The sequence below is a fragment of the Crocodylus siamensis genome, chromosome 3 (assembly GCF_052110815.1).
Source record: "Crocodylus siamensis isolate JL-2025a chromosome 3, ASM5211081v1, whole genome shotgun sequence".
Classification (NCBI taxonomy): domain Eukaryota; kingdom Metazoa; phylum Chordata; order Crocodylia; family Crocodylidae; genus Crocodylus; species Crocodylus siamensis.
This window is the reverse complement of record NC_143397.1, coordinates 29864572-30008750: the sequence shown is the minus strand read 5'-3', so window position 1 is coordinate 30008750 and position 144179 is coordinate 29864572.

Genomic DNA, 144179 nt, shown 5'->3' with positions numbered 1-144179 from the left:
CCCTCCCTTCCATTGGGTATACACCTCCCTTTTTGCTAGGAGACATTCCCAGATACTTTTGGTAAGTCATGGGGGCTTTTGTGCCATCCTGCTCACTTTGATCCTTGTTGGGATTACCTCCCTTTGGCCTTGGAGGATCATCTCCTTAAGGAGCAACCACTCTTCTTGGACACCTGGCTCCCCTCCCCTCCGGGACCTCAGTGCTTCCCCGACTATTCTCCTTAGTTCATTGAAGTCCACCCTCCTGAAATCTAGGGGTGCTGCTTTGCTTCAGGCCCTTGCCACCTTGTGCTGGGTGGTGAATTCCAGCAGGCGATGATCACTGTTGCCCAGGTGGTTGAGCACCTGCAGCCCCCTCACCAGGTTGTCACCCGTGGCCAGCACGAGGTCCAACAAGGTGCCTCCCCTGGTGGGGCTGTGCACCTCCTGGGTTAGACGGAAGTCCTGCATTTGGGCTAGGAACCTATAATGAGCAGTCACACCTGCCTGACTGATCTCCCCAGCAGCTGTCTGGAAAGTTCAGGTCACCCATTATGACCATGTCCTTTGACCTAACTACCTCTGTGAGCTGACTTAAGAATTCCTGGTCTAGCTCTTCCCCTTGGTTGGGTGGTCTGTAGTAGATCCCCACTGTTAAGTCTCTTTCCCCTTGACTGCCCTGTATTCTAACCCAGAGCACTTCCATATGCTCCTCCTCTGACTCTGTGCTACTTGATGAGAATGTGTATTTCTCCTTAATGTAAAGCGCCACACCCCCACCTTTCCTCCCTGTCCTGTCCCTCCTGTACAGCCCATAGCCCTTGAGTACAGCCTGTAATCCTTGTTGCATTCTGCCAGAAGAGAAGTTAGTGGGTTTCTCAGGATAAATTTTGTTTGGGAGATTAAAGAGGTTTGAATTAATCTGATAAGCATTCAAATCTATCTCTGAGTCCATCAATCGAGCCTTGCACATATGCCAGTAGGGAATGTTTGAGAATTCATGAAAGCATGTGGGGATTATCACAGTCTACTAGGCAGATTAAGTATCTGTAAGTCAAGAAATTGGTCTTCTACTCCTATCTCTGGCAAAGAGGGAACTTCTGCACTGTGTCAGCAGTTTCTCTCATCTAGGAAAACCTCAAACTCACCCTGTACTTATTCCCACTTGTACGCTCTAAGCCTGGAAGTATATAATAAGACCACTTTGGGACCATCTCCAGTTGCTGCTCAATCATGCTGGAAACTAGTCTTGAGAACAGACACACTGGAATGACCTGCAGTCTCTTCACCAGTGAATTTGTGGGTTTGGAGTATAATAGTAGAGGCAGTCATGCAAAGGGTGCTTTCTTTGGCTGCAGTGTAGATAGGTTTCAGCATGTGGGTAGTCACATACAATGAACTATTCAGTATTCATAGGTTGTGTGGGTCCCCTTTGAGAACATTGGTTTCAGTGGCAATTAGGCACCTACATTCAAAGTCTGGCTTCTTGTTCTTGGTTTTCAGAGATTCTGAGACCTGTATCATCCTGCAGCACATAAAAGATGGAAAGAGTACAATCTTTTCCATTTTCAGCAACTAAGAATTAGTAATTTTTTGACAAAGCTTTAAACATTTGCAGCCAAAACTGGAGAAATAGAGAGGAAAATACCCAAATTTTCCTTTTTTCAGATTTCTGACAAAATGATAATTATAATAAAGGAAAGTAGATATTTTCCATGAACATTTCCAGGTAATTGAAAACTGAACTATATGTCCAAAATGTCTTGATCAAATATTTTTGACTAGGCAAGTCCTGTTCTTAAAGACCATATGAGATAGATGGCAGAAAGTGATACAGTTGTCACAATGCTGTGGTTGTATGCTGTGGTTGCATTATATATGCAGGGCAAAGCTGGGTTGTTGGGTTTTTTTGTATTATCCCTAAAAAAATGAACATCTGCATCTTTATTAACAAAATAATATTGTGTTAGTTTCTTTTTGTTGGTAGAATGATGGAAGCATTTGGTTGACAGAAGTTTGCAGGAACACATTATCCACTGAAAGAAATAAGAAGCTTAAAAATTTTTTTTGGCAGAAAAAAATAAGATGTTGAGGAAATTAATTCTGTCACCAGAATAAAATATATTTGACTTGTGATAAATATATTCTATTCACCACAGAATAAGGTATTTTGAGAATAATTGTTTTGTCTTTAGAACTCATCATGTCACTCCTTGCCATTGGAGTTAGCTGATTAGTTTTCTGTGTTTGTTCAAATCTCACCATACATACTACTCTATGCCATCTAATATAGTAAAGGGCTTAGTCTGTCTGTCTGTGTGTCTGTTTGTGTGTCTCTGTCCATAACGCTTTTGGCTAACTGCTTGGGCACCACTTAGAGGGTGGGTGGTGATTGGCTGCATGGGCCTGGGCTGCACAGTCCCAAGTTTGAGTTGCTGCTGGAAAAGCTTATGGTGCCAGCGAACATGCCCCAGCCACTCAAGCAGCAGGACTTCCCCACACCTCCCTGCCTGAGGGTGAAGGGAGGAGTCATGGTGGTGGTGCCCCCCCGCCACTGCCTATCACCAACACCCCCCAGAAGAGCCAGCAGGGACGGGGAGGCAGTGGGCAGGGAGAGAGGGGAGCAGGATGGGAGGTGGTGAAGGGGGGTCACATTGGTGGCTGTTGTCGGGGCCAGGTGGTGGGGAGGGAGGGAGAGAGGGAAGGAGCAGGAAGGGGGCCCTGACAACAGCTGGCAGGGAGGGGGAAGGCAGTGGGGAGGGAGGGAGGGAAGCTGTGTGGTCCCAGAAGGCACCAGTTTTGGGGAGGTGAAGGGAGGGGTCATGGTGGTGGCTGTTGTAGGTGCCGGGTGGCAAGGAAGAAGGAAGGAAGGAAAGTGGGGAGTGGGAGGGGGGGTGCTGCCCCCCTGCCACCTGGCCCCAACAACAGCCAGCAGGGCGGGGGAGGCAGTGAGGAGGGTGGCATGGGAGGAGGGAAGGGAGGGAAGGGGAGGGGAGGCAGAGCGAAGCCCCACTGTGAGGCGGAGGTGGGCTGATGGGGGAGCCCCCATGCCGGAAGCTGGAGGAGGAGGCAGCGGTGGTGAAGAGAGTCTTTACATGGCCTGAAGGGTGAGGGGGAGCCATGTAAACGCTTCCTGAAATCCGTCATTCTTCACTGGGCAATCAGCTACTTAGAAAATAAAGCTTTAGAGTATCATTTAGATTAGGGTGAATACTGCATAAGACTTCCCACAGAAATTAATTTCAGTTAAGTAGGGAATTTGCTTTGGTCACACATGCTTGTTGTATTGATGTTCAGAAAATATTTAAGTGATCAAAGTTTATTCATCCAAGTCCAAAAGTAAAGAAGCATGCTCAAGCAGTTATAGCAGAGGTGATATATTTTATGTCAGATAGAATACCGTTTGATCCAATATGGGGACAAGGGGACCAGATACTACACAACCTCTAAGGTGATGACTCCTAAACAGCTGTATGGCCAAAAATAGGCATCTTGCCTAAGGAGCATGATCAGAATAAACCAAGGCAGACAACTAGGTGTCCTATTCTGTCAATGGGCAGTTTGTGCACTGCCGGAGGTTGTAATCAACCTTTGAGCGATATCCAGTCAGAGAGCAGATTTATGCAGCATCAAAGAGGAAAAAGGCTGAAGGGATGTCAAGAGTACTTCTTGGTAATGAAACTCTCAGGAGGGATATACACATACCAGTGACCAAAGGAAGCAATTCAGAAACGTTCCTTTGAAAAGCAAGGGAACTGCCTCCGGAGAAAGTAAGAGGATGTTCACTTTTACCTGAAATTGCAAATAAGGACACAGAGGCACATCCATCACCCCCACGGAAACCTTATATCTGTCCCCTACCAGTGGAAAGAAGGCATTTGATTAAAACATATCCCCAGACTCCAGGCACACGGGAAGCTTTCACTGCAGATAAATTGAAAACATCTCTGAGACACAGAGCAGAGACATGCAGCCAGTGGGGAGGTTGGAGTAACAGCTCATGCAGAAGAGGGAACTGCAACAGAACAGATACTAGTCATTCATGGTTCTGTTCTGTTTCCACAGGTTCAATAGACATACAGGCCCCAGATACATCTGCCAGATACATTTTCACTCACTTCCTAAAGAACATCAAAAACATTGTGCACCTCATGGCTGAGGGACACTTTGGACTTATGCCCTAGATAAGTGGTTCCTGTGGACCAACAGCAGAGCTGGGTGGGAGTGAGGGGCTCTGGGGCCAGGCCAAGCCGAGCTGGGCAGAGGGATGCAGTCAGGGATGGTGTGCACCTGAGGAGTTGAGCCAAGCAAGCGATGAGGGGTAGTGACAGGGAGGAGCTGAGCTTGTGCCATGGCCCGGTACTGGGCTGCAACCCGGTGGTTGGGAATCTCTGCCCTAGAGCAGTGGTACCCAACTTTTCTGGTCTGTGGGTCAGGATGGTTCCAGCCCCAGATGAATGTCCCCCACTACCAGTCCCACCAATCAGCTGATTGGCAGGATAGATGGGACAGGCATTCTTCTGCTGCTGGAACCATCCTAGAGCCCCAGGAGGGTTCCCACATGGAGGAAGACCCCTTTCCCGCCACTCTGAGCACATCTCCAGTTTAACCCAGAAGACTGCAGCAAGGGGAGATAGGTGCACCTGAGACCAAAAGTTTCCCAGAATCCTAAGCAGAGTCCATCTCTATGAGAATGGCCCCTGCCTCAGTTCTTGGACCCATGAGCTTTAAATGCTGCCCCAGCCATCCAGTTGAGTAGCACAAGTCCCCACCCAAGTGGCCTGTCCCTCAGGCTTTAAATACTGCATGTGCTTCCCGGCTGGGTGGAACACACAGCAATTGTGTCAGTAACCACACGCCCTGGGGAGACACCAGCAGCAAGGAACAGAGCGGCACTCATGCCAGGGCCATGATGGGTGGGGTGGGGGGATGACCATGCAGGCAACTGCCTGTGACTCGGTGTGGGGCTCCCTGCAGGCAGCTATGGCTTCAGGGGGGATGTGTGTTGGGACTGAGAGGATTATTGGTTTGCTGGTGGTCCCTGCTGTAATTGAGTACCAAAGAGATCAGTGGGATGGATTGTTATGCAGTTCCCCCTGCTGTAATGTACTGTGAATTGTGCACTGAGCTTAATTTGATTTAAAAGCTGTCACTTATTAACAATGGCATAACAAATTAAAACAAACAGTGACAATTTTAATAAACCTGTTTAATTTAGTGAGGATTACACCCTGTTACATATACAAGAGCCCTTCATAAGATCTGGGGCCCCAGGACCCAGGGTCATTTTGACTGCACATGAGAAAGTTTAAAAGCCAAAGGACTGCCTATTGACAGCCTACCCCTTTTCCAGAGGAGGAAGAGGATAGGCTGTCAAGTAAAGAGCTCCCCTAGGGATGGAAGTGGCCCATAGAGCGGTTCCCTGGCTGGAGAGGTCATCTACGTATCTGTCCAGCCTGGGAGCTAGAATGCATGTATGCTTTAGCTCCCTTGGCTATTTTTCTGCTGGTAAGAATTTCTGAGAAATTCATACTACAGTAGTAGAAATGAATGCCCATCTGAAGAAACTTAGAATAAGAGGTTATACTGACAGCCTCTATAACTTGTACTTCAAACTGCTTTTGAAAATCTGCCCTTCATTTCATCAAAACTTCATACTCCCTTTCTGCTCACTTGTGCAATTTAATGGTAATATTCTTTTCAGTGCTGAGAGGATACATTGGAGATAGAAGTCACAGGAGTATATTCTTCCCCCACCTCTGTATCAGTGGTAGTTGTAAGGTGAACCATAGGATGTTATCCCTAGACCCATAATCAGAGACCTTGCCCTCTACTTGCAGATAATGCACTGACTTACATAGCCATTACTACTATTCTTCTCCCAGTCTCCCTGCTCACTTTGGCAGAGGTAGGGCATGACTATGCTCTACTAATGGAAAATCTAATGTTGAATATAGTAAACAGACACAGAATAGGAGCACTGATACAAACCCTATGATTTTCTGCAGCGGAAATTCCATGACTATCCTAAAATGGACTTGGAATGTTCTACATTCTTGAACAGAAGTTTCACTTCAGTACTAACTCAGGAAAAAACAATCTTTTTGATTTAATATTTAATTATTATTAATAAAACAGATGGTTTATTAGTACTTATTCTAGTAGAACTTCTAAAGCTATACTGCATATGCTGTCACTAGAGAGAGAAATTGGAAGCCCCTTTTTGTTGATCTATGTTAGATATACTATGTTAATTTTCTTAGGCAAGCAAATGCTGAAGATATTAGTAAGAGTGGAGGAATATTATGGAGGGGGTTACACATAATATTTTCCTATAGGATAAGCATGTAATTTTAGTCAATTTCTTGTAAGATTATTAGATAATCTGATAAAGTTGCATAAGAGCATTACCAAAGTGCCAAAAGTTTGGTATTATAAATTAAGACAGGCTGCAACATACAAGATTATTTAAAATAGCACTCCAGTGTGAATCACATCTGTGAAGAAACAGGTATAACCAGAATTATATACTGAAATATTAATATTGTACAATGTATTATGCAAGATGAAAAATGCACTTGAATAAAGAGAAAGATACCTTTTTTCCCCATAAATATATAATCAAACAACCCTTTGTAGTATGGAATTACTATACTCAAAATGTAGAGACAGGAAACCACTATTCCTTATTGTGCATTTCTACACTTTCATTAATGTGCAGGGGTTACTGCACATTTATTTAGTATTGTATAATCAAGTACTAAATAAATGCACAGTAACCAGAGTTACTGTGCAATTGCATCAGCAAATGCCTTTTTAGTGACACTACTGCACAGTAACGTATTAGCACAGTCCATGCAGTGGTGTGCTACTGTGTAGTATTATTAGACTATTACACAGTTAGTGTCTTGTGTAGATGCACCCATCATGAGTCCAATGCTTCAACCTCTTCTCATAAGGCCTGTTCTCTTGACCTTTAATCATGTGCGTGGCTCTCCTCTGTACTCTCTCAAGCTTCTCCACATCCTTTCTAAACTGTGGAGCCCAGAACTGGATGCAGTACTCCAGCTGTGGCCTCACCAAGGCTGAGTGACTGGCAGCTGGGATGACTTCTTGGGTCTTGCTTGAGATGCATCTGCAGATGCAAGCCAGAGTTTTATTTGCTTTGCTGGCTGTGGCATTGCATTGGTGGCTCATGTTCATCTTGTTGTCAGTCTTGACCCCAAGTCTCTTTCGGTCATGGTGTTAGTGAGTGTAGCACTGCCAAGCCTATAAGTCTGATGTGGGTTTTTTCCAGTCCACATTGCCAGCCTATCATCTAGCATGACTGCACTTCCCTATAATTTGATGTCATCTGCAAACGTAGCCAGTCTGCTTCTGATACCCAAATCCAGTTCATTTATGAATGTATTAAAGAGTACTGGTCTGAATACTGAGCCGTTGGGGGTCCCACTGGTCACTATGCACCACGTTGACTTGGTTCCATCGACTGTCACTCTCTGGATCAACCACAAAGCCAGTTCCCCAGCCATAGGACAGTAAAGTTGTTGAGGTTGCAGTTCCTCAATTTTACCACAAGGACATCATGGGACATCAAGTCAAAGGCTTTTTTGAAATCTAAATATATGACATCAACCACCTCTCTGTTGTCTGGGTGATGCATCACCTTGTCATAGAAGAAAATGAGGTTAGTCAGGCAAGACTTACCTGCAATGAAGCCATGTTGGCTCTCTCTCAGAATGTTGCCTTCTGTTAGCCTGTTGTTGATGGGTTTTTTGATGATTTTTTCAAATATCTTTCCAGGAATTGGGGTCAAGCTGATTGGCCTGTAGTTCCTGGATCTTCCTTCCTTCCTTCCTTTCTTGAAGATTAGCACCACATTGACCCTCTTCCAATCTTCAGGAATCTCTCTGAGCACCACGAGTTCTCAAATACCCTCATCATTGGTCATGCAACGATATCATCCAACTCTTTAAGCACTCTTGGGTGCATTCCATCCAAGGCTCATAGTATTGGGAATAAGCAGGAGGAACTCACCCTCCAAATAGCCTGTTCAAGCCCAGACATAGTAGGGCTCACAGAAACCTGGTGGGATTCATCCCACAACTGAGCATTTAACATTAGGGGCTATAGGCTTTACAGGCAAGATAGAACAGGAAGGAAAGGTGGAGGTGTGGCACTGTATGTCAAAGAGCAATACACAACCTCTGCCAGTAGGATGGGGTCAGAGGAGGGGCAGGCTGAAGTGCTCTGGGTCAGGATACAGGGGGGTCATGGGGAAAAGGACTTAATGATGGGGGTCTACTACAGACCTCCCAACCAAGGGGATGAGCTGGACCACAAATTCTCAGGTCAGCTTGCAGAGGCACTTAAGGCAAGGGATGTAGTTGTCATGGGTGATCTAAATTACCCAGACATCTGCTGGGAGGAGCAGTCAGCCAGGTCAGACCATTCATGAAAATTTCTGGATGAGATACAGGACCTCCACTTAACCCAGGAGGTATACAGTCCTACCAGGGGGAATGCCCTGCTGGACCTGGTCCTGGCCACAGGTGATGACATGGTAAGGGGTCTCCAGGTCCTCGACCACCTGGGCGATAGCAATCATCGCTTGCTGGAATTCACCATCCAGTGCAGGGTGTCAAGAGCCTGCAGCAAGGCAGTAGCCCTAGACTTTAAGAGGGCCAGCTTCAATGAGTTGAGGAGATTAGTGGGAGAGGTTCTGGGGTCCTCAAGAGTAGGGGAACTCAGTGCCCAAGATGAGTGGTCGTTCCTTAAGAAGACGATACTCAGAGCCTAAGAGGTGACAATCCCAACAAGAAGCAAGGGGGGCAAGGGTTCTTAAAAGCCCCCCTGGATCACCAAGGGCATTCATGAATGCCTGATTGCCAAAAAGGAGGCATACACCCAGTGGAAAGGAGGGGCTATCACCAAAGAGGAGTATGCCTCCACTGCTCAGGTCTGTAGGGGGGCTGTTAGAAAAGCTAAGGCAGATATAGAGCTAGGGCTAGCATCAAGGATCAATGATAATAAAAAGTCCTTTTTTAAATATATAGGGAGAATGCAGAAGGCACCTTCAGAATATGCTGGGCAATCTGGTGGTTGCACCAGAGGAGAAAGCAGACCTTTTTAACAAATTCTTCTCCTCCATTTTCTTGTGCAGGGAACAGGACTCCCTGGCCATGATTCCAAATGGACTCAGGAGAAACACTGCCAGGCCTAAGGTCAGGGAGGACCAGGTTAGAGAGCTTCTGGAGGGGCTGGACGTGTTCAAATCAGCAGGTCCAGATGCTCTCCACTCCAGGGTGGGGAGGGAATTGGCAGGGGTTATTGCAGGGCCCCTGGCACAGCTTTACGAGCACTCGTGGTGCTCTGGCCAGGTGCTAGGTGACTGAAAGAAAGCCAACGTGGTCCCCATCTTTAAAAAAGGGAAGAGAGAGGACCCTGGCAACTATAGGCCCATTAGTCTTACTTCAATTCTGGGGGAGCTCTTTGAGAAGATTATCAAGGAGCACATCTGTGATGGGCCAGCAGCAGGGATGATGCTCAAGGGCAACCAGCACAGTTTCATTAGGGGCAGATCCTGTCAGACCAACCTGATTGCCTTCTATGATCAGATCACAAAAGCATTGGTTGCAGGTGTCACGGTGAATGTAGTCTTTCTGGACTTCAGCAAGGCCTTTTACATGGTCTCCCACCCCATTCTCATTAAAAAAAATAGGTGACTGTGACATTGATGCCTACACAGTCAAATGGATTGCAAATTGCTGAAGGGTCGTACTCAGAGGGTAGTGGTGGATGGGTCTTTTTGACCTGGAGGGAATTGGGCAGTGAAGTCCCCAAGGGCTCAGTCCTTGGGCCCACACTGTTCAATTTTTGATTTTTGGATGACAATTTTTGGATTAGTGCTTGGGTGAAAAGCAGCCTGTTTAAATCTGCTGATGATACCAAGATTTGGGGTGAAGTGGGCACTCTAGTAGGGAAGGACAGATTACAGCAGGACCTGGAAAGGTTAAGGAGTGGGCTAATGAAAACAGGATGGGTTTCAATACTGACTAGTGCATAGTGCTGCACTTGGGCAGTAGGAACCAGCAGCAGACTTATAAGCTGGAAAACTCCCTTCTCAAGAGCATGGTAGCAGAAAGAGATCTTGGAGTCATTACTGACTCCAAGATGAATATCGGTCGACAATGCGAGGTCACGGTCACCTTGTCATGCATCTACAGATGCATCTCAAGCAGGGCCAAGGAGGTCATCCTCCCCCTCTGTGTGATACTGGTCAGGCCACAGCTGGAGTACTGCATTCAGTTCTGGGCACTGCCCTTCATGAGGGAAGTGGACAGCATTGAGAGGGTCCAGAGGAGGGCCACCCACATTGTCCAGGGACAGCAGGGTAGGCCCTATGTAGAGAGGCTACAGGACCTGAACCTGTTCAGCCTTCACAAGAGAAGGCTGAGGGGGGACCCGGTGGCCATCTATAAACTCACTAAGGGGGACCAGCAAGGTTTGAGAGAGACTTTGTTCCCCCTAGCGCCCCCCAGTGAAACAAGGAATAACAGCCAGAAGTTGTTAGAGAATAGGTTTAGACTAGACATTCAAAGGCACTACTTCACAGTCAGGGTGGCTAGGATCTGGAACCAACTTCCAAGGGAAGTGATGTTGGCTCCTACCCTAGGGGTCTTTAAGAGGAAGCTTGACGTCTACCTGGCTGGGATTATTTGAACCCGGTTTTTCTCTCATGCCCAAGGCAGGGCGTCGGACTTGATGATCTACAAGGTCCCTTCTGACTCTACTTCTATGAATCTATGAAGATAGCTGACTTGTGGATGTCCAGCCTCTCAGATTGTTCCTTCACAAGATCTTTGCCAAGCATAGGTGTATGATTGCCCTTACCCTGGTAGTCCTGTGTCCTGTCAGGCAGAGTGATCCCCTTGGGCTGGTGGAAAACTGATACAAAATAATTGTTGAGATTAGCTTTTTCCTGAATTTCAGTTGTCAGCTGCCCCTTTTGGTTCAGCAAAGGTCTGATGTTGTCCTTGTTTTTGTTTTTTTTCTGACTTCCCATGTATTTGAAGAAGGACTTTTTATTGTCTTTGATTCCTGTAAGCAGCTTGAGTTCAGTTTCAGCCTCGGCTTTTCTGGTCCACTCCCTACAGGTATTGGCCAGTGCTGTATAATCCTCCTTAGTGGTAGTTCCTGACTTCCATCCCTTATAAGTTTCTTTGTTCATATGCAGGAGGTCCATGGGTTCCTTATTAAGCCAAGGGGGTCTCCCATCTCTTTTGCTACCTTTCCTATGCTGGACTTCCCTTGTACTTTTAGGATTATATCCTTAAGGATCAACCACTCATCATGGACTCTCCTCCCTGCCAGATCATGGTCTCTCAAGGCCTCAAAAACCAACCTTCTGAGCTTGTGAAAGTTACCTTTCCTAAACTTGAAGATTTCTGCATTGCTGACTGATTTGCCAGCTTTGTAACAGATAGAGAAAGCAATCACTGTCATCGAGCTTCCCTTTGATCCTCAGATTGCTGACTAGATCATCCCCTTTGGCCAGTACCAGATCCAGCAGTGCCTTGCCACTTGTCAGCCCATAGATTTCTTGAGTCAAATAAAGCTTGTCAATACAAGTGGAAGCTTCATGACCAATGTAATGAGGAAGCTTTGTGACCCATCAGATTTGGCTAAATGTTCTTCCCATGAGATGTCAGAGCTGTTGAATTTGTCCATGACAACCATGTACCAAGAGTATGCAGCCTCTGCCAGTTCCCTACAGAATTCATGGTCAAGCTCTTCCTCCTGGTTTGGAGGTCTGTAATAGACTCCTGCAGTTATATCCTGCACACCACATTCTCCCGTATTCTAACCCAGAGGATCTCGAGTTGCCATCCTTGGGCAACAATCTCTGCTTGTAAGGAAGTGTACCACTCCTTCACATAGAGAGCGACACTCCTGCCCTTCCTTGCAATATGATCCCTCCTGCACAAGGTATAGCCACAATACCTATGGTCCAAGTCTCACCAGGTCTACATTATCTCTATGAAATTGTATTCATTTTTACTTAGCAAGATGGCCAGTTCCTCCTGTTTGTTCCCATGCTTCTGCATTTGTATACAGGCAGCTAAGCCTGCCATTGGAAGCTCTGGGCTGCCACGTCTTCTTAGAAGAGCCCCATCCTTGGGCTGGGGTAGGAGTGAGTTCCCTTGTGTTACCTGACCCGCTGATTCTGTGGTTGTCACCTTGCACTAGTGATTACTTGCCCATCCCCTGGCGATCTTTGTTTAAAGCCCTGTCAAGCAGGTCAGCCATTCTGTCTGAGAAGAGCTTCTTTCTCATCAGAGTGAGGTGGAGCCCATCCCTTCCCAACAAAGTGCTGACTTTCTCGTTGAAGTATGGACTGTGATCAAAGAAACCAAAGCCTTCATGATAGCACCAATGCGACAGTCTTCTGATGACTTTTTCAATACATCTCTCCCTCCTGTACCCATGACCTGTAACTGGAAGGATCGAGGAGAAAACTACCTGCACCCCCAACCCTCTGAGCTCAGCCCCCAGACCACTGTAGTTACTCATGACCTGTCCAGGATTGCTCCAAGCTTTGTCATTCATGCCTACATGGATGAGGAAAATGAGGTAGTGGTCAGAAGGCCAGACAAGTTTAGTAATCATCTCTGCCACATCCCAGATATGGGCCCCTGGGAGGCAGTAGACCTCATGGGCCAGAGGGTCAGGGCAGAAGATCTCTCCCTCAGTTTACATGGACATTATCCAGTCAGCTTGATATCAAATTTAGATTGAGCTGTTTGCTTATCTTCTGGGAACAATCTAAAACATGACCACAACAACTGAGCAGTGAAAAAGAAATGTGTATTAAGAATACTGTTATTTAGCCACCTCAGTTTTTCTAGTTACATTTCCTGCATAAGATTTAGATTGCAACCTTTCTAAGAAATGCAGTTTTCAGTTCTATTAAAGATCAGGCCACATGGAAAATAAAATAACTCTACAATTGATATTTTTATAGTTGAATTCTTGATATACAGTAAATGTAATTGCAGACCAAAAAAAAAAGTAGAAGTACCTGTGGACACAGCTACTTGAGACTTTTACTTCAGAGTTTCCTAATTAGCTCCACAGTAAATGTCTCAGCATCTATAGGTGCAGGGCTATTAGCCTGGAGTAAATTAATAAACTCTGCCACAGGTTAGTACTTTTAAACACAAATAATACTACAACGGAATTTTTTACTCTGCAGCAACTCATGTGTAGGCACTGACCCAGCTGGCTGAGCCATGAGGGTACATCAGTGTGGACACTGCCTGCCAGCTAGACCCACACTGAACCACCCTTGTGCCCCAGCCAGCCTCTCCAAAGCACACTGTGCTGGTTCAGAGCAGCCCTGGGGTTGGCAGATTGACCCCCTGGGTCCTGGGCCAGCTGGGCTGCTCCAACCCAGTTCAACATTCTGCAGTCCTGGGTACACATTCAGATATGGTGCCTGGGAGCAATAAACTCCGGTATGATATACAGTGGAGTTGATTGCATTGAATTAATTGCACATATGCAGTTGAATTAATTGCACCCTGTATGTTACACTTTTGAATATAGAGCAAAATTCATTCATAAACCTAATATATTTTTCTGGTTTTTATATGTTTTCAGGGATTTCCTACCATTCCCACTTTCTAACTAAGGTATTATTTCACCATCCCATAGATAACCAAAAACATATTTGACACAGATTTGATTTTAACCTGCTCCAGAAATCATGTGCTTCCCACAGCTGCTAAACATGTATTTCACCAGCATGATAGAAGAGACAGAAGTTCCATTCTTGAGTTTTCTGGATCTTTTCACGGGTGGTGCTGAGTACCAGGCCAGTGGAATTACTCAGGAAAGTGTAAGTCAGCAGCTAAGCAAAGATCATATCTCTCTCATCTCACTGTAGCCCTGAATATGTGCAAGATTGATCTATTTTCTTCTTCGGTGGAGTTTTATCCCGTGGGATTTACCCTTCTTTCCTAGTCTAAACTATGATGTTCCCAGCTACATGGTCATTGTATTTAAGAGTCATGAAGAATGAAGTTATCTGGCTACCACATAACAAGATGGTAAGAGTTATATAGATAGAACTAGAATCAAACTATATTATTTCTTCAAATATACAAAATAAAGGACTGCATAGATACAGTTAAAACAGTTTTTTCAGCTATACGCTCATTTGTGACTTTCCTTTAACTGTAACCACATTTCATAATATTAGATGCCGAGCACCTCTTGGGAAGAGCTGAGTGTCATTGATGCCAGCTGAAGTCCACGGGTATCAAGTCCTATTTGTAGAACTGTGCCAATAGATTGTAGGCTCTTTAAGATGTAGGCTGTATTTTGCTGTATATTTTGTGCAGTATTGGGACTGTTGATAGCACTGAACAAAGAAATAAAATACAAACACTCCCGAGGCAAACAGCAAAAGGGTTTTTTTTTAAAAAAATTTACTTTGCCTTGAACTTATTTGCACCCAGCAGAAGAACTCTATTGGGGTCATGCTGACCTACCCAACACAGGAATCAAGAGGACAGATGTTCATTGCATACTGTTGCTGGAAGTGTATTAACTTAAAAGTCTGAAATCTCACTTATAGAAGGGTCATTATTGCTGTGACAAAAAAGAAAAGAGATTGGAACAGATGTTTCTATTTTTTCAGTAGAATTATATTTATTCAACACTAATCTAGAGATTCAAAGAAATAAGGTTCAGTTGTGTACTCAAGACAGAGGAAGAACAAACAGATGCTCAAAAGTGCAGTGAAAAGCAAGAGGATGAGGGCCAACCAGATGTCCCTAATGACAACATAGCTGTGACATTGAATGGTAACTGAAATCCTGAATATCTCTGTGCATAAAAAAATAGTTTAAGAAAATAATTTGGCTGGAAGACAACTGCATATATCATAGACGGGTGAATACATTCAATTTAAATGAAGACATCACCCTGATCTTCTGTGGCAGGTTCTGTAGTAGTGTAAATTGGCATTAGCCTACTTTAGTCAAATAAGCTACATCCACTTCTATCAGGTAAGGATCCAGCTCACTAAGTCCCTTTGATATGTCCTGCAAACTTTTAAGCATTTGGTCTGTCTCATTTCTGTACATCTTTACTTCTTCCCCTCAAGTGACAGGACAGATGAGACAGATGAGACGAACCCTGCCCATGGCTGAAAATGTTCATGGGACAGTACTTTTCTACTAAATAGTAGTTTCTGCTTCACGAAGGGAGTGTGATTCACAAGGTGAGGTGAAGGAAGGATTCAAGGTAAAAATGATGTTACTAAATAAGGGCTCTTTTTAAAAGGCCAAGGTTGAATTTATCCGAAAATAACACTTTTAAAGGGATGAGTACTGGAAGAACAGCAGTAAACAGGCACTATCCTTGAACAGACACTAGTAAGAAAATGCAATCATAGAGCTAGTTCAAGTTAGTGACATTTTATATAATTCAGACTACTTTTGTCAAGACTTTCATTAAAGGGTAGGCAAGAATGCACCACAGGATGGCTGTGTATGGTATGGGAAAAGGCAGAGTTACAAGTATTTCAATTCCAATGTAGTGTTATAACTTTTAAATAATGCTACAACATTGAGTATATGAAGTTATTGTTACAGTTTTGGGAATTGCCATGAAAACTAAGAATTACAACTATTTTTTCATAAATGCCACAGTTTCCCCTAAATTTAATCACTTCAGCTTCATCATGCACAATAGACACCTATCTATTATAAACTTGTAATATCAACAACAATTGACTTCAGTTACCCACTACCAAAATGTTCCTGTTGTAAAAGAAAGAAAGGTTTAAAGTATCTGGATTTATGCCTTATGTTGCTTCTTTATAGTGCCTATTTGTTTATAAGTTCACATTTATTTTGATCACAGAAAAATTTACTTCTTCTCGCATTCAAGGACAGCACTGATGACATTTATCTTTGAACCATATTAGATGGAGACTTGTTCAATATTGCAAGGTTTAGAGTGAAAGCCAAAGTAAAAGAACTGGTTCTGAGAGGTTTCCTATTTTTGAATGATGTAGCCTTGGTTCCCCACAATCAGTCTTCCCTGCAAAACCTCTTGGTCAGATTTTCTGAATCATGCAAGAGTTTGGGATGGCAATTAGTCTCAAAAAGGCAGATCTTGTACCAAGGGATGAAAGAACCAATACCTGACATCACTCCAGAGGATAAATCTCTTTGTGCCATTGACAAGTGTTCCTACTTGGGTTCTGTGATCAGCAAGAACCTTGACCTTCACCCTGAACTGATTAACAGAATCAGAAACACTGGTAAGGATCTGGGGCTATTACAGAAATGTGCATGGAATAACAGCAAACTATCAGCTAAGGTAAAGATGAGAAACTACAAGACTTGTGCTGTCATCTTTGCTTTACGGTTCAGAAATGTGGACCACATATGCTAGGCACATCAAGAAACTGAACAGCTTCCACATGAGATGCCTATGTAAGATCCTGACAATAAAGTGGAAAGACAGAATACCAAACACAGAGGTAGTGGAGCATGCAGGACTGAAGAGGAGATTGTGATGGATCAGCCATGTCAGAAGAATGGGTAAAGACTGTGTCCCCAAGAATATTTTGTATAGTGAGATTTGAGACAGTAGGATCACCCTCTATTGCAGTATCATGATGTGTGTAAAAATTATCTGAAGTCATGCAATATCAATGTAGGAAGCTGGGAGGAGCATGCAGAATCCCATCTGACCTAGAGGGAACATCTGGCACTGGGTGCAGCTCAAAATGAAGTGGCTTTGATCCAGAGTATGGAAGCAAAGTGAGAAAAAAGAAAGCAAATGTGCTGTAAACTTGGACTCCAACTCAGACAACATATGGATCTGTAAAACTAGTAACAAGCTGTGTTGCTCTCAAATTGGTTTTGTCAGCTACAAATGGGTTAATCAGGCACCTGACTAGACCTACATGTACACTATGATTCAGAGGATTGATGGTTGCCCACAAATAAAAATCCAGAAGGTTTTAGTCTTCCCTCATTTTACTAAAAGAACTGTTGGGAGTAGGAGTTTTCTCAGGCTATAAATCGACGTCACCAAAAGAAACAGATCAACTATGCCAGGATGTGTTCCAGTACTGCTGATCTACTTCACTGAACAAAAAGACATTGCCTATTGTCCCAAAGGGTCAGGCCCCTGCTCTTTCTATGGCATCAAGGGCCAGATCCTATGCAACAACACTTGGATGTGCTTCTGCAAGTGGGTTTCTCCACTTGCAGGGGCATGCCCTACGTTGGGATTGCCAAGCACACCTCTGCAAGTGGGGAAACCTGGGATTCCTCAGTGTCATAGATGTGCCCAGGGATGGCAATTCAGGGCACAACTGCAAACAGGGCAACATGGGCAGACACTTCTAAGGCTTCAGGGAATTCCCAAGATGCACAGAATCAGGAGCTGCCCTGGAGCTGTCCGTGCTCTCCCACCTTAAAACAAACAAATGTCCACTGCAAAATAGTGGTACAAATTGATACTACCTTTTGTTAAGGTTACAAATGTGGGGATCTGTGGTGGGACAAAGAGCATGGATGTCTGTTTGCTTTCTCTTTGTGCTGCCATAAAAACATTTATGGTGGCACAAAGGCGACATCTGGTTGCAGCCTTAGTTCTTAATAGAAGGGGGCAGCATTCCTGAATGTTGCATAAGGACATGCTTTCTTTCCAGGTGATTTGCTTGAGGCTAGGTTAAAGAGGGCTTGCCAAATAAATCAACAGCCAACAGCTCACCTCCACCTCCAAATAAAACAACAATGAAATACAGTAGAAAGCATTACAATTCTGAGACAACATTCCTATAACTTGTAACATCTGTAAACCTACTTCCACAAAGGGCCCATATCAGTGGTAATCCCAGAACTAACAGGAAAGACATTTCAGAACACTTTCACTGCATTGGTAAAGACTCCAGCAGTATACCTCTTCAGAAAATTCTGGGATTCACTAGCTCAGAGATGCCCTTGGACATATGGAAAAGGTAGCTTTTCAGTCCTATACGGTATGTTTAGACTTACTTCTGCAACAGTGCACCATATGAAAATGCATATAAATAGCCTTCCTCCCTTGTACTGTTATATAAGAAGAGCACCCTTGTGACCTTTGATCCCATGACAGCATTAAAAGAAGAGGCAGAGCCATGTCTGAAAACCTTCCCCAAACTGGCTAGTAATTATGGCTTCCACAAAGAGGGACATGATGCTTAATTCTGAGAGGGAATCCCTTGTGCCTGAAGGAAGCATGATTCCTCCTGGAATTCCTGCTAAGGTATGGCATCTCTACAGCATCCCCAATGTATAACCCTTAAATCTCTAAAAAAAAAAAAAAAAATTGTGAAGTTTTATGCATCTTTATCTGATGATACGAACACATTAAGAACAAGCAGGAGGAAGATCGTATTCCCGAAAGTCATTTTATTTTTATTTTCTTATAACATGGATAAAGATATTGATAACATTGTACAGCATAGACATTTTTTACCAGTAGCTTATGAATATTATTAGTGGAAATGAGAGGTTTTCCAACCCATTTGTATTGAATGGACTGCCTGTTTGAGTTCCAGCCTCCAAAGCATAGAGCCATGGGAAAGTGAGGCTGGAAAGGACCTTACAAGGTTACCTATTCCAACCCCCTGCCAAGTCTCTGTCTAACTGTTATTGAAACTTTCAAAGGATGGAGAGTCCACAACTGTTCTAGGTAGCCTGTTCTAATGCTGAATCATTCTCATTGAGAAAGTTCTTCTCAATATGCAACCTAAATTGTGTCTGCTGCAACTTGTGACCACTGCTTCTAGGCCTGTCCCTTACAGCCACATAAAATAGTTTAGCTCCATGTTCTTTATAACCAGCCTTCAGGTATTTCAAGGCTGTTATCAAATTCTGCCTCTGTCTGCTCTTCTCCAAACTGGATGACCCTAGCTCTTTAGACTTTTCCTGTATAAGACACATTTTTTTTCTCTTCTAACCTTTTTTAATATGTTCCCCTTTTTCTTGAAGTGAGGGACCCCAGAATGGGTTCATGGAAGTGCAGATGCTTCAAACCCTGTGTTGCTAGTAAGTTTTGGAGACAGCTAGTAAAAATGGATGGAAGCCAAGGTAACCAAAAGGTGACCTACTAATTCAAGACATCTGGTCCAAGAGAAGTTTCCAGTATCAGAGATTTTGTGTTCAAAATTTCTCTGTATTTTGGCAGACCACCTTCCATGGTTACAAGGGCAATGGCAGTACCACCATCTGCTCCTCCTCACCATTAATACCTTCTCTAATCATTTTGGTAAAAACCATGGTAAATAAACCTTAGAACTGAGAAGCAATTATGGTCTCTGTTTGGCAGATAAGGAAATTGCACAAAATAACTTTAGTAATTTACCTAAATCTATATATGGGAAGCAGAATGATCTAAAGACTGTAATTCTCAATTCCCCACTTTATGTTCAGATCACTACTCCCTGCCTCTCCTCCATATACACCTCTATCCACAGTTTCATTTGTTACAGATAGGGAATAGAGACACCTTTACCATTTTTAGACTTTAATTGGTGGCTTTAATACTTTTATTATCCCCAGAGAATATAAAGGATCAGTCTTCTGTCACTGAGTTGGACATGGTGTCAGTGGTGATGACCCATCCTACTTCTGCAGTAGAGTAGATACCTGCCGTCCCCTCCCATTGACTCTGTTTGGTTTATTTTGTTTTGTTCTGCTTTGTTTTTGTATGGATGAAATTACAGTTGGATTTTTATTTAGTAGAATTCGCCGCATCTCCCTGCATGGATCAGAAGCTGTCATTTACAGAGACATTGTTTGAGGCTTACATAAGCCTATCTTCTAGCTGACAACTCATTTCCAGCTCAAAGGTTTTCTTGATGCTATCTGAACAGTCCCTGTTGTCTTGGATGGTATTTGGGCAAGGCTGGGTCATAAAATTGCTACATAAAACTTTACACAACCTCTTAACAGGGAAGGCCCCCTTTGGAATGAAGGCCCTCATACTGGATAGGACCATTAATAAGTAAGCTCAGCCAAAAGAGAGAGAAAATAGCATCACTGTTGACATCAGCTGCCAGAATGACTTCAACTCCAGCTTCAGCTGTCAAGACCAATCTTCCATGTCTCTTCTGGTCTGAAGTGGAAAGTAAAAATGTATGCTTAGCCAGCTGGATGGCTCTAGTCAGTATTGATATTCATAGGCCTGACAACCTTAGGTAAGGCAAGATAAAAATTATTACAGCAGACCTCAATCAATTCGGTGACTAACTTTAAATAAACGTCAAGGAATTCTAAACTCCATGTCTCCATTAGGGGATTCACACTGAGCTGCAGATGCCCAGGGAAGGGTAGTCAAGACACATAAGGACAAATCCAAAAACAGGACCAAAGAGTACCTGTATATGTGCAGTGAGGTTGCTCTGACATTCTGTAATTACAGCATGTTGGAGCAGTCTCAATTAATCAGGTCTGCTAGAGCGCGGTGATTAGCACAATCCAGCAGACTCTAGGATCTCATGTATTGGCATCCCCATGGCGAAAAATGGTGGTGGGGCACTTTGACTAAAGCTCATTCAACAAGCTTTAGTTAAAATGCCCCTGCCGGCATTTTTCAATACAGGGACACTGATACACGAGATGCTCCAGGTGCATTAATTAGAGTGGCTTTTGGAGCTGCTTTAATTAAAGCACACCCCCGCCCACTCCCAGAGCATATGTATAAATGCCCAAAATGCCTAAAATAGGATTTAGATTGAGTATAGGAATGTAAATCCAAGAAATCCTGTTCAGCAGTCACTCAACCCTAGAGGCACCTGAACTCACCAGACACATTCACCTTTGACTTTCAAATTCACTTGCATGCCAAACAGGGGAAGTCACTGAATCCTGACTGAAACTTATGGGGGATGGATAGAATCCAAAACACCATAAGGAAAGAGGCCTGAGGCAGAACGCTACATGAATTTCAAAACTGGAGTCTATAAAAAACCAACACATGAAGCTGCACATTTTACAGCAAACAAATAAAGACAATGTCCGGCATTTGCAAAATAATAAAAAAAACTGCAGTGGATTACATCTCTGCAAAAGTATGTAATGGCCATCAACGTACATGCAGAGTGAATAAAGAGGATGACCACAGGACTCCTAGGAAGCTATGGTGAGAGTAACGTGAAGGAAAAGCCAGCTAAATGGGGAAGGGTAGGGAGTAACTCTGGGATAAGGGGGAAAATGGCTATATCAGCTTCCCACATAGTCCCTGGCTGGAACCCAGAAGAAAGAATGGGCCTGGTTTTTCATGTCTCCTCCTCCTTGAATAAAGGAAAGAGAAGCCTCAGGGGACAACAAAACGAAATATCAATGAGCCCCAGAGTGGGGAGCAGCATAGGGGAGCATTTAACCCTCTGAACTCTGGTGTGTGCCTTAAAATTTTCTGCTACACGAAGAGGGCTGAACTCCTGTGTTATATAGACAGAAAAATTGATAGATAACAGCAGGGACATCATGCTAGACCAGATAATGAGGGTTGTTGCATCTGCTAGTGAGGCCCATTGACATTGCTCCGGCAGAGAAAGAAAGGAAATAAAGGGTGTCTTTACATGTGCTCTGGGGGTGAGTGTGCTTTAGTCAGAGCAGCCCTTTGGAGCCTTTCTAATTAAAGCACCTTCAGAGCGTCGTGTATTTAGTGCCCCATGCTTCAAAATCTCTGTGGGGGTGTTTTAACTAAAGATCATTTGATGAGCTTTAGTTAAAGCACCCCCACTGCCATTTTGAAGCATGGGGATGCTGAATACATGAGACATCAATGCTGCTCAAGCATGCTAATTAGCATGCTCCAGCAGACTCAATTAATCTGCTCCAACATGCTGTAATTACAGTGCATCGGAGCAGGTGTCTAGCACATCTGCAGGCACCCAAAGGTTCCTTAGAATGTTGAATTATGTGAGAAAACGTGTAAATCCTACTGTGCATGTTTCTGGTTTTGAATACAAAATGCCTATTGTTAAAGGGATATGATAAAGAAGCTTGAGAGAGTCCAGAGAAGAGCCACTCATATGATTAGATGCCTGAAGAGCAAGCCCTACAAGGAAAAGCTGACAGATATGGGACTGTTCAGGCTAGAAAAAGACTTGGGGAGATTTGGTGTCGGTTTACAAATAAATTAGGGGTGAGCATCAGGGGCTAGGTGAACAACTATTTACCAAAGCATCCCAGAGGAAAACCAGGAGCAACATCCATAAACTCCTAGAAGAAGGTTTCAGACTGTATTGAAGGAAAAACTTCTTCATGATTTGTGTGACCAGACTCTGGAATAGACTCCCAGCGGGGGTGGTACAGGCACCTACTCTGGACGTCTTCAAAAGGAGACTGGATGTACACCTTGCCGGGGACATTTAACCCCAGCAGCCATTTCTACCCAGAGCAGGGGGGCTGGTCCCGATGATCTCATGAGGTCCTTTCCAGCCCTAAACTTCTGCAAATCCCCCAAGAACGCAGATATTGTAGTCAGTTTGCAAATCACAGCATTATAACTTAAAAAAACCCAAACTGTTAGGGTGACAGTAATTTGGATTTTGCGGAACACTGGATTTGCAGCTGAATACAAGGCTTTAATCTGTGTCTCAGCAGAGCTGCTGGGCACAAGGCAAAATGATGTATTAAAAATAACCTTCCAAATGCTTAGGCAAGCAGTTTTCTAAACAAAGTAGTGTTAGAGCCCATTGTGTAAGAAGACGCAGCCCACCAGCTATCGTTAAGAGATAAAGCAGAAGCAAGACCTAGGAGCTGAAGGAGTCAGTGAAAAACCAGAAAAAACCAGTGACTGACCAAGAGTACCCAAGTTCATGGCCTTATGCATGCGCTTTTAGCAGAGAGACATGTAAATAAAGGAAATGCATAGGCAATTCCATGCTAATGAAGTAAACAGTAAACTGAGGAGGAGGTTGTGGGTGGAGAGAAATGGGTGAAACCCAAGAAGAGACATAGGTGGAGTAAATGTTAATGAACCTCAACTAAAGTTTATAAATGTGGGAAAGAATTATTGTTCAGGGCGGCTCCCTGCTTTGTTGGTTTTTTGGGAGCTAGTCCAAAGCTGTCTCCATTTCGAATAAAGCTGCTGTGAGCAGTGTGTGCTGGTGTTTGCTCCCTGCTTGCTCTGGCTATTGAGTAACAGGATCCATGAGCAATTGGATCATCATCTCCCTACTTGTTAGGTGACGCATAGAGTCAGGATCTAACCATAACAAGGGAGAGATTTGGCAGTCAAAAGTGCACAGTCTAGAGCAATGCTAGACATTAGTTTATATCAGATGAAATGTAGATTGTGACTGTGAGAGGTACTGTTGAGGATGAGACCTTATGGGATAATTAATACTATTATTGGATGGCCTAGAATATAAATTCCAAACCCCTATTAATAAAGAGGGAGTTCTCAATATCAGATGAAATTTTATCTAAGTCTATTAGGATGGGTGATCCTTTAAGCAGTATAAAAAATTTAAAGAATACATTAAAGTAAATTCAGAAGGAGTTTTGGGGTTTTTTTTTTAAGTTATCAGGATAGCCATAGATGTTTTGCGCCACCATCAAATTAACATTGAGTTTGAAGAAGCTGTTTAGCCTTGCTGCATATGCCAAAAATATAGGCCAAGAGAAGTAAAAGTATCCATGTTGAAAATGTGACTAAAGAAGACAAAGACCTTGAATAGGCATTCATTTTTAGCAGTGGAAATTTCTGAGACATTTCTACCTCTAGAAATCTTTCCAGGACACAGAACAGTACAGGCATTCAGCCCAAAGCTCTTGTGTCTGTCCCTACTCCTCTCTCCCCTGGCCCCTTGCTCGCTGTTCCTTCCCCAGACCAGGTTGATCCCAGGGACCACTGGTGCGGGGGGTGAACAGAAAGCACCCTCATGCCCCCAGCTTCACATTGCCACCCAGCTGGGTAGTGGGCGAGGGAGTCAGGGGGAGCAATGTAAAAGTTCACAAGGGCAGGAAGCAGAGTTGGGGAGGACCAGTGCTCTAGTCCCCCTGTGCTTGGTAGTTTGAAGAGGCCATGGCCACGTACTTCACTCTAGTGCTTTATATTCCATGTTGAGAAAGTTGTCAGTCTGCTAGATACCAACAGTTACTGCTCTAAGTTATATATGTTGCCTTCACTGTACCACTTTGTATACCATTTCTGGCAACAGCAAAAGGATTGTATTAAGTCACTAACCATAAGCATGTGAAATCACATTACAATGACACCAGCTGCTCTGATTAGCAGATATTTTCTACTAATTTTAATCAGTAGGCATAGAAAAGGGGTTGGGTCTACCACTACTAGAAGTGCCATGTGTTATATTGTCAGCAGCATGCACTCTCAGTAATGAATAACACACATCATGAAAGCAATAGATAATCAGATATGATCAAAGTTGTGAGACATTACATTTTAATTGTTGGGTGATATACTGAAAACAGTGTAGGAGCTAAAACCATACAGAACTGAACCATACTTTACACACCGACCCGCTTCCCATCAAATGCAGAAGGCAAAACCTATGCACCAGCCCCCTTTTCCCAATGTGAATCAAGTTAACGGCTCCTAAACCATTTCCATAGTCCCATCCCCCATAGTTGAAGAGCCAGAGAATGCTAGGAACATCAGTCACACTAGAGACATTTCCCATCAGTAATCACTCAGAAAACCAAAGCATCTAAAAGAGAGCTACCGCATGCAGTGCCTGAGTCTAAAATTCTCAACCATCTTTGCCATGAGCTTCTGTTACTGGTTCTTGCAAGTTTCCTACCTCTTACCTGCTTCTCTAAATCTGACAACAATTAATGGTGAACACATATAAGCAATTGACTATCTATGTTCAGTTAGTCCCTGAAATGCCCTGGCACTATGAGAAGTCTCTGCTCAAACATCATGACTGTAGTTGTCAGGCACTGGAAATTCAAATTTCATATGCATCATGTCCTAGAGCTCTATTCTTCCTTATGTGAGACCTTCTCAGCCTAAATGATCAGGTGAATGCTCTTTATCTCTGTCTCTTCTGGGACTTGGAGAAGTTGCTGCCTTTTCCTCTAGAATATGTCTCTGAGATAACAGTCTCATACAGCCCAAGTATAACTTTGTGTGACACAAGAGCTGTGTGTGACCATTATTTCCCCTAAGAAATATATGCAGCATCCTTTTCATGGAGCAAGCTCCCAAGACCTTGTATCAATCGAGTTTTTTGTTTTGCTCTGTCTGCCTCTTTATACATCTGCAAGTCCCCAGTGAGTCTGACAATACAGGCATTCTTGTTTATAGTTATGCTTTGAAGGCAATGTCAGCAGGTGACAACCCCATGCTTCATTTAACAGTACTAAATTTGGATGAAAATCTGACTCTGCAGCCTTTTGGTACTGTGCATTTTGTTATCTTGACATTGTTTCCACAAACATGTTGGGTTGGAGATAATTGCAATCAGTGATGATGTGTCCAAAACTATGATTCACTGAAAACTGCTTTAAACTCAACCACTAAACTGCAACTGACTTGTCAGACTTAACTACATCTCTAGCAAAATTGATTTAATGCCCAAAGTCCCATATTTAGTAACAATATTTAGTAATAAGTCTGTTTCAAGAAGATTAATAGAGTAGGATAAGTGCATCATTTTTCTAGCCAATGTAAACAAATCGATGGCCATGTACAGGCCTTACATTTCTACTGATAGAATTGCTGTTCTCCCAGTAGAAACTACAAATGAATAAGTGTTCATTCAATTTTTCCCAGGGAAAGCATGCCTCCTCAGGAAGAGAGATCTTCATGGTGTCTGTCTGGAACATCTCCCTTGAAAGAGAAGAATGAAAGCTTGCACACTCCCTTTCTGGTCTGGTCCTGTTGCTCCTCAGCCTCTTTCCCAAAATGGGGAATGCTAGCTGGATGGCAGGGGCTGTCATGGTGGGGCCAGGAACTGGTCTTGGAAAGACTCTCCCCAAGCCCAGCCATCAGCTTTGAAAGCATCACCACAGCTGGGTGGTGGGGACAGCAATGTGAAGCTGGAGGGATAGGGAAGTGGGTCAGGATTCTTTCCCCACTGCTCAAGCTTGCTTCCCCTTACCCCTGGCTTCCCTGTTTCTTTGTACCCCTGCATCATGCTGCCACACAGGAGAGTTATAGGATGGCAATTTAAAAGCCAGCAGGTGCCCACTTTGAATGTGCCACATTGCGGGGAGGGGCAGGGGAGCTGAACACTCACAATCCTACATTCCTAAATCATAGAAGTGTGGCATAACTAGGCATCTGTGTCTCTCACAGTAAAGAGAAATGCGGTTTTGGATAAAGAAATAGCAGCTGTTCTTCTCTGAGAAAGGACAGCATAGGTGCCTAACTCCAAGAAAGGACACAAGATTGTGAATTGTCCCAGAGATGATCAGGCTTAAGAGGCACCCCTGTCTCCAACATTTCCTATTGATTGGCTTAGGCAATCCGCTATCCAGCATGTTATCTTCTATGGATCCCATTGTTTGGCACTTAACTCTCCTATGTATAGTCACTTAAATTCAGGACTTCAGATTCCACAAGGCGGTAAGACAAGACATCTAAAATTTAGGTACTGAAGCACAAATCCAAAGTCTCCTTTGAGGATCTAGCCCTCAGATAAGAGCCCTGTAATACCATATGGATGGATGAATGGATGGATGGGTACATTGCGGGACCAAACAACAACATACCCATATTTTGTACAAAAACAAGAAAGGAACCAATTGTTTTGCCTGAGATGTGCATGATTCAGTACAGTAACTTTCTATAGTTGTACAGGAATTCATTACAATCTATTAATTAATGGAGGTTTTTAGCTGAAGTGAGCTGTCTGGCAAGCTTCCAGCAATTTAGACCTCACTTCATGCCAATAGTAATGCTGAGGATCTGCTCCATACTTGCTCAATTCCTGAATTTTCTGCAATCCCTCAGTGAAATATCTTATACCTTAGGATGACAAATGATAATCAGTCTCAATAATGCTTATGGCCTTGCTGTAGTGTTGCTGAAGCTATGATGGCCCATGGAACATGTAAGAAGTAAAAAATTATTAAGTTATAGCTGTTACTGGGACAACTGTATCATTGGGAAAGATGTTAGACAAGCTTCCCGACCCCAAATGTCTTTCCTCAGGTCCAGGAAAGAACATACTGCCTAAGCTAAATACCAGATAAAAGAAATATTTTTGTTTTCGTCCTTTGGTAATGCTTGTCAGAAATGTCAGCTTGTTCAGTACTAATGATACTTTATTTCTCTAACAGCTTTGGAATGTCAAATAATTAGATAAAATGTTTTGCCACACTACATCTTGTTTGTGTCTTTAAAGGTAATAGACTTATCTCTTAGAAGATATTTAGCCTAATAAATCTTAAACACATTCTGGAAATATATCAGGATAGAAAAAAAAGAAAAACTTCTGTTAAACAATAGAAATATTAATAAATGCTTTAAATCAATATGATATAAAACAATTCTGCTGAAGTGACATAAGACCTGTTCCAAATTCCATATGAAGCTGTGGCTCCTATTGCCTTTGATAGGAATTAGACTGGACACTTCAAGCCAAATCCTCAGAGGTCTTTGAGCACCTCATTCCACTAATTTTCACTGATAAATCTTTCTGGGCCTTAGCCATTTTTGGACCAGTTCAAAATTACTCTTACAAGGCTTTTAAAGCAAAGACTCATTCCAGCATGCACCACTTTTTCATTCACCTACTCATTTAGTACCATCCTTATTTGTTGAAACAGACTTCCAGCTGGAGTTCTCTGGGGCTTAAATCAATTTTTTTTTTTGCTAGTGGTGACACCATTGCCCTAACTTTGCCCCTTGTCGCATATAGAGAGCCAGAAATAAACTATGAAGTTGAAAACCTGGCCAAAAAGTAATGCTAGAGTTGAGTGCTGGAAATTTGATTATTTTAGTAAATTAGTTGTTAAATGTACATATTTAATATGGCATTAATAACTAACTATGAAATGGTCCAGATCCTCACATGGTATAAATCAGTATGGCTCCCGTGAAGTTAATGGCACTAGTAGTGTAACTCAGGGGGAGCAACCAGGGCAGTAGCCCCAGATGCCACCTTTCTATGGTGCTCTAAAAATAGCTGCAGCTGCCATGCCACCACCAGCACTGTGGCAGCTGCCACTGCCCTGGGTGCCATAGCTGTCCTGCTATACCTCTGAATAGAACCATAATACCATGAGAATTTGGGTTAAGAAACTTAGTAGGAGATAGCTGAATAGTAACAGATGTTTACTCTTTGCTAGAATAGAAAACTGAATTCATAAGAACACTAAAAGCCAAAGCAAAAAGACCTTCAGAGAGTTAAGTCCACTTTAGTAGGGGTTGTGGTAAGGTGGGGAGGGGTAAAGAGGAGGGGTAAAGGGAAGGTTGGAGCCCCATGAAGAAACCCAGATACAAGATCTCACAGACCACCTGCCAGAAACCATCTCCCAAGAGGAACATCAGAGTCGTGGCAAGGTGGTGTAAATAAGAGGTCTCACCTTGACACTCCTTGGGGGCAAGGCGCTAGTCAAGCAGGGACCTAGGCCCTACAACACCTACCAGCAACAGGGCACTATGGAAAAGGATTAGGGAATCTTGGTAGATCAATATGAGTCTGCATACCACAAGAGAATGTGGTTTTGGGATGCATCAATAGAAGCTTTAGATGAAAGACAAGGGAGGTGATCATGCCTCTCTATTCAAGACTGTCTAGGCCTCATCTACAGTATTGTGTGCAGTTCTGGGCTCCACATTTTAAAAAGGACGTGGAAGTTAGAGAGGGTCCAGAAGCAAGCAAAAAGATTATTAAGGGCTTGGAAGACAAGTCATATAAGGAGAAGCTGCAGGAGCTAGGCATGTATAGTTTATGGAAAAGGTGCTTAAGAGGCGATATGATATCAGTTTTCAAATACTTGAAGGGCTGCCATAAATAAGAGGGAAAACGCGTATTCTCTCTTGCTGCAGAGAGGAGGATGTGGACCAATGCCTTAAAGTTGCAGCAAAGTAAATTTAGATTGGATATCCAGAAAAACTTCTTCGCTGTTAGAATAGTAAGGCAATGAAATAGATTGCCTAGGGAAGCTGTAGACTCTCCATCACTGGGGATTTTCAAGAAGTTGGTCAATGGTCAGGAACGATCTAGGCATAGCTATGCTTATATTTTAGTATGGGTATTTCCCATGCTTCTGGGCTTGGAGTGTTGCCCCTGCCCCTGCTTTCTGCCATATATGTCGGGGAGTTTTTAAGCCTCCATCAGAGGCATTAGATCAGTGGTCTCCAAGTTTTTTATTACTTTTGTAATTAAAGGGAACTCCAGGATCTACCAACCCCCCCGGCCCACTCCCCCGCCCCAGTCCTTGCTCCCCCGCCTCCACAGCCCCTGCCCCACCCCATGCTCTGCCCCCCCGCCTCCCAGACAAGCCACCTGGGCTCTGATCCCACTCACCCAGCCCAGCCCAGGCAGCAGGGACCATGGCTCAGCCCAGCAATGTGCATCTTGCCGCTTCCAATCATGGAGCTTCTGACAGACTGAGATCGACTGTCAGAGGCTCCATAATTGACCAGTCAATTGAGATCAACTGGTTGGTGACCACTGCATTACATGTTGGCTATAGCCAAAACTGATGACTTTGACTGGGGTGTGCCAATGCTCCTTCTGGGACCAAAGCCAGAGGCTCCTGACTATAGGGTCTTTCCCGTCTGCTCAGAATTGCCATATTTGGGGTCAAGAAGGAATTTTACCACATGGTCAGATTGGCACGGACTGGGCGGTTGGGGTGAGGGGGTGCTTCCTCTGTTTAATATATAGGGTACCTATACAAGTACTGGATACCTGCACATATCAGAGCAGTCTGGATTAATTGAGTCTGCTGGAACATGCTAATTAGTGCACTCCAGCAGCCTCTGTGTCACATATATTCAGAGCCCCATGCTTCAAAATGGTGGCAGGGGCACTTTAACTAAAGTTCATTGAACAAGCTATAGATAAAGCACCTCTACCACCATTTTGAAGTGCAGGACATTGAATACATGTGATGCTGTGGGTGCTTTAATTAGAGCAGCTCTCCTCCCTGCTTCCACCCCAGAGCCTAAGTGAAGACACCCATATTGATAACCAGGGATCCTGGTTTTCTTTGATTTTTCCATAATTAAAATGAAACACCACTATATATCTATTAGTGGTGTTTCATTAAAATTATGGAAAAAATGTGGATTTGTGGTTACTTTTTTAATCTGAAAATTGGGGATTTTTTGAAATCAGAGAAAACCATGATCTCTGCTGATAACACTTCATACAATCAAGGCATTGGCTGCTGTAGTTGTGGCAGGTTAGATTGTTAGGTCAGTGTTGTGTCAGGATTGAAGGCAGCCTTAGGTAGAGTTTAGATTATGGATTGTATAGGATAGTTTGAATAAGGATGATCCTGCCTCAGGCAGGGTGCTGAACTAGATGACCTCTGGATGTCCCTTCCAGCCCTACTTCTCTATAATTCTAAGATGCAAAAATCCATCATCTGTAGATTTGTATCCACAGCAGTCTGTCTGCCTGCCTAACTTGAACATATGCCAGAATTATAAAGCTGCAGAATGAATTTAAATGCTTGCACAGAAATGAATGGAGAGGAAAAAAATCCTCAATAACTACATGTTCAAAGACTGGGAAGAAAGGCAAAGAAAAATAATAAGATTATATGTACTCTGTTTCACTTGAGAATTGATAATAACTGAACTAGATGAGCCCTTCGGTGTACTGGAAGTGCTGAATGACTCTGAAAATTAGGAACATATGCATAAAAGCATCTAATTTAAATCAATATTAAAAATGACAGCAAATTGGTAAACTGTACTGAGGTCACACAGGATTAGCTTGAAGGACAATTAGTGTCATATTTATAGACACTGTTGGTTATGAAAAGTCAGTGCCTGTAGATGACCAAAAGTTTGGACTGTCCATTAAGACTATTTAATTAGGAAACCTCTTTCTAGCTTCTTGTCTCCTTACAGAAACACAAAGCCCATTAAAATTCTTTTTCACTGCATAAGAAGTTTCCTCAGCATAATCTGAGGCAGCCTTTGGGGAAGATGAAGTCACCCACTGTTCAGTACCTACCACAGCAGCCTGAATCTAAATATTTTAAAGAGTAACAATCCAAATCAGTGGGTCTTTTAAAAATAAGTTTGTCAAAATAAAATATAAAAACCATGTGATATTAACCACTATATGCAACTCCCTTAGCTACAAGTATCCATATTCTAAGACCATTATTCTTGATATTTTTACAGTGTTAATCACTGTTATATTTGATGGCCGTCCAAATTATACACAAGGAGATGACTATACTCTCCAAAACCAATATTATTACATTTTTATTTAGGTGAATTATTATAACCTGTCTCTTAAATGTGAAATAGTTTGTGCCTTAGTCTAATTAATCCTCTTTTTTTTCTTTTTTCTTTTTTGCTTCAGAAGACTGGTAAGACTTGTAGGAATTAATATAGAGCAGCTCTGATAGCGAAGAGTAATGTTAATAAGAGCAACCTGATTAGAACTTCTCAGCAGTATGCTCATATCAATACTGCAGGCCTCTCTTTCTGTATATAGTATGTATCTTTCTGTATAAAGTATAAATCCTAAAAAATATGCTGCCAAAATATACATTCATACAAACACTCAGGAATATTAAAACTATATGCTGTAATTTTGCAAAAATAGTTTATGTTTTTTAAATCATACAGGATATTTGGAGAACTTAAAATTTAGTGATGCTTTGGAAAAGCATTCATAGGAATTCTTAGTAGGTCTTGAGTTTTTCTATATCTGAGATCTGAAGGTCAATTTGTTCTTAAAGATTACTTTTCCTCTGTATTGTAAATAGGGCAGTGTATCATTATTGTGTTTACCTCTGATCTTTTTGATCATTTTTTTCTGATCTATACAAATACAATTTGTCTCTGGATGGTAACTGTAAGAACTAAAGCAAAGTACAATATAAATCTAAATCTGCATTGGAAGTATGAAAGAAAAATCCTCATTAGAGTTTCTTTATCAAAACTACATATTCCCAAGTAACATTTATAGTACTGGCTAGGTAACAGTTTTCCCAAACAGGCAAAGTATATGCAATTTTTGAAAACTTCCCTATTCTAAGATAAAAAACCTTAATCTCAAACTGTATGAACAAGGACCACATCCTGTAAAATGTGCACATGTAGGGGCTCATGTTTTCCAAGGAAGAAATAGCAACGGACATACCCCTGCATGCATGCTCTGGCAAGAAGAAAAGGGACCCAGGTGAGGTAGGGAAGGCTGGGCCACCACCTGTACTGGCCCCAGCAGGCTTATCTGGAGTCCTGGGGGTGTCAAGTGGTGTCAAGCCAGCCGCTTGGAGCCTGCCTGGCAGCCAAAGCATGGCTCTGGCAGACGAGGCTCTGGTTTCTGGCAATGCATGCTATTGCCACGTGTCCCATGCTGCTTTTTTTAGTGCTGCTTTTTTTTACACTGGGTTCTGGTGTCAAAAAACCCCGCCATATTGCAAATTAGCAGTGTAGTGCACATGTACTCTGTCCAGTTTGTGGCACCTCGAATGGTTTTCCACCCAAATAGTCCAAAGAACAAGAAGATACGTTGGTTTGGGTTAGTCAAAACATTGTGTTTCAACTTTGACTTTTTAAAAATAAAATGCTATAATTTGTCATGTATTTTTATTATAATTATATTAAACTAAAATCTCCTGAACATTTTTTTATTTAAAAAATATTGTAGGTAATTCAGTAATTTTAAAAACTTTTTAACAAATGTATTTTTTAAGTATGAGGAGAATTTCTTGTGGAACCTATTCCTCTCCTGTGAACAGTTTGTTTTGATATCTCGTTACTTCTAATAGAAAAACATTGTTTTGAAGAATCAAAACCAGCTTTACATATATTTTTCTCCTGCCTGACTCAGACTTCATCCCCTCATATTACCTTCTAGAAGGGGGAAACACCTTTTCTCTGTAAATCAAAGCCTTTTTACTTAAAATCAAACAAGAAAAAGTGGGGTAAACTGTGATAGTTTGACTGGCTTGAATAAAGTTATGCTGATTCAGCCAGCCAAAAATCTGGCCCTCATAGTTTGTTGATTGCAATGACAAATAGCTCTGTAATTAAAGTACTCAAAACTCCTATATTTCTTTCCTCCTTATTATGAGTAAAAAATGGTCTATTATTTCCCTTCCTTGGCATGCAGTTAAACTTCTAGTTCAGATAATATGGCACATCACCAGGAGTTTGTGCTATATTAAAGAGTTGTAGTACTGCATGTTAATCCCACTGGTAAAACTCCTAAGTAAAACAATAACATCTAAAAATAATCTTTCATTTGATAGGAAGCTCAGCTGTAAAGCCTAACCTAATTAGGCTTTTTCTCTCTGCTTTCATTCAGAAATAATAATCTAAAAATGTATAGTACACCATAAAAAGTAGATTTCCACATCAAAGTGTTATCAGTTAGAATATTTTAGCTAATGTATATTTTACAGCATGGCATATGCAATAACCTTTTTTCCCAGCACATTATACCATGGGCCAGATTCTTCTGCCTTTACTACCCCTGAATAGTGTCTTAGTCCATGATTTCCTTGCTGAAATTGGTGTAACTAGTAACAGGGTAGGAAAGTTCATGTGTTCCATATTTCCGTAGTTTAAATGGTCTATTTGTCCAGTGCTGGGGCCCAAAACTAAGCTAATTTGTTATCCAATAAAAAGAAATAATGGTATTGGCTTGTAAACTAGCTAATGTATTGTGGAAGAAAAAGTATTCAAATTAAAAGATAACATTAGCCCAGAGGGGTAGAGATGAGTATATACTGGTTGTGAAACATTTAGACTGCAATTAATCAAATGTGCCTAACCATCAGGAGAATGAGGTTCTGAAGAAGCTTTTCACCATGAGCTGTAGGAGCAAGTAACTTAACTGTAGATGGAGTTGCTAAGTTTAAGAAAAAGATTTTAGGACATGGATGCCTGCAATAGCTTAGTGATCTAGGAAGTCCGTTCTGATGCTATGCTCCTACTGAACTGCAGAAAAAGTAGCTAACTTAAGGTAAGGGCATACACACACGCTACCATGAGGTAAACTAGAAGAATCATGTAGATACTGCCAGTTGCTCTGCAGAAACTGCTTATGTGCATGCTTTGATTGAGGCAAATGCAAAGCATCTTACCCGTAAAAGTAAGTGGGGAGTGCTATCTTGCATCTACAGCAGGTCTGGAAGGGTCTTTGTGAGATCATCCAGTTCAGCCCCTTGCTCATCAGGATCATTCCTGATGAAATCCTGGAACATGCATACAGACAAGAGCACAAGGATAGGAACTTGCATACAGTTACTATGGAGTAGCTTCCCTGCTCTCAGTTTACATTCTACCCTACTTCACAGCAACCTGTTCAAGTGCCTATGCCCTTCATATAACTGCATCCCTGAAGCAGTGGTATATTCACCAACACTGGGGCCATCACTTGTCAAAGTAGACAGGGTCTTGTTTGCTCCCTGGATGACTTTTCTGGTACAATACATTCATTCAGTTATTAGTACATTTCAAACAATGAGTCAGAAGAGCCTCCTGATGCAGCAGCAGTTTCAGCAAAAACTGTGACCGTGCTGCTGCTGGGAAAGATGTATTAGTGACGCTGATGATATTGAGATTCTGACATTGTGAAGATTCATTTACAGTAAGAAATGACTCTGGGGAGAGTAGGTCAGATAGAAGGTGAACATATCCAGGCCATTAAATTATCCTCAGTTTCAAACTATGTTGCCTGCCCTAAGGCAATGGGTGAAAATAGACACTGCGGATTGCTAGCATTTTTCTTTTGATAACTTGTGAAGACAGTCTGATTTTATTTTTTCAGTGTGATAGTGATTTGTTACTGTGGCAAAGTTATTGCAAATAATAACTAAAAAACATTTTAAGGCTACCAGGGCTTCTTCTGATCAACGACCAAAATGGCAGCCACTAATTGTATTGTTTGTTTAGTAGCCTTATAAATAAATAATATTTTTAAAAGGGAGTAGAAGATACCTGAGAATCTGAAGAACTCAGAGCTTCGCAGCTCTGAGGTGCTCTGGGTTAGAGTAAAAGGCAGTCCAGGGGAGAGAGACTTAACGGTGGGAGTCTACTATAGACCTCCCAACCAGGGAGAAGAGCTCGACCAGGAATTCTTAGGTCAGCTCACAGAGGCAGTGAGGGCTAAGGATGTGGTCATCATGGGGGACCTGAACTTCCCAGACATCTGCTGGGAGGAGCAGTCAGCCAAGTCTGATCGCTCATGTTGGTTCTTAGCCAGAGTGCAGGACCTCCATCTAACCCAGGAGGTGCACAGCCCCACCAGGGGAGACGCCTTGTTGGACCTGGTGCTGGCCACGGGTGATGACCTGGTGAGCGGGCTGCGGGTGATGGGCCACCTGGGAGACAGTGATCATCGCTTGCTGGAAGTCACCATCCAGCGTAAGGTGGCAAAGGGCTGCAGCAAGGCAACAGCCCTAGACTTTAGGAGGGCTGACTTCAACAAGCTAAGGAGGATCGTTGGGGAAGCGCTGAGGACCCAGAGGGGAAGGGAATCAGATGTCGAAGGTGAGTGGTTGCTCCTTAAGGAGACGATCCTCCATGCCCAAAGGGAGGTAATCCCAACAAGGGTCAAAGGGAGCAGGAGGGCACATAAACCCCCATGGCTCACTAAGAGCATCCGGGAATGTCTCCTTGCTAAAAGGGAGGCATACACCCAATGGAGAGATGGGGTCATCACCAAGAAGGACTATGTTACAGTCGCCCGAGGATGTAGGGGGGCAGTCAGGAGGGCCAAGGCAGAGATGGAGATAGGACTAGCTTCCCGGATTAAGGACAATAAGAAGTCCTTCTTCAAATACATAGGGGATAAAAAGAGGGTCCCGGGTAATGTGGGGCCCCTGCAGGACACGATGGGCAACTTAGTCATCACGCCAGATGACAAAGCTAACATATTTAACGATTTCTTTGCCTCTGTCTTCCTAAGTAGGGACCAGTTCAGCCACCTCCCTGCTGGGCCCCCCTCGGGCCCCGGGAGAGACACGCCTGGGCCAGCGGTTAGCGAGGAGTTAGTTAGGGTACTTCTGGAGAGGCTGGACGTGTTCAAGTCCGCTGGTCCGGACGATCTTCACCCTAGGGTTCTACAGGAACTGGCCGAGGTCATTGCGGGACCCCTGGCGCGGCTCTATGAGCACTCGTGGTGCTCTGGCGAGGTGCCGGAGGACTGGAAGAGGGCCAATGTGGTCCCTATCTTCAAAAAGGGAAAAAAAGAGGACCCGGGAAATTACAGGCCAGTTAGTCTTACCTCAATCCCGGGTAAGCTCTTTGAAAAAATTATCCTGGCACACATCCAGGAGGGCCTTGCGGGGGAATGCATGCTCAGGGGCAACCAACATGGGTTCATCAGTGGCAGGTCTTGTCAGACCAACCTGGTGCCCTTTTACGATCAGGTCACCAAATCATTAGACACAGGGGTTGCTGTGGATGTAGTCTTTCTGGACTTCCGGAAGGCTTTCGACACTGTCTCTCACCCTGTCCTCATCAAAAAGCTGGGAGACTGTGGTGTCGATGCCCACACGGTCAAATGGGTCGCCAACTGGTTGGAGGGCCGCACCCAGAGGGTGGTAGTGGATGGGTTCTTCTCGACCTGGAAGGACGTGGGCAGTGGGGTTCCGCAGGGCTCGGTCCTCGGGCCCGCACTGTTCAACATCTTCATCAGTGACTTGGATGACGGGGTAGAAAGCACCCTGTTCAAGTTTGCTGATGACACTAAGATGTGGGGGGATGTGGGTGCACTAGAAGGGTGCAATAGGCTACAAGCTGACCTTGACAGGTTGCAACGGTGGGCGGATGAGAATAGGATGGGGTTTAACACTGATAAGTGCAAGGTGTTGCACATGAGGAGGAAGAACCGGCACCACACTTACAGGCTGGGGAACTCCCCTCTTGCCAGCACGGAGACGGAAAAGGATCTTGGAGTCGTCATTGACTCCACGATGAACATGGGCCGGCAGTGTGGGGAGGCAGTCAAGAAGGCCAACCGTACCCTGTCATGCATCCACAGATGCATCTCGAGCAGGTCCAGGGAGGTGATCCTCCCCCTCTATGCGGCACTGGTCAGGCTGCAGCTGGAGTACTGCGTCCAGTTCTGGGCGCCACACTTCAAGAGGGACGTGGACGATATGGAAAGAGTTCAGAGGAGGGCCACTCGTATGATCAAGGGTCAGCAGGGCAGGCCTTATGAGGAGAGGCTATGGGACCTGAACCTGTTTAGCCTCCACAAGAGAAGGTTAAGGGGGGACCTTGTGGCCTGCTACAAACTGGTCAGGGGGGATCAGCAGGTATTGGGGAAGTCCTTGTTCCCCCGTGTGCTGCCAGGAGTGACCAGGAATAACGGTCACAAGCTGGCGGAGGGTAAGTTTAGATTAGATATTAGGAGGCGCTACTTCACAGTCAGGGCGGCTAGGGCCTGGAACCAGCTTCCAGGGGAAGTGGTGCAGGCTCCTAGCCTGGGGATTTTTAAAAGGAAGTTAGATGAGCACCTTGCCGGGGTCATCTGACCCCGGTGCTCTTTCCTGCCAAGGCAGGGGGTCGGACTAGATGATCTACCTAGGTCCCTTCCGACTCTAGCTACTATGAAACTATGAAACTATAATGAAGAAGGGAAGAACATGCATCTTCCGCCTAGTGCAAAGTAAATTCTTCATTGTGGGCCTAGATTGTCATTACATTCTGCTCTGAATGGTGGCATGTAGCCACACTGTCCTAGGAATAAACCAGACATAATATTGTGACTTGGACAATTATCACTCCTCCCAGTTCATAATAACATAAGAGCTGGGAAGAGTGCTCTGGTACAAAGAAAAGTTCCTATGGAAAAGCTTATAGTACCCAGTGAGTCCAGCTAACCACTCCAGCCAGAGAGTAAAGATGAAGGAGCTCTCCTCTCTTCCATCTTCATGTGTATTTGCTCTCATTAGATAAGTAGTAGGTGTGTGCAAAATGGGCCATATCCAATTCAGATTTGGATTCAGCCTGAATCAGAGGACAGTGATTCAATTTATTGATTCAGATCACTGTCCTGATTTGATTCAGCCAAGAATCAGCAATTCTGCCATAGACACAGCTTTAAATGTTTTTTCTACATACCAGGCATGGTTTATGAATGCTGAGAGGGTGGGGCAGATGGAGCATCCGACAGGATCATGGGGGCCCCCTGCGTGATCAGCAGCGAACCCAGAAGTGGACCGGAAGTACGTCCAGTCCACTTCTGGGTCCACCATCAAGTGCGCGGGGGCCCCTCCCCCGTGCTCCCGTCTGCCCCCACCATCTCAGTATTCTGGAGCCACCTGGTACCTCAAGGTATGTAGAAAAAACATTTAAATCTGTGTCTATGTCTGAATCATCAAATCTCCCCAAATCTATCTGAATCAATTCAGAAGGTTCTGATTTGATTCAGAGGGATTAAAGGGTCTCCTGATTCGATTCAGATTCGGAGATTCGGCTGCCAAATCAGGCCATATCTCTACCAAATCGAATCAGCAACCAAAGCTTTGCACAGCCCTAATAAGTAGCTCCTGCTGTCTCCAACAGAGTCTAATACCAGCTGAACCAACTCAAGCATAGGAAGACAAGCTTCCTTTTTGGGCCAAGTTAGTACCATCACAGTCCAGCTCTTTGCTCTACAAGCTGATTTATTAGTGGGATCTATATGAAATTTAAGAGAGACTCCATATAAATTGGAAACTACTATAGGCACCTCTGTAATGACACATTTTTTCCAGGTTTTTTGGACTATCCTTTAGAATTCTATAGCATGGGTATAATGTTAAGTTCTCTAGGATCATCCAAAACACCCTATGGAATATTATGCTCTATTAAATGCCATCATATTTTTCCATACAGAGATCCTCAGGTTGCAGAGTGGGTCTGAAACTGCTTCATAGGGATTATTCCAGGCTAAAGTATCAAAAAGACCCTATGGGCATTTATGCAAACCCATTATGCTTCACAGAAGACACAGTAGCAGAATATCCATCTTCTCACTTCCACAGATGCCTGCATCCAGCCTCCCATTTACTTTTTGTGACATACAATCACCCCGGTGCCATTGTCAAAGGGTTCCTTTGTGGCCACAGAGTAGGTGGCCAGGTTCAGTAAAACAAAATCTCTTTTGCAGCAATTCTTTTACCTTTCATTTCCTTTTCTCTCTATTCTTTCCTTTCAGCAGAAACACATTAATGCATGATAAAAAGCTATTTCATGCCTATGTATACTCCTGCATCCAATTCAAACCTGAAAGCTTTGCATTCAGGTGGACAAGTCTCACATCTCTGATCATAATTAGCATATCAAAAAGTATTGGATCTTTGACTACATTGCTTTGGTTGCACAAAGATGGAGGGGCAAATTTTAAAATTGGTTTGAGTGCTGTTAACTCCAGTGTAACTCCCTCAGGTTCTGTGAAATTGTCCTAGAACTGCACCAGTGCTGTTTATAGCAGAATTTGGAACTATATCATAAAAACAGACATGACAGATGAAGGCATAGTTAGTTATACCCTAACATAATAAGTAAAATGACTAAAGAGATGCATAGGAGATGCATAAAATCAATTCAGCTACACAACTGAAAGAAAAGCCAGCTTCTTTGGCTCGGAGTGAATTTATATTAATTGTGAAAAACAGATTTAAGAACAAAAGAAGACAATGTCGACAATTCTGATGGGAAATCAAAAGTTGCTCAATTATTATCTCTTTATTACTCTGTTTTGGGGGGTTTCATGCATGGGATTTTGGATTTTAAAAAGGAGGGGCATATATGGTTTGGCCCATTACATATAGCACAGCATATTTTTCTGCAGTTAAAGTGATATTCAAAGCTTTACTAATAAGGTAGGGGGCTAACTCTATATTATTCAGTATAAGATCAAAGCCAAAAACAAACATAACTGTTCAAATGTGCACTAATTGGCTGGGCCTTATATAAAGTTTGAAAAAAACACAACAAACTAGGCAAAAAATTTTCAAGGAAATTGTATTATTACTTCTGTAGTCATTATAATTAAATGTACACTTGTTATTCATATTCATAAAACAAAATCCAGCCTTCCTGAGTGTCTTGACAATGCCTCTAATACTTCACTATGGGCATGTCAACATGAGATGCTTAACTGTGTAGTAGCATAGTTTACTGTGCAGTAAGCACATGCATCTTTAGTCGCACACGCTTACTGCACAGTAAAAACCCCTAATCATGACTATATTTGATACCTGCAAATGCAGGTAGCAAATTTATTCACGATTATTTACTATGCAGTAATGCATGTATAGACATGATCCAGGAACAAATTTGCTCCCAGGTCAGCCCTGCCTCTAGGGGACCAGGCTGAGGTTACCCCCAGGGCTCTGGGCTGGGAGCCTCTCCTGGTCCAAGCTGGCCTGCCTCTATGTCAGCCCCGGCCTGCCTCTATGTCAGCCCCTGCCTCAGGCCCTTAAAAGTCTACAAGCATGTTGAGCCCTGGGGCACACCAGAAGGCAGCCTGAGGCCACTCCAGGCCTATGTCCCCTGGGCAGGCTGCAGCCTAGCTGGGCCAGCCTGCCTACACCTTTGCACCACTGCCTGGTACCACAGTGCTGCACACCTACCAGGCCTGCACTGTCCAGGCTGGCAGGGTGTTGCAGGCTTCTGCAGGCCTGCCAGCACCTAGATCCAGCTGCAGGCAGCTTCTGGCTTCTGGGGCTAGCTCCAGATGTTCACAGCCCACCCTCAGCAACCTGCCCTGAGCCTGCAGGTGCTTTGGGGCATTGCCTCAGCTGTGTAGATGTCAGTCCCATGCTGGGCCCCTGCACTGGGCACTGCAAGCAGTGTCCAGGCCAGGAAGCACAGGGACAGCCACATGGAGACCCAGAGAGCTGGTGTGGGACACCCAATGGTGAAATCCTCATCCCGCACCCACCCCCTTGGCTGCCACCCTCATCTCCATCTGGTTACAAGAGAAGACTGGCAATTTCATGGCATTGTGGGGTGAGGCAGAGGTGCAACGCCAGTTTGAGTGGGGCAAGTGCTTGAACTCTTGAGTCTATGAGGGGCTAGCAGGCTAGATGCGGGATCACAGGCAAAACTGATTGGCATGGCAGTGATGCATAAATATCAAGGCCTTGCGGGCACAGTGGATTTTCATCACTGACCACAATCTTTAATCAGGGAGTGCCTGTAAGTCCATCCCCTTTATGCAGTAACTGATGGACATCCTCACACCCAGAAACTAGGGTGGCCATCATAGAGGACATCCTGGTTTTCTGCTACTCTGTACTCTGTTCCCTACTGATACGAAACCCAACATAGTTTCTCGTCAAGAGAAAAATATGGGACATAAAGGTGTCCAGTTTCATAGCAATAGAGGACAGAAGACAACCAGACTGTCCTTTATGATGGCCACCCTACCGGGGACCCAGCCACAGCCATGCTGTGTACAGAAGCATGGGCAGTCTTCCTGAGCCCCTGCCCTGGCCTGGTACCGACAGTGACAAATCACTGTGGGAGGGCCCCTTGGGCCTCCAGCTGCCCATCCCACTGAGGTCCCCAGTTGCACCCTCCACCAACAGCTTGGGGAGCCCAGGCCAGCACCTGCCACAACAGCTGTGCAGCCCCAGCCTCTGCCATGAGGCACTGCCCACCATGACACCACTGACTGCCAGTAGCAACAACTCCTTCCTGGGGGGTGGCTCTGGTCAGGTACCTTCCCACTGTGCCCTGCCCCACTATCCAAGGACACCACCCAGAGCTGCATGCCATTACTGACAGCTATGACCACATTGAGCCACTAGCCATACCAGCCTCGACCACATGGTAAGCCCCACACTGGGGGAAATGCCCTCCCCATCTAGGCCCTTGCCTCCAGGCCCTGGCCTTGCTTCTGCTCCTTGGCCAGCTCATCCACACTCCCCTTGCCCTGGGTTCCCCCCACAGCATGCAGACAGGTGGGAGACAGTGCAAAACTTTATTGAGCATCTTATGCCCCCACAGCTAGGTAGGTATGCACACCGAGGAATGCATCAATGCTAGTGATGATGTCCTTCTCACTAGTGGGGGGCAGCCCCTCACCCCAGTTGTCCAGTTGCCCAGGAGCCCTATGCATCCCAAGCCCAGCCACCATGGGCTGGGCAGCAGCACAGCAAAGTGGTTGGCCTGCAGGGGTTGGTGGGGAGGGGGAGGGAGCTGGGTCTGGAGCTGCAGCAGCAGGCACTGCCAGCAGCCTGGCCTGTCCTACCCTGGGAAGGGGGCAGGGGGGCAGGCTGACTAGCATCCAGTGGTATGCCAGCACCAGGAGAGCAAGCAGGGATGGGTGGATCAGCAGGAAGCTGCCTGGGCCCAGGCCTGCCTAGCTGACTTACCATGGTCCCTGAGCACCTGTGCTCAGCTGACTCCTCATCTGAGACTGTGCATGGCTCCTGGTGCAGAACATCTTATCTTTGAAATCTTGTGAACTCCTACAAAAGGCATTGTTCTCTTGCATCTGCAGGGCTGACATCTGGATATGGGAGAGAGCCCACCAGCCCCAGTGGGGATGCAGGATCTGGGTCACCACCACCCTGTACTGGATCCATCTGGATGCCCCATCTGTGCTAGCAGTGCACAATGGGCCAGATTCTCCTGCTCCAGTGGCTGGTGGTGGCAGCAGAGAAGTGGGAGGCACAAGCACATGCACAGGCACAGGAGGTGTGGGCACAGGCCTGGCAGGAAGAAGATATTGCCCAAGAAACTGCCCAGGAGAAGGCATGGGACTGGACACAGTGGGACCACTGGGCATGAATGGGGGCTTTGAGCAGGAGCATGTGAAGCTGCTCCAGCAGCAGGTGGTCATCTAAGCCCAGGCATTGGAGGCCGAGGATGCCAACCACCAGGCCCTGGACACCCTCCTGGCCCTGGAGGTTTCATGCATGCCCCTAGAGCTGTTCCCTTGCCCATGGCTCCACAGGGCCTCTGGATCCTGTCTGTTGTTCCACAGCAGGCCCGCACCTTGACCTGAGGGCATGGCACCTCCCGCCTGCCTGGCCTGCCTGCCAGACCCTCTGGCCTGGCCCTTACCCCAGACCTGCTGCCACCAGCCTGGGCCCAACCCTGCCATTCTCCCCAGCACCACACGCCCAAGGACCCAGCCATACCACACAGGAATGTTGTGGCTGCACTGGGGCAGCCTGAAGAGGAGATGCCCACCCTCATGGAGTACCATCCCCGGTGGCCACAGAAGGAGGCCACAGAAGGAGACCTGCTGGGGTCACTGTGGCCTCCAGATCCATGAAGGAATGGCTAAGGCTGAGGTGCTGGGCACCTGCCCTCGAGCCTGCCCCCCCACAACCCCTCACTTTGAGCCCCAAAATGAGAGACATTGTAAATAGTTTTCACTTTGTAAATAGCTTTCACACTGTAATCAGGTTTTTATCAGGTGGGTGGGAAGGGTGGTGGAGAGGCTCTGTTGGTTGAGGGGGCTCTGTGCATTGGGGGGTAGTGAGGAGGGGGCTCTGTTTCTTGAGGGTGAGGGTGGAGGGATGGAGGTGGGTGTTGTTCTGGAAATAACATTTTTTCTTTCAACCACGTGTGTGTCCTGAGAGTGGTGCTGAGGACAGTGGGGCAGGCAGGTTGGAGTGGGGAGTGCAGGAGAAGGGGGTTGGCCAGGGCCTCCTGCACCCAGTGCCCTGGCCTCCACTGATAGGTGCATGGTTCTGCCGGGGCCTGGGCAAGGAAGTCCTTCTAGGGCTAGCAGGGCCAGGACCATGGCCAGCAGGAGCATAGGGTGCTGGCTGTCAGTGCCAGGGGCATGCAAGAGCAGTGGGGCACTGGGCATTACTGGAAGGGGCAAAAGCTGAAGCAGCCATAGCACATGGAGGCCAAGGTGGGCAAGGAAGGAGCTTCTGCATGCTGCTTCTGTGCTGGATACATGGCTCCTGAGCAGGGAATGGGATGTCTAGGGGTCAGGAGGCAAGGGAGTGTTTCCAATATGACTGCCAAGTGCTGGTAGCTGACTGTGGCTTCAACATGGCTGCCAAGTGCTGGCAGTTATGTGACCAGAGTTTGGAGCTGTCACCTGTGGCCACAAGGGCACATGACAGAGTTGGAGGGGCTTGGCAGTAGATTTGGTGCCAAATCCCTGTACTTGTAGACAACTGCCAAAAATCGCTTACTGCACATCAGCTTAATGAGCAGTAAATTTAGTTGCACTTAAATGCATGTGTAGACACATGAAGAGAAAGGGTACCTGGGCAGCAGCAATGCATGTAGAAGTGGCTGTAACTGGGCTGCTGGCAATAGCCAGGACAGCAGCAGTAGTGCCTTCTATTTTTGCACACAGACACCCAACTTGGCACCCCAGACAAGTATCTCAGTCACATCCACATTATAATTATAATCAGGAATAGTTATGTCTAACACTAATCAGCTAGGCTGTACTTAAATTTTCTAGAGACCTGTGACCAGCCTGATTGCATATGTTGCCCTTCCTTATGATTAGCAGTCCCCCTTGGGGCTGGAAACAGCCACAAGAAGGTGAGTTCTTCTGTCAGAGTAGGAAGAAGATGGAAGAGGTAAGAGAAAACTCAGTGTTATGGGGATGAAGCAAAGTAGGCTTTAATTGGATATCAGAGGGCATGTCTACATGGGATGTTTACAGCAAAGTTGCCTAATTAGCTCTGCTGTAAATGTCTTGGTGTCTACATGTGTGGCCCTATTAGGCCACAGGAAACTAATAAACTCTGCAGCAGGTTAGTACATGTAAATATAAGTACTATCATTCTGAAGAGTTTTTTCACGCACAGCAACACACATGTACATGCTAATGGGGATGGCTGGGGCACAAGGGTGCTTTGGTGCGGGGGTTGTCTGATGGTTAGCTCTGCACTGAAGCACCCTCCTGCCCCAGCCAGCCCTTCCATAGCAGGTAGAGCTGAGTCAGAGCAGCTGTGGGCTGGCAGGCAGATCCCCTGGACCCCTGCCACTTGGGGCTGTTCCAAAGTATCTCAACATGCTGCAGTCCAGGGTGCACATGTAAGCGTGGCACCCAGAGCAATAAACTCCAGCACGATCTGCACCAGAGTTTATTGCTTCACATTAATATGCACATGGCGGTGAGCCTGGGAAAATCTTTTTCACTGTTAGAACAGTGAGGCAGCGGAATAGACTGCCTAGGGAACCTATGGGCTTCCTATTGTTGGAGGTGTTCAAGAAGAAACTGAATAAGAATTAGTGAGGGATGATCTAGGAGAAGGCTACATCTGAAGTGTTCTGTAAAGAGCAACAGAGGAGAAGCATCCCCCCACTGACATACAAATTACTGGGAGATAATGAAAAGAGCTCTGCACCCTGAAGCTGGTGCATATTGGAGAGGACTGTACTCAGCAGCAGGAGAATGAAGCTGAGCTTTATAAGCTGAAAGAAGATCAAAGGACCTGGAATAAGATTTATGAAGTGTATATAGAAAGGGGAGTTCTGTCTGCCCAGTAAGAAGGCATAAGAGGTAGAATCATGAATTCTGTGGACCGGTAGCAGAAGTGTTCAGTATTTCCCATGTTTCTGAGCTTTTCTGTTTGCCACATAGAACCAGGAAGGAATTTTCTTTCCCTCCTGTTGCTATCTCTGGTGTGAGAGGAGCTGGGAGGGAAGGGACTTGCCTTCCTCAGAAGCAATGGTTATTGGATACAGCCAAGGCTGGGGATTTTGACTGGAGCATGCCAATGGTTCTATTGGGACTAAACCCAGAGGCTCCTGGCTGCAGGGTCTCAGCCCTTTGCTCAGGGTCCACTTGCTCAGGAAGGCATTTTACTTTATGGTCAGATTGCTACAGATTTGGGCAGGGGTTGCCTTCCTCTGTAAGCAGGGAGCATGGATCCTTGGTTGTTTCAACCACATTTTAAACAACTCTTGCAGCAGCAGGACACTGACCATCACTGCCCCCTGCTTTACCACTTTAAGGTGCTATGTCTTGTAGCTATATGATGGTTAATTTTGTAATTTAGTAATCAGGTAGACAAGGATTTGTATGGAATGCTTTGGATAAGGATGATCCTGCCTCAGGCAGGGGGGTTAAACTCTCAGAAGTCTCTTCTAGCCCTACTTTTCTATGATTCAATGACTCAGAACCTTTTTGAAAGGCTCTAAGCTTGGGAGAACCTGAATTATTTTACCATTTTGAATTGAAAATATGAAAGACTTGAAACCAAATTCTAGAGAGAAACTCAGGAAATATAAACTTATGTGAATGAAAATAAAAGAAATAGCATAAACCTCTATAAATGGAACAGAACTGCTTTGTTTGTCACAGCTCTAGTACAAACCTGCCTGTGTATTATCACTTCTGATAAACAAATTGAAAAAGGTTTAGAGGTTTAATCCAAGCACCAGTACAAATAAATGTGTTAGGCAGCTGCAGAAATCAGGGGGAGAAACAGTAATCCAGTGATGGAGAGCCAGATTCATCTTTCGCATTACCAGTGCCCTCCTTTTGCAGCTCCTTCCTTGAATAGCACTCAACAGTTTTCAGCACCATCTCATTATATAGAACACTATAAAGCTGCATTTCTTGCCGTGTTTCCAGCAGGCTTGTCCCAGATATATCAAGTGACTGCCTTTCTTTCAATATTTGGAAATACTGCTGCAGAGGTAAGTGCTCTGATTTCTGCTGACTTGTATCCTGTATTCAAGTTAGGTACTGAATAAAAATCCAGGGGCCAGATTTTCATAGAAATGATTTGCAAACACAAGTCACAATAACTTTGCTTTTGAAAATGTAACCTTTGTCTATTGTTCCCTCCAACACTGCCTCATACTAGTCCTCTTACTTTATACTTACCACCACACTACTTACCTTTCCCAATTTACTGTGGGTGCACCCAACACTTTAAAGAAAGGTACAATTCCTTATCGCCCTATGGCACTGTCATTTAGTATTCCCTGACAGCCTTCTCTTTTTCCTTGGCCAGTGTCATGAGAGCTCCCTCACCTGTTTCAATCCACTCTAATCACTCATTCTGTGAATGAGAAAGATGTAACAAGATGAAGGAATTCAATGACATGTAGAAAGGAGGGCAAAATGCATGGGCCTTGTCAGAAGTAAAGTTTCAATTTTGTGCCTCTGACTTGTATTTTTCCTAAAGATAAATAGAAAGATTTTCATGTACACTTTTTTCCTTCTATTAGGGTTAAGAAACTGTCAATGAAATGAATCTACAGTCCTTCTACTGCCTAAAGCATCTCAGAAACCTGGACCTAAATCTGGTACATCCCAAAGGCCATGTCTACACAAGTTGTTACTGCACAGTCATTTAGTACTTGTATGAACAAGACTTGTACTTGTATAAACAAGACAAGTACTAAATGAATGCACCATAACTGGAGTTACTGTGCAGTAGCATCACTGAATGGCTTTTTCATGATGCTGACTGTGCAGTAGCCTGAGACTAGTGCACAGTAGCACCATGCTACACTTTCTGCCACACAATGCTATTGTGCAGTAGTCACGGGCTACTGTGCAGTCAGCATCTTGTGTAGATGTGACCAAAGAGTTGTAAATTTCTTTATAAGCTACTTAATGTTAGATATGATAAAATATAGAATGACATATATATTATAGTTACCACGTCAAGTTTCAAACTGTCTCATCCCCCAGGATTTTAAGGGTAGGTATCTAAATATGCAGTCCAGAGGTATTTGGATGACCTGGAAAAAAATACTGTTCAATTTCTCAGAAACCAATCTGATGGGTAATCCATCAAAGTACAAATCTCTGACATGTTTTGATTTCTGTCTCCTTGAGAGGGTGAATGGCTTCTCTACTTCAATAAAAACAATGTGGCTCAGGCATGCAGTGTTTGCTCAGAACTTCTGAAGAACTGCAGTTGTTGCTATGGTCTGTACTACTTAGCTGAAGGCCTTTCATCTGTGTTCAGTATACAGGGCTCAGTCATGCCTGTACAAAGATATAAGATGCCTGCTATGAGCACCACCTATATTGCCAAGATCCTGAATGAAGGGAAGAATAATCCCCAGTAGACTGCCTCAGTATCCTCTGGAAGTAGAGAGGGAACAGGAAGAACTTTGTCTTTGTTCAAGGGTAACCAGCATAGCAGACCTGCAACAGAAGGGGTAGTGAACAGCACCAGGAAAACACTTCAGAGAAAGGAGAAACCAAAAACCAATTTGCGACTCTGACCATAGTAGTTCCATCCCTGACTTACTCCTGAAGCAATGTGACTGAACGCTGCCTCCTATGTGCAGTGGATTGCAGGGTGTTGGTCCAGCCCACAGAAGTGGAAATGAGCTTGAAACATGAGATTCTTATCTATGTTTTTCAGGGTTCTAGTGCTAGGACATTTCTAATTAAAGACAGCTGTAAAAAACAATACCTTGAGATATTTTCTCAGTCAAGCTCTGACAGCCATTAGTGGAAAACACTCCCTGCTTTCTAAGCTAGCGGTTCTTCACTGCAAGAGTATGTGTGTGTGTAGACTAATTCAGCATTTCCCTCTGAGCACTTTTGCTGCCACTCTTCTGAAAAGTTTCCATGTCCACTTGTTCTGTCTGCTATTATCTAAGTTGTCCCAATTTACTTCATTACTAATTACTTCTTCTGTAACTGGATTTAGGATTTCTAAATCTTATTCATGTGTCATTGCAGATTTGATCATGCATAGTGTACTTTTTCCAGTAAATGTAAAATGATATGAGCCATACCTGGATCTCCCAAATGTTGATGTTTATTGACAATTTTTTGGCTGTACTACAGCTATATATGCATATTTTAAAATTATTGCTCAAGGACCATTCAAATAAGTTCTATTCATTCTCCAGTGATTGTTCAGAGAACAAAAGTGGTGAAATTTTGAGGCAGAGTTTTGTGAACTGTTTTAAGCCATTGGGTTCGCAGAAAGAACCCAGTGCAATAAGTACCTCAAAGGCAGCTGCAACAAAGTTGTACTAGCATATATAAATTAGCACATAGAAAAGGCCATTATCTTCCTGAAACCACCCCATGTACTGCAGCATTGATGGCCGTCTCTAGCAATAACCTATCCAATAAGGAATAGCCCTGGGAACTTAATTACTTCTCTACCCTAGAATGAAAAACAGGGCTTTTATTCAGTATGGGGGGACCTGGACTTAGCTAAACAGCAAAAGGAAAATAAAATATTGGTGGACTGCCCAGCACCTGGCTCCTGAAAACAGAGTGTTAGTATCCAGTGGCTATATTATGATGATACAACATCATGGTGCCTCTACAGTTAAGGTTGTACTGAGATTTGCTCTTCCAGTAGGAAATTAAATTGTATTACAGCCATTTTACAATTTAGGTTGTATTGACATTTTTACTCAAAGCCAAGAATTCAACCTTTTCAAGTTCTATCACTCAATTTGTTTATTTGTAGCCCTTGCTCTCAAAGTACAGACTTTTTTTTTTAAAAAAGGTGCGATAAATCTGTTCCTTCCTTGTATGCATTTTAAATGGGCTCCTTTTGGCAATATTATTGGGTTTTTTAGCTCTTCCTAAGGAATAAATGCTTAATTTCTGAGGTTTGAAGACTGACTCATTGAAAGACTGCAGCAAAATCTAATGCACAGACTATATTTTGGCTTATTGAATGTGGGTTTTGTATTTAAAGTTACTAGGCATAACCATTTTACCATCATCGATAGTTTCAGTGCTTAATATTATTTGTCTTATATGTATATATGTTGCTTAAATATATACTCATTAATATAAGATTTCATGTTAAATACTTCAGAGGCAAAAGGTTCCAGATACTGTAACATCTTCAAATCCAAGCCTACAAAATTAAAAAACAGTCTTGAAAAAGAATGAGGCGCTGAGCCTCAGCTGCTGCAGGCTGGGCTGCCTTTGATGGAATGAGTATGATTTATAACAGCTGAGCATCTGGCCTTAAGTTACTGAGACAAGACTGCTAACAATACCTATGATCCCTGTTACTGTAATCAATGTATTCATCTTCACAGCCTCTCTCTGAGGTAAGAAATGTACCCTTATTTCTTTTCTTGCAAAGAAAATGCAAGAAAATGAAACAGAGAAATGAAGTTCAAGCTCACAGAGGAAGCTTGTGGTCACTGAATCTGGTTTTCCCAAAACCCAGGCTAGTCTCCTGAGCTTTGTACACCCTTCCCCCATTTTGCAAACAGCAACCCCTGGAACAGTGTCTCCTAAAGCATTTTCTTTTTCTCGGAATGAGTTGTTGCCTAAGTTTGATTGTATGCTGATGCTTACGATTAACTGGCAGTAAACAAAGATATGAATGCCTATATAATAACATAGTTTCCCTGTCTGTTCTTTGCCTGGTGAAAAGAAGCCTCAAAAATGAGAAGGGAACAAATAATATCATTCCTTAATCTGGAAGATAAGATTCAGCTTAAACTGGGAGAAAAAGTGTTGGTTATTTCCCCTTTGAGCTATAAGTCACTCTGAAAAATACAGAAAAGATTCATTAATGTGTTCTGACCTTGTGCTTACTAACAGTTAAGTGTTTGCGGGCTCTTACTTGATTTTTTCTATCTGGTTATAAGTGCAGTCTCTTTAACAAACCTAATACAGGTACCTCACTGGTTATTCACTTCTCCTCTCCATCTCTAAGGCATCACATATTTATTTTTATCATACACAGTGCCATACCCATAATAGTACTGGTGAAAACAGTCCTTTTTAAATAAAACTTGTTTAGCTGCCTGGGCTATTTCATCCTGTTTCATTTAGAAGAGCATCAAACCATGGAAGATGTTTAAAAGTGCTAAATGAATTACAGTGTCAAATGAATTAAATACCAGTCTTCATCTAATAGATACTAAGAATATGAGACGACACTGAAAATTATAAACTATAACCTCAACTACTGTAGTTCAGTAATAAAAAAAAAAAGTTTTGGCTTTTTATTTTCATAAAAGTCTATCAAAGACCTAAAGGGACAGTAGCAGATAACAAATTAAATGGAACTATTTGGTAATATTTATAGCTTATTTAGACTAAACTGTAATGGATCATCATAAAGAAATCCCTAATTGGCTTGCCTTCTGTTTGAAAAATGTTCCCATAAATGTAATCATATTTGAGACGTTTTAATTCATTTCAAAAGAAAACCATCTCTTATGTTGGAAATAACATGACTTCCAGTATCATTTCAGGATTTTGATAATACTTTTATATGAATAAAGATGTTCCATTTCTGCTTGAATTAGTAGTATCTAGATTCAATTCACATGCCTAAAGATTTAGCTAAAATTTCTCTCTAGAATTTTTTTCAGAATACACCTCATAGTTTGCCTCTGTATTTTTTTTTAATACTGAAAAAGGTGATGTGAATTTATGGTTGAAGAACATTCCTGGATTGTTGAAAAAATATTTTTGACATAGCTGATATGGAACCTTTGATCACATTAAGGAATATGTTCATTTGCAATAGTTCCCTAGCATGTATGTTGCCCAGCCTAAATCTCATAAACCCACCAAGTAGAATGCACAGGCTTTGTAAGCTACCCTTTATATAAGAATTATAATGTTCAATTTTAATATTTCCACACTAATTATAATGCATACAAGTTTTAGATCACTTTTAGATTGCTTTTGATCTGTGGGAGGAAAATAGTCTCCATGCCAATCATATAGTAAAGAAAAGACACTGGAATGCATGAGATATCATAGGTGCTCTTATTTCTACTGAGGTCTCTGTGAGGATTCAGAAACATCTGCTTAAAGGACTAAGTCTGATGTAAAGCCCATTGGCATCTGTGGAAAAACTGCTAATCTTCAAGTGAGAGGACACTCAAACTGTGCAGTCTTGCAGACTCTAACTACTTTTGGATATATTCTAATTTGGGGTCTAGACTCAAAAAGGTACTTTGGTAAATATGAAATGATTACTTGAAAGACTATGTTAAGAATACAAAAGACTGCTGCTTGCTATTCCTTTTTTGGAATCTAGTACTCAAGGGCATGTCTACATGAGATGCTTTACTCAAGATTAGAGCAGATTACTGTGCAGTAAGTGTCACTGTCTACACGTACAGATGCTTATTGCACAGTAATTTGCATTAATCTTGAGTAAATTTGCTACCTGTAAATACAAGTAACAAATTTACTTGGGAGTAATTACTGCACAGTGCAGTGCATGTAGACAGCTGACTGGGAGCAAATGTACTACAGGTCACCCAGGCAGCAGGGGACAGGAGCTGCCTGATGCTGCCCTTAGGAGCTGCCTGATGCTGAGGTGGGCTCTGCCACGGGAGCCCAGTGGGGACAACAGCACACTGACTTAGCAGCAGGAAGCTCCTAGCCCTGGCTCCACAATCACAGAGCTGGGGGCTGGAAGCTGCCATCTGCCAGAACAGGGAGATATTGTCCCTGCCCAGACTCTGGTGGCAAAGCCTGTCCTGGCAGCAGGAAACTGGATGCTAGCTCTGTGCTCTCTATCAGCCCCTGGGCTAGCACCCAGGGGGAGCACTGCCCCACTACCTGCTGCAGGGGGGCAGTGCAGGGCTGCTGGGGGTATAAACAGACTGCTGCCATGAGCAGCAAATCTACTCCTGCTTCTCTGCACATGTAGATGTATGCCCGTGGTGGGTTTATTCTACTAAATTACTCTAGAGTGAATTACACTAACTCTAAAGTAAACCACGCCCGAGCATTTGAACATGTAGATGCACACAAGGTGCCCATTACACTGTGTTAGCAAATGCAATAAACAGGTCAAATGCTAAGGTCAGGGGGAAAGTGTTGATTTCTCTGGTATACATGAAGATCTTTGCATGGCTTATTATGTAGAACATGCATTTATCTAGAGAAACCTTAAATTGCCATTTCTAAATGTATCAGGGTCAATTACAGGGTGCGGACCAGAATCTATTAGCACCATGACAGACATTTTGACAAGAACACGAAGCACAGTATAAATGCTAAATCTTTCTGTAAAAATCAATAGCAGTCACATGTAAGAGAATAAAAAAGAGTTCAAAGACTGTTCGCCTACCCTAAAATATCCTGGTAGCCTACTGTCATTTGTTTAAGAATATAATTATGAAACATAGCCTTCAGTTTTAAAGAAAATCAGTAATCTGATTAAACAGGGTGCATCTACACATTCATTAATGTGCTTTTGCTACTGCATATTAAATTTAATACATCTAATGCGAGGTACTAAAATGCACATTAGGCTGCCCTAATGCAGCAGTGTAAAATATTGCCCTAATGCATTAGTGTAAAATATTACTGCACATTAAAGCACATGTGTATATGCACCCACAGGAAAGTAAAGCAGTACCTCAAAGATATAGACAGATTTCACGCTAAAAAATTTTTAAAATTCCCCCACAGTCCCTGGAAGCTATTGGGATTCAGTTAATGTAATTAACTATGAATCTTGCAAGCTATTGCATATGCTGAAGCTGGGGAAAACTCTTTTTACTTTTTTACAGCTTTTCCATCACTAAGTACAAGAGCTCACAAATGGCCTGTATTGCCACTCTTGCAAAATATGAGCTGGCTTTGTGTTGATTTGCAAATTGCAGGCTCAGAACTTAGAGTATACTGCAGACACCAAAAAAAAAGCCAGAGTTTTGAACAAGGTGATTGTAGCTGACCTTCACTGGTAGCAAAAAAGACATCCTACAATCATTCCAAATGTATTAGATCTCTCGAAGCCTGTCAAAGTTTATTATGACCTTACACTTCTGTCTAATGTCAAATGGCTTAACAGTATACAATGCTTAAATGAAATAGTTGAGTTCCCTTTACAGACAGGTAAGGGTGTGGACACAAACAAATTACTGGGTATGTCTACACAAGGTGCTTAATGTGCAGTAGACTAATTCTACTATGCATTAGTATCAGTGAAAAGGCAAGTGCTGGTGCTACTGCGCAGTAGTGCTGGTTACTGTGCATTTAGTTAGTACTTGTTATTACAGGTACTAAATGTAATGTGCTGTAACCATGGTGCATTAATGCATGTGTAGACATACCCACTATGTATCATTTTACTGATGGGCACTTCCTATGTTCTTTGCCACATATATGTTTTTACCTGGTTATAAGAGGAATCTAGTCTGTAGCAGCTTAATGAAAGCCATCCTGTACCCTGAAGCATATGTTCCTATGTTCATATGCTACTCCTCAGGGATCTGAGTTTTCTATTTGGCATGGAAAAATGCAGATATTCTTCTCAAAGAAGACCTCCCCCTGCCCTACCCATGGTTTCTGCCCTACACACCCGCCCCCTACTCCACGTACTGGAGGTCTGGGAACTTGGGTTTGGGAAGCAGCAGTCTGGGAGTGAGAGGCAGCAGCAGAGCTTGCAGGGGGTGGGGCTGTGGGTCGGGAGTGAGGGGCACCTGCAAGGTCAAGGGGCTGCAGCTTCAAAGTGACGGCCAGTGTCACTGATCTGGGGGGCCTGGGACTTGGGAGTGAGGGGCACCACCATATCAGGGCTGCTCAGTGCCACAAAGCAGCAGGGGGCTGCAGCTGGACCCACATCCTGGTGAGCAAAGGGGACAGGAGGAGCTCTGATTTTTATGATAAAAAACCCAAAATCAAATGTCAAAATATACAGGTATTTAGAATTTATTTTCTTATAATGATTGAGGCATTGGTCGGCTTCCAAATTACTTTCAAACAGTTAATATATCAATAAAACATTGTGTTCAACTAATACCTCATATATAGTGGTGTTTCATTTTAATCACAAAAGAAGGCAGATTTGGGTTTTTTAATTGGAGTTTTTGGGATTTTTAAACAGAGAAAGCCAGCATCCCTGCTAATTGTGATAGCCTATTTTATAAACAGACAAAATGAGTTCTGAGAGCTACAGTGACACATTCAAGATCATGCAGAGATTTTCTGGGATAATTAGGGATAGAATCGTGATATCCTGCACTGACCAGTATACTCAGGCCACTCTGATTCAGATTCAGATTCAACCTGAATTGGGGACAGTGATTTGATTTGTTGATTTGGATCACTGTTCCCAATTCGATTTGGCTGAATCTGAAGATTTGATGCTGATTCAGAGAATCAGCGATTCGGCCATAGGCACAGCTTTAAATGTTTTTCTACATACCTCAAGTACCAGGCGCAGCTTGTGAATGCTGCAATGCTGGGGCAGATGGAGCATCCCACAGGAATGCAAGGGGGCCCCCTGCATGCTTGGCAGTGAACCCAGAAGTGGACTTCTGGACCACTTCTGGGTCTGCTGAGGAGCGTGTTAACCCTCAGCTCTGTGTTCTTGGGGAACCCTGGCACAGGACGCAGCCTGTCTGACTCACAATTTCCCTTCCCCCCCCACCCCACTGTACCTGGACAAGAACTGATTATGAAAGACAATGAAGATGCAGTGGGAGACGCACCTAAAGCTCTCCAGATAAGGAAGCAACTCCCCTGGTCTCATTTGCATCTGAGGTGGAACCAGATGACTACTCATTTAAATGGGAGATGGGACAGGAATACACCTTCATTAGCATTCAGGATGGAGAACAGAGATTTCAAGGCAAGGAACGCACTGAATTCTGGATCAGAAAAGCAGGGGAGCACTGCATGATGGGGAATCTGTGCTCCAAATGCTAATTAACCCACATTTACACACACCCAGCTCAGCATTTAGCAGACCAATTTTAATCTGGATTTACAAAGGACTTTTTCATTTCCCCCACCACCACACACACACCTCAGCTAACTGGAACGAAGTAGAAGTGAAGTTTAATAGGCATCTCAGGCTGTACATTCCCCAGTCCCACTATGGGAGGCCTATTTAAACTTGATCAATTAAAACTCGGTTGCCAGGTTAGGGAATGCTGAAGTAAGAAACCAAGTCAGAGTGGGTATGGGCAACATTTGAACAATGGTAAAGTGTTCATCACAGCGTCCAGCTTGTGGGAGCCCTGACCACAAATGCTGTAATAATTTTCCCAGGTTGACTGGTGGAAGTCCTCCCCACAAAAATTTATGAACACTCCAATAATTCCCTGAAGTCTGTTAAAAGACTACAGTAAGATCTGGAAAAGTTGTGCTAAGCTGAGGCCTATTCACAACAGGTAAAATAAAAAAACCTGATGCTGCAAGCTATCTATTGTTTCTGAAGAAACAATGAGGTATCCCATCCAGTATATCTACTATCTATAAAAATTTCAAGCTGGCTCCTAAGTGTCTGGCTACTCCTTAAAAAATTATGTTTTTCCTAATTGTTAATCAGTTTATTGAGATGTTCCAAACCAGACCCTTGTCAATAGAAAATAAAATTATTTACACTATTAAAAGAATGCTTTGAAAAAGCTAAACTAAAGGTATAAAAATCTGTAAAATCAGCAAGCAAGTGTGCTTCCAGAGAAGAAATCTGTCTGACACCATTCGCTGTTGTTCCCGAGAAGGTGGAAGAAACAGATCATCTCCCTTCAAGGATTGTGCTAAGAACTTTACCTGTCAGCATTGGAACCCGAGTGCCTTGAACTGGTAAGATCCCAGCTCACTCTCTCTCTCTCTTTTCTCTCAGGCATAGATTTCTGAACCTGAACTGTATTTCTGAACCTGAAATGCTCAAGTTAAGCTTGAGCTAAGTTTCCCTAAATACTTCGTAAAACCAGGGTAGTATTGTAATTGTTTGTGTTTGTTTTCCTTTGTATGTCTATTACTACTAGTACCATTATATATTTCATATATTTAGCAATAAATAATATTATAGTCAAACTGGTAGTAACTGGGTATATTTTTCCTTCTCTACTTTTCCTTTCCCACTTGCTCTGCAGCAACACTTCTTTTACCTAAGTTAAAGATCCCTGTGAAGCCCAGAAATACTGTGGGTCTGCTCATCAAGAGGCTACCGCTACTAGGACAAAAGATTGGGATGTGCTGAGTTTGAAACACATAAGGGGATCAGCTTGTACAGGCAAATTGACCCAGTTTGGCTCAGACATGCCCTAATGAACTGAACACTGGCCCATGAGGGTGTCAGCTGGACACCCAGCTGGATTCAGAGGTATTCTGTTCACCTGTGTGCTTGTGTCTGACTGCATTTTATTGTTACCTTAATGAACAGATTCCTGGCATATGAGGGTGTCAGCCTGTCCATGCTGATCAACCCAGCCGGGTCAGGCATGTCATGTTAATCTGTGTATGTTTGTGTGTATGACTGATTTGGTGACTGAAGGAACCCAGCCCCATTGAAACTGAGTCCTGCAAGATAGCTCTATTGGGGGTGAGGACTTTCGGAAGGGAGATATACAGTTCCATATAGAAACACAAATAGCACAAGCAGCACATTGATAGAATTACAAAGACCCTAAAAATGTATCCCAAATAAATGAGCACACCCCAAACTGATGGGCAGATCTGGTAACAAGCGCACTGCTCCCCCTTCTCCCAGGGGCCAGGGGGTACCAGTCACCAAGCCAGGGGGCACAGCAGGCACAGGGGGCCCCTGCATGCTCTCCGGTGGACCCAGAAGTGGACTGAAAGTGCTTCTGGTCCACTTCCAAGTCTGCCACCAAGCACACTGGGGAGCCTCCCATGCTTCTGTGCGACTTTCCATCCACCTCAGCATCACAGCATTCATCAGCTCCCTGGTACCTTGAGGTATATAGAAAAAACATTTAAAGCTGTGTCTATGTCTAAATCTCTGAATCTTTCCAAATATTTCCAAATCGTTTCAAAGGGTTCCAAGAGATTAAAGGGTCCTCTGTTTCAATTTGGATTTAGAGATTTGGCCACTGAACTGGGCTGATTCTCCGCCAAATCAAATCAGGGACTGAAGCTTCGCACAGCCCTATCAAGCAGCTAACAAATTTATGATGCCATAAAGTGGAAAATCACCCACAAAGATGTACCACATATGATGTAGAACATCTTTGTGGCTGATTCATGTGGGGCATTTTTACATATACAAGCACCACAGTGCCAGGCACTTTTTGAAGTGCCTGGAGCTGCAACACTTGCAGTTATTAAGTGGCAAAATGTGTGTCAGTGCTGAGAAAATGGCAGTGGTGCACTTTTGAACTAAAACATATCAGAGGAGCTTTAGTTCAAAAGCAAACCACTGCTGTTTTCTGCATGCTGATACACATTTCACCACTTACACAACAGTGTAGTGCAGTTAACATTCACTTATGTGTGGAACAGACTTGATTAATTGAGTTTGCTCTGAAGTGGCAGATCTCCAGCGCATTGTGGGAGAAAAAAGTATGTGTATAAGTTCCCATGGCAACTGAAATTGAACATGGGTCATGTGTTATGTTTGAGACCAGAGCTGCCCCAACCCATGCTGACAATCACCTAATTGTCAGCATTAGCTGGGGAAAGCTCTGGGTCTCAAATCCATCTGGGGTCTATTCGGGGCTAGTACTGGCAATAAGCCACTGAGGTATGGCAGGATGCACAGTGTTTGGGATGAAGCATAACATTCATCAGATCCCAGTGGCACCACAATTTGAACATCTGGCAGAGGCCTCATTAGAGTTGCTAGATTCCAAAAGTATTGAGAATGAGTGAATCATCAGTTTTTGCTAGAAAAACTCCTAAGTAATCAACTTGAAGGAAAAAGGTTCACATAGAATTATTGTCTACAGGCTACAGCTTATCAAATTTGCAAACAGTATGAAAATGCTTTTGAGAGATAAAAATCACTACAAAGGAACAGTGCTTAACTGATAGGGACCCCATCACTTAGAAAAAAGATGAAAAAAAGATTGTATGATTACAACACATCCTGATTTTGGGGGAAAATTGCAAGTAATTTATCATAATATTTTTCCGTGACCTTTTAGGAAATTCCTTTGAAAAAATTTAACTAATTATGTCTACCATGCTAATGTCTACCATGTACGAGTGTTCTCTTTTTCTGGATTTCTTAATGTTACTTCCTTGATTCAGTATGAAATAGTTAAGATGATTTTGATGATTTACTAAAGAGCATGAGAGTCAAGTATATGAGAGAAAGTTTACAGCATTAATACAGTAGATTTTGTTTGTTAAAAAAAGAATCTGAGCCATAGAAAAAAATGAATTAAACTTTAAGCAATTTGTTCACCATATCAGTAGACTGCTCTGTCCTTTCTGCCAGTTATCTCCCTTCTAGTCCAGTTCAGAAGGTGACTAATGAGTTATTCCCTGTTTCATTTCAGGAATAACATGATTATTTTTTGTAACTGACTCTAGGTTCTGGAAGCAGTGATGCCATTTGCATGGGCAGATCCAGGATTGCAGCGCCAAGGGTGCAGCCCCACCCCATTACTGGAGAGAACTTATTGTTCATATGCCACACAGAAGAATGGAGTGTTAACAGAAGATTCAAATCCCATGGTATAAATCAGAACATTAAAATGAAATTGCTGACACATGACTATACATCTCACTGGAACATTGACCAATATATTAATTAATCAAGGCTGGGGACTTTGACTGGGGTGTGCCAATGCTCCTGTAAGGACCAAAGCCAGAGGTTCCTGGCTAAAGGGTCTTGCCTCTCTGCCCAGGGGCACCATATTTATGGTCAGGAAGGAATTTTACCCCATGGTCAGACTGGTACAGACTGTGGGGGGTTTTGCCTTCTTCTAGCAGGGGGTGTGACCCTCTGCATGGGATCTCTTGAGCATATATCGACAGCATTTCATAGAAGCAGGACATTGGCTGTCATGGTTCCCCTGCTTTACCTGTAGTAGGTTAGTGAGGTAGGTCTGTGTTATGTCAGGGTGGAGGGTAGTCTGATAAAGAGTTTAGATTATGTTTTGTATGGGAAGGTTTGGATCGAGATAATTCTGCTTCATGCAGGGGGTTAAACTAGATCACCTCTGGAGGTCCCTTCTAGTGCTACTTCTTTATGATGTATACTGTTCACACAAAAGTTTTGCTAAAGCATTGGCCAAATAGGCCTGATCAATGCATGAATACCTTATGTACAAAAAACCTAGCATGTGAGGCAGATGTTCACTCTTGCTAGATAAGCGGCAGAGAAGGCTGTATGAGGTACAGGATAGTCCAGTACCTACCAAGATGATAAAGCTAGAATGGGAACACCCAGATTAAGATGTGAAATAAACCCATAGTATGGAACAGTTTAAGATATTCAAAATACAGGTAGAATGTAATATGTTTTGACCACTGTATAGAAGAAGAATTGGAAATGATAGGAGCTTTGTATTGGCCTCAGGACACCTACATGGTGTTATGCCTAATATCTTGACACAGGCATTAACACCTTGTCTGCCAGATCACAAGTGTGTTAGGGCCATGTCTTGTAGGCAATAAATCTGGCCTTTGCCACTGAACTGAGCCTGGTCATTCTGTAAGACAAGATTGATGTAAAGATCTCCTGGCTGCACCTTTTGCCAGCACCACAGTTCCTGAGAGTTCCTGAGACATCCTTCAGCCTGGGCATGGTAAAGGGTGGGCAGTGGGAGTGGAAGACAAGCTGAAGTGCCCATGTTTTTGTAGACTTGCCTGATAAAGGTAGTTCCATTATCAGAATCAATACTGTGGGGTAGACCTTCTAGAAAAGAAGTATTACAACATGTATTTTAGCAGCTGTGCCATTATCTCCTTTTAATGTAGGAAACTCCTCTACCCATTTACTGAAGTTCTCTATAATCAAAACCAAAAATCGATTGCTCTTAGATGTAGTAGGTAAAGGTTCCACAAAATTCACCTGTAGTCTCTGGAATGGTTTTGCATGCCAAGTCTTGTTATGCACATGTTAGACATCTGTGAATGTGTGTGTGTGTGTGTGTGTGTGTGTGTGTCTGTACATGAAATTTGTTTAATATTATATGTTTTATTTGTTCAGGGATTATAAAGATCTATTAATGATTTGGTTTTCTTAACAGTAAAACTTCTTTTTGTTAGATTGGAGCACTATCCCACTGTGAAGGACATTTCATAATTCATAGTTTTAAGAAAGTCATTTTTAACCTGTATCTTTTATGATTTTTGTACATCCTTCTAATTTAAATTCAGGGTTTTTTTCTTCACTTGAGCCCAAGTGGTGCTGGCTTCCAGAGTTACTTCTTATGCTAGTTCTTTAGCCAGTTCATTTCACCACTCTAGTGGACTTCGTTTTTATGCATTTTGATTATAATGTCCTTAATTTTCTGAGAACTAGAATCCTAGAATCATAGAAAATTAGGGTTGGAAAGGACCTCAGGAGGACATCTTGTCTGATCCCCTTGTCAATGGAGGACCATCCCCCAACTAGGAGAGAATATACTCCTCCTCCATATCTGTTCTCTAGGCAAACCATTACAGGTGGAGATGAAGGTGACCTTTGATTTCTTCCATAGGTCTCAAGCTTCCAGCTTCCAGCTTCATGAGAGTCCATGTCCTCTTCCTTGTGTAGCACCACTTCTGGTGGTCCTTTCAGAAGATGGAAGCAAACTAGCTGAGAGATGTTCTAGATTGTGCTATATTGACTTGTGTTTAATTGTATGTCTATCTGTTCCTGTAAAATTCATGGTCATTCATCAGAGAAGGTAGATGGTGAGGCCTTTATAAATATAATCTGACTCAATTTTAATAATTATTTTGGTTTTCTTTCTTTCATCATTTCCAATACTACTTCAGCCACTGTGTATTACTTCAGCCACTTCAGCCATTTGAGTTTTTTTTCTTATCTAGTTGGTAATGAAAGCAGTTCTGTGTGTCATCAGTGGTACACATACCAGTAAATTTAGTTACTTGTTTCTCCTCATGGTATTATGAACGGCCATTTATAAACCTGATAGCTTGTTTTGTGGATCTAACTTTAAAAATAGGGCATGCTTTTCCCTCCCACCCATGTTTTTTCACAAACATGTTTTTGACCGGTCAGAATGAGACCGTATATTGATACTATAGATTATTTTAGTGTGACTAATTACATACATCATCAGTCATGACAGCAAAACCTAAAGTATCACCTTATCCACTCACATAGTTTTTTTAGACAGGTGTTCTTGACTTAATAATTTTTTTAATGCATGGTGACTTCTAATCAATACTGGACAACAATAGCTTGTGCCTTCTGTAATGTTCAGTAAACTGCTGGGGCAATTTGTTTGCAGATTCCTATTTTACTCTCTGGGGGTGTTAATGACCAACTGTAGTAAGCTATAGGGCACTCTTCTACTACAGTATCTTGAGTAATCTTGCTTACAATACAAAACATTTGTAAGCTGGGTTATATTGAAAAGGAAAACTCATAATTAGGAACAGTGAGGGTGGGGGATAGTTTTGGACTTTCCCATGCCTTTGTTGCCTCTTCTGTCCATTTTCATTTACGTCCCTTAAGGATTTGACCTGGCCTTTTCTAGTATAAGCATACAGCAACTCATTTGTATCTATAGCTAATAATTCCCAACAAAACACTGCACTATATACTTCTCCCCCTGAGGAAGTGCTAAGAATAGAATACACACACGTGCACACACAATGAGAGGTTTATCTTATTACTTAATACTCAAATATTATAGTCATTAGCATAGTAGAAAAACCTATGTGAAGTAAAATAAAAATTGAAACTATGTTTGAGTAGCAACAGCCTCATTTGTTTTTGGCTTATGCAGCACCTAGCAGAATAGAACCTTGCCCCATGACAAGGGCCTCTCGGTGCCACAGCAATACAAATACATGAACGATATGTATTTTTTCCTGGGTTTTCAGTGTGTTTGTATGTAAAATTGAGACGGCAGATATAAAATCAATTCATATCATGTCTCAGTTAAGTTACTGGTAGCAGCATCACAAGTTAATGATGATAATCATACTCAGAACTTTTATAAGACTTTTGATCTTCAAAAGACTCAGCAAACTTTCCTAAGTAAGGGCTTGACACTTCCAGACCTCAGTTTACAAAACTTACATTGACAGCTGAGAACTGCTATTTTGTCTTCCCAATTGAATTTTAATGCTTAATTTTATTATAGGCTGAGGAAGCAACTCCAATATTTAGTTTCCTAACTCCATTACCTAATTTTCCTGGACCTGTTCCTTTGAGAGGGTCTAATATTTCGAATGTTGTCAGAAGACCTTTGAAGATCAGCAGGCTGAAACCCTTAGAATAGCGAAGTGCCTTTTTTGTTTCAAGAAATTCCATATTATTCATCAAGTGCTAAATGGTTGTAATGGTCCTTTCCCTGTCTTTTGCTTGTTTCTTTCAAGAGTATTTTGAGAACCTAAGCTTGTAAATGGGCAAGCCCTGACTACTGCCCAGCCACAACAGCATCACACACTGCAAAAAAAACACCTTGGAGCTGAGGGAGCCAATTTCAACTTATCCCTACTCTTCCTTTGATTCACCCTATGGTTCTTGCAAACTATGTCTGTGAAGAGCAATTTAGTTCCCTTAATCCCAGAACCTTCCCCAGTAGGGATTCCTTTGTCCTCTCTAGGACAACAGTTTTGTCCTGCTAATGTAGTTGGTTCCACAACTGGAGGGAGTGGAGTCTTTGTTGCACAACTGAAGATTCAAGGATCTAAAGGTCTAATGGAGAGGTTGTTGTAAATTGCATAGAATAGAAGTTTTTATCTTTTTTTATTTAACCATCTCCATCCTCCCAAAATATCACATAAAACAAAAGTTAGTTTGGCTACCTGTGTAATACTTCCTCTCTTTGTATATCCATCGTCATACTGTCTTTAATTACACGATCCCAGTGCACTAGTAGATGGACAATAAGGGGGCAGAAAGAAGGTTGCTCAAGCAACTGCCATTCTAGCTTTCAGCTATTTGATTTTACTGCTGCTCTAACATTGAGTTTTCAGCTATAATCTCTACCACTTGGTGCATAGAGGCCTTCTGAGATCTAAAATAGGAAAAGGTTATCATGTACTACTTTAATCGTCAGTTAAAGATGCATTAACGTTGTGAAGAATGAAAATGTCACACAAAGTCCTTTGTTACTTAATTTAATTAGAGGTGAAGTGCATTAAAATCAAAACAGTTTAGACTTGACCATCGTTTAATGGAGGAAAAACTAAACAAGTTCGCAAGTGCAGTCACATTGCACACTTGTAGTTCCTTATCAGGTGTTTCACTGCATCTGAGTATTCTCAGTAAAGAGGGTTAAAGTGTTTTCAAGGCTGAAGTCCAGAGGTCTTCAAGAAGCACTTGAATATTTCCTCTAGCTCGCAGACCTAGGGTACATTAATGAAACTATAGGAGGGAGAGATGTGGGATCATGTGGGTGGATCAGAACCAGAGAATTTAAAACACTGGGGGTATTTTTCTCTTAAAACAATTCATTTAACAAAGCTGGACATATAAAAATAGCCAGTAAGTAACACAAAAATTGTTGCACGCTTTCCAGACTGCTGTACGTTTAAGTTGTTTGTTATTGTCTGTGTAAAGTTCCCAGAGATCAAGAAACCTCGAAACATTGTCCTCATTGTAACTAATCGCCAAATTTTTTTGGAAGTGGAGGGGCGATCACTGGATTCAGGTTTAATTCTGTAATGGGTTTGAACCCACTCCTTGGAGGATTGCAGCTGTTTATGATTTGACAAGCTGGAGGAATGGAATGTAGCAGTGAGGGACAAACTTTTTGGCAGTCATGCCACAAATTAATCCTGCACCATCCCTGAGTCCCACTTTCCTCTGCTTTCTTCTTCTTTCTTTCCCCTTCTACAGCCTTTCTTCTCCTTGTCCTATACTCCCTGCCCAGTCTGCCACGTGCCATACATAGAGGCTACCTGTGACACTTCCAGCATGTGTGTCGCAGGTTAGCCACCCCTGCTTTATGCTTTATGTAGCTACCTCATTACTGGAGACTGATATTACAACGTGACAGTTCTCGCTCTATTAACATTTACTGAATTCCAAGAATATGTAGTTTTGTCTCATTAATTTGAATAGACGCAATATGTACAAGTAGGTACATAAACTGATCAGCATAGTTGAATAAAGCATTCCGAGTCAGAAGGAGCACGGACATGAGAGCAAGCTATGACAACAGATGCACAGGTAAGTGTTCAAATGACAAATTCTTAAAAAAACCCTGCAAATTTGTATGTGAAAAAACCTGATGGACTCTAAAAATTAAGGTCCAAATACACATGAATGAAATTCAAGTTAATGAGGATTTGGGGAAAATTTAGTAATTTCCAACTTGTATGTACATCCACACCCTAGAAAACTATTTTACTCAGTTAGTTATAAGACTCCTTGTAGCATGACATTTTATAACATCATATTGAGTGCATCCAAAATCCAGATAAAAGCACACATGTAGAAAAATGACTTTGGATAATGGAAAAACAGGTTATATTTAAAAAGACATCAGATTTCAAAAAATGAGTTGCTGCCCTATTGCTCACCTCTTGCTTTCATTGATTAAATATACAGCTAAGCCACTAACTTATCAAACTGAGGTACATTTTTCATGTCTATATTTAACAAAGATTGCATAGTAGTCATAGCCTGCTAAATCAATGTTTTACTTATCTTTCATGCCCTTTCTTCTGTTATACCATCTATAACTGGGTGGCCAATGTAGCAAGTATAGTTGGGTGAAATTGCTAGCACATCATTCATTTAAACTGAAGTTAAGTGAGCTTAACTTACGTGAGTTTAACTCATTTAAAATTAAGATGAAATTCACAAAATACACACCCATGTTATCCTGCAGCACGATGATTCTCAACCAGGGTATTGCAATATTGGCACTGTTTGGAGTACAAATACCTACACACAATTCACCAGATAAACCCAGAGGTTTCAGTAAGAATCCATAATGTCAAAAATATTCTGATCTGTTATGGTCCATCTGGCTGCGTCCAGACAAGTGTGGATGTTGAACTCCCTGGAGACAAGTAGCGGTGGTACAACTTGCACTGCCCCTACATGTCCCCGAGGAATGCCTGTGCTATAAATGCAAGTTACCACAGGGGGGGTAGGGGAGGCCACCAGCACTGGACTGGCCCAAGCAGCCTTACCCGGGTTCCTGGGCCCCCCAGGCTTTAGAAGCAGTGATTCTACCACGTGGAACCTGGCCAGCAGCCTCTGTGCAGCTCTGGACAGCCTGGCTCTGCTTTTGACCAGCGCGTGCTGCCTATGCATACAGTGCTCCATTTTATCCCATGTTTTTTTTTGACTCCTGGATATTCAGGGATCAAAAAAACCTGTAGAAAAAAAAGTGGAGCAACATGCACATGGGCAGTATGCCCTGAAAGCACACAGAACATCTAAATGTGTTGTATGTGGTGCCACAGACGTGTTTGCGGCACCACATATCCCACAGCCACACTCATTTGGACACAGTCTCTGAGTTCTTTGCAACAAGAGATTGGCTCTGTTATTTTTTCATAGTCAAAAAATGAATGAAAACAAAGATCTAACATTTTTCAAGGAGTGCCTTTAAATCTAAAAAGGTTAAGAGCCAGTGCTCTCAGGAAAAGTGTATAAGATTCTTTGCTCTCTGAAAGAGAAACAGCTTTTGTTCAGCTCAAGAATGCAGATTCTGAATGACGGACGTGATCTATTTTCAATGTGATACAAGATGACGACGCAGCAAAAGGGTGTCCAGGAATTCAGAGAGAAATGCAAAATGCATAAGCATTCAATCATGAGGTAGTGCTCTATGGAATATTTTTTAATGAAATCTATAGAAGTTTGCAGATTAAAGTACAGTGTATAATGTTTTTTCTCTATATTTCCGTAGCTGCTATTTGGTGAAAGTTAGATGGTCTATGATATCAATATGTAAAAATAAATTTCTGAAAATTGGCATTCCCAAATAAAAGGACAAAGCCTAAGGGGTCTGAAACTTCCATAACAGGTTGGCTGCTTTCCACTCTGTTTGAAAGCCCCAGCTGTAGACACAAGCCTATTTTTGGAATTCACTGCTAGTAATTTAGACAGATAATGTATTTGAAATGAGAGTCACCTCTGACACTTGTGCAGTTCAGTAAAAAGTTTCTCTCTGCATCTAACTATTGGTTACCTTGTAATTTATTTTTACTGATACTGTCCAAAGGTGAATCTTCTTTTCTCAAAGTTTAAGGGGGGAGAAAAAAACATTTTTTGTGCTGGGTAATTTCATGTCTCCAACACATAAATTTTTTGATATTAAGTAACTTGTTGCAAAAATACATTTTGATGCTTTTGTGTGAACTTGAACATTCAGCTAAGGAAAAAAAAATGAAACCCTTACATTTCCTTTTAATATTCTAGCTTAAGTGGTCTTTTTTCCCCTCAAAACCTAAAAAAATATATATTTTTAAAATTACATGGCTACCAAACTTACAAAATTGCAATTTTTTTTACCTTCATAGAAAATGTTGCAGGGAATTTTAATAGTTATACCTCTTTCTGTATTTTTCCATTTTCTGTGCTATTTTTCAGAAAGTGCAAAATGACTGCCACTTTATTCACTAACACAAATGTTTTCTTCTTGTTTCTTTGTCATGTTATTCCTATTTAACTTTATCTCCTGTGAAAATCTTTGTTTTTACTTTGTGGTTATTTAGGTTATGCAAATAGCCAGATTTGTTGGTAATATATTGGAGCAAGTTTGCAGTTGAGAGAGATGTTAAATAAGCTTTCAGACACAAAATTGCCCTTCCATCTTGGAAGGAAGTAAATACAGCTTGAGATAAATACCAGTTAGAACCAGTTGTTTTTAACCATGGAGAAAGGTTAGCAGAGGGAGAAGATAAGTCATGATGACCGATAAAACTTTGTCTGTTAAATCACTGGTTTTTTGGCTATTCAGCAAAACATATGCATCTTTGGATGTTTATACACAAGATCCAGGAGGTGGTGGGGGAGGAGGCATTTTAATTAGAGCAGCTCAGCTTCCAAACGGCAGTTAGACCAGTCTTGGGATCCATAAAGGAACTTACACCTGTGGGAGCTCGGCATAGAGATTGGGATGGTGTCTGGCACAGGAAATGGCCACCAGCTGGAGCTCTCTGAAATTTTCTGCTGGTGGGTATCAGACAGAAGTGGGACAGATCCAAAGACTTGTCTTGCTATCTTAGTAAGACAAAATGAATGGTAGTTGTGTCTCCATAAGAACTGCAGGCTGCAAGATTAGGTGCCATGCTGACTTTCTGAGTTATATTTCTGAGTTTGTTACTTCTGTGTTTTATTCAGTATGTTTTGTTTAATGTTGCCATTTTGATATTTTGCATTAGATTATACTTTTCTCTTAATTTTTGTAGTATCGTATGAATGTATTTTTGTATATTTTTTTTAGTCCTTGATACATCAAGTAATATAGATAACTCAATTTCTTATTTTATGATATAATTAGATAACCATCAGGAGAGGGATTATATCCCTCCCCACTTAAATTTATACTGGTGAACTTTTATCTCTCTGTAAATTGGCTATGTGTAATTAGTTTGTAGAAAGATTATCCTCTTATTATGGCACAATATCACATTTATGTTCTCCTGTAGATTTGTTTAGTATATAGCAGATGATATACTGGATATTTTTTGGTATAAATAGAATCATAAAGTAGAAAGTGTCATAAGTTCTTCCCCATTATTGTCTATTTTGAGGCAATAAAATTAAATATACAGTAAATTAAAATTTAATGAACTATTTCATGCAAATGGAATTCCCACAACTTAATATATACGCACTTACTGAAATCTGTTATGTTTAATTTTTCTTTTTTTCTGATTTCATTTACTACTCTCTTCTTTCCAATAAATGCTCAGTACTCTCTAGTCTTCCTTCTGTGGTTAATTTAGCTCACGCAAATTTGTATTTGAGGCTTACAGAGGGGGTGCCTGAGACGAATATAGTTGATTAACCCCCAATAATTTTGCATCCCCATGGATAAAATGCCATAAATAAGTTGATTTTAGTAAGCATGCTGTTGATTAAGACTCTATTGGTGCAGAAGTGTTCACTGGTCATTACTAAACACAATATCAAGTTGTGAGTTCTTAAACCAGGTCTATGGCCATACTTCATTCCTCCATTGTTACACCAATGTAACCAATGGCAAACAACAAGATAATTTTATCTACAGCTTCTGTGCAAACCAATACTAATTAAAATACAGTGCCTTTCAAATGTGATCTTCAAGTAGTGCAACCATCATAAGGCTTATCTTCTCTAGGAACTATTATTCTTGTTTGTTTGCCCAGTGCTGACAGTATGCTGCATGCTTTACAGAGTGTAAGGCATGGTTCCTTCCTCCAAAGAAACTGTGATCTCAGAGACAGACAGTGACTCAGATGAGTCATAAAGGACAGAAATGTATTGCTAGTATAAATCAGCAGGAAATTATTACCTTCCTCAGTGACAGCAAGGACAAAGGACAAAACACAATAAAAGTGGCGACAGAGGTAAGCCACTGAGTCACAATATGTTTTGAAGTGGTGCAGCTTAAACACCACTCTTTATGTAGGCATAAATCAAAAGATAGCCTTTAATAAATAAAATTCAGAAAAAAGAAATGAAATGCTGACCACACTGAAGTCAATAGTAAAGCTCCCATTACTTTCCATGGATTCTTCCCAAGAGGAAGGGATAGTGACTTAAGGAAATTTTACTGACAACTGATGTGTAGGGTGTTGTTGGCGTAGAAACAGTATTCAAAGGTCTGGGGAATCGGCTTAAAGGTATAGATATGTGCATTATAAGAGGTCAAGATGGGCAGCAGGGGTTAAATGGATTTCTAGAGAGCTTGGGAGATGCACATGCAGCTTCTCATGGCCCTGGAAGTAGATGGGCTGTCTAGCACAACAAGGCCAATGGATGGACACAGTCTGCGAATGAAGGGGGGCATGTCATAACATGAGATCACAGCCTTCAAGGCAGATGGGTTGTCTCACACAACAAGAACACATAGTCTAGGAAACAGCATAGGAACCAAAGAAGTATGTACCATAACACAAGATAAGTGACACCAGCAACAAGGCCTCAGAGAGCAGGGGGGCCTAAGTCCCAGTTTTGAAAAGAAGGCCCAGAAGGTTACATGGATGTGTGACCACAGAGAGACAACCAACCAGAAATAACCACAAATGAAGAGTCCTCAGGAGTCATCAAGGGGAAAGGAGAATACAAAAGCAGAGACTTGAGATTAACAAGGATCCCTCCTGTCCCTCCCATTGTCTTGTCCCTCCCCATTTTACTCCCTGAAAGGGGTTCCCATCCCCATCCCCATCCCTGTCCCCTGGGAAGGGTCCGTGAGGCTGCCATGGACAGAAGGCACACACCAACAGCCTGTATCATGCACCCCACTGGAGGGGGGCTGTGGGCCTTGGCATCCCACCTCCAGACTGCTGACACCTAGTCTAATTTCCAACCTTGACCCACTCTACACATATTTATTATTTACCAATATTTTTAAAACTGACAGTCCTAAACTAGGCAAAATCAGTGTACACTATTACCAACACTAAGCATTACTCCAAAAAGAAGCTTAATTGTTGACTATAAAGCAGATATTGATTCCACTACAATATTGCTTTATTTTGCAAAGAGCTTAAAAGGACTCTGTAATAAGTCAGTCATGAAAAAGCCCATGTCCTCCTGAGGCACTTTCAGCCCTTGACTGATCGGTGTAAAATTTTATTTGCAATGGAGAAAATACAATGATGGCATTTTCCTTTTTTACTCTATTATAAATGTAGGACTAGAAGGGGCCTCTTCTGAATCATCAAACCACAGGGAATGATGTTGTATAATCCCTTTTATAATGGATTCCTTTCAAGTTCAGTTTTAAAAATAGCAAGGGTGTTTGGGGGGGTTATGTGGTGAGAGGGAGGATATTAAATTCTCTGGAAAACAATTTATGCTTTAGACAAACAAATGCCTAAATTTATCAAAGAAAAATTAGGAAAAATTATAAAAATGGGAATATACCAGAAAAATTACATTCAGCAGCAAAACTGAGAAGGATATTTTATTCCTTAGTTGCTTCATTGTGACAAGTCTTAAATAGGACTACTTAGCATAGCACCTGTAAACAATTAGAGGAGACTCAGTCATGCCAACTGAAGCTACTTACTCTTGTGCAGATTGTGCGAACTCTGGAGAATGCCATGCATCACTTTAGTGACAACCTGGCTTGTTTCTTTAAATAATTACAATGACCCGCCTTCTGGGAAGCACACTGAAAACTTTAGTACCAGAAAGCAGACTCAGAAATGGGTACATGGAAAATCTAAGACAGGCAGTTGTTTTCCAACTGAAGAGATTTCTCCTGTTGACTCCAGCCTGCCATAGCTGACTGATCATTTAAGAATAAACTTCAAGTCACATTGTCTGGGGGTGCCTATATGAATTATAATTAAATTTCATGATGTTGTATTCTAGGAATGTCCAGTAAAGATTAACCATTCCTATCACAACAAGCAAGTAAAAACAACTCATGATCAACTAGCACATTTTAAAAAAATCATTTGTTTCTTATGACCAAACAATAAAATATAATGAAAGTTAATATCACTCTTTCATGTTAGAAGTCAACTTAAATACTAAGTGGCATGCTGAAAGCACAAGGGAGCTCTCCCCACCAACTAATTTCAGGAAAGTAGGACCAGTTTTCTCTAATATTCTTGTTGAATATTTAAGTTGTCTGCTAGTCAGTAGCACTGCAGAACACATTTTCACTGTGGTTGAGAGAACTGCTCTTGAATGATATGAAAGGCTGAATAGTGAGAATGCACAACGACTGACATTTTTATAGATAATCGTGGAGAAACTCCATGCCAGATGCTGCTATTACGACAGATGCTGATATGCGGTAGCTTCTGACACTGACAGTGATGAGTTGTGTGTAATGGCAGTTCAAGATGAGTAGGTGTAAAGTCAAAAGAAATCCTCAGATTATGAATCCTCTGGCACAGATGTAGCACTTAAGAGTATTGACTTTTCTAACTAGGACACAATCAAAGCTAGGAAGAAGGCATTCTTTTATTCTTTTATTATTCCTCCTCCTTAGTCTCAAATCCTAATCTCCCTGAGCATATGGAAGTGAGAAGCAAATTCGAAAACACTGACCTGGAAATAAATTTACCTGTAGTAATTTGCATATAGTACCCATAGGCTTAGTTCATCCAGAATTCATGCATTTTACCGTTTTGGAAACTACTGCAAGCTTTAGTATATATATCCCATAATTACATGTTTTAGCAGCACTTTCGTACCTACTTAAATATTGTACAAATTATGCATGATATTAGTCCATAGCCAAAAAGCTCATGGTGGTTACTGTATATTTATTTAGTACTTGTATTATTATTTAGTCTTTCTGCATTTTACTGCCCCTGTGCAAAATGAGAATAATCACACTTCCTGTTCACAAAAATATTATGAGGAAAAATGTTTGTGAGGTGCCCAGACATGACAATAATGGGGATCTCATAAATACTTTGTACACAAAGCCCAAACTTTCAAGTACAGAGATAACAGACTCCTTCTCCTTAGTAACAGCCTCATTCAACATTAACCTTTTATTTTAAAACCTGCCAGAATTACCTACCACCAGCTAACAGGAGAACACACTGAGTAGATTCATAATGAGAATAGACAGGTGGCAGTTGGGTTTATCTCTTTTCAATTGGGTTAATATTTTCTGAAGATTCAGAGAGCATATGTATGTAGCTAGTGAGAAATACAGTTCATCTCCCTCCCAGGAACAAAATCAGGTGGAAAGATGCTGTGAGAAATTCCATTAGCCTCCATCCAGAGGATGTTCCCCGGGGACCACGTAGCTAACTGCCTTGGATGAAGCGTTTGAAAACATTCTCAGTAAAGGGCACTGACTTAATGGACTTCCAAAACCTTCAAACTCTCTTCAAAGCCCACCTATTTGATGTAGCTTTTCCATGAAGGCTACAGTGAACTCTTAAATGTAACTCATTAAAAATATCCAGAAAAGCATGGGAGAGTGAAAGCAAAAGGACCATTATAATGTTTTCTGTTGATAACTCTCTGTGAATCTAAGTTACTGTTTTTAGATATTTTGGAAATAGGTACTCTATAAATACATAAGACAAAGTGGTAATGAGATGAAGAAACACCTATGATAGGTCGGGCTCTAAGGTCAAATTCCATCTAATTTACAAACTGATCCATTGATTCAAGCATTCAGTAAGATTAATATAATTTGTTCTTTCACCCTTACCAAAGCAATAACATAGCATTGCTTTAAATAAAAACTCTCAATTTCTGCTTTAAATTGGGTATAAAAACTAATTGTTTAGCCAATTTGCATGAATACCATATAAAGTGCAGAGGAAGATCACAGTATATAGTATAAGCTTTGTAACTCTGATTACTAAATATTCCAAGTAAAGTGCCATTTGAGTAAGTAGCAGACAAGCAAAGTACCACATATTAGAGAAAAAGAAACATCTGGTAAAAGACTGCTATAAAGCAAATGAGGTTTACATGAGTCCTGAGGAAATAATAAAATGGCAAAGGTGATAAAAATCTAATTAAAACAGATTGTGCATGTTGATAATTGGGGTTGTAGCAGCAATAAACTGGTGGTGTTTCTAGCTAGCGTTTATTACAAGGGAGATCCAAGCCATGACGTTCAAATCTCTCAAGTGTATTTCAGCAACCTTTCCTGTCCTTGCCAGTGGCAGGACTTAGACAGTGCCCTCATGCCCCTGCTTTACCTGTGGCAGGATGAAGTCTTCTTGGTGTTTTGTGGCAATATTTTGTGGACTGGGGGATCAATACTGAAGCTAAAAATGATATTTAGAGACTTGCTTTTAGGAATCAGTTTGTGGGTAAAGTAGGTATTGCATTAGAATAATGGTCCAGGGGAATGGCAAGGGTTAATTGATTTCTAAAAGCCTGTTTGTGACAAAGTTTCACATTCTCCACTTTCAAGGTCCACTGTGTCTGGAGCTAGCAGGCACTAGGTCATAGTAACCAGCTGCAAAACCCCTGGGATTTCTGGTTTTGGTGAAATGACCAAATTAGGACACCAGCAATGTCCAAATTAAAACACTGGTAAATGACCAAATTAAAATGTGTGCATGCAATGGGTTAGTGGAAACAAAGGAATATTCTGGCAGAACAGAATATGGGTAGTATGACAGCCACAGGGAAACCAGGCAACGGTACCTGGAAATGAAGAGTCATCAGAGGAGAAAGAATACAAAAGGAGAAATTTCAGAGCAGCAAAAGATCCCTGAGGTGGGATCTGGAGGCCACTGTGGACAGAGGACACACCACCAGTCTATCTCACCCCCCACATCGGGGAAGTGGGCCTTAGCCCTCAACCTCCAAGGCCACAGCCTGAGTGCAAGGGGGCCAGGGAGCCCAGAAGTGAGAGAATGCCCATGAGGAGTGAAGATGACCAGGACAGGACAGCCTGGAGACTGGTCCTGTGTAAGATCTGAAACTATACCCTCCTAGGACTGGTCAATGTGGTAGAGCTATTTGTGGTGGGGTAGTCTCTGAAAAATGTCACGTTGCCACCCCATGGAGAAGTGAATGTATGGCACCTGAAACCCCTAGCTCCCACTGCCTTCTGGGTCACCTTTTGATGGTAGAAGTCTAGGGGGAGCATATCTCAACAGAAAAACCTTTGGTGGAGACTAAGGAGGGAAGATGTGTTGTAGGGTAATAGAAGCATCTGTCACTTTAAGAAGAAAAGACTGCTGCAGAAGCAGCTTCTTCAACTACCTAGGAGGGGAATCTCTAGATGAGCTCTAGTCTAGAGTGTTGTTAACAGATAAATGGATGGACAATTGGGGCCTGTACCACATCCTCAAGCATGGAAAGTAGAAGATAAGATGATGTACTGTACCACTGAAGAAAGGATTAGGCCTAGATGTCAGGGCCCACTAAAAAAGCGAGCCACAGTATATCAGCTGAAAATCAAAAGTCATTCCATGACCTAAGGGGCTTGAGCCTCACCTTTTTTTGTCTTTGTGTCTTGCCGGATGTGGACCACTGCTGAAGCATCAGGAAATTCACTTGGTACAGAGACGAGGCACTCTTGGTTGTGATATACATAGTAATTGTGTTGCTTATTTGGCTGTGGTTGTATAATGTTATTACCATAAGTAGTTGTGATATTAAATGTGCTAGACAATGAAATATAAACCAGAACTTCATGACAGACTATGGAATATTTGTAGAGTGGCTATGGAAAATGTTGCATCATTTAGAGCATCAACTCTAGGGCCTCAAAGAGTTCAGCCATGCCAAAGACTGAGAAGACTGGATTGACCATTTTTGTTATTGTCATCCTTTTGTTTGATTTGTTTTGTTTGTTTTGCTTTGTTATGTATGATATGATATACTAGATATGTATTTTAAGCTTTTTATAGTAAGACTAGTAATGCAATGTAGCTTCATTAATTCCCAGAATTTGTGAAAAGATCTAGAACAAGAAGTAAAATGGTGGCATCCCAATAGAGACCAGGCATGCTGTTTGCATAGGAAGCCTGACCCTTGGCATTTCTCCAGCCTCTTACAGGATGAGAACCACTGGTGGTGCTACAATGCCACCAAGGAATCATAATTGGTCTGGCTGGGATGACAAGCAAAGCATAACACATTGTACAGGAGGAGTAAAATTGTCAGGAACAAGTCTGGTCCCCACAGATTCTGACCATGGGATGTTCCTCTGGTCTAGACAACCGTTTTGGCAATCAGATAAGGTGCTGATTGCTGAGTGGAATGCTACCTGGAGTGCTGAATAAAAGGTTTAATAGGCATCCTGGCCTGCATATTTCCTGGTCCCTGTATGGGAGGCCTGCTTGAACTTGATAGTCTAGAACTCAGTTGCTGGGCCAGGGAATGTTGAGTCAAAAGACCAAGTCAGGGCAGGTAAGGATGGTGTGATGAACCGTTAACCATTCCTCAAATATGTTTGGCAATATTTTTGGTGTCTTGTAGCAGTTGTGACACGGTTATTCAAGAATATGTTAGACAAACACTTGTATAGAATAGTTTAGATAAGGATAATTGTGCCTTTACTGAGGGGTTGGATTAGATGACTTCCTAAGATACCTTCCGATCCTACTTTTCTGTGATTCCATGATCTAAAGCCTGGCTTTCCCCAAAGGTTTGGCAGGAGTTTGGATATGGGATCTCCATTAGGTGCCTCTGTAACAGAAGCTTAGCAGTTGTAAGAAAGTAGCAGCTGAAGTCTATCTCAGTAACAGAAGGCCATGGTCATGGCTGGTGTAAACTAAAGTCCCTTCAAATAATTCCCTAATCATACATTAATTTGTACCAGCTGAAGATCTTGCCTAGCACTTTGAGTATAAACAAAACTCAAACAGGTTAAAGAAGCTAAAATTAAATGAACTAGTGCGAAATGTACAGTCTGCAACTTGATATAGCTTGAAGAAAGCATGCAGCCTGCAAGAAAATTTCAAGGTGAAAAAGAATTTGAGAGAAATTAAGTGTTTTCAAGAAAACTTACCTGGATTATTTTAAAGTAGTGAAATAAATACAGAGCGAGAAGAACAAGAGTCTAGTGATACACTTCTATTTTCAATGGCTCTTGTTGCTATACAAAATATAACAGGATGTTTATTTGAATAACAGAAATGGTTCAGGAGCTATTGCTTTGTTTTTGAAAAACCTGTCTGGTGGGTTTTAACTTTGCAAGTGAAAGTTGCTCATTGTAGCTTTGTTCTGGAAGTTTGATAATAAATAGGATTGCAGCAGACATATAATGATGCTATGTTTAACAAAATGCTAAATGATTGTCTCTGTTAAGAGTAACCTTAAAGTGAGTAGGTAGGACTTTCTGTTCGCTGACTCACAAGCTAAGCCTACACTATGCAACGTGCTGCTCTGAGAGCCTACTAAATTAGACCTCATGGAGCCCTGGACTAATGAGGCTATTGTGCTTCCAGTACCCAGGCTAGCTGTACATGATCTTTGTGCTGCTCTGTACAGCACAGGCATTCCCATATGGCAAGGGTGGTTAATTATTTGGAGGGATGGGTACTGACCTGGCCTTGGCCCTCATCACTTCTGTTTACACTGCCCAGCACAGTAGGGGTGGTAGGGCGGAAGGACACCAGGGAGATGCCTAGGTCCTGCTATATGGTACTGGAGCCCATCACAGGGATGTGCAGAATGTGGATCATGACTCTGCCCCAGGCCCCAGCCCCACACTGTCACTGCCCCATGATCCTGGCCTCTTCACTGGCCCCACCCCAGCCCACTCCTATACACCACTCCCTGCCCACCTACCCAGCTGCCCACAGCCCCGTCCCATCTGACCAGCTGAGCACACCCTGCCCATGGGGGTCCTGAGCTGTTCTCTGTGGAGACCCTGCCCATCCACCCGCCTGCTTTGTCCAGTGCTGCTGGCAGTGGGGTCAGAGCAGCTGAGTCAGAATGCCCAGGCAGAAGGGCTGTGTCTGGTGGCAGCGGCAGACACTGGCAGCAGCAGCCAGAGTGTGAGGGTGAGCGCTAGCTATCATTGTGGGGGTTTCTGGGAAGTTGAATCTGGCCACTGTACAGCCTTTGTCCCACCACCATGCCATACAGACTACAGCTCCCAGGGTCCTTAAGAGCTATGTGCAGAGATACAGCAGGCTGCACTATGCTCCAGGTGGCACCTCCATGTGATGAGACTAGCTGCATGTGCCACAGCCCAGGTTGCCCCCTGTGCCTGGCCAGATGGAGCTGAGGGACCCACTGTGGGCCAGATATAATCACTTTGAATTCTAGATCCAGCCTGCTGGACATATTTTTCCTGCCCATGTCATGAGAGCATATGCAATAGCCACAGAAAAAAACAATTGGATCCCCCCTAATCAGTCATTGCAGTGAAGATTCTGTGAAGACTGCTGTCTCAAGCATCCCTGTGTTTTAGACTATGTTATTTCCAGGTGCTGGGAACATCTGAATTCACTAAACAGAAACTTCTTATGGGAAACAATTGCATGTGGTGTACTGCATGATTGATTTGCTCTTTAGTTTGTTACTCATGTACAAAGTTTGTCATTGTTATTTTGGTATTTCCATATATCATTGTGACACTATATATTGCATTTTGTGATTCTTTGATAGACCCTGTACATACAACGCCTTTTTCCCAAATGTCCTTGAAAGAAACATACTCTACATCAGATATGGACCAAATCTGTCCCTGATAAGCAAATAGGAGAACCTAGTTTTTAGGACAAGAGATGAGTAAATACAATGAAATATAATGGCAGCTTTTAGTAAACTGATAGCACTGAGTCATTCTTCAGTGTGGCTGCTGTACAATTGCTATCTTACTAGCCTACTCAGGAGACTTAGGCTCAGATTTTGCAAAGCCATCTAAGGGATCTGGATGCCCATCTCAAACACACAGGGGTGTAGGTTGTAGCTGTGTTGGTCTAAGGACATAGGCAGACAAGGTTCTTTGGGTAAATCTGATATCTTTTATTAGACCAATTCAAATAGTTGGAAAAATTCTTCTTAGCAAGCTTGCAGGTTTAAATACCCTTCATCGGCTGAGGAAGCATCTGCAGTTGGTGTGTGCTCTTTCTGGATGGAATTAATTCATTCCATCCAGGAAGAGCACATACTAACTGCAGATGCCTCCTCAGCATGTCCAGGGTACCATGGCCAGCAGCAGCAGCATGGAGTAGTGGGTTGGGCATTACATTTTTCCATGATTAAAATGAAAACCACTATATATATGTTCACTATATATATTAGTGGTGATTCATTTTAATCATGGAAAAATATGAATTTAGGGTTACTATTTTTCATCCCTAAACTGGGGATTATTTTTTATTTTTTTTATCAGAGAAAACCACGATCCCTGATCTTGAGTAAAGTTGCTACTTCCATTTGCAGGTAGCAAGTTTACTCATGACTAAGCATTTTTCTATGCAGTAAGTGTGTGCACATGTAGATGAGCGCGCTTATGACTCAGTAAACTACACTACTGTGCAGATAAGCATCTCATGTAGACATACACAGTTAAAGCTTCAGAAAGCATGATTGTGGCCTAAGTAACCAATGCACAGGAAGGGAGCACATACTACACCATTTTCCATTCACCTGCAATGTGTTTGCTTGCTTTCAGGGACATACAATGCCAGCAGGTCCCATGTATCCTCCCGCAGAGAAAGCACAATTGTAGGCAAAGGCAAGACAGAAAACTTGCCCTTGCTTCACTTTCTACTGAAGAATGAAAGACATTCTGTCAGCTCCCAGGAACCCTCACAGGAACAGACTAATCAAACTCATTACATGGGATGTTTACAGAACAACCTTTCAAGACATGATGATTAAATCAACATCCCCTTCACCAATACATTCTGTTTGCCATGAAACCATTTTTGCTGTTCTCTGCCTCCTTTGCTTTCATCTCAGTATAAAATATTGCTTTTCTTTTTCTCTCCTTGAAGCCAGAGTTTCTCTCTTCCAGTTCCCTTCTCTCACCTTTATTTTCCTCCACTCTTCATAGCACTGTCTAATGAGTCCCTGAGTAGTTCTTGGCTCTGAGCAAGAACCTCCGGATTATTTTCTGACTCAGAGAAGACCCTTGCTTACAGATAGCCAGATCTCAGAATGGCTGTTCCATAGGAAATTCTGACATTTTGTTCCAAACAGGACAGTTCCAAACAAGACTGGAAAAAAAATCAAAATTTCCCACAAAACAAAATTCAAAAAAAAATTTCACATCAATGAAAACACTTCAGCTATCATTTCAAACTGTTATATTAAATGGGTAACATAATTTTAAGACCTGAAATAACAAGTAGCTTGAAAATAGAAGATCAACCCATTCTTTTCTAAAACATTTCAAATACTCCTTTCCATTGCGTTAAAATAAATTTCATAGTTTCATACTTTCTAGGGTCGGAAGGGACCTGAGTAGATCATCTAGTCCGACCCCCTGCCATGGCAGGAAAGAATACTGGGGTCAAATGACCCCAGCAAGATGTTCATCTAACCTCCTCTTAAACATCCCCAGGGTAGGAGCCTGCACCACTTCTCTTGGAAGCTGGTTCCAGACCCTAGCCGCCCTGACCGTGAAGTAGCGCCTCCTGATATCTAGCCTAAATCTCCCCTCTGCCAGCTTCTGACCGTTATTCCTGGTCACTCCTGGTGGTGCTCGGGGGAGCAGGTACACCCCAATGCCTGCTGGTCCCCCCTGACTAGTTTGTAACAGGCTACTAGATTCCCCCTTCAGCCTTCTCTTGTGGAGGCTGAACAGGTTCAGGTCCCGTAGCCTCTCCTCGTAGGGCCTGCCCTGCTGCCCTCTGATCATGCGAGTGGCCCTCCTCTGGACCCTCTCCATGTTGTCCACATCCCTCTTGAAGTGCAGCGCCCGGAACTGGATGCAGTACTCCAGCTGTGGCCTGACCAGTGCCGCATAGAGGGGGAGGATCACCTCCTTGGACCTGCTTCAGATGCATCTGTGGATGCATGACAAGGTACGGTTGGCCTTCCTGACTGCCTCCCCACACTGCCGGCCCATGTTCATTTTGGAGTCAATGATGACTCCAAGATCCTTTTCTGCCTCTGTACTGACAAGAAGGGAGTTCCCCAACCTGTAGGCATGGAGCCAGTTGTTCCTCCCCAGGTGCATCACTTTACACTTGTCAGTGTTGAATCCCATCCTATTCTCATCCACCCACCCTTGTAACTTGTCTAGGTCTGATTGTAGCCTATTGCTCCCTTCTAGAGTGCCCACATCCCCCCACATCTTAGTGTCATCAACAGATTTGAACAGGGTGCTATTTACCCCCTTGTCCAAGTCGTTGATGAAGATGTTGAACAGTGCGGGCCCGAGGACCGAGCCCTGCCGAACCCCACTGCCCAGGTCCCTCCATGCTGAAAATGACCCATCCACTACCACTCTCTGGCTGTGGCCCTCCAGCCAGTTGGCAACCCAGTTGACTGTGTGGGTGTCGACACCACAGTCCCCCATTTTCTTAATAAGAACAGGTTGAGAGACAGTGTCGAAGGCCTTCCGAAAGTCCAGGAAGACTATGTCCACTGCTACCACTGCATCTAATGATTTGGTGATCTGATCATAGAAGGCCACAAGGTTGATCTTACAGGACCTGCCACTGATGACCTGCCATGTTGGTTGCCCCTAAGCATGAAACCCCCTGCTGGCCCCTCATGGATGTGTGCCAACATAATTTTCTCGAACAGCTTGCCTAGTATCGAAGTAAGACTAACTGGCCTATAGTTTCCCAGGTCCTCCTTCTTCCCCTTTTTGAAGATGGGAACCATGTTGGCCCTCTTTCATTCCTCTGGCACTGCACCAGAGCACCACAAGTGCTCATAAAGCCATGCCAGGGGTCCTGCAATGACCTCAGCCAATTCCTTTAGTACTCTAGGGTGGAGATCGTCTGGACCAGCTGACTTGAATACGTCCAGTCCCTCCGGAAGCTCCCTAACTAGTTCCTCACTAACCCTTGGCCCAGGTGTGCCTCCCCTGGGGCCTGAAAGGGGCCCAGCGGGGGGGTGGATGTTCTGGTTCCTGCTTAGGAAGATGGAGGCAAAGAAATCGTTAAATATGTTGGCTTTGTTGTCTGGTGTGACGACCAAATTTCCTAATGTGTCCTGCAGGGGCCCCACATTACCTGGAACCTTCTTTTTACCCCCTGTGTATTTAAAGAAGGACTTCTTATTGTCCTTAATCCAGGAAGCTAGTCCAAGTTCCATCTCTGCCTTGGCCTTCCTGACTGCCCTCCTACATTCTCGACCAACTGCAGTGTAGTCATCCCTGGTGATGTCCCCTCCTTTCCATTGGGTGTACGCCTCCCTTTTAGCTAGGAGACATTCCTGGATGCTTTTGGTGAGCCATGGGGGCTTGTGTGCCCTCCTGCTCCCTTTGATTCTTGTTGGGATTACCTCTCTTTGGGCTTGGAGGATTGTCTCCTTGAGGAGTGACCACTCTCCTTGGACATCTGGCTCCCCTCCCCTATGGGACCTCAGTGCTTCCCTGATTATTCTCCTTAGCGCGTTGAAGTCTGCCCTCCTGAAATCTAGGGTTGCTGCCTTGCTGCAGGCCTTTGCCACCTTGCGCTGGATGGTGAATTCCAGCAGGTGATGATCACTGTCACCCAGGTGGTTGAGCACCTACAGCCCCCTCACCAGGTCATCTCCCATGGCCAGCACCAGGTCCAACTGTGCACCTCCTGGGTTAGATGGAGGTCCTGCATTCTGGCTAAGAACCTACGTGAGCATTCAGACCTGGCTGAATGCTCTTCCCAACAGATGTCCAGGAAGTTCAGGCCCCCCATGACTACCACATCCTTAGACTTCACTACCTCCGTGAGCTGACCTAAGAATTCTTGGTCGAGCTCTTCCCTTTGGTTGGGAGATCTGTAGTAGACCCCCACTGTTAAGTCTCTTTCCACTCCACTGCCTTGTAATCTAACCCAAAGCATTTCAGAGTGCCCTTCCTCTGATTCTTTATTAATTGATGAGGATGTGTATTCTTCCTTAATGTAGAATGCCACTCTCCCACCTTTCCTCCCTGTCCTGTCCCTCCTGTACAGCCTATAGCCCTTGACATTAACCGCCCAGTCATGTGTTGAGTCCCACCACGTTTCAGTGATGCCCACTATGTCTGGGTCAGTGTCAGCCAGCAGGAGGGTGAGTTCCTCCTGCTTGTTTCCCATACTACGGGCATTTGTGTAGAGGTATTTGAGGCCTCCTGTGGATGTGTGTACTTGCCCCCTAATCACAGCATTGCCCTGGCCCTTGTCACTTACCTGTGTATACGTTTCACTCATTGGTCTAGGCTGGGCTGTACTTGCTGGTGTTGCTTGGTCTGGCAGTCCTATGATTCCTCCACCCTTGTCTTGCCCTTCCCCTGATGACCCTAGTTTAAAGCCCACCAGAGGAGGTCTGCCAACCTAGAAGAAAACACAAGTTTACCTTTTGGAGAAAGGTGGAGCCCATCCCATCCAAGCATGTCTCTTGTCGTGATGTGCTGGTCATGGTTGAGGAAGCCAAAGCCTGTCTCGAGACACCATTCCTGAAGCTGCCAGTTGGTCTCCACAATGCACGTTTCATGCCGTCTCCCACGTCCACTCACTGGTAGGATAGAAGAGAAAACCACCTGTGCGCCCATCTCCTTTAGCACGCACCCCAGAGCATGATAGTCCGCCATCAGGCAATCAGGGCTTCTCCTGACTTCATCATTAGTACCCACATGGACTAGGACCATGGGGTAGTAATTGGTGGCCTTGATCATGGTTTAGAGCATACCTTTCACGTCCTGAATCTTCGCTCCAGGTAGGCAGTAAACCTCGCGTGCTGAGGGGCCCTGGCAACAGATGGGGCTCTCTGTACCTCTCAGGATGGAGTCACCTATGACAATCACGTGATACTTTCTCCTCTTGGCCAGCTTGTCTCCTTTGGCCTGCACAGGATGCAGAGAGTGTGGAGTTGCCTTTTCCCTGGTGTTCTCCTCTCCTTCCTTCTCCTCCATGGTTGCCAGGGCCTCGTACCTGTTCTCCAGCCGGACTGGAGAAACTGGTACTGCTGTGTTACGAGCAGCCCTGGTTTGGGAGGTGACCGTCTGCCACTCTGCAGTGGAGGGCACTTCTTGAGGTGCATCATCCTTGGTCGTACAACCCTGCAGGGAAAGAAAATATCTGTCAATTTCTTCCTCTGCCTCCCTGATTTCCCTCAGCCTTCATCAACATTGAAACATTTGGACTAAATATGTTGGTTTTGAAAAAAATATTTCCTAAAGAAAGATAAAGAACCCCAAATCAAAACTATTTCTACAGTAAATTTTCAACCAGCTCTGTCTGTGAGGTTCAGAGACAAGTACTATAGTGCTCCTTCCAGCCAGGCAGCCTTCATGGCCTCCATTATGGTGATTCTGCTGGATAAAGGCATACTAGTGATCAGATCAAGAACCAAGAAATTTGGGGTCTTCTAAAAATTGGCTGGAACATCAGAATACTCTAATAAAAAAAAACCCAGCTGGCTTTGGCTAGCATCCCAGTGTCTTAGAGGAAGAAGAAAAAATAATCTCAGAAGTAAATAGTATTCATGTGGAGAAATAAAAACAGTCTCTTGGTTCCAACTGGTAGCCAGAAAAAGCCCTGGGGTATAGGATTACATGTCTATACAGTTTGTGATGCTAAAACTACTATGTTCAGTGCTAGATTAACTATTTCTGATACCGCATACAGACATTTTGGGGGATAAGGAGTATGTTAAATCACATTAAAAATGGCCACCAGATCTAGCTTAGGTTGCCCAGATGCAGACCTTACACTAGTAAAGTGGATCTACATGCAAACTGTATAGAAGTTCAGGACAAGTCAGTCTAAACATGGGTGACCCAATCTAAGTTAAATGTACTTCCAAGGTAGTCTAACTTAGCTCAGATCCAGCAAGACTGACTTAACTGAACTTCCATGGAGCTCCCAGTGCAGCCCCAGGGCTGGGAAAGCCCAGCCACTGGCCCCAGCCCCAGGGCTGTGCTTTTCCTAGCCCCTCCCTGGTACAAGTCTATTATGAATGCCCTGGACCCTGCCTGCCATCACCAGATAGACAACCCCTTCCATGGACTAACCAGCCCTACCCCACCTCCATCACACCAAATCCCCCATCCCACAAGCTTCTCCCAATGCCACTTCTACTGGCATTCACCAGAGTCAGGAATTGAGCAAGTAAGTCTAGGTAGAGGGAAGAATGGGAAGAATGGGGGCTAAGTTTGTTGGGGCATTGGCTGGGGGTAGGAGGGATTGTGGGGCTAAAAATAGCCCCAGGTCCAGGGGGTGAGGGAGAGAGTGGCCCCATCCCCCTAAACCCCTCCACAGATGCCAAAATCCCCCCGATCCTGCCAAACCTTCCCAGATGCCAGCAACCTCCCCATGGATGCCACCTGCCCCCCTGATTCACCCAACCCCGCCCCGACAACTCTCCTATCCTGACTTATCTTAAATCATGTAGCTATTTTTAATGGGATCTGGCCCCCTCCTAACCTTCCTGAATGTTTGTCCCTACCCTGAATAACAGCCTTGGGGCACAAGAATATTCCCTTAAGTCTGTACAATGATGCTGTATGCTGAGGGTGTAACCATTAATAGGAAAAAGCATGTTTCAGTGGACTACATCTAGTGCTAGGAGCCAATTCTTCACTTCCTGTCTTTGCTGATGTGCTATATGGTCACTTGCAAATGCTGGGATACTCTTCTGTATCCCTTCATCTTTCATCTGACACCATCTCTTTTAATACTGAGAGAAGAAATGAATTAAAACCTGTTTGTCAGAAATAAAATTTACTAATTAAAATAGAGTTCTGCTGTGAAAAGTGAGCATCATTTTGCCAGGGACATCCATATTTGCCTCTCAGTGACTTATGCCAGACACGTTCATTTTATAGGAATTTTTTTTTCTGACTGTCAATCCTTCAACCTTAAACTGAACTCTGAAAGCCAAGCTGGGATTTGTCTTTGTTGTGCATCATCTGCCCTTAAAATATATTCTGAAGGACAAAATGGGTCCTATTGGACACTGGTGAAATTCTGTTGCCTTCAGTGTTTGTGGAATGGTGCCACAGACCTTAATAAAAATTCTGCTAATTGCACAGAAGGAGTAGAGGCCAAAGCTTGCTCTCTCATATCCATGTCAATTCTGCAGCTTTAACAGATGTGAATAGGATTGAAAATATTTCTGTTACTGAAGCAAGCAGATCCATCTCAAAATAAACACCGTGAATGGGTCTGTTCACCAAGAAAGCGCCATAGTTTTATAGTCTTTTCTCAGAGGAAAACTAGACTGTAGTTTTTCTGTGCCTTCCTCTCCCTATCCCTTAAAATGGAAATAATTATACTTGCTAAAAAGAATATTGTGAGGATTATTAAATTAATGCTTGCACAGGTTTTTAATAATGCAGAGAGTTAAGTTATAATTTTCTAAGAGCAGAATAATTGCACTACAAAGATTTTTGCATCTTCACAGGCAGAGGCCATGTGTTACTGATGCTGGCAGTTGCAAAGGCATTGCTTCTCATAACAGTATCATCATATCGTTGTTCATTATGGCCAGGTACAGACATTACACTTGTACCAATATAAGCGATCAGAAACCAGTCTATACCCATAACAGAACAGAACTTCAGCACACATAGACTGGTTTAAAAAATGGTGGAAAGCAGTCTAAGATTTCCAGCCCTCGCCAAAGGGTGAATGTGTGTTCTGTTCACTGCCAATCTAAACTACGCCATTTACAGAAAGCCATGTAACTTAGATTGGTTCTGCCTTGGGCTTTTTGAATGTATGTATCTGGTTTATGTGATCTTTGCTGCTAGGATCTGGTTTTGGCAAGGGACCTGGTGCAGAACAAGAATCATTCCATCCACCCCTCTGCAGTCACATCTGTGATCAGCCCTATATTTTTTTTAAACATAGATAACCTATGAAACAATGTTTCTTTCATAATGCTGATCTAAAAACATGAATTTTGAAAGCAGTGGGGTATCTATTGCAGTGGAGGAGCTGACTCTTGACAATATTGTTACTCTGACTTTTCACAACAGAGCAGCCACTGATTCCCAAAGTGCAGATGTCTGTCACAGCAGGTGGCATTGGGACCAATGACATTTTTATGAGTCATTGAAAATCTGCAATTTTCTACTGCCTGAGGGAGTGAGCAGGCAGGTGGGTTTAGCAATAACTGCTCTCTTTCTTCCTTTCTCATTCTCCAGTGAAGTGTGGTTGATATGGAGATCTCTTCCTGTGCCACTTAAATGTTTTAATTTATTCCTGGAGTTTCTGTCATATGCTGCACACCATCTAAATCTCAAACTCAAGTAAAATAAAAAAAATACTTTAAAATGAAAAGAATACTACAATCCATTCAGTATATTAGAATCAGAGAATCATATACAATTAGGGTCAGGAGGGATTTCAGGAGGTCACCTAGTCCAACCCCCAGCTCAAAGCAGGACCATCCCCAACTAGATCATCCCAACCAACACTTTTTCTACCCAGGTCTTAAAATCTCCAAGGATGGAGATTCCACAGCTTGTTTGAGTAGCCTGTTCCTGTGCTTTATTACCCTCTTCATGGGAAGGTTTTTCCTTGCATCTAACATAACATCCCTTGCTACAACTTGAAACCATTGCTCCTTGTTCTGTCATCTGCAAACACTGAGAACAGTCTCATCTCAACACTGAGTTCCATCCTCTTTGGAATCACCCTTCAGGTAGTTGAAAGCTACTATTAAATCCCCCCTCAGTCATCTCTTCTTCAGGCTAAATAAGCCCAGTTCCCTCAACCTCTCTTCTGAAGCCACAAACCCCATCCCCTAACCATTTTCACTGCCCTGCACTGGACTCTCTCTAATTCATCTACAGACTTTTGTGTGTGTGCGTGTGTTGGGCGGCAGGGGGGAGGGGGGGTTTGGAACCTGACATAGTACTCCAGATGTGACCACAAAAGTGCCAAATAGAGGGAAAGAATTACTTCCCCTGATCTGCTGGCTACACTCCTACTAATGCAGCCCTGAATGCTGTTAGCCACACACTGTTAGCTCATATTCAGCTTCTTGTCCACTGTAACCCTCAGATCCTTTTCTGTGGAGATGCTTCTTAGCCAGTCAGTCCCCAGCATGTACCTGTGCATGGAATTGTTCCATCTAAGTGCAGGACTTTGTACTTGCTCTTATTGAAACCATGAGATTTCGTTAGGTCCAATCCTCCAATCTGTCAAGGTCTCTCTGAAACCTGGTCCTACCCTCCAGTGCATCTGTATCTACGACTCACCCCAGCTTGGTGACATCTGAAAACTTGCTGATGGTGCCCTCCATCTCATCTGCCAGGTCACTGATGGAAAATCAGCCCCAGGACCAAATGCTGGGGGACTACACTTAATGCCAGCTTCAAATTAGACATATAGCCATTTATTTCTACCCTCTGAGCCTGAAGATCCAATCACTTTTCTATCCACCTTACAGTCCATTCATCCAAACCATACTACCTTAGCTTGCCTGAGAGAAAGTGAGATACGGGGTTTTGCAGACACACCAAGCAGACGTAGGCAGACTGGCATGGTGGGCAGAACAGAACCAGATGAGGTTCAACATAGAGAAATGCAAAGTGCTGCATCTGGGAACAAACAACCCCCAGCATACCTACAGGCTGGGCATCGTTAACCTGACCAGCACTACAAATGAAAGGAATCTGGGGGTAACAATAGACCCCAGCCTGAATATGAGCCAGCAATTCAACGCAGTAGCTGCTAGAACAAATAAAACTCTGGCATGCATTAATCCATGCATCTCCAGTAAAACCAAAGAAGAGATTCTCCCATTTTACTCAACATTGGTGTGACTGCTGCTGGAGTATTGTGTCCAGTTTTGGGTGCCACACTTCAACAACGACGTGCTAAAGCTCGAAAGGGTCCAGAGAAGGGCCACCCATATGATCAGGGACTTGCATAGCAAGCCATACAAGGGGAGGCTGAGGGATCTTGGACTCTTCAGCCTAAAGAAAAGAAGGCTGAGAGGGGACCTGATTGCAGGTTACCGCTATGTCAGAGACGTTCATCAGGAGCTCCGTGAACAACTGTTCACCAGGGCGCCCTCGGGGAAAACTAGAAACAATGGCCACAAACTCCTGGAAGATAGTTTCAGGCTAAACATTAGGAAAAGCTTCTTCCCAAGTAGGGTATCCAGACTATGGAATAAGCTCCACCCAGAGGTGGTGCAATCATCTACCCTAGAGGTCTTCAAAAGTAGACTAGATGGTCACCTGGCTGGGGTCACCTGAGCCCAGATGTCCTTTCTGCTCATGCAGGAATGATCCTTCAGGGTCCCTTCCTATGATTCTATGAATTTTGGTAGCCAAGGAGAAAAAAATTGAGGTGGAAGTAGAATCTGTATCACCCAGTCAGTTCTGATATATATTACAGAGATGGTGATGCGGTCTTTGCATAAAAGCTTAAATTAATGTCTTATTTCACTGTCATTTTAGATCTATGTGGTGGTGTGTGCTGGTACAGAGGCTACCATAAACAGCCATAAACTTAGTCTGATTTAAATTTTAAAATTTAAATATTATTAGAAGAAAATGTCACAGCAAACTGCAATAAAGCCACTTTATTTTGTAAAACTGAAATTCCAATGCCTAAAGAAGCACGCTAAGCACCTCAAGATAAGTGTTCATTCATCAAAGAGAAAAAACACAGCTTGAATGAATCAAGTTAAATTGAAGTTAAATGTTATGTTGAATATCATAGGCATGATAATTACTTGATTATTCCAGTTGGAAATAAAGGATTTGAGTTGGCATATCCTAAACTAAACAGTATCATAAACATCTGTTTTTCAGGAATTTAACTCAGAGCCATCAGTAAGAGCTTTTTGCATAGCAGCACCCTAGGCCAAAATGTAATCTGTGGGGATCCTGGTTTTCTCTGATAAAAAAAATCACAAATTCTTGATTAAAACCCCAAAACCTGCATTTTTCCTTTATTAAAATGAAATGCCACTATATATATAGGTATCAGTTGAACACAATGTTTTATTGATACATTCACAATTTAAAAGCAATCTGGTAGCCTATAAGTGCCTCAATCACTATAATAAAATAAATTTTAAATACCTGTATATTTTGGCATTTGATTTGGGGGTTTTTATCATGGAAAATCATAGCTTCCCCTTCCCTATTCAGTCAGTAGGACATGGGTCCAGTTGCAGCTTCCCCCGCCCCCCTCCCCTACTGCTTTGTGGCACTGAGCAGCATTGATATGCTGGTGCCCTGCCCATGCCATTGCCCCTCACTCCTAGGCCACAGCCCCTCAGCCCTGCTGGTGTCCATCAGTCCCCACCCACAGCCCCCCAGCCCTGCTGATACCCTGCATTCCTCAACAACAGGCTCCATCCATGCTAGTGCCCCTCACTCTGCACTACCACCTCCTGACTCTACTGATGCCCCTCACTCCCCAACCACAGCCCTCCCCAGCCCTGCTGGTGCCCCAAACTCTGCACCCACAGCCGCCCCACCCCCAGCCCTGGTAGAGGGGGCCTCCAGTTACTAGAGCTATGGGGCCAGGTATCTGGATCCATAGCCCGCCAACCCCTGCAGCAGCACCCAAGCCCTGGATGCCACATGTGGGAGGTGGCAGCTGCTGTGGTGGAATGGAGCCAGGCTCCCCCTCCCCCGTGGGAAGCATGACCACAGTGGAGCCTGTCATGAAGGTGGATGCAGGCTGCCCACTGCTGGCTCTGGCTCCCTGCCCTGCTGCCCTCCCAATTTCATAGATTTCATAGATTTCATAGACATTAGGGCTGGAAGGGACCTCGGGAGATCATCGAGTCCAGCCCCCTGCCCAAAGGGCAGGAAGTCAGCTGGGGTCATAGGATCCCAGCAAGATAAACATCCAATTTACTCTTGAAGGTGTTCAATGTAGGTGCTTGAACCACCTCCAATGGCAGACTGTTCCAGACCTTGGGGGCTCGGACAGTAAAGAAATTCTTCCTTATGTCCAGCCTGAAACGGTCTTGCAGGAGTTTGTGACCGTTCAACCTCGTCATCCCTTGGGCGCTCTGGTGAACACACGTTTCCCCAGATCCTGGTGGTCACCCCTGATAAACTTATAGGTGGCCATCAGATCACCCCTCAGCCTGCACTTTTCCAGGCTAAAGAGTCCCATGGCTCTCAGCCTGTCATCGTAAGATCTGTTTTCCTGACCTCTGATCATGCGCGTGGCTCTCCTCTGGACTCTCTCAAGCTTCTCCACATCCTTTTTGAATTGTGGAGCCCAAAACTGGACGCAGTACTCCAGCTGCGGCCTCACCAAGGCCGAGTACAAGGGGAGAATGACGTCCCGGGATTTGCTCGAGAAGCATCTATGGATGCACGCCAGCATTTTGGTCGCTTTACTAGCCGCAGCATCGCATTGGAGGCTCATGTTCATCTTGTGGTCAATGATGACCCCCAAGTCTTTTTCTTCTGTAGTGCTAACCAACGTAGCACTGCCGAGCCTATAAGGGTGCTGCAGGTTTTTCCTCCCAAGGTGGAGAACCTTGCATTTTTCGGTGTTAAACACCATCAGGTTCTCGTCTGCCCATTTGCTGAGCTTGTCCAGGTCAGCCTGGATCACCCGCCTATCTTCTGGCGTGGATGCTTTGCCCCAAAGTTTGGTGTCATGGGCGAACTTCGCCAGTCCACTCCTAACTCCAATGTCCACATCGTTAATGAAGATGTTGAACAGTATGGGTCCCAGGACAGAGCCTTGAGGGACCCCACTGGTTACAGGGCACCATGATGAGTGACTGCTATCAATCACAACCCTCTGGGTCCGACCACGAAGCCAATTTCCCAGCCAGCGGATCGTGGTGGAGCCAAGGCCACAACCGGCCTGTTTGGCCAAGAGGTGATCATGGGATACCAGATCAAAAGCTTTTTTGAAGTCAAGATATATGACATCAATCTCTTCTCCCTTGTCCAGGTGATAGGTCACCTGGTCATAGAAGGAAATAAGATTGGTCAAACAAGACCTACCCGCAACAAACCCGTGCTGGCTGTCCCTTAGAATGTTAGCCTGGGCCAGTCCCTCAAGGATGGCCTCCTTAATAAACTTTTCTAAGATCTTCCCCAGGATAGAAGTCAGGCTAATGGGCCTGTAGTTAGCCGGATCCACTCTCCTCCCTTTCTTGAAGATCGGCACCACATTGGCCTTCTTCCAGTCTTTGGGCACTACACCAGAGCGCCAGGAGTTTTCAAAGATCTGTGCCAGGGGCTGGGCTATGACGCTCGCCAGCTCCTTGAGTACCTTGGGGTGCAGATTGTCAGGGCCAGCTGACTTGAAGGTATCCAGCTTCTCAAGGTGTTCCTTCATGAGGTCAGCATTGATGGAGGGTAGGGGATCCCCCTCACCCAGATTTCCCGTGTGACTGATGAAAGACTGACGCAAAGTACCTATTTAATAGGTTGGCTTTTTCCTGGGCGTCAGTTGTCAGTTGCCCCATCTGGTTTAGCAGGGGTCCAATGTTACCCTTGCTTTTCCTCCGGCTCCCCACATATCTGAAAAAGGACTTTTTGTTGTCCTTGATGCCTGAAGCTAGTTGGGGTTCAGTTGCAGCTTTGGCTTTCCTGATTTGCTCCCTGCAGGACCGGACCAGCGCAAAATAATCCTCCTTGGAGGTGAATCCCATCCTCCATCCTTTGTAGGCGTTCCTTTTTAGCTGCAGGAGGTCCGCTAGGTCCCTGGAGAGCCAGGAGGGCTACTGTGCCTTCTTGCTGCCTTTCCTCCATGTTGGAATAGATTTAGCTTGTGCATTGAGGATCGCTTCCTTGAGAAGCAACCACTCTTCGTGAACTCCCATCTCCCTGGGGTCATGGTCCCTGAGGGCCTGACCGACAAGCCTCCATGGCCAGTGGATGGGACCCAGCAGTAGCTCCAGCCCCAGCCCAGCCCTGCCCATCTTACTCCCTCCCTCTTTCACTATGGGGTCCTCAATCCCCACCCCCCACCAGACTTACCTGCAGAAGCTGCTTTCCAAACTGCCCGGTGGCCATGTACATGTGAACTTGCACATAGTGCACCCTGCCTAATAGCCCTCCTCCCACTCCTCCCCCCCCCCAGCCCCTTGCAGGCTAGAACTGGTTTTCCAGGTTTTTTTCCTTTAAAGGAATAAATACAGGTTTTTCTCCTTATAATGAAAACCTCTGGGTTTTACTGTGTTTTTCCATGATGAATAGAAAACCTGGATCCCTGCTGATAAATGTTCTCAAATTTAAATTAGTAAGGGGGTATAATACATTGTTGGTCCTATGCTTATAAGGCTGAAAAAGACATGTTATTAAGCCATTTGTCTTAAAACTAAGCACAATTGTTAAAGGAATAGTTAAATACTCCTGTTTTAATGATAGTTCTAAAAATCACTCCTTGGTTGGTGAGTCGTACTGAATTACTATTCTGAAGTTCAACTTGTTCTGGAAGGAAATGTCTTTGTGACAGAAAGTCAATATTATTTAGTGAATTCACTATGCAGGGGAAAATATCCCCTCAAGGATGAAAGGAGCTGAACTTAAGCAGAAGAATAAGGTAGACAACTCTAGGTTTCCTCCCGACTTCTCTGTTTTAGCTATCATTATGATAATCACAGGTTATAATAGAAATACAGTAAAAATATCCTTTATCAATAAATATCATTATATGTTTAGTTAATGTTATGTGTGTTTTTTCTTATTATTCTGCCTTTCAAATGGCCTTATGTCTTGTGTGATAGCCTACAAATATTTCTAGGTAAAGTATGTCTACTTATACTCAACAAACTGGTAAGAAGATGCCTGGGATAGTAGAAGCTACAACAAATCTAAACAATCCAGAGAGTTTTGTGTGTTGAAGGCATATTGGCATAGAAAATCTCACAGGCTAATACACATTTTTTTCAAAGGTCCCTTTCCACTCCCAACTATTTATAGGAAGCTAAGAGCTCAATAGGTGAAATAAAAATATTATTGCAGATATGACTTAAGTCTTCTCACAGTAGACTCCATACCATTAGAAAGAGATTGCCCATGCCCTGAGACGTGATAAACTACATAAACAACACAGACAAAAGGTGGGAAGTAAAAAAGGAAGTGATGATCACTGAAGAACAGGTGCACAGATGGAGCTGTATATCATCTCTTGAGTCCTAATCCCGTGTCTTGTCAGCTAGAACATGCTGTCTTTTCCCAGACTTGAGTTATGCTACATATCTAACAAAAATATATATACATAAGGAGAGAAGGTATCATGGTAGTTCTCAGGATGTCAGCTAAGAAAAATCCATATGGTGTTTTTTTCTTTATAAGTCATTTCCTTTTCCTTTTCTTAAAAGGCATTCAGTCTTCAGTTACTGGAAGTGTTTTATTCAAGTAGCTGTCACAATTTTCAGGTTCATTGTCTGCAGTTAAGTGTACCCATGACCCAGCTAGAGCCTCTGAAGACTTCCCACTTGAGTCTGAGGCCTCTAGCAATCACCTTTCTTGAGTCAGGATCTACAATTCACTCAGATCTGCTTGAACAGGACTGACTAATTCAGTCTGGGTCAGACCAGACTTTGCTGTCTCTCAGGAGTAAAGGCAGGGGGTACCAATAACCATCGGGCCTTCAAAAAGTAAGTTACTATTCACTCAGTGCAAAAATCCATGAGATGGAAAACCTATCATATGCCTCTTCTCAGGCAGTCAAACTTCTAAACAAAGATGTTGTTGTCCAAGTATACCAGAACTTCTTCCAAGGCCTCCTTCCCTTGGTTACAGTCCCATGTCACTTAGATTGAGTTAGAATGACCCCCTTCCTAAGTCTAGGCTATCACTTCACATTCTTCCAGCCTCTGCTCTCTTTAGACTGTCTCAGCAGGTATGAACCTTAAGAAAACCAGTCACCTGTACTGACTAGTCACCTGCCCTGGTGAGTTGCATTAATTGCCACCCAATGGTAACTACTTGTTGATAATTGGGAATTTGGTTCTGGTGGAAAATATCATGCATCCAAAAATTTGCAGAAAAACATTATTTTTTGTGATTTCTTAATTGGCCTAATAAAAGGTGTCATTTCTGAACCAAGAGTTCTAGAATTTTGCATTCCTTTACCTGAGGCATTTAAAAACATATATCATTTATAAAATTCTTATAATAGGCTTTAAATATTCCAAGTGTCCATAAAGTCTGTCATAGTCATTACGAACATTTCATTCAAAAACAGTTAATAGTCATCATGCCCAGTCTTTGCTCAGCAATAGTGACAGACAGATTATAGGATCAAGCTGTTCTTCTAACTGAGAGTACAGTTTTGAACAGATCCCTAGTGACAGATGGTTACAGGACTATGGAACTATCTCACTTGCAACACCCTCATTCTGATTTGAAATTTAAATAACTTGACTCATTCAAAGGCAATACATATGTATTTATACAGTGTCTGAACAGGAAAGTCTAAACTATTGGGCACAGTTTCAAGGTCTAATTTCCTGTCTAGGACTAAAGCAATAAAAAATATCAACTTTGGCAACGGGTGGAATATGTCATATAATATTGACAGTGCCCTCTTAGCATAAGCAATCTCTATCAAAACACTGAAAATTTTACAGACATATCTGGTAGTCATCCCCTGTAAACACTGGAATAGGGATCCAGAGGAAAGTTAGTTTTGAAAATTCCAGAACATGAAATTTCTTGTTATGTCTACCCTGGTCAATAGGGCTATGCAAAGCTTCGGTAGCTGATTCAATTTGGATGAGATTCAGCCTGATAAGGCGGCCAAACCTCCGAATCTGAATTGAATTGGGAGACCCATTAGAAGCTCTGAATCAAATTGGAAAAAATTTGGTGCTGATTTGGAGATTCGGCCGTAACCTAAATAGGCAGCAGTCCTCAAGGACACTGGAGGCAGCTGCCTCCAGTTGGTAAGTCTGTTGTGGTGAGCAGAGAGGGGAGGGAAGTGGCATGGGGGGCAGGTCAGCACCCCCATAGCAACAGAAGGTGCTTGTGTGGTGGTTTGTCTAGCAGCTCTCGACACTGCTCTCACCACTGGTCCAGGAAAGCATGGGGTGTGTGGCCCAGGATCTGCGAGGCATGGGTGGGGCCAGGGCAGAAGGTGGAAGGTGTTGGGAGTGAGGGCTATGCTTCCCTGCCAGTCACTCACCCAGTGAGGAGTTGATGCAAGACTGAGTCACCGACCTGCATCTGGACAAGAAGTGCACAGTGGCGGGAGCTGGCCCGGCCTCCCCACACTCCCTGAATGAGCAACATTTTTGCCCTGGTTCAGCAAGCAGAGGTAGGGCATCCAGGGGTGAGGGGGCCTGTGCCTCCAGATTGGGGTGGGGTGGGCAGTGGAGTGGGGGCTACGGAGGGGCTGCAGCAAGTTTTCAGGTGGCACATGTCCCCTCCCCATGCTCTGCTGCCACTTGCCCAGCTGGGGCAGAGCTGCTGCTTGTCCATGAAGCAGGGGGAGACTGGGCCAGCTCCTGCTGCTGTGCTCTACTTGTTTGGAGGAAGCACAGGGCCTCAGTCCCACGCTGGCCCCATGCTGGCTGAGCTAGCAGTGGGGGTGAATAGCCCCCGCTCCCAGTGCCTTCTGCCCAGTGCCACTCTGGCCCTGCCCACTCTGGAAGATCATGGGGCACATGCTTCCACCCAATGCTCTCCTGGACCAGCAGCAGGAGCATCGGTGAGAGCCACTGGAGCCACCACCAAGTAGCTCCTGGGCCAGTGGTGTTCAGTGGCACAAGCCACCCCACCTCCTCCCTCACCAAGGCTGTGCTCCAGGAGGCAAGACCCCACTCCTGGGCTGCACTCTGTGGGGCAGGTGGCGCCAGGGCTGCAGTCCAGGTGGCTAGCCCTACTACCAGCCAGTTATTTCAGAATGCAGAAAGATGGTGGGCTACTTCCAATGGAGCATCAAGGGGAGCAAGATGCTGCAGGACAAACAGGTGGGGCTGAGCATCCTGCAGCACAAAATTATGCAGTATATGGAGACTCAGTGGAACTACACATACCCAATGCGTGAAAGGCTAGTCAAGCAACAGATGGCCTTGGTTGGAGAGACTGGGATCAGCAGCCCGCTTAACAAAGTGGCATGGGATAGCATCTCCCAGATCTTGGTGGTCCTCAAGCTATTCCTCAAGGCCACTGAGAGCCTCAGTGCTGGCAATGCCCTCCTTAGCCAGGTGATCACCATAGTGAAGGAGCTTGAGAATCAAATGGAGAAGCTGCAGGGGATCAATGTTCCTGTCTGGGGTGAGCCACTTTCACCAGAGATGCAAGCAGTGGTGAAGTGGCTAAAGAAGGGCATCAAAAAACAGCTGGATCCATTGCAGTCCAGTACAGACCATGCGCTAATGGGCATGTGTGACCTGAGGATGAAGGTTTGGGCTTTCCCAGCAGCAAAACCCTTGATCACTGGACAGAGGTGCTGGTAGGCAGAATCAGAGAGGCAGAAGGGAAGAGACAGGGAGACATGGAAGAGTGGGATCCACTTTCCCATGCCAGCACTTCAACCACCAGCTAATCTCCTCCACCACAGCCACTGCCAATGTGGGCCAAGGATATGGCTTCAATGTTGGGGTCCAGAAGCACCAGACCCCGCCATCCAGCAGGCAGTGCGGAGGCCTCAGTGGCTACCTATCTCGCCATGGACATGGAGCCACTACACTGTGACCCCTTGGCCTACAGGGCAACCCAAACCCAGGTGTGGCAGGATCTGGCCATGGTTGCTCAGGAACACCTTTCCTGTCCACCAACCAGTGTTCTAAGCAACAGGGTGTTCAGCATTGCTAGTGATGCTGTGACACGCCACCGCACCTCCTTTGATCCTGGTAAGGTGGAGCAGATGGTGTTCCTGAAAGTGAACCTCCCACTGCTGGGATTTCTCAAGCTCCACCCTCCTCATTCCACACCTATTTGCTTTTTTTAGTTGCTTTCAGAACCATTTAATGCCTGGCTTTCAGATCTGGAGGGGGCAGTCTAATTTATCACCAGCCAGCAGGGAAATAACATCTCCCTCCTGAGGTCCCATGCCAGGAAGAACTTGAAGGTATAAGCTGGAGCTATGGGGAAGGAGGGGGGTCCCATGTCCTGGGCATGACCTAAAACTGCACCCTGCCATGGTAGGGGGGCCTGGTGGGACAGCCAGTGCTGCGGAAGCCCCAGGAAATTCCAGGACCATGAACCTCCCTAGTGAAAGGCAGGTTGGGGGCGTCTGATAACCTCCAGCCACTACACACATGCACAGTCCTGGCTGGGAAAAGCCCAGACCTGTAAGATCTTTGAGAGGCCTGAGTCTTACTGGGTGCAGTGGAGTTGTGAGGGTGAGAACAGGCAGGCAGCTCAGATCTGACCTGAGGTACACTTTACTGGTCTGTGCTGGGCCCAGCACCCAAAGTGGGGTCGAAGGGCCAGGGGCACACTACAAGAATGCCCAGAGCAAGAGGCTTGGGATTCTGACCAGCCTGAAGGTGGGGCACAGGGCCTAAGGGGGAGCCAAAGATCCCAGAGAGCGGACCAGAGCTGGAGGGAGTGAAGGGTGCAATCTGTGAGGCGTGAGCCACAGTGTGGGGGAGGTAAGAGCTGCGGAATGGATGTCACCCCTAGACATCAGGGGCCTAAATGGGCAGCTTCCCACCTGGGTAACATCTGAATCAGTTTTCCATCAAGACATGGCAGAAGAAAGAGGAGTGGGAGGTTGGCCCAGAAACAGCTGGGAGGGTTGAGATCTAACCAGCACTGGGAAGGCCCCCTGTTTCAGGCTACCATCCCTGCTGCATTCATCTCGCTCTGCCTTAACACACGCAAGGCAGACAAGGTTCTTTGAGTCAATCTAATATCTTTTATTACACCAACTAAATACTTCAAGAAATATATCTTAGCAAGCTTTCAGGTTTAAAAACCTTTCATCAGACTGAGGAAGCATCTGTAGTTGGTGTGTGTGCTCTTCCTGGATGGAATGAATAGTAAAGAAGCCAGTGCCTAGTATGCATGCAAGAAAGCCAGTCAGCCTATGAACTTCACTTTATCAACCTGCTAGATACAAAAACTCATGGACTCAATATAGACATTGGATTTAGGACACACTGTAACCTGCCTGACATCTGACTCCCCAGGTACCTTTCCACTTTTACTTGCTACATCCCCCCTCCCCAACCCCAGCCTGTCTCTCACCCCCTGATTCCTCAGTTTACATTGACCCAAAGAACCTTGTCTGCCTATGTCCTTAGACCAACACAGCTACAACCCATACCCCTTAACGCACACAAGTGATACAAATTTTGCTTGCAACAGTTTGAGGTACACTTTCACAGAAACTCCTGCACCTATCTCCTTGAAACTTGTCAGGCTTTATGCCCTCAGAAGGGACTACCATCTCTGCTATATTTTCATCCAAATCTGAAAAACAATGACAAAGGTATAGGTATTTTAGTGAATCCCCATTATAGTCTGTGGCCGAATCACCAAATCAGTGCCAAATCTAGCCCATGCAGAGAGACATGGGCTAGTAGTACTGAACAACCTAGCTCAAGTACTGAAAGCTTTGTTAGCATAGCTAATTAGCCTAGGTAGAGTACTATTCTAATCCATCCATATGACTTGTATCTTAGGTAGCTTGAGACTTAGATCAGATATCTCTGCATGCCACTTATTATGAGGACATTTCTAAGAGGACCAGATACAAATTTTAAATCCATATAAACTGAAGGGTAATAAATCCCAAGATGAATTCTGTGCTTATATATATGGATTTGAGGCTTGACTGGTGATACATCAGTCTGTCAGTATAATAGTTGCACTGATAGTGCCAGTATTACAGTTAAATCCTGTAAGACTTTTCCCCAAGATTGCAAGTGCAAAGCACGCAATCAGATACTGCAGGAGATAAGCAAAAGAATGTTACTGGCAAAAATATATAGAGACTAAAGGCAAAATCTACATCACACTCTTAGGGTGCATACAGTCATTCACCACACCCAGTGTACATTCATGTGGCTGACTTTAAGTCACATGAACATAGACCGGGTGTAGTGCATGCAGCTATTTGCCAGTTCCAGGAACTGATCAGAAAAACTAGTGTAAGTAACTCAGGGTGGTGGGAGGGGTGGTATCTGGTGAGTAGGGTGTTTCTAAAAATAGCCCAGGCAGGTTCTAGGGAAGAGAAGGGGAGGGATGGGGGGGAACAATGATGCCCCAGAGCTACACTGAAAATGTGCACAAAAATTTGCAAGTTTGTGCTTACCCCTTTGTAGATCAGGTTAACCAGAACTCAATCTAAGTTAGCATACCTACTCAGGTGAACTAATTTAGATTAGGCACACCATTTTTGGGTGATTTAAGCCCTCTGCATGCCTGTACAATTGAATGTTTAATCAACTGAAGCCTGGGTTAGGTTGCTTTAAATATAATGCCTGTTAGGGCACTTTTAAACATGCTCCAGCTTGTTCAGATTAGAATGTGTTGGAGCAGACTCCATTGATCTGCTGGAGTGTGGTAATCTGAACACTTCCGCATGCTGCAGTGCCTCGTGTATTCAGCATCCCACATTTCAAAATGGCAGCTAGGATGCTTTAACTAAATCTCATTCAAGGAACTTTAGTTAAGGCACCCCCACTTCCATTTTGAAACACAGGATGCTGAATACAGGAGACGCTGTGGGCATTTTAATTAGAGTGGCTTCTGAGAGCATATTTATAGACACCCTTAGGTACTAGCAACTTAGGCATTATGACATAACCTAGGCATTAACGTCAGATGCCTGATCCCAACAGGACAACGCAAAGTGTTGGGGTTAGGTTGCTAGTTTCAGATATCATCAAAGGAAAATGGTATACGCTTTTGAAGGGCAATTCAGCCCAGACAAAGAAAAGGTAACAGCCTAGAGCAAAGCAATAGGAAACACTGTAGGCAGCATATTTCTGAATTCCCATCCTTCTTTGCAGGTTAAATGTCTGACTCAAAGTTTTCTGTCCACTCAGTATCTGGAGGGCTGAGTCATCTTATCAAGGCAGGAGCATAACTGAGCAGAGTATAGTTGACCACCTTTTAACTTGCAAGCCTTGTGGGTAGAGCACTCATACATGGAGTAGAAGAACTAGGTTCAAGTCCTTTCTCAGCCTGAAGTGATTCTAAGCAATGTCTTACACACTCACAAGACAGTGCCCTAATTACTAGATTGTAGAAGATTAGTGGAACACCCTGCAACTGCCCAACTGAAATTGGGCCACTGTACAACTAAGAATGTATGAGTCACAAGGTGAAAAGAACAGCAAACAAAGAAAAGCCTGACTATAACCCAGTAGTTCGGGACTCTGCTGGGATTTTGAAGGCTAGGTTCTGTTCCCTCTAACGTGACAATCATTTCTGAATGAAAGTGGTAGTGCTTTGTAACGAACCCAGTGCTGTACATTAGGAGCACTTATACATGTGCTCCAAGGGGGAGGAAGGGAGCAGCGCTTTAATTAGAGCTCTGCCACAAGCCACTCTAACTGAAGTGCTGCCGTGTTTCACATATCAGCGTCCCCACACTTAAAAATGGTGGGAGGCGTGCTTTAACTAAAGCTCATTCAACGAGCTTTAATTCAAGTGGCCCTGCTGACATTTTTAAACCTAGGGACGCTGATACGCGAGACACAGGAGGCTGCTGGAGCATGGCCATGCTCCAGCAGACTATTAATTGAGTCTGCTTCAACGCATTGGAATTCCAAAGCATTGGAGCAGCTTTGGCACTTGTATATAGGTGCCCTAGATGTCTTTTGAATATGCCTACTGAATCAGATTCATCTTGGGAACCTCCATCCATACAACTTGCCGTGTCCCACCACCATTCAGGAAATGTACTATACCACAGGTGAGGGTTACTGAGGAACATTTCTGTGTATACCCAGAAATTAAGTTTAGGTGTCTGCGTGAGTCTTTGAAATCCAAAATGTAGTTGCTAAATGAATGTAGGCATACAAGGTGTTTTGAGGCCCCTAGAGCAAAGATATTCTAAATCACTTTCTGTGATACATACACCTAAATTACAGAATTACTACATGCTGTTGTATTGCATAGTTTACCAATCTGAAGACAATCCAAAATGTTTCTTTCAGACTAGGACATTAAGAAAAAAATATTCTGTTTGTGGATTAAAAATATATGAATGCTTTACCACTGCAACAAATCCTTTACGAAACTTCCTTAGTATAACACGTTATCATTTCCCCTTTAGCCAGTTCTTTAGCCACCTAATAATCCTTATACTAACCACCATTATCTCCACTTGAACTAATAATTTCTCAGCTTGAATACTGAATGCTATGGTAAGTGATGTGAAACCATTCCTAGCAAAAGGACTTGATGAATAAACTTCAAACTGTAGTGTCCCCACAATTTTATGCATTTTTATTCATTTTAATTTTTGCTAGCTTTACATAGTGTTTAGGGCTTTCCTAATCCTTGTAAAAATAAACAATAGTGGAGTTTGTTTTATAAGAGCTAGTAAAACTCACAAAGTCTCAGCTAATGCACAATTGAAGCCAATAGGAGATTTACTAATGTTTCCAATGGGAGCAGAATCAGGCTCCTGTTCTGCAAAATACAAAAAAATTATTACAACAGCTCTTCTGGCAACAGTTTTTAAACACAAGAGAGCAAAAATCAAGTCTAGAGGACACTAGCAGTATATTATAAACATTCAAATACTAGGAAATGTTCACCTCAGACAATTAACCAGCTAGTGACAAGGTTAGATGAACACTAGAATTCAAACCTCTATTGACACTGTTTCACAAATCTTGCTAGTTCACTGTAAATAATAGTTTACCTTCTACAATACCCCTTGAATTGACAATAAGAGAGTAGATACCTCTGCCAGACTTGTTGGTATTTTATGACCTGTAGATCATACCCCCAGCCAGGGAGTCTGTGATTAAATTTTCTGTATGGCCATCTTTGCTCTTTCTTCTATTGATTTAACTGATGAGCTAAAGGAAAGTTGATTGAATTTTTCTTGAATTCAATCTTCTCTAGAAACTGCAGTTCCACCTATCAAATAGGTTTTATAGTAGTAATATCCCCTTTCAAAAGTGAATTCTGCTAATCTATCTGTCACCAAAGGATTTATCTGTCTCTTGCAACTTACAGAGACATGAATAACTCCTTCAGAGCACAATACATCTAAGGGTCTCACTCGAAGCAAGTGAAAACCTCTTGTTACCTTAAAATTACTCACATTTTTTTTCTGAAAAAATGAATACGTGCCTGAACAAGTTTTTTCGCAGTATTATTCCTTTGTTGAAACTTATAACAAATAATTTTATCTCATTTATCTATCTATATCTATAGATGTAGCTATATCTATATATCTATTGAAAATATATATTTCAATTATTTTATGAAATACTAGTGTTCAGTGATGTCAAAATGTTATGTTCATTTAGGCATTCTATTTAATATTATTTGACCCAGAGCTCCCTCTTTTCATATAGGGCACAGACAAAAGTGACAATTTTTGTGCCATCTGGCCACAGAAAGTGGTCTATAGCCATGACTAAACACAGGTGCTCAGCTGCAGCCAGCTTTAAAACTGGCCAGTTGGGCAAAAATCTGAGCCCTCATTGCATGAGGGGTCAGATCAAGACATTTAAAAACAGAGCGTCTTCTGTAACTTCTGTCTGCACTGCCTCCCAGCCTTGAGCTGTTTTCAGAATGGGAGTGGGGAAAGGGAGCACAGGGAGTTCAGTCTGGGATTTTTTTCAGCTGCTGCTGGGGGGTGAGGCAAGTGTATTGGAGCCCTCCTGAGGTGTGTGTGTGGGGGGGGGGAGTCCAATTCACCCACCCCACCCTCCAGCACAGGCTGAGGAACCCCTAGAAGGAGCTCCCTTTCTCCCCTCCCTTTCTGAAACAGGGACAGGAGGAGCTGTTGCTGGGGGAAACTGGCTGCAGGCTGGCAGGCAGCAGCTAGATTCCTCTCCCCTCTGTAACCAACAGTGAACTTCTGTTTGGTCCGGGGGATCATTGTAACTCAAAAAGTGTCCTGAAAAGCATTCTCAATTACAGCGGGGAGCTGTACTTCCATCTGCACCCATATGACTAAAGTTTTTCCAAACTGTTAAAAAAATCTGATCTGTAATTTATTTAATTTTTTTTAACCTGACCATTTTTGCTATGATTGATGATGTCAGTCACTTTTTATCATAAGGACCACTCCTCATTATTTGAGAAAGAGGCGCCTTAGGTTATGTACATCTGTTGTTAGGTCACTCTAAATGCCCTTCTGCGCAGACTTTCAGAGAGGCTAGATCAGGCAAAGAAAATGGCATGCCCTCAGTTAGTTCACCTGAGTAGGTGCACTAACTTAGACTGGGATCAAGATAAGGAAGTCTAGGAAAGGCTTTACCCGATTCTGTGAATGCCTGTACACATTTGCAGCACAGCCCGAGGGCTAGGAAAGCCAGACCACTCACCCAAGCCCCAGTGCTGTGCTAATCCCACCCCCCTGGCCCTGGTTGAGTTATCTTTAGCCTACTTACTTCAGTTTCTCCATGTGGTTCCCAAGAGGGATCGATGCATGTACACACAGCTCCTGGGACTGGTGAACTGCTGTAGCATCCACTCCCCATCTAGATGTTGGCAGTTTAAAGCAAGCTGTCTTTATAGGCTAATTCATTCCGAAAGGCATAAGTTTTAGTAGACAATAACCTATTTTGCCAGGTATTATGTACTAACTTCTAAAAGTAATTTAATTAAACTAATTAAAATACATACTGGATCAAACAATGTGTATTATAACACCTGGAGTTCATTCACCTGGAGTTCATTCACCTACCAATGTCATATGCTATCACTGGCTTGCAGGACCCCCTGCTGTTTACATTGGCCAAATGGTACGAGCCCTACATGAAAGAATGAATGGAGACTAATTTGATATCAATTCCAGAACAACACACAAGCCTCCATAAGTGGTTGGGGGAAAATATTACTTGGGGGGGTTGAGCCCTGCCGGATCCCCCGCCCCTTCCTCCCGCAGGACTGTTGCAGGACCGGCGCATGCTGCAGCTGTTAAGTGGCAGTGGAGAAGTGCCCGCACACTGAGCTGCGGGATGGCAGGGCTGTGGTGCTGCTGCTGTTGCTGGCTGCCGCAAAGTTTTGGGGGGCTAAGCCCTCTTAGCCCTGGCCTCCCTGGCAGAACACTTCAACTGCCCTGGACAGTCCATCGCTGGCCTCAGAGTTCATAAACAACAAAACTTTAAAAACCAACTGGAACATAACTTTGTGGGACCAAAAATCATCCATAGGCTGCATTGTGCTAAGAATGAGCTCAGCACAGACTCTGGATTCTTATCCCATTACCTGGATTTTATGACTCTTATGCCCTTCAGTGGGTTAACTGCTTTCGTTATTTTGTTTTAATCTCTCCAGTTCTCTTTCCCCTGCCACCCCGCAACTCCTTTTTCCCCTGTGCCTGTCTTTGTACTTAAATGATTTTATTCCATTCTAGTTAGTACCCTTGCTCTCTGTAAATCCATTTACAACATCTGACAAAACAGGCTGTTGCCTTCAAAAGTTTATGAGTCTCTAAACAAGTTAGGCAATAACTGTCTTCTGCCTAGATTCAGACTTAAACAACTAATGAGCTCTCTCCTATGTCAGAAGTAATAAATGTAGCATATTATCTCCTCCTTGTAAGTTTAAAAATACTAATCAATTAGTCAGGGCATAAAAAGTAAACCAAGAGCTAGATTCCAAGCAGCTTTATAGAATAAGAGTGTCAGTGAAGTGAGGAGTGTACTCGTTCCTGGGTGGAAACAACACTCAGGAGAGCGCGCAAACAACAACATACTCTCCCTGTGCCTGAAAAAGGGTGTTTGTACCCAAAAGCTTGCAAAGAACAATTTTTCCAACTATTTAGTTGGTCTAATAAAAGGTATCACATTTACCCAAAGAACCTTGTCTGCTCATGGGTTGAAAAATATTTATATATACAGTGCTTATCAGGATCAATCCCTTCCCCCCCACCACCAATATGTTGAAGATTTGGTGTGTGTGTTTACAAATGAAGCCTAAAACTTGTGGGAACAGAACCTATTGCTGAAAATGAAAACTTATAATAAATTCATTTTTTTCATTCCTGAAACACCCAGAATGCAAACACTGCTAAACAATAGAAAATAAGAAACTGAGCTGGCTCGTGAATCATAAAAAAAGGACTTACTAAGCATCAATCCGTTCAAACTATGCAAAAGGGCCGGCTGAACATTAAAAAATGTTGAAATCTTTCAATAAAAGCATTTGCAAAAGTATTTTTCAAACAACATTTCCATTCCATTTTGAATGTTCTACAAATATAATTGATTATCATGAGTGACACTGAAGATATTGTATCAAGGCAGCGGGACTGTAAAAGTTCAGTTGAGGACAGATTTTGGCCTGAAGAATCTTTGTTACTGGGAATGCAATGTGTGATGGAAAGATCCCAGTCTAACTCTGACAGGCTGGTTCAAGTTGTCAAGTGTGGTAATTAAGGAAATAAAACATTTCTTTTATTGTGAACTGAGTATATTTGATAAGGATTCACTGAGACATTGTAAAAAGAGAAACCCCTCTCCCCACTCAGTGCAATGTGTAGAATAAAACTACATTTTAAAGAATGGTATTTGTGCTCTTAACCTCCTGTTTTCCACTCACCCAAAATAATTTTTAAGTTACATGCACTGAGTTTAATTGGTGCAGCCTGTGGAGTTAATAGAAAGCATTATCACCAGTGAAGGCAGCATAGTCCTTCTGTGAATTATATCTATAGATGATGTAAAACAATAAGCAAGCAAAGTAAGATTGAAAATGTCTATTTCCAAATAATTTTTTACAAAGCAGGAGCATTCACAACATCCTACCCAATATACTACCATTTCATGTTCTGGCTTTGAAGTAAATTCTAAAGTTAAGGGTAGAATAAAGCTGTGGGGGTGGTGGGTATTTTTAGTCATTTCTTGAGCCCTTTTCCCAGCGAAAAACTTATTGATGGGGGGGAGGGGAGCCAGAGTTTACTTCTTCAAGGTCCTCAAATTAAGGAATTATTTAGTGGAGTGTTATCCAAAAACAAATTGAAGGCTGGCAACAATTGTAATAAAACCTCCCCACCTATGGAAATGTTTGTATTATTGTGATGGTTTTGAATGACCAGGGTACAAAACAGTTCAAGTCCTCATTTGTGGAATTTCTTGCTAGCTTGCCTTATATAACTAATAAGAGGATTATATACTTCAAAGCTGGTTTTATGATCCTACTCTGCTGACCAGAGCCATCAGTTCACTTGTTTGGCTGATAAACTGGATTTGGATGTCAGAAACTGACCTTTCATAGTAGAAAGTAGTTCATTATAAGTTAAATATCTGACAACATAAAATATATTTAGTGAAGAATTCAATCACTAAGGTCTGTATCTAAGTAAACTGAGGAAAAAAATTGAGGCTAAAGTCAGAAACATTCCAAAGTGATCTCTCATCAGATAAGGTGTAATTACAATATCCACCATTTAAAATTAAACATTTGTATATACAATCTCTCAATGGATACAGTGGCTTTATTAATTGCTGTCATTTCCCATAGAAAATGGAAGCATTCCTAAAAGGTTTAAAGAATTTGGAAAATGTACACACACATAGAGAACTATTATATAATATTTTGTGTATGATGGTGATGCTATGAAACATCTAAAGGCTCAAAAAGAACAGGTTATCAGGATTCATGACAAAGTTGCATCTTTAAAAACAGGGAGCATTTAAAGCAGCTAAGGTTCCAATCATCTTTTTCACTTGTGCTCAGGGGCTAGGGACAAAAATTACACACAAACTGGTATAAGTGATCAAAAACCAGTTTAAATCTGTAATACAATGGAAGTTCAGTGTGCTTCAAAACACTTTCAAAATGACCAAAACCTAGTTAAGATAAACCTGGATGGATGTAGTATCAGACTTAACTGATTTAGGTTAAATCAGTTTACTGAACTTCTGTCCCAGATCCCCTCCAGATTCAAGTTAACTCAGTTCCCCATCATCCCAGGATGCTTTGCACCTCCCTTGAAATCCTGGCTCCCTTGCAGGATTGGTGGGCCAGCCTTGGCACAAGCTATCTGCTCCAGTGGTGCAGGGAGGCATGCTCTAGCACCCCTTGGCTTCTAGCCTATGCCATTGCAGGCATGTGACTACATTTCAAGAATCAAAAGTGAATGTCTGTTCATTTGATTATTGGTTCAATCTATGCAGCTTAGACTAATCTATGAAGATTAAATTGATTCACCCTCAGGCGTTTTGACACTGTACTTATCCAGGTAGTTAGAGACACAATTCAATTGCAGTTTCCAATATGTGGATAAATATTTTGCAGGTGTGACTTGTGTCTACAAGAAAGAGAAAAATTCTGAAAATTAAATTTGGCCAGCAAGAAAGAACCCATAGGAGGTTATTTTCCATCAGAAGCATCTGATCTTATGTTTCAGGGATATAAATAAAAGATTTAGATGAGATACTCCTGGAAGCTGTAGTTAGAGAATGACATAAAATATACAACTAGTCTTTTATTAAATAATAGTATAGGTATCCAGTCACTTAATATATTTGGATTATACTGGTAACTGCTGTGTAACGTCTATAATTATTTAATACCACTTACCTATAAAAGGATCCCTTCAACCCCAGAAGGTATATGCCAATGTTCAAACTTTCAAACAACTGAGGAAGACTATTCTTTTGAAGCACAGCCATGAAAGGAAAAGGATACAGCATCCAATACTATATCATATCTTAGTGATTAGAACCCTCTCCCAGGAAAACCTTGCTTCAGTGCTGTCTTCATGCTGGGGATAGTCATAGACACATCTTCCACATCCTAAGTGAATGCTCCAATCACAGGCCAGAGACTAAAAGGGCACCATGGGGAAAGCACTTTCCAGTCCTCCTGGTGAAGTTGAGCCACTGTGTAGGCAAGTTTATTGAAGTCAAAGAGTCAGAATAAAAGCATGTAGGATAAGTGAGTCCCTTCCACACACCCCAAATAGCTAACAGCTTAGTAGTTAGGGTACCCTACAGGAAGTTGTAGGTTGTACCCTGCATAAACAGGGTATTGAACTTATATTTCCTGTTTTGGTAGGCACTAGGCAGTGAAAAGGGGGGGCATCATCTCTTTCTTTAGCCAGGTTTTAAGAAGTTGCTGTAACAGCATTTTGTGAGGAGCTTCATCCTGTTAATTTGTGTTAGGAGTTCTCAAAGCAGGCCTACCAACTTGGGCTTCTCAAGGAATTTTACATAGCTCTACCTTGTTCTGAAAGTAAGGCTTACACAGGAGTTAAGTGCATAATTTCTCAGACTACGGTAGCTTTGAGCTTGTGCAAAAGTGGAACTGAGGTGCTGAGGGAATGTTAGAGTCAAATGGTGCCATTATTAGACTGAACAGGCATTTTTGGATGACAGTTTGGGTCATATGCTCTGGAATTGCTCAGTCCCAATATGTGTGTTTTGGCATCACTTTTCACATTCTTCAACCTGCAGTATCTCTCTATTCAAAATACCCATAAAGAGTGGTTGAAGGTGCTCATTATTATGCATATTATGAACAGCCAACAATCACAGGAGAAGGCTTAAAATACTCTATAGTCACATGAGGCATTGTATTTATATCTGACCAGTTCTCTTTGCTGCAAAAAGGTTGATCTTTTACCCTGTGGTATTTAAGGAACATGAGCTATCCCAAGACAAAAACTGAAGCACAGGCACTATATGTTTACTGTAAGGCACATTTACGAAGATCAGCATTGTGTTCCAATCATGGGTTGACTTCAGAAAGTTGACCACATGGTAAAATTAAATTGCCTGGTCTCCATTGTTTTTACCCTGAGATAGCTGATACTCATTAGTTAGCCTGAAACCAAAAAATGACACTTTTTTTTCATAGTGAAGAGAAGGCATGGGTATGTATCAAATGGTAAATAGGGATCTTCTTTTGAAGGAATAATGATCTTCTTTTGCCCATGAAGGAGGGAAAGCTGGACTACATGCTCCACTTCACCATAGAAGCTGTCATCTCCCATGGGCACCAGCTGGGGCTCAGGTGCTGCTGGGGGAGCAGGGGGCTGCAGACCTGGGTCCCTGGCCCAATAGCCCTGGCAGCTGAGGGCCACCTCTAGCAGGGCTGGAGTGGAGGGGGCTGGGGCTGTGGGTGGGGAGAAAGGGACACCAGCAGGGCTGGGAGCTGTGGGGTGGAGAGTGAAGGGTCTGGACCTGTATCCTGGTGAGTGAAGGGGGCAGGGGGAGCTCCAATTTTCCATGATAAAAAACACAAAATCAAATACCAGAATTTCTAGGTATTTAGAATGTATTTTTATTATAGTGATTGAGGCACTGGTAGGCTTCCAAATGGCTTTAAAATTGGACATATATCAATAACACATTGTGTTCAATTGATACATATATATAGTGGCATTTCATTTTAATCGTGGATTTTGAGAGTTTTATCAGACAATTTTCTACTTTTAAAAAGAGAAAACCAGTATCCTTCCTAATAATACTGTGCAGTAACTTATTAGCACTGTTCATGCTGTGAAGCTCTACTGCGCAGTGTTATTAGGCTACTGCACATTAAGTGTCTCATATAAATACACCTACTATTTTCTGCACTGCTTGTCCGGAAAGAGATATTGCACCATGCACTGATGCTGCCAATTGTCAAACTCTTTCTGAAGTCCCGCAAGCATGTCTATGTGGACCAACTCCACTGCAAAAAAAATAGCGAGGATCTGTACAACTGGCACTCATAGTCTTATGAGAGATCCATTCAAATGGTGCTGGTTACATAAATCTACCATGTCCTAAAACACTAACCATTCTGTTTAAAACTCTTCAGTAACTCGAGTCCCAGAATCCTTATAAGAGGCTGTCACATTTCTTGTTCCCTGAAAAAAGATACTTGACCCAATAAGAAGGAGAAAGAGGTAACATATCATAGGTAGTAAGACACTGAATTATTAATTAAGGAATTTAAATTTCAATGATTTTACCTCTAATTAGAACTCAGGAAATTAGAGGGCTTTTAGGAAATTTAATAAGACCTAGAATGGTACGGGGTAGAAGGGATTTAAAGCAGGGGTTTTCAACCTTTTTTGGTTGGTGTACCCCCGGCAGCCAGTTCAGAAGCAGGGAGTCCCTCCCACCCCCCGCACAGCCGAGCAAATGAGCAGGGAGGGGGTCCCCTAGCAGGAGATCAATGAGCCGGGGAGGAAGGCCTCCCTGTGGTGAAACAAGAAGCAACAGCAGCAAACCCAAAAGCAACAGTGGTGAAACCAGAAGTGCTGCCAGCAAAACCGCAAGTGCCCTCTGCTTTTCCATGCAGCTGCCACGTACCCCCTGGGGACTTCCCAAATACTATACATTTTTATGACTTATATTTTTATGGACTCTTACTGACTTCACTAGGAGTTCTTTATTTGAAGAGTTTGAAAAATCAGAGTTATTATTGCTACAGTGCTTGGAGGTATATGAAGGTGAATCTATACATAAAAGACATCATTATAACTTACCCCTTATAATATTATAACTTACAGTGGCGGACCCTTTTGTGAGCTCACAAGAGGAAAACAAACTGGACTAAGCCAGGTTGAGTTCGCAAAGCCTTTTTCTTTCTTTCTATCTTTCTTTCAAAATGGCCACTGGTGTATGTTTGTTCAGAGCTCTGAGAGTTTCTCCCTGTTTTGTGAGCTTTTCTCCTTCTCTTGCTTTGTTTTTCCTCCCCCAAACAGTCTGACCCCTTTCTCACTGCAGCCCCCCACACTCTTAATTACTTTTTCCTGCCTTTTTTCACCTTTTTAAAGTCCTTTCTCCTTCAGTAACCCACGCCCCCTCCCCCTGGGTTTATTTTGTTTCTCCTCCCTCTCACTGCAGCTGCTCTGCTACTTATTCTTTTCCCTTCTCCTGACAGGAATATTGCTCATCTTTCTCCCCTCCTCTGGCGTTTGTTTTCCAGCTTCTTTGTTCTCTGATGGCAGACGGCTGCCCATCCCCCAGTCCTCTGGTTCCTTGAAGGGTTAACCCTTTTTTTTGCTGGAATGGCTGAAGGCAGCTCTGAGCAGCCCACTGCTGGGGCTTCTTCCCCTCTGGACCAGAGCTTTGATCCCTGGCCCCATACCCCTCCCTCCATCAAAGTGGAGGAGTGTGCTGCTGCTGTGGTGGTGCTGGTAGGCTACAAACATGTCCTCTATGCTGCTCTAGTGAGTTTGGTTCCTATCATTTTCCTCGACTTCCCTGCTTCGGTGCTTGAGGTTGTGGTTGCAGGTGTGTCTGTTGGGTGCGTTTTTTGCCTTGCGATGCCCCTAAACACACCATCTGTTAATGTAGTAGGCTCGGACATGCCTCCATTTCTCTCTAACCACCTGCACCTTTATGGCATAGTCACAGGGCCAGACCATAGACTACTGCTTGGCAGCATGTCCTGTCCTTTAAATGGCAGATGTTCATGCTTCTTGACAGGAAGGGTCAGGATTTGTCCCACTCTATGTCCTGCCTGACTGACGGGCAGTGGTACGAAATGTACCTTACCTCTAGGGATACTTCATGCTTACACTGTGGTAGCAGGTCCTATGTGGCTACCCAGTGCCTCCTGCTGGAAAAGGCAAGTCCCAGAAACAGAAGAGGTCTTCCAAAAAGGCCTCATCATCCCCTAAAGATTCTTCAAGGAAAGCTAAGGTTAACGAGTGGGAGCCCCCAACTCTGCCTGCTTCCTCAACACCCACCCCCCCAAGCCCAGTAGTGGTTGGGGTTGACCTGGGGTCAGGGGAGGTAGTGGAGGGATCTGCTGGCCCTCCCCCTTCCTTTCAGCTCCCTGAGCATGATGAGGTCGATATGGAGGTTGGGCCCTCTGGGAACCAGAAGCAGCTCCAGGACCAAGAGTGCCCTGCCCAAGAGAGCGCCCCTCCCAAGAAATCAGGGCCTGATGTGTGTCCATCCCCCAAAACTCCTCTGAGGGCACTGCTCCCATAGGGCCTAATGCGAGATTCTTGGTGAGGGGGTGAGTACTGCCCCCAGGCCTCGGTGGCTGTCTGTGCAGGATGTCTAGGGCTTCTCCTCAAGGTCAGATTTTGATTCCCAAGGTCATGCCTTGGGAGGTAGCATCCCCCACTTCAGCTCCAGTGCCCCCTTCCATGAGGAAGGTCCCCACACCAGAGGCATGGTCTGTTCCTGCTTCTGCGAAACTTCCCTGTGCTGATTACTCTGTTGAGCGCCTTACTGAATTTCCTGACCACACCAAGTAGCACTGGAAGGTTGCACAGAGCATTCATAAATGGTTCCCAGAACCTGAGATGTTCATGCTTTCCACCAAGGCCACAGCAGTGGCACTGCACTCCACCCCGGAAAAACAGCGTTATAGTTTCTGCCTGAGCAAGCTTGCAGGCAATGTTGGGTGCTTGCTGCATGACGTGCAGGCTGTAGGCCTATTTTGTTCCGTGTCCTGTGTGATTACTCTTCTCTAGTAGTCCTGTCTTCCCTTTTGACTTTGCCTGTCTCCTTTCCTTCACTCCTCATGCATGCCTGATATGGCCTTTGGCTTTCTCAGTGCCAACAGCTACTGAGCTCCTGTATTTCAGAAGGCTCCCTTCAATTTCCTGTGCCAAAGCCAGCTAGATGTCACCTTTCTGTATAACACACACACTGACACAGCTAATCAAGCCAACTGGCATGTCATCTGCTGGGACTGTATATTCCTGGGTCACGGCACCTCCCTCAGTGCAGGGGTCACAATCCTCTAATCACCATAGCTGATACCTGACTCACAGTTCACCAAGAGGTCATCCCTGACCACCTGATGACTGAATTTTGTTCATGCTACATCACCACCTCCTCATTAACATCTATACACCTGCTATTGAGTGGGAACAGCTTGCCCTCCTTGAGACCCTGATTGGTTTTTTATGGAGCACAGCTGATAGCAATGACCTTCTCCTCCCAGATGAGGAATTTAATTCACACAATTGACAACAAGTTTGACTGAAATGGGCCAGAACCCCATGCATCCTCAGCCCAGCAACTGCAGACTACTTCAGAGGCAGTAGCTTTTGTTGCTGTCTGGTGCCATTTCCATGCTGATGCAAGACAGTGCACCTGGCTGCTGGTGACCCCTGGTGGAATTGTCATGGCATGCCATAGGTGCTTGTGCATTGCTAAGCATTGCCTGCCCACCATGCAGGGTGGATGCATTTATTTCATCTAGACTCTTGGGTCACAGTCCATGGATAGTGACCTGGGTGGTGGGCCCAGTACTTTCTTGACTCTTCCCATGCCTCCTGCCAGCTATACCAGGGTTTGCCTTGACACGCTCCCCTGGGGGGCCTTGTACACATGGGTGGTTCATGTCCACCACACCATCATCCTTTGCACTCATCCTGAACTATGTGATGGTAGTGCCTAGTGGCACCAACCATCAGTGCCTTGCTTGCAGCACTAGACTTGGACATCTCAGATATTGCCTATTTGGTTTCTTTTCTATGCTGGCTAAAAGGATGTCTACCCCCTCCAGATCTGCAGGAGTCAGCTCACTGGGGCTGGTTCTGATACTGCTCTGTGACTGTTTCAGTGTTTGGTCCAGGCACACCTGTCACCGCGATTCAAACCCATTGTTCTCCAGCAGACAATACCTGCCTTTCAGGCATGTTGGACCATTTCAGGGGGTGCTCTGCAGTGTTGAGGGCAGCTGTTTGGTCCTTATGCTGTGACCCTGCTGTTCCCCGCTCTTCTCCCAGGGTACCAGCAAGGGCCCTAGTGGATTGCTGTGGCACTGGATGTTTTTCGCTTTTGATTTCAACTGTGAGGGCAGACTTTGAGAGTTAGCCCCAAGCTCTGTCTTCTGCACCTGGGCCCCTGTGTGGAATGTCTTTTTGTCTTGTTGTATTGTCACCTGTTTTCCCCCGAATAAATGTTTATAAACAGTCAAAAGTCTGTCTGTCTTCTTCAGCACTGAATATATTTGCAATTAGTGCTTGACTCTGTAATAAATTGTTCAAGTGATTGTGTGATGATCCAGAGACAAAGGTCATCTTCAGGTATATTAACCTGTGTTATAAGTAAGACCATTATATTGACCATCGTTCAGCTCAGCACTTGTGAGATATGGACACTGTGAGCTGGAGTACCTTGCAAACTATAGCCAGTTTTGGATACCATGCTTTAAGAAAGATGTCTACAGACTTTAAAAAAAGAGTCCAAAGGACAACAGAAGTAACAGGAAATTTAGAAAACATGATTTATGGTAAAGGCTGAAATTAATGAGAAGACTAGGAGGGTTATAATAATTATCTTTAAATATGTAACAAGTAATTATAAAGAAGGTGGAAATAAACTGTTGTCCATGACCACTTGTAACAGGGTGGTCTGACCCTTTAAAAAGGAACAGTCAGCCCCATTGAGGAATCCAAGCTGTCAGGTATTTGGATAAACAACTTGAAAAAACTGCCCAGAAAAGCAAGCAGAGGAAGCAATAGTTAGTGCAACAGTGTGTTGGAAGGAGGTGCCAGGCTGCTAAGCCAGGGCCAGAAAAAATGGGGCTCCCACTCTTCATGTCTGGGAGAGGACAGAAGGATTTGTTTTGTTTAGTTTGTTTAAAAGATTGTACTTTTCTTAGGAGTACTGGCTGAGGAGCTCCTTGGGGAGAGAACCAGCCTGCAGATGTCAGCAGGCTAAGCAACTGCTTACATCACCAAACATGAGCCAAAAGTTAATCAGCTCAATTAAAAGCAGATAAAATTTGGGTTAGGTATTATGTAAGCTTTTTTTAACTATAAGTAGTTAAGTACTGTAGCAGGGCACCTAAGGGCAGTTTTAAAATCTGGTCATTGGAGACTTTTACGGAAAGGATAGACAGACTTCTGCCAGGGATGGTTTGGGTATTTGTGTTTTTGCCTCACCACAAGAGAATGTACAGGGTGTCCTCTCAAGGTCACTTCCATAAGTGATTATGATTTACTTCATGGATTTCACTTCTTTTTCTGGTTGCAAATTTTTCAAGAACATTTCAGTCAGTTTGAAATATTCTTGCTATGCTTGCATGCCCAGGCTTTTAGATCACACTTAGCTTGGTTAAGGAAATCTAACTGCAATGTTTGTTTGCACCCCAAAACAAACAAAGAGCAGGGGAATGACATGTAGTCTGAAATTCATGTTTTACAACTGGGGAACTGAGACACAGAACAAATTAAGTACCTTTCCCAGGGGCACAGGAAATCTGGGACTGCAATAGGAGCCAAACCTAACTCTACTCACTTACAGCTCAATGGTTTAACCCTACTCTTCCTGTCCACCACATTTCTGCATAAGAATTTGATATTTTTATATAAAACATTGGTAATTAATTTTAATTTTATGTTTCCATAAAGATGCACATAATTAAGCACTTGGCGAAAAGTGATGACTAAGCACATGCTTCATCAATCCACAGACAATAAGGCCAGAAGGGACCATTGTTACCATCCTATCTGACCTGAGACCAAAACATTTCTGCAACTACTGTATGAAAATAGTAATTTCTGGTAAAGCTACAGCGAATCTTCTAAATGCTATACAGTCCTTTAGTAAAAGAGAAAGGGGGCATCTGAAAGTTTCTGGGCTTTTCCAAATAAAGTGCATGGGTTATTTAGTTATTTAGTATTGCTCAATATCTGAATTCAGTTAATAGAGGATGCTGCTTATAATCCTGCCAATCTTCTGTGAAATACATGGATCAACTTTAATTCAGTTCTGGCTGGACAAGATTACTAGAATATGACACTGACGGTTAACAGAATGCATTTAGGAAAATATACAGTTCCATTCCAGCCTGATTAAAAAAAAATATATAGAAGAGACATTTACCTTAGAAAAAAAGATAATGAAGAGGTTGGTTAAGTCATCTACTAGATAATGAGGGCAATTTTTTAATTACAGAGTTTAATTGAAAAGGTAATGGTGGATTGAATATAGCATAGTATAATTACTAGAGAAGCCATAAAGAAGGCACCAAATGGCTCTCATTAGTCCAGAGTCAAATAATTTATATTTTGGGGATTATGTTACCCTATCTTTTTAGAAATACTCATTTTGGGACCATGCTTCATACAAAAGTCACAGCTTGCATCTTCAGCCTGTGGAATGAAGAAAGCCTTGGAGCTTTCATTCCACAATTACAGAAATCAAAAAACTTCTGTTCTTCTGCATACAGGTGACTCTTTAGATCGGGAGCATAACTTTTTTGTTCGTCTTGTGCACCCTAGGAGTTGAATTAAGTCCATATACAGTCTTGTTCATCCCTCCCCTCCCCCTCAGTTAGCGATATCCACCCTCCCCACCCGGCTGCATTAGAGATATTCATTAAGTATATCACATACATCTAAATTACCAAATATTCACTTAAAAAATTGAAACCAGCTTTTATGACAAAATAACACAAAAAATGATAGTTATTTCACTTGGAGGAAACATTATTGTTTCAGGTGTTTAGTACATTACATTCAACCTGGGTGACTAGACTAGAGTTGCTGGGATCTGTTATGCACTGCAGCATGAGTGATCTAGTGTAGTGATTAGACACCTGAAGCATGGGTGCAGTCCAGATTAATTCCCAGGGAGCTGGGGGTCCAGAAGGGTCTGGTGTTGGAACAGGATTCAGAAACTGTAGCTGAGGTCAGGACGGGCCAAAGTCATAAGCTATAAACCAAGAATTAACCATGGTCAGAGCCAAAAGCCAGAACTGGCAATTGAACCAAAACCAAGAGCAGAGACCCAGACTTTGGGAAGGCCAGGGCTGAAAGCTAGAGCTGGAGTCAAAACCAGAAAACTGGCAAGGGAGCACACAGAAGGTCAGGAGCAAGAACCTTTACCTTTACCCACACAAAGAGACAGTGGGCTGGACCTGGCTTTTAAGGGCTGAAGCAGATGAGACCTATTGCCTATAGCTTCAGGGGATTGGCTGCCTTGATTGCCTCACTCAGCCCAGCTGAGACCAGGGTGCTGCTCTGGCCTTGTTTCTGGTGGTGTTTGTTCCAGGGCTTTACTGGGACCAGTGTGCTGCTAGCCAGCTGGGTGCTGTCTGAGGTCCATGGGGCCTGATCCTTTTTTCCCCTGGAGTTCAGGCAGCACCCACACCCTGCACTACCACTGGCAGGAGTAGAGCTGATCTAGGCAGTAATGGGAGGCACAACAGCTGCTGGGCACTCCAGGCTGTGGCACTCTCTCTGCCCAATGTCCCTGGGGGATGAGGTGCTGCAGCTTTACCAGAAATTACTTTTTTCATACAGTAGTAGCTGAAATGTTTTGGTCTCAGGTCAGATAGGATGTTAACAATGGTTGGTAACACCTGGCCCCACTGTACCCCGGCATCACTGCTTGCCTTGCATCAGGAGGGGTCACTGCATTCTGGGATACCTGAGGACTTCAACCTGGGCAGAACAACTGTCTGGGGTGGCCACACAGTAATGGTGGATTGGAGATAATCCTGCCCTAGAGTGTCATAACTTTAAGCTGTATGAATGCTTTAAGCCACTTAAAAAGTGCAGCTTGTTCAGAGGTTAAGGGGTCCAGAAGCTGTCTAAACTCTAAACTTACTGTGCAACAAGGCCCCTAATTCTGCTTTCCCTGTATACTAGCATTCAAGGGAAATGGAAGTATATATTAGGAAATGGAGGAAAATACTATAATAAACAGAAAGTCCATCACAAGACTGCAATGGAATCAGCAATCAGACAAAGTTTAAAGTAGTCAAAATGGTACTGTCATTTTCAATGTCATGTAAACATGGCCAGATGGTATCTGCAGGAGTCACTTTAAGGACAACTGACCAGCACAGGAAAATATGTATTAACAATCAATGTCAGCTATTTTCTGTAATATCCTAGGACTGAAATCTCCTAGGATTGCAATGTATCCGTTCGCAAGAATATGAAACATATGCTATCTGTGCTCAAAGTATCCGTTCATAGAGTTACTGAATTTTGCAGTGAAAACTATATTTTCCACTCACCTCAGAAATACTATAGTGGAATCCAGAACTTGTAATACAAAGGTAATGTTTCAGGAATTTAAGATCACAACCAGAACAGCTGAGCTCTCAGCTTTTTGTCAGTTTGAACTATTAATCCCCCGCCTCCATTTCTCTCCCTACTTCTTTGCAGCCTCTGAATCTCTCTGTCTCCACTTGACTGTGCTTGGACAAAGTGGTAGTGACTTTTACTTCTATAAGTTATATGATAAAGTCAGTTTTCTATGGCTTCCTGGTGCAAAAGCTGGTTCTTCTACAAAGAAAAAAGCTCTGCTCAAAAAAATGGGGAAGTGGAGGGAGGTTTTTCAGGTGTTTTGTGATGAAGGAAAACAGTGGGAAATGTGATTCCCTTCTGCTCATTTCAAGGCTGGCCATTTCCTAGGCCTGCACCTTGTAGATGTGATAACACAGATTGTCCTCTGGTATAAACCAACTTTAAAATTATTTGTATTGTTACATCTCTATTAATATTTTGAATAGTAAAGCATCAACCAAGAGAACAAAACAAATCCAATATAAACAGTTTATGAAAAACCACAAGTTACACAACATCCTAGTAATGCAAACAGGCCAGATCCTCAGCACAGATCCATTACATGAAGGCAATGCTGTTCTACAACAATTAAGAATCTGTGTCATTAGTGAATATGTTCCCACACCACAGATTCAGGGGCTTTAATTCTCCTTGTTCATGCAACAGTGCGCTAATAAAATAGCTGTGCATATATTTGTGCTTTAAAAAGGGAAGATATCATATCTTTAGTTAACTATGAGCACATGCACCTGGCACTGCACATGCTGCAAGTAAATAAGGTGTATCATTTTTAAAAGGTAATTATGTCTAGGTGTAGAGATACCTTGCACAGCACAGTGAGCAGGTACAGGAGAATAGCAGCATAGAGTTACAAAGCAACTGAAGTACAACATAACTCGCAGGTACAACTGGCTACCTGAGAAAGGAGGTGCAATGTTAAACCCAGTTCTGAAGTTCTGATCCTCTGCTCTGTGTAGTCAGGGTGGAATGGCAACCTGCTGCAGGATTATTTTTCAACCAGATCCTTTTACATAAACCTTCTGTCTTTCTTACCTGGATTTTTTCAGCTACTTGCTCTGCTGCTTCTTCCCCACTTCACAAGAGTCTTGTTTCACATTAATTTAGGTGGGTCCAGGAGCTCTTAACCCCTAGATTCTCCACCCATTAACAACTGAAACTAGTTTTGAGCACACTTTAGGTTGCTTAAAGTTACACCACTCCAGGGCAATTTTATCTCTGATCCATGTTATCCAGCTTATATTCAGTTAACATGTGGGCACTCCCAACAAATGAGCACCCAAGTTGCTATCCTTCAGCATCCCAGGATGCAGTGTCCCTCCTGCACCTTCATGATCAGTGTAAACCAACTTTCCATCTCTTGAACTCTACTACCCACTCCCCTGCTCCCCTACCCTGGGGGTATGACCCTCCCACCCCAAGGATGCAATCCTGTGAAAGCAGCCTGCAGAGCACATGCCAACTAGTCAGGTTGCAGGCTATGGACCCCAGGACTGGGGTTTAGAGAAGGGGTGAAGAGGCACAGTGATATAGGGCTGTATCATTACTGTAAGTGGCTGGGGGCTGTGTGCCCCGTGGGCCACCTTAGCAGAGATCATACCAGCAGGATGCCCCGGTGCTACACTATGTGCCTGGGTGCCCCGACTCACCCTTACAACCCTGGGCTGCAGGTACTGAAGAATCATGGCAATAAAGCTCCTGAGTTTCTAGTACTAAAGGCTGTGCTGTGCAGCACCAGACCATTCCTTGAGCTGGGCAGGAGCCCAGGAACCATAAGTTAACCCCTTGGTCCAGGGACTGTCAGGTGGACAGCACTGTTTTAGGACATTTTTTTTTCCTGTAATAAAATGTCAAGCTCAAGTGAAGTAAAATATGAGGGCCCCAAATGAACTGTCTGGTCTTTTTGCCCTTTCCTTCAACTTGTCTTTTTATTCTCTTGACTCTGCAAGCAGGTCACTGTTTGGTTGGTTGCAGATATATTTTAGTTCAGAGTGAGCAAAGCACAGCATGACCTCCATAGTTCAGAATAGGGATTGCAATACGTACACCGACACTCAGTGCCGAGGTTCAGCTGTCCAAGGTAAGGGGATACATTCATTTATTCTTCATGCCCTGTACTTAGACTACTTCACCGAGCCTGGTGGTCCTGAAATAAATCCAGGACTGTTCATATTAGCCTTTGTTGTGTTTTAAACAATACTGCTGCTTGAGAGAATTGAGTATGTACTTGGTAGATCTATCATAGCATCGGCATGGAAAGTTTCAATTCAGAACACTCAGGCTGTCCGACAAATGACATTATCAGTTAGTTTCCGTGTGACCTTGGACAGGTTATTTAACCTGTTTGTTGTGGTATATCCATCTCCAAGATGTGTATCTTAAAAATACTGCAGTTATGATCCCTACACAGATAAATGAAAAACAGCACCATAGTAAGATCAATGTTTACAAATCTGTTATTAACAATGATCTAGAATATGAATGGAAAAGAATACATTTTCAATGAAAATGAAAAAAAAAGTTAGCCTAAATTGATAGGACCTGAAACAGCAGTGAGGTCAGAGAGGCCAAAGGGATTTGAAGAGGTAATCAGGAAAAGAAAAGGAAAGAAAAATAACTCAGTTTAGAAATATATAAGATAAGTTACCTGAGGAGAAAAAAAATGCCTAGCACTGAGAGTCAATTGACAGGGGATTCTAAGAAAGAGAAATACTGATGATAGAAGACAAATTAAAAACAAATTTGAAATCTTATACAGCAATGAAAAAGGCTAAAGCCATTATGCACTACCACTACAGAGGAATTGCATTAAGCAGCAGGGAGGTGGTGTTATGGCAGCTCCCTATACAAGTGTCCTGTGAATACACCTGTAGTACTGCATCCACGTCAATGTACTTCATTAAGAGAAATCTATTAATTCACAGACTGGGTAAATTGCTTTAAGATGGCTTGTTTCTCTCTCATAGATCATTGATGGTAATGTTGGCTAGGATCTCCACCCACAGAGTTCTGCAGGTATTAATCATGTCAGTTTTTATCAATTAATATTGTGCAATGATGTCGTCAGTATATACATGACTCTCAGCTCTGTATTTCCTTAAAACATGCAAACAATGCAGGTTTTCTGGTGAAGATGCTTACATACCCAGATCTGAGCTAGGTGCTTTGTAGAACAGATGAACAACCTTTACTCTGAACAATTTACAATTTATAGTAGATGTGACATGATAAGGCCCCCAGTACACGTTATTTTTCTGGTACAATTAAGGTGTTATATATGATGTAATTCTATATTTTTCAAGTAATATCTTTGGGGCTGGTTTGTATGTCACCATAACTTGAACACGTGCCATGCTATGCAGGGACTGCTTCAGAGCTGGAGTGCCAAAGTGGTCCTAATCTGCTATTAGCCGGCAGGTACCACCAAGGTGCCTGAGCCCTAGGGAAATCCCTACCAGCTGATGGATGATTGAGATGGCCCCAGGGCTCAAACCCCTAGGATTTCCTGATCAGCTGATCATTAGCTGGCAGGGACCACTCTGGGATTTTCCTTATCAGCCATGAACCTCAGAGTGGACCCTATCAGGTGGCAGGGACTTCCTGGGGCCTCAAACCCTGGGTGGCCCCTTTCAGCCCATGATCAGCTGATTGGGATGGCCCCAAGGTTCAAGTCCTTGGGCTACCCTGATCCCGTTGTCAGCTGGCAGGGACTTCCCTGAGACTAGAATTAATGGGAGAACAGAATGCCCCCAGGGCTTGATTCCCTGTGCTGTGACAATCAGCTGATCATCATCTAGCAGGGACTTTCCCAGGACCCCAGAGCAATTCCTGCCAGCCAATTACAGATCAGGACTGCCCCACAGCTTGAGCCCTGGGGCAATCCCGATCTGCCAATGATCAACTGATCATTGACTGGCTTTGGAAACCACAAGGGGGTTTGAATGGCTCTATTGGTCCTCAGAGCTAGCCAATAAGGGGATTGTCAGGCACCCAACCTGCCACTGCAGGGGGGAGCCCAGGATCATTATGGGAGCCGATGCTGGATCCCACAATCATGCCCCCTGCCATGCTCATGTGGCATGGTAGGAAGCACAATTGTTGGGATTATGCATCAGATCCTATCATGCCTCTACTGGCATATCTGCCAAGAGTGTTAGACACACAGACACATTTAAACTGTTGTAAGTATGGAGTGGATGCATGATGTACAGCCACACACCCATGTAAGTCACTCTATTCAGGGATAAAATTACTGAACAAAGTCAGAATAACTATACAGTGGTGCTGAGTTACATCAGTGTACAGGTCTTGTGTCCACAGCTCTAGGCAATTAAATTCCTGGGGCAGATGTCTGCTCACTGCAAACAGACCATTACCAACTGCCTCCTGTCAAGTTAGGAACTGCTGTAACATTGCCTACACTGGGAGAGCTGGTCACCTGTCTGTTGGCTACAAAGGACCAATTCACCCATAATAATTTCTAATTTATTGTACAGGGGTAAGCTGTGAGGTAAGTCTTGATCAACCCACAATTTTTGTAACAGTGCAACTGGCTTGGTAAGGAGCATGTTTTTACCATTATAACCAGGGATCCTGGTTGTCTCTGATAAAAAAAAAATCCCCTTTTCAGATGAAAAAAACCCAAAATCCATGTGTTTCATTTTAAGCATGGAAAAATCACTAATATATAGATATCTATATATAGTGGTGTTTCATTTTAAGCATGGAAAAATATGGATTTTGGGTTACTATTTTTGGTCCAAAATTTGGGGATTTTTTTTTCAGAGACAACCAGGATCCCTGGTTATAATGGTAAAAACATGCTCCTTACCAAACTAGTTGAACAGTTACAAAAAAAATGTGGGTTGACCAAGACTTACCTCAGATTACTGTTTGTAAGACAAAAGTCCTATAAAAAACTTGGGACCTACCGAATTCACAACAGAAGAGGACTGTGTGGCAGCTCCTTTAATCTTGCAGGTTCCACCACACATCCCTGTGCCCTCCCCTCTGCTGATTGGCTCCCAATTGGCAGGGAAGTTAAAAAAACTACAGTTTTAAATATGGTACCACATTTGCTACCCAGCTGGTCAGCAGCAAACAGCAGTGCCACTGGGGCCCCTCAATCAATTGGCAATGTGGAGGGTGCATGGCAGAGCCTGCAAGATTAAATTCCACCATGAATTCCATAGGTCCCTATTTATAACCCACAAAGTGGACACAGTTATATTAATCATGTGCTTCACACCACTGTAAGTCATATGTTATTAAAGGTGCATATGGACAAACTCACTCTGAGACTCAGGTTGGATCTGGACCACATGGGCTCCTCTCAGGCTGTATCCCATGTCCAGTGGTGCAGGTCCACATTAGGTGGTGGCATGGATCAGGAATCGTGCAGCAGCATAAGTCTAGACATGGGCAGCAGAGTGGGTGGGGGAATCGGGCTTCAGAGTGGGTCCTTACTCACCCCCTGCCAACAATGGCCATGTTAAATTCTGAGGCAGGCCATGCTCCACTGGCCATACACCTCAACTTCCAGTAGTTGTCCCGATTACCAATGGCCCAGCGGGAATGATTCCACAGGCCAGATTTGACCTACGTGCTGTAGTTTGACACTCCCGGTACAATGAATACATCATAACTCCCCTCCCAGATGAACATTTTTGAGGTGACACTTCAAATGGCAAATCATTGTGAATGAACTCACTGTTTCAGCCTGTCAAGTTTCTATAGCCCTCACTTTCAGCATAAACTGTCTATTCCAGGAGTCACTGGCTTGTAATCTTTGAGATTTATGGGGACAGATTTATGTCTGATTTACGCCATTGCTTTCAGTGGTGGCATCCCCACTAAGGAAAGGCTGCTGCAGATGAAAGTGCAGGGCAGGAAGGGAGTAGCATGATTCAGTGCCTTCTCCCATCAGGATCCACTAGCAAAGGCAGAAACCAAAACTTCCTCTGAGCACTGGAACATCTAATGGAGTATAAGGAGTAAAAATAATCCCTGACTTCCATGTCAGAGGCAAGGCACTGATAAAGGCAAGCTTCAGTCCCTTTAATATGAAACACAAGAAATGCTTCTGCTATTTCCATTCCTTACTGTCATCATAGAGGGATCCCAACAGCAGGGCAGGTAAAATGCTATGGTACCCAATTTTCAAAATTTATTCTGAATGCTGCTCATATGCAGAAAACCAGATACAGCTCCTTAGCCTATGGCTGTAAGTCCCACTATTTTGGCAATAATTTGCTGAACAAGATAATTTGGCAATACATTTCCTGATTTTGTAAGTGCTGGCTCTTAATGCTCCTTTGTTATTGTTCGGACTTAAGAAGTCAGCCAAAGGCATTCAGTGTTTTAAAAACTGTTAATACAGGAACTCTGTCATGCCACCCAGCGGTAACATTCTGTAGCACAAGAAATGTCTAGGAAGAATCATATTTTCAGCTGCACATCCCAAACAAGGACCTAAGGCTTATCTTTTCTCAGAGAACACAGCCACTGGCAATTAGAGATATCTAAAAATTTTAAATACAATTTTCCGACCTTTAAAATGTTCAAATCCTGAACCCTTTCTTTGGATCTTTTCAAATACCACATCACTTCTTACTTACAGAAGCAATCTTAAAATTGAAACAGCAAGCCTGTTAAAACTGCTCCAGAATCAAAGCGTTTGACTACAACTCTTCGGATTTAAGGATATCTACTTTATTTGAAATACCCAAGGTGCCTGAAGGGTTTCCTTCTTGGTCAGATTGTGCAGTGAGTGATTATTTGAGCATACGTAATACAATTAACAATTTAACTTCTCTTTTAGAACCAGCTGAATTGCTACTGTACTACAGACTCTAGTCCTCCGCAGGGACCAGAAAAATTACTTCAAGGTTAGATGACTGATATCAAAGGTGGCAGAGTGTGACCTCATTCTGCATGGAAGAATTGCAATCATCAATCAGTTTACCTGTTTGTTTGATTGATGGTTGCTCCCCCTACAAGATTGTTAATGAAACAAGCATCCCACTGAAGAATTCCTTGCTGGAGAATCATTCACAGACACAGAAAGCTCTTGGCCTATTAAAGGCTACACCCTTTTCATGTTCCCTCAAGGGGGTGAATCATCACAAGGAGATCCTTAAGAATCTTCCTCCATTTCTTTTTTGGGAGGGGTATCATCACAGAAAGGGAAGAGCTTGGTTTTAAGGCCCCTGAAATCTGAGGAGTTTTAAAATTCTAGGTTGCACTTTAAATTCATTTCTAGATCAAACAAACAAAAAAGGAATATTTTCCCCAGTCTCCTCAGCCTGTCTAGAATAGGTTACTACCTTTTTCAATTTGCTGAATATTTTTCTATGCCAATGTAGTGGAAGCTGCACAACTTTGTCCTTTCTCCCATCTTGGACCAACTTATGTTTTGAATAACATCATCATCTGTATGCTATTGAGTCTGGTGCCTCATTCTTGTTTTTCACATAAAACAAATATTCATGCCAATTCCTTTTCTGGTTGCCCCATTGTAGTATTTGAGCTATCACTCCTTTACTTCACAAATGCATGTGCCTCCATTCCCAAACATGGAAATTAAATACAGCAGACAATCTAATTCACAATGTAACCAGTTTTTTTCCCTTTTCATTCTTTTCTTATTTTTCAGTAGTTTGAGTTCTCTAAGCCTATTTTATCTTTTAAAAAAACCCAAGCCTGAGGATAATAATATGCCTTTGATGGAAGAAACAGATATACATGGTACGAACAAGTAGGAAGATAGAGTAACAAGAAAATGAAAGCATTGACCTAGAGCTTTACTTATAATAAAGGAACACAGTTTCATTTAAGTCAATGGTATCACACCAGTTTATATTGGCTAAGTACCTAAATTCTAGAACTTCCTACATTTTCCAACAGAAATCAAAGCACAGCTATGCCAAATGGATCATGCCAGGGGACCCTGACACAAAAACACACTCCTCCCTTTCTATCCCATTTGCATATGCTATATACCAAAAAAATGTCATGGAGCTACCATTAGAATGACATTGAGCACGGTCCAAGCTGCTTTCACGAACATGTCCAACCCTGGGGGCACTGCAAGACATGAACTACAAAGAAGCTATGTGACATTTTTGGACATGTAGCAGAGGCCAAGCAAGCAAGTGGGGCATGGCTTCTTGACAGTACTCTCTAACACCTTTCAAACACAGTGTAAATCTGCCTTTTTTTCTGTGAGGAAAAACACACGGGATGTTCTAGAATGTATATTTACATCCCCAAATAAAGGCATCAGCTTAAATGCTCCAGATTTCAGAGTTCTTGTGTTTCCAAGAGTCAGTTGTCAAAATGGAGGAATAGATATAAAAACAATGCAAGCTTTCTCATTCACCTTTCTGAAGAATAAGATGCATTTGTAATGCAGTTGTAAACAATTTTATCATGGCTGACGCTTTCGTTACCCACCTAGCAATCCAAATTGGGAGTCTATACATTCACTTGAGAACATACTCCTTAAAGTCCAGCTTATAAAATATATCATTGCTCAGAGCACTCTACCCAAAGCCCCATCATGAACTTACTACAGGAAGACACAGCACCTTCCCAGAAGAAGTTAGCAGGCAAAAGAATGGGTCTCAACTTGTGCTTAGTACTCACCAGCTTCTATCAGAGTCAAGGGGCCTCACAAAGTGAACCTAACTACATCTTAATATTTTATTAACATGTCCTTTCAAACATCAAATGCTAATTTCGGTCACAATTGTCTTTTATTTGATGCTGCCTGTAGCTACAGCCCTCAAATAGACAAATTACTAAAACCTCAACTTCCTAAGGTGTGCAGAGGGAGATAGACCTAACAGGTTTTTTTAAATATCTGTCAGGATGAACTAGCTTGACAAGTCAATTCCTGCATCCAAAATAGCAACATTGTACTTTGTACAGGAAAAAGACATATTTTTTAAACCTACTTTTAAACTCATAAATTTAATGTATGTATAGCAGCCATTGTAATAAACTCTGCATATCTCAAGAAAAAGGCATCAGAAATTCAGCATATATCATTCTTATTTCCAATTGCCCTTTTCTGGATTCCTAAAAGTCCTCTGCTTTTTTTATTAGTTTTACGCCTTTAGCCATAAAAAGAACATTTTCTTTTGTCAGCATGGATTTTGTTATGATACTATTTAACAAAAAGATTAAGCTGGATAAAAAAGTGATTTACTTCCAAGTCAGCTGTTACATTTGAGAGAACCATTATCTGAATCAATACATTCCTTGTACGTCTGCTTTTAAATAGTCTGTTGTCATAGAGGAAGGAAAGGAACAGAACACAGCAGTACTACAACCACTGCACCCCAGGAAGAAATAACCCCCAAGGGGGGAAGAAAAAGAATACCCCAATACCCCAGAGGGCAGCCTTTAATCCTGTTTAAATTATTACAAACCTAGCTGGGCCTCAACCCGGGAATCCCCTTTCCATCAGGGGCTTCTCCTCTGCTGCCCACCACAGAGGAGAAGGCCCTCCTCCCCTGTGGGAATCCCTTTCCCAGGCAACTCCCAACTCCCTAGGACTCGCCAAGGCTGCACTCATCTCCAGGGGTGAGGCATCTCCTCCCTCTGTGGGGGGCCCTCAGCTGCCTTGGGGGGCTCTCCTGGCATGTCAGTCTGCTCTCGGCCCTATGCACCATCCTGTGCACCGATGGCCCTGTCCCTGCTTCATGCAGAATTGGAGACCCATACCACTCATGCAGCCACGGCAGCCCTGAGCAGAGCAGCCCTGCAGCTCTATAGCCCTGGGCACCATCCTGTGCACTGATGGCCCTGTTCTTGTCTTGTGCAGGATTGGGGACCTGTGCTGCCTTGAACAAAGGCTGGGGTCCCATCCACTCTGGGACCCTCTGTGCAGCAACCTGTATACCATTGCTGTGCTCCCTTCATGGTGGGGCTGGGGACACAGCCACTTACCAATCCCCATCCAGCAAGGTATCTTCTGGGCACTTCTGGAGCAACTGCTCCACCCCACTGGTCAGCTCAACCAGCTCTTCACAGCCCTCTTCACTGTCCCTCATCAGTCACGCATGTGCCAGGCACACTGACTTTTAAACCTCTCTGGAGGCTCCACCCCCAGATTGAGAACAGACCAGTTAGAAAGAGGCAGGGTTAGTTCCCCCTCTGGTCCACCTTTTTGCCTCACCCCTGGGTAAGGGCAGGGTAAGTCTCTCACCTTCCCTTACCCTATTGTTGGGGAGGGGGGAATGCCCCGCTAATCACTCTGAGCTCCTGTAAAGCTGATGAGACAGGCTGCTGCCAGCAAGTCTGCCACAAGTCCGTGACATAAAAACACTTTTCAAGTGCCAAGATTCTACGCAGAACCAGAAGAGATGCTGGATCTTCCTTGGTCAATAGTATGTGTTATGAAATAAAAAAGAAGTATGTGCTATGAAAATGACAACTAGCATCAGGATTGTCATTTAAATTTTATGTGCTGTACTTGGCCTAGAAAAATATATTTCAAGAAGTGCAACAGTGCCAATCTAAAATGCTTCATTATTTCTTTGAAGTTTGCCAACTGTCTGCTAGTACCTTTAAGGCCCTTGAGGTAACTACATGAAAAAAGACCACTGATTCCCCCCAGACTGACACTACAATCAAAAAAGAGAGGTTTTCCAAATGCAGATATCTTTGTTCATGGCAGAGTAGGTTGATTAAGGAGTCACTATGTGTTCTCAGACTATTATCCTGAGGCACAGGAAATATGTAGCTACTATTCTTCTTGCAAAAAAAAATAACAGACACTCTACCCTGAAATATTGTGATATTCTATAATTATTTTGGCAGTCTGAAAATGTAGTGTGGAGGCCCTTTATTATAGTAACTGTTATCATACAAAGAATGTCTTATGTGATGCCCACCTAATTGGTAACAACAGAATTTAGTTATTTGTTTAGAATGAAATTCCTTGTGGAGCTCAGCAGCACAAGGTCTGTGAATTATTTATGTCTTGCCAGCCCATTGGTTCTCAACCTTTTCAAGGCTCCAGGCACCCCTAGACAAACTCAAGGAAACCCTTGATAAACTTAAAGTACCTTCGGAAAATGCCAGCTCATAGTTTTCATTCCTTTTTTTTAACTACAGAAAAAATAATATAGCAATTTTCCTGTCGCAAAGAACTTAGAAAGGTCACAACAAGTCAGAATGTTATCAACATCATGGCTTCCTATTTGAAATCTCTGGATTTATCTTCTGAATAATATTTGTTCACTTAACCCTGCAGACACTGAGTGGCATCACACAGCACCCTTGAAAGGATTTGAAGGTAGTACAAGCTGCCGGAGCACACTGCTTGAGAATCACTGTTCTAGCTCAAGTGTTCTCAACCTGTGACTCACAAGCTAGATCTGGCCCATAAGGCTTCCCACGAGTCCAGAAATTTGACAGCAGGGGAACAGCAGCAATTAACACTGCCACCACCCTGCTAACATCAAAGTTCAAAGCTTTGCAGGCCAGATTACATGGCCTTGTGTGTCAGACAGGGCCAGCATGAGGGCCAGGGCAGTGGACCTGATCTGGCACACAATGTTGTAGTCTCATACAATATGTGGGGCTATGGCCATGTGCTGTATTATGCTTCTGCAGTGACCCCAGGCTAGATCTACCCTGCAGGCAGATTTTGTGCTTAAAATCCAGTTTATCAACTAATCCCACACTGTCTACCTGGCCTGCAGGGCCAGAAAGGTTAGGTACCACTGTTCTAACCTACTGTATTTTACATAGCTTCTTAATTTACTTATCACTGTATTACCTGAATGCCCTATTTTAACTATCCAGTTTGATGATTCATAGGCCTTGACCTGATCCTGGAAAGAATTTTATCCTTATAACCCAAAAATTCTGTCCCCTTTGAAATAAATGGAAGGGCTCTGTTGACTTAACTTAGAGCAAGATTAGTCCCTTAAAAGAGGATCCAAGGATTACTGAAGTCATTGGGAATCTTTCCATAGATTTCATTGGACTCTGGAACAGGTCATTAGCTTCTTAGCTCATTTTATGTTGACATTATGTTGACATCTTCACAAACGGAATAAAATATTCTTCTGCTTATTAACAGCAAAAATGCAGTTGTTAAGAAATGTCTCTATTATGAGTATTAAGAAACATTTGGTTTTGGAGACTTAAAAGATCAAATATCATGATAAATATAGGCTTCTGAGTAAATTTAGGAAACGTTAAAAATTCTAATGTCATCAAAACCCTAGATTGATTTCAGAAAACTGTGAAAAACTCTTCCTTGGTTATCTCCAGAAATAAGGAATATTTGTGAGGTATTAAAGAGTTGTTAAATTTGATTAAAGCACTAGATAGTTGAGCTGTATCCTCAGAGCTAATTGATAAAGTGAATTTAGAGTATGATTCATCTTTTCTTTAATGTTTTTGCAAGGTGAACATCACAGACATTCAAAAAGCCTGAGCCTGAATTGATTCAGTCTTTGCAGGTTAGTCTAACCTGGCTAGGCTGAACTGGTTTGTAACCAGACAGACATCCCCTCTGGACTGAAGAAATGCCGACACTTGCAGTGGCTCAGGCTAGAAGCTGGGGTTGGCAGAGGGGGTACTAGAGCAGCCCTTCCTTCCCTTCCACAGAGCTGAGCTGAGGGGGGCATGGCCAGGTCCCAGCAGGCTGCTCACATTAGGGAGGTCTGCCTGCATGGTCCCAGGCTTTTTCCAGCCTGCTGCTCAAGGGGCGGGAGAGTTGCCAGACCCCAACCCTGACCTAGCACTCTGAGGCAAAGGGGGCAGGGGTGCAGTTCATGCATCTGCTGATGATGCGGAGCTTTTCAATCTCCCACTCCCTGTTTTTTAATACTGTCTGCAGCAAACTGACAGGCAAGCAAGGCAGCAGCATTTATCACTCCATCAGCAAAACAATAGCCTCTCTCATAATCTTCTTAAACAGCTTTTCTCAAGGAAGGAAGGAGGGACCTTACCAGCTGACCTGTTGATTAGCTCCAAAAAGCCCTAATCACACACTGTCCTGTCTGCCTGTCCCAGTGAAATTGGAGACGCACAAACAGACACTTCTCAGCATTAGCTAGCATACCACATGCCTAGGGTCTATGGGGTTGGGGTCCATGCTGTGGGAGTGAGGGAGGGAGAGATCCCTGCTTGAGCAGCAAGAGGGGAGGGGAGAAGCCAGGCAGACCCTGCTGTATCTGCTGTCTTTGCTGGAGCTCTGGCCAGGGAGCAGAGGGGGTGGGGCCAGCTCTGCTGTGGAGCAGAGAACTGTGCCCAGCCCAGAGGGCAAGCCAGGGTGCTGGGGGCCTGGTTTAACTTAAACAAGGAAGGGGTTTAGAACAGACATTGCATAAACCAGTTTGACTCAAATCAGTTAAGTCTGATACTACATTCAACAAGGCTCATCTCAGACTGGTTTCAGCCATTTTCAGACTGGTTTCTGTGCACTGAACATCTGTTCTGGTACAGGTTTAAACCAGATTCTGATCACTTAAACCAGTTTATGTGTAATGTCTTTCCCTAGCCCAAATGTGTGTAAAGAACTTTATCTACAAGTCTTTTCCTTTACTATTATTTTGTTTTTAAATCAACGACTTCCTCTAAAATTATTTTTCCCTTGTTAATTTTGGGGCACCACTTTCTATCCTTATGGAGGCTGGGTAGAAACTTACCCTGCAAATAGAAGTAGCATTTATTTAATGGGGGCTATTTATAAAGTAAGTTATAATTCAATGCAGGGGTAGTATTTGGTTGTCAGTGGCTGACAAATCTAGAGACCGTTTTAAATCTAACTACAACAACCTGAACTAAGGAGAATTGAAAGTGCTTTGAGTATTTGCACATATCATTAGCATCCTGCTGAGGAGTGCAAAAGGAAATTGTGATAAATGTGCTTTGCCCTGGTCTATATCCACAATTAAATAATATCCAACATAACTTCAACTGCATCAGTTACACTCACATCATCAGACTCAGGAAACTTTATTAGTGCAAACAAAACTTTGAACTCTGAGGTCATGTCCACACAAGCATGGACACTTGTTTCCCTGGGAACAAGAAGCAGTGGCACACCTTGTGGCGTACTGGGTAGGGTAGGGGAAGCTGCTGCTAGCAATGGGCTGGCCCCGGCAGCCTCACCTGGGATCCTCGGGGCCTTCTGGGGATGCAGCAGTGGCAATCCTGCTGCTTGGAACAGCAGCCAGGCTCCAGTGTTGGGTGGCACACGCTGTCTCTACATATGCCACCCTGCTTTTTTTGTCAGTTTTTTTACCCTGGGATCTCAATGAAGTGGCAGACACAGAGGGCAGCCCCATGCGGGTTCAAAGAGACTGCACCTTGGAAGCGCTTGGCAGCAGGAGGGGAGGGGGCTGCTTTTCCACCCACGCTGAGCAGCAGTTTCTCTCCTGCACAAGCACTGCTCAGTCCAGATGGGTGAGCCTGGAGCTGGTGCAGGGTGCACGGGGTCAGGACTGCACAAGTTGGTCCCTGCCTGTACCATGAGCCTGGGGCCAGCAGCAGCAGCAGCAAAGGAGCTGCTGCAGCCAAGGTGCCAAGAAAGGCAGTCCTGCTGCAGAGCACCCCCAGCGCAGCTGCATGCCTGGGGGGTGGTGCCTCAGCCAGGCAGGACTGAGGGACCTGCTGGGAGCTAAAAAAAGTCCCTCCATGGGCCAGATCTGCCCAGCCAGCAGCATCTGGCCGTGTCCCCACCTGGGCACTAGAGCGGTGAGATGGAGTTTCCTCAAACACAAGTCTCTTCCTGGTGGGGGGCAGCTGCACTGCAGGTCAAGGAAAGCTGCTACAGGCTGTGGCAGCAACAATAGTGCTGCCCATCCCACAATGGGTAGGGGGCTCCAGCCCCCGGTGCTGCTGTGCACAGCCTGCCACAGCCCTGCCCATCCCACAATGGAGCCCCTGCTGGGAAGGAGCTCACACTCCCCAACATTATGACAGGGGCTACTGCCCCAACCAAGGACCAAGTGGCTGGGCAAAGGCATGGCCAGACAGGCCCACAGGGTGCCTTGGGGAGGGCAGAGATGGTGGTTATTTCCCCTCCCTCTGGCATCTGGCAGAGGGGACAGCAGGGAATTTATTCCCCCACAAGGATTGAGCACAGCAGCAACAGCGGGCAGACCCAGCTGCCAGTGTGGTAGGGGGGAGGCTAACTCCTCCTTGCTCCCCACTCCTTGCTCCCCTTTGCCCCCCCCCAAGCCCCAGATCAATGGCTGACCAACTGTACGGAAGGGTTCCATACATTCCTACCATGAGGATGAGACTCCAGATGACACAGCTCTGAGGGTTGTTGGAACACACCAGCCTCTCCACTACAACAAAGTTATGGCCCAAGGAGAGGTTCTAGGAGTGCACAGTATCTGGAAGGATAATTAACTCAGTAATTGCTAGACTTCCTCCACGTTCTTTGGCTGGGACAGTTCATTAAAGGCTCTCAGTTTCTTACATACTGTCAATAATGTGTCTCAGTTTCTCAAGGTCAGGACTCGCCCAATGTAGGGAACTTAGTTGTCTTCAACTTCTAGCTTCCTCCATTCACCTTAATATTCAATCTCTAGCATCTGTTTAGGAGTTGTCACAGATTGGTGTCACGTTCCTAGATTACATCTCCTTTGATTCATTCTTCTCTTCCATCTCCTCTAGTATGAATGCCATCAGTTATGATCTTGTTGCTTGGGTGTCTTTTTTAGTGCCCTGTACCATTTACAGTGAAACACTTCTGGGGCTGGATTAAAGCCCATGATCATTTGTACCCAGCAAAAGCTACCAGTGGTACAGCAAAGGGCATTAGGTGTTTCATTTGTCACACTGTGTCGCACATGCATCACTATTTCTCAGGCTGTGTGAGAATTTCTCATTTGTCACAGTCACATGTGTGTCACACTATTTTTCATACTGTGTGAGAATGTTTCATTTGTCACACTATGTGAGAACCCATTCTTGCCATCACAAGCAGTTTTAGTGTAGTGATAGTTCCTTTTTTTCCTTCCAGTGACTCTGTCAGAGCTAACAAACTCTGTTACAGTAAACTCAGCCTGCATATGAAGGGCTCCTTGTAAACTTCAGTTTGCTCATTAGGTGTTGATCTCAAAATAAAATACTGGATAGGAAACACAATGACTGCTGTCTTTTGTTTTTTGTCTTGAGGATAGTCTGATACTGTGCTGCAATCTAATCTATTGCTTGAATTGCTCTTCTGCCCCAAAGTCCTCTGTATCAACTACTGTAATCTCCAAGGAGTAATGTCTCTTGTTCTGTGGATTATTTATTATCTGTGGATTACATATACTAGGCCAGTGTTTGCCTAGAATAATTTTATTGTACATCACAAGCACTTGGTCACATTTTCCTGGTCTAATATAATTGTTTATTAGTGTTGCTGGAATTATACTGCAGCTGGTACCACAGTGCATCTAGAATTTCATTGTTCGTTGCTCTACGAGCATAGCTGCAAACATGGGAGATGAATGATTGGCAACTTTGTTCTTCAAGGCATAGAAACTGGAAGCCTTTGGATCAACTAAAGTCGTATTGCAAGCATCCTTTTTACTGGAAATCTTTAAATCCTCAATCAGTACATATCCTGCTATTTTTTTCTTCCCAGGTTAGAATACAGCATAAAGTGGTTTTGCTTTCAATAGTGTAGTCACTGGAGCATGAACAGAGCCTTGAAAGGGAGGAAGAGGAATTGAATTCAGTCGACTATAAATTGTACCTCTCAGTCTTCCTGGTTTCATTGAGTGTAACTCTTTAAGTGTAAGTCCTCTAGAGATAATTCTCCATTGTGTATGTCTCTCTCTTTCATATAGCATCAGATATCAACTTTCAAATCTATGAGTCACTGTCTGGTATTATTGCTCAATGTGTGGATTCCATCTATCGCATCTGGGCATTTGTAAAGATTGCAGCTTTCAATTAAGTGTTATGCTGTGTTGGGGAAGACAGTAACTACCTTCTCATGGTACCTCCAGTGAGTAGCTGTAAAGCAAAACTAAAAATCACTAACCAAGGCTTTTGATTTTTTCTCCCTTACATAATACAGTATTATGTAGACATCTGGGCTGTACACTGCAGTTCAAGCAGAGATACTAGTGTTGGTCCAGGAATCAATATAGCTATGGTAAGCATGGTCCTTATATACTAATTAGGCCTGCTGAAGTGCTGAGCTTATGCAGCCACACTGCTTTTGGTCCCAAAACTAGCTTAATCAGGGGCATCTTGGATATCTCTGTGCAGCTCTGCATTGTTATATATCTAACAGGGTTGAAACAACATAACTGCCATTCTTGGAACAGGCCTTAGCTTGCAATCACTAAGTAGTAAGTGCAACTGTTTCAATACAACTAAATTAATCTCTGCTCAATTCCTTCTAGGAAAACGTCAGTGCTTATCAGTGATCAGCATTCTTAAGGCAAGGCATCATTTATTTAGAATAAAGCATTTCAGAGCAGATATTAAAAAAGCAAACTTCCAAAATAACCACCACAAAAACAAAACAGTCCATGCACATAACTTTCTGAGCTTATCACCATTGAGAACAATATTTGTTTTCCGTTACTGGGTGTATGCATAATCTTCAAATTCTAATTCTCTGTCCTAAGACAGGAGGTGGTTTTGAATACAGCATGTGTAAGTACAGATTACAATTTAATAAAAAAAGTTTTAAGCTTCACAGGAAGAGGCATTTGGAATTAGGATGTTCAATAGCTTTACCCTTATGATTTATAAGAACTCTAATTAAAAATGATTACACTACCTAGTTGACAGCACTGATTATACTACCTGGCTGTAAAATCCTACAAATTGAGTTAAAGAAGATTTGTCCCCATGGGTGTGAATTATTTTCTAGGAATAAAGGACATATTACTCACTGTTCAGTTGCAAGTTTGCTTGGATGAGACTTGTCATACATATACTTCACATGCCCCTCAAAACCAATTATAATATACTGTGCTATCTATAAACTGAGGCCTAGGGAAATAAGGAACTTTCCTTTCCTTAAGTTTTCAACAAATGTGGGAGAGAGATGAAGGGTGCCTCATTGCTTCAGGTTGGTAACTTCAAGGTGGAATGACTGAAAGCTGAAAATGATCAGACTATATGGTCTTCCTACTAGGGAACGTGAGTTAGAAAAAAAGTGAAGGTCCTGAACATATCAAATGCATTCTATTATATTCAGGGATCTGAATGCCAGTGTGTCCTACTTGCAGAGTAACTGAATTGAAAACAGTAGCGTATGGAAGTCCTGTGACCCAGTGGCAGTGCTTGCAGTATCAACAATACTGCCCTAGTCCCAGTAGAGCATGTACACTGATGAGAAATTCCTGTGTTGCCACTTTCTCCCCCTTAATCCCCAGGTTTTAAGCAGGTGTGGGCCATCTAATTCCCCATTCTCCTGACAACTAGGCTAAAGAAAACACATTGCCTTTCAGGAAAAGTGGTTGCATACTATCTCTTTTTAACTTTTGTACAAAGTGACTGCCGTTGGTGTGACTGATACAATGGATCCAATACTCTCCTGTCGCAACTTCGTGTATTGCCACAAACACATACACCCCAGTACTCATCTGCAGTGTGTCTCTCAATACATTTCCCATAACAGCCCAGGCAATAATTCTGAATTGTATGAACATATCCTCCAATGGTATAAAATGGGGATGTCAAACATATACCCACAGGCTGGATCTGACCCCCAGAGCAGTGTCACCTGGCCTGCATGGCTCCTGAAGGGACTGGGAATTCAGTGGTGGGGTCAACAGTGGTAGTTAACCCCTACAGCTCTCTAATCTGACACACAGGTTCAGGGAGCTACAGGGGTTAATGCCACCATCACTTGCCTGACTGGGGAATTCTCAAGTACAGAGTTACGTGGGGGATTAATTTGGGGTGAGTGACAGTGATGTTAAGCCCTGCAGCTCTCTGAAATGACATAGTGGCTCAGGCACCCATAGGCATTCATACAATTACAGCTGGGTCTCTATCCATTCTTTTAGAAGATCTGTGGTTTGGACCTAGACAAGGTTGTGGGGGGGGGGAAAGCAAATTAGTTTAACAGCCCTGGTGTAAAATAATATTGCTGCATAAAGGAATAAGACTCAGGAGAGCAGTGTTGGCTGGAGTGACCTTGTGCAAGTCACTTCACATTTTCATAGCTCAGTTTCCTCACCTGTAAAATGGGAACAGTAACACTTAGTTTCAGTATCTACTAATGAAAAGTGAAAAATGGGTATCTGTTATTTCATGTCAGTTTTGTTATTCAGTGATGTTAGTGGAATTCAGAGTTGCTCTAGAGATGTTGGCATTTAGGGGAAGCTAGTGCTTGTGTCAATTTTAAAGGGCAGTCACATGGCTAGATGGCATTTATCTGCAAAGATAGGTAAAGGAGAGTGATGGGAGTGAACATACACATATGTGCTAAGGTCTCTGTGAGTATACTGAGGTAGGAAGATTATACAGTTCGGCATAGGTGGGTGTGAACAGGGAAGAAGGGAAGCTGTTGGCAGGGAAGCAGGCAGATGATGGTAGGTGATGTGCATGGAAAAGGATAGTACTGAAAGATCCTCTGAGTAAGTAGTACATATATTTCAGTTGCATGGAAAGTTGGTGTGGATGTCAAAGGTGCTCCTAGATGATATACAGTCAGTAGAGTGAGATGTCACAGAGCAGTGTCAGTTAATTTATTTTAGGAAGTACTTTATAGTAGCTCTGGCTTTGAGTTAGGAGGATTCTCTATTAACATAAAATGACTGTGATATGGGTGACTTTTATTAGTATTATAATTTACTTTCTTATCTAGAGTTAGCTGGTGCAGTTTGACTGACAACAGAGACTTATTGCCAAGAGATTCTGGTACAGAAAATGATTGAGAAGTCATTTGTGCTGACATTGTTTAGATGACAAGAATACTTGATTTACCTGTAATTATACTTTACCTGGGAGATGAGTGTGTGCTTCCAGTCAACTTCAAAAGAAAGCTATTCCCAGAATGACAGCCATATGACACTAGTATGCCTGTTTATCATCTCATCAAATAATCTTGACCTAAATAAATTTCACAGCCATTTGATCACCAAGTAATAGGCAGTATTCTAAGGATTGCTCCCCCAATTACAATTCTCTCCCACTGAAATCTGCATAGGTGATCTCTCTTCAAAACAATTTGAGTCAATGAAAACATCTCAACTACTTGTTTCCTTTTGCAAACTTAAAGCCGCAAAGCAGACCATTTAAATGCTGAACTGACACATGTGGCTGCACTGAGAAAATATTATGTCTCTCCTGTTCTGGATCTTTGAAGACACGAAACTGCTTGCTGGTAACTTTAGCCACCGTAATCTACTTTTCTGTCCAGTCATGGCCTAATTTCTTGTCTAGCCAGATGTGTACATTCTTTATCAAAGAACCTCTGTAGTGTCTGGCATCTGTTTTTATAGGCAGCGAGCTGTTTGTTGTCATTCTGAACACCAACACTGACATGTGCAGGAAATCAAGTAATGGTGGTCTATTTTGATGGAACCATTTTTTTCATTCTGAACCACAGCTGGAATTAATTTAATTGTGACCAAGCTTCAAAGCTTGCAGTTTTGCCCAGCACTAAGGGAAGCAGCCGAGAGCTTCTGTGCCACACACATAGTACCTGAGAATTTCCCTTGCACTTGAGATGAAGAAGAAGCATGGGATATATGAAATCCAGACTGGTGGAATTGCTCTGTTTGTGGACCACTTGAATAAGCTTGACTGCCTTGTGGGTAATACAGAAAAACGATTCTTGCTGTGATGAATTTTCCATTATTAGACAGGTAAAAGTAGAGCTAATTCCCATTGCTCCAACTTCTGTCAGCCTAACCCTTGCTGTCATAACAGTAGCTGCAACTTCCAGAAGGGACAAAATGAACTAAAAGTGGAGGAGTAGGTTGTTAGTATTTCCTATACATGCTACCTTGGTGTAAAAAAAATGTCTGTTTTTAGTAGTCTGGGTCTGGTCCCTTTCTCTATAGTCCTTCTTAAAATGGTACATGTGTTCCCTGAAAAAGTATTCCAGAGGTATTGTTTGGAAGAGGGATTTAGGAAATCAGTTAAGCTGGATCACATGGAATGTCACAGATGTTACGGCACTGAGATCAATTGGGCAGATGTATGCGCATCTGAGGCTAGAATGTGACCAAGTGTGGACAAAAGAATGGATATTGTTACTGGAAAAACATTCAGAGTTTTAACTAAGCAAAGAAACAGAGCTGAACTTGGTTTTTAAAAAAGCCCCAAATGCTCTCCCTTCCCCCAACTGCAAAAAAACCCCAACCTTCTCCCCTCCGTTGATGTCATTCGTAAAACTAATAATTTATCTTAATGATATGCACCTCCTGCAAGATTCAGTTTGTTGATTTCATAACTCTCTTTCCATATTTCACCTTTAAGTGCAAAGCAGGATTCCCACAACAAGTCACAGGTTCCTTTATCAGTCATGGAAGGTGTTTTCCATTATATGACTAGCTGGAAATTTTTTAATAATAGTCTTTTGGCTCTGATCCAACCAAGACAATATAAAAAGCAAGCAGGAGACAGATAGAGAGAAGCAAACCATTTGGCTTAGTTTCAAGCTATTAAATATTGGGCGCTGTGCCAGCCTCCTTTTTAATTTCAAATGAATGAATATATTTTGTGTTCATCCCAACTAAAATAGAGAGAGCAAGAAAGTGAGAATGAGGGTGAGATTACCTCCTTTTGTTTCCTTTTGAACAGGATTATTTTAGCTGCTCTGAAGTTAAAAATAACAAAAGTAGGATTTTTTTTCCCTTTTTCCTAAGAACATTGGTCTGCAAATCACCAATAAGGTCTCTGAAACCCTCCTGATTCTTTAACTTCATCTAACAAACAACAGGTTTTGGGCAGCAGATTGCAGAATACTGCTCTAAGTAGATTTTTGTTCCATCCCCAGAGTTTTGTCTCACAGAATGACTGAGCTGCATGGAGTATGTCTTGGTAGAAAACTCACCAGTTTTACTTTGATGGCATTTCTTTTCTTTTTCAATCATGAGGATTTGCATTCTCTGCCCTGAGCTGTTGATTTGGCTTTGGGATTTAAGCTAATTTCAATATCTGCAAGAATAACTCATTTAAAGCCACCCAATTTCATTTGGTTTTACATCAGGATTCCTAGGCAACACTGTCATTTCGCATGATAAGGATGCCACACCATAAATAAACAATGGATCCTTTAGTCCAGTCATGTGTTTTAGGAAACACATAGAAAGAAGAGAGATGATTTTTTTCTGTTGATTATAAATCATAAAACAGGCGAAGTGTGTCTGAGTTGAAGTTTCTGTTGAAATCATTCCATACAGTTCTCCCCTGGTGAACAGGTGTAGGGTGAGGTCCCAGACTAAGCAAGGTCCAAACTCCTGAAGACTCCAACAACAGAAGGGGCATACTTGAGAATCTGCTGTTTCTCTGCTGTGAAGGTGGATGAGAGCTGCAGTGGGGTGGAAGTCTCTGGAAGGAGGAGAAGGCTACATCTTTTTTTGGAAAGGAAAGTCACCTAAAGAGAGGTGCACTACAGGGATGGCTTTGCCATGAAGAACAAGATTGTCAGTCAGCTTTCAGAACAGCCTGTGGGCATTAATGAATGCCTTATGACTCTCCACGTCAAGCTCAGTAACAATGTGTATGCTATGGTCATCAGTGTGTAGGCCCCCACAATTGACAATGAAGAAGTCAACAGAGAACAGTAGGGCTGTGCGAAGCTTCAGCCCGATTCAATTTGGTGGAGATTTACCCTGATTCAGTGGCCGAATCTCCAAATCCAAATTGAATTGGGGGACCCTTTAATCTCTCCAAATCAAATCAGAACCCTCAAAATTGATTTGGAGAGATTCAGAAAGATTCAGAGATTTGGACATAGAGACAGCTTTAAATGTTTTTTCTACATAGGCAGCAGGGGCTTGTGAGTGCTGTGATGCGGGGGTGCATGGAGTGTCCCACAGAAGCATGGGGGGCTCCCCAGCACACTTGGCAGCAGACCCAGAAGTGAACCAGAAGCATGTCTGCCAGGGTCCTCCGGGGAGCCCCTCTACACCCCCTCCAGCTTGGTGACTGGGGCCTTCTGAGTCTGGGGGGGCACCCGGGATCCTCCTTCAGCTGATTGCCAAGCTGGGAGGGTGCAGGGGGTACTTCTGGTCCACTTCCAGGTTTGCCGCCAAGCACATGGAGGGCCCCCCTGCACTCCTGTGGAGTGGCCCAGCATTGCAGCATTCACAAACCGTGCCTGCTACCTCAAGGTATGTAGAAAAAACTTTTAAAGATGTTTCTGTATCCAAATCAGGGATTCTCCAAATCAACATCAAATCTTCAGATTCGGATTCAGCCAAATCGAATCAGGGATAGCTATCCAAATCAGTGAATAAAATCATTGTCCCTGATTTGGGCTGAATCCAAAATGAATAGAGCCTGCTTCGCACACCCCTAAGGAATAGTTCTACTGTGCTCTTGACACAGTCCTGAGTGCCACTGCCAAGGAAGGCAAGCTCATTCTCATGGGTGACTTTAATGCAAGAGTTGGGCGACGCTCTGAATTTTGGAGTGGCACCATTAGGAAAAAGGGGGTAGGGAAAGTCAATTCCAATGGTAACTTCCTCCTCAGCAAATGTGCAGAGTATGACTTGTTCATCACAAATACTATCTTCATACACTGTAACAAATATAAGACCATTTGAAAACATCCACACTCCAATCATTGGCACGTTCTTAACTATATTATTGTCAGAACCTGTGATCGTACTGTCTGTATCACTCGAGTCCTGAGGGGTGCAGATGACTGTTGGGAAAACCACCATTTAATCAGATCAATCATAAACATGCAGCTTGCGCCATAAACAACCAAAGGGAATGCAGAAGAGATTTAGCATCAAGGCACTCCAAGACCAAGCTATATATGAGAGTCTTCACTGACACCTTATTGAGAGGCTCTCAGACCTACCTGGACATCCAGACACATTGGGCGGAACTTAGAACGTTATTCACAAGGCATGCACTGAATCAACTGGATACTCCCCTTACCGTCACCAAGATTGGTTTGATGAAAATAATGAGGAAGTCCTAGCACTTATCCATCAGAAGATAACTGTGTTCTAAAGCTGACAAAATGGACCCTCCAGCCAGCAAAAATGAGAGGCTTACCACCAGCTTAAAGCTATAGTTCAGAGGAGACTACAGGACATCAAGAACCAGTGGTGGCAAGCAAAGGCCATGGAGATCCAGAGTTTTGTTGGTCAACTTGACATGAGAAGCTTCTTCCAAGCAATAAAAGCCATCCATGGGCTGCATTCCAATGGCCCAACCCCACTGTGAACCCAGGATAGCTCCACCTTTATCATGGATAATGTATCCATCAAACAATGCTGGAAAAAGCACTTCCAAGATTCTACTCAACTGTAAATCTGACGTCTCAGTTGCCATCATCAAGTCCATTCTTCAACATCCAGTAATAGAATCTCTTGGTGTTCCCCCATCTTTCCAAGAAGTCTGGCCATCACTCTGATAGACCAATAAAGCACCAGGGCCAAATGGCATTCCCACTGAGGTCTTCAAAGTTGGTGGAACAGCACTAGTGCAAAAACTTCACCAACTTCTCATCAAAATATGGGTTAATGAGGAAGTTCCACCTTACTTAGAGAATGCCAAAATTGTGACCATCTTCAAGAAAGGGAACAAGTCAATGTGTGGGAATTACCAAGGCATTGCCCTCCTTTCTGTTCTCACATCCTTCTGAATCAGCTCCTCCCCCTTGCCAAAGCTGTCCTTCCAGAGTTCCAGTGTGGCTTTAAACCATCACAGGGTACCACTAGCATGATTTTTATTGTACAGCATATCCAGAAGAAGTGTATTAGGAACTGTTTATGACATTGCTTGACCTAACCAAAGCCATCAACTCCATCACTCATGAAGTCTTATGGAAGGTGCTGGCTAGGTTTGATTGTCCACTGAAGTTTATCAGCATCCTTAGGCTGCTCCATGATGGAATGACTGCCACAGTCCTCTGCAATGGATCAGAGACAGATCCATTTACCATCTGTTCTGGTGTCAAGCAGGGCTGTGTCATCGCCTCAACCTTTTTCTCCATCTATCTTGATATGATCTTGATTCTCATCCATGACCACCTTCTGCCCAAAATTGAGGTTGAGTATCAAATGGACAGTCAGCTTTTCAACCTGTAGCATCTTCACAGCATCACTGACCTTCAGTATGTTGGTGACTGTGTTATCTTCATGCACACTGAAACCAATCTGCAGTCCACCCTTAACCTTGTTTCCGGTGCCTATCACAGCCTAGGACTCTCCCTTAATATTGGGAAAAACAAGGTGCTCCATCAGCCTGCCTCAGCACAGGTTGCCCCTGTGCCCCCAAAAATTACCACTGGTGGAGATCCCCTGGAAAACATTGAGCATTTCCCATACCTTGCAAACAACTCTCCCAGTCAGTCAGTCTTGATGTAAAAATTGAACATAGGTGTAACAAGTGGGCCAGGGCTGGTCTAAACACAGACCCAGCCACTTGTCTTAGGGTCAGCCACCTGCCTCCTCTCCTGACACACCTTAATGTTAATAATTATCCAATGTTA